The sequence below is a fragment of the Canis lupus genome, chromosome 37 (assembly GCF_011100685.1).
Source record: "Canis lupus familiaris isolate Mischka breed German Shepherd chromosome 37, alternate assembly UU_Cfam_GSD_1.0, whole genome shotgun sequence".
Classification (NCBI taxonomy): Eukaryota; Metazoa; Chordata; class Mammalia; order Carnivora; family Canidae; genus Canis; species Canis lupus.
This window is the reverse complement of record NC_049258.1, coordinates 22483500-22627678: the sequence shown is the minus strand read 5'-3', so window position 1 is coordinate 22627678 and position 144179 is coordinate 22483500. Positions and strand designations below refer to the sequence as shown.

The 144179-nt window shown below is 38.4% G+C and overlaps 2 long non-coding RNA genes across 3 annotated transcripts; one reads left to right on the top strand and one right to left on the bottom strand.

Moving 5' to 3' along the window:
* Window positions 1-33453: 33453 nt before the first annotated feature.
* On the top strand, window positions 33454-75486 carry LOC119867958. The gene is made up of 4 exons (XR_005385373.1): window positions 33454-33571; window positions 51009-51132; window positions 73050-73129; window positions 75065-75486. It is a non-coding gene; the product is annotated as an uncharacterized LOC119867958 (long non-coding RNA).
* Window positions 75487-76370: 884 nt separating this feature from the next.
* On the bottom strand, window positions 76371-139570 carry LOC111094433. Of its 2 annotated transcripts, none has more exons than XR_005385371.1 (9): window positions 139514-139570; window positions 136282-136436; window positions 133932-134065; window positions 133576-133846; window positions 94637-94746; window positions 90943-91056; window positions 80310-80459; window positions 79876-79961; window positions 76371-76785 (listed from the first exon to the last, which is right to left on the bottom strand). It is a non-coding gene; the product is annotated as an uncharacterized LOC111094433 (long non-coding RNA). The 2 variants fall into 2 exon arrangements; XR_005385372.1 differs by having other exon boundaries at window positions 90943-91053.
* Between the last annotated feature and the right edge of the window lie 4609 nt (window positions 139571-144179).

The window sequence follows — 144179 nt, the reverse complement described above, 5'->3', positions numbered from 1 at the left end:
ATCTATAAAGAACTTATTAAACTCAACACCAAAGAAACAAACAATCCAATCATGAAATGGGCAAAAGACATGAACAGAAATCTCACAGAGGAAGACATAGACATGGCCAACATGCACATGAGAAAATGCTCTGCATCACTTGCCATCAGGGAAATACAAATCAAAACCACAATGAGATCCCACCTCACACCAGTGAGAATGGGGAAAATTAACAAGGCAGGAAACCACAAATGTTGGAGAGGATGCCGAGAAAAGGGAACCCTCTTACACTGTTGGTGGGAATGTGAACTGGTGCAGCCACTCTGGAAAACTGTGTGGAGGTTCCTCAAAGAGTTAAAAATAGACCTGCCCTACGACCCAGCAATTGCACTGCTGGGGATTTACCCCAAAGATTCAGATGCAATGAAATGCCGGGACACCTGCACCCCGATGTTTATAGCAGCAATGGCCACAATAGCCAAACAGTGGAAGGAGCCTCGGTGTCCATCGAAAGATGACTGGGTAAAGAAGATGTGGTCTATGTATACAATGGAATATTCCTCAGCCATTAGAAACGACAAATACCCACCATTTGCTTTGAAGTGGATGGAACAGGAGGGTATTATGCTGAGTGAAGTAAGTCCATCAAAGAAGGACAAACAGTATATGTTCTCATTCATTTGGGGAATATAAATAATAGTGAAAGGGAATATAAGGGAAGGGAGAAGAAATGTGTGGGAAATATCAGAAAGGGAGACAGAACATAAAGACTCCTAACTCTGGGAAACGAACTAGGGGTGGTGGAAGGGGAGGAGGGCGGGGGTGGGGGTGAATGGGTGACGGGCACTGAGGGGGACACTTGACGGGATGAGCACTGGGTGTTATTCAGTATGTTGGCAAATTGAACACCAATAAAAAATAAATTTATTATAAAAAATAAAAATTAAAAAAAATAAAAATGTCCAATCTTTTTTCAGAATGTTTGTGAATAGATGTCTTATGCTTCCGTGCTTCCCTCTAATTCCAATATCTTGCTTTTGCTGCCTGGGCCCTGTTCAGGAAATCATTCTAGCACGCTGCTTGGGTTGTCCTTCTTCCACAACAACTCAATGCAGGCCTGAAATTTGGTCCCCTTCCTTGACTAGCACACATATTGAACCCACAAATGCAGTAGTCTGAGCTGAAGTTTGCAGAGATAGAGACATTTAGCTGTCAAGAATGCTAACCACGTAAATGGTGGTGTTGCCACTCCCAGAGAAGTTTGTCATCAGAACTTTTGTCACCAGCACTTCCAGACCACACAACAGCTTCAGTTTCCCACTCTGTGTTGCATCCTTCTTTCTCTTCCTCGTTCTTCCCTTTCAGGCTGCCTTCAAGAGCTCTAAATTCTTCTTGCTTTATCAGGAAGAATAATTTTGGTCTTTCCAGTCTTGATTTCTAACATCACATCATAGGCATTGAATAAATATTTGTTGAAAGATGAGTAGAAATTACTTCCTGGCCCACTTGCACACATCCAAACTGACTGACCTATAGGTTCAAAATTTCTATTCCATAAACAACAAAGGCCTGAAAGAAGCCCTGGCATTTCTCTTTAAAAGCACAAATCCCCTCAGCAAGAATTATAGTTTTAAGGAGTAATTTTTCATCTTTTCCATTATACATAGTAAATTATGAACTCATTAAGGGGGCTCAAATCCACTTAGGTTGTCAGGACATACGTACACAATTTTCAAGTTTAAGGTCGATAGAAGTAGAGGTGAAGGTCACAGGAATTTGAGAGAGGGAATCCTTGCTGATGTTTAGGGGAGTTGGAAAAGGATTGGTTTAGGAAGTGAAATCGCATTGGTACCTGAAATAAGAGTCAGCATGAAGTTCCTGGAGAGAAGAGGGTATTCTAAGTTGGGGAAAATATGTGAGCAAAGGAAAGGAATGAGAGTTTATCTTTAGGATAGATCCATTAGAAAACCCATAAGAAACTGGTAAAGAATGAGGGATCAAGGGTGTGTTTGTGTGTGTGTGTGGGGGGTGTCGTACATCATTATATTTTATAGAGGAACATGGTTATAAATGAAATCGAAAGGTATTGCAGACTGAATTGTGTTTTTTTTTGTTTTTTTGTTTTTTTTTTTGTTTTTTTTTTTTATTCACCAGTTGGAGCACTAACCCCCAGTATGTCAGAATGTGTTGCATTTTGAAGATAAGCCTTTTAAAGAGGTGATTAATTTAAAACAGGCCTTTAGGGTTTGCCTTAATTCAATCTGACTGGAGTCCTTCTAAGATTAGGATATGCAGAGAATGCCAAAGGTACACACAACATCCAGCACACAGAGGGAAGGGCCATGGTAATAGGATCTTGTGAAGACACAGCAAGAGGGTGATCATCTGCAAGCCAAGGAGAGAAGTATCAGAGGAACCCAACCTGCTAGGACATAGGTCTTAAACTTCCAGCCTCCAGAACCATGAGAAGATTCATTTCTGTTGTTTTAACCCACTCAGTCTGTGCCATAGCAAACTAATACATAAGGTCCTAGAACAAGAGAAAGGAATGGAAATACAAAAACAAGACAAAACAAAAAGAAAAAACAAACAAACAAACAAGAGTTTCAGCGAAATTAGAAGGCACATCATTCTCAGAGAGTGTAGTGTTGAAGTTAGGAAAGAGAAGATGAGAGAATTAATACCAGATGATTACATCTCCCTAATCAGATTATCCAGTGGGCTGGGGGAACAGCAAGATTGAAAACTGGAGTATGTGAAAGTTTCAGTAGGAAAAACAACAGACTTTATAAACTAATAATAATGGTAAAAAAGAATAAACCCAAACTATTTGGTAGTTATTTGCACATAACAACTTTATAACTTTCTTCAATAATGCTTGACTGCTTGGAATAAGATACTGTAGGACTGAAGCTGAGAAATTTTTATGAATGGAAGATCAAGGGATGTAATGGATTCTTGAACCTAAGACATTCCAGTTGGAAAGATGGACTTTGGCTTCCATTTGGCAGGAGGCAATTGACACCAAAAGGAGGCCAACAGAGTGAGAGAGAATCAGAATTGAGGTCATGTTGAGATCAAAGAGGAATTTTGATCAATAAGAAAAGAGAGAGTTTGGCAATAAGAAGCTTGTGACTAGGGGCACCTGCGTGGCTCGTTTGGTTAAACGTCTGCCTTCAGCTCAGCTCATGATCCTGGGGTCCTGGGATTGAGCCTCATGTCAAGCTCCCTGCTCAATGGGGAATCTGCTTCTCCATCTCCCCTCTTCTCGTGCTCTCTCTTGCTATCCCTGTCTCTCTCTCTCAAATACATAAATAAAAATCTTAAAAAAGAAAAAATCTTAAAAAAGAAGCTTGTGACTATTTTGGATTTAAAATCTTGCTGGGGTTTTTGAGTATTACCTTAGTTTTACTTCTGTTTGTCATACTACATGAGATGGTGCTTTGCAAAGGTATAAACTCAGCCAAACATGTTGGTAGTCATCCATAATTAAATCATTAACAATAAAAATGGCAGGTAGTCTGACACAGTCAGTCTTCTGGTATGTCTTGATGAGATCCAGAATTTGGTACCACTGTTTAATTTTTAAAACTGTGCTTCAGTGATTACGATTAAATGCATTGAAAAACAAAAAGACTTTAGAAAATTTCAAATAGGAGAAGCGCTACAAGGCAATGTTAACTAAGATGCAAATTCGGAAATATTATCCAGAACATTTAAGTTTTAAATGATCCAAAGAAAATGCCACAAAATTCATTCTTTTATTCCAAAAATACTGATGGCATGTCATGTGCAGGATACTCTACTAGGTCCTGTGGGATTTCTGACAATATGAAATGCTGCCCTCAAAGCTCTTCACATGCAGAAAGATGAGGAGCAGATCCCTGTGAGATAGATCCCCCCCTCTCCCATTTTCATTCCTTCTTTTGCAGGAGAAGGAATGTTCTAACAAGCTCCTGGCTACCATCTGCAGGTGGTAGAAACCTGCAAAGGCTGAAATATTTACTCTCTGGCCCTTAACAGAAAAACTTGCTCTATGTGACTCTCTCCTTCCAGGTTCTAGGTCTATTCCCTTCCTCCTCCCTGCCCTCAAGTGTGTGGGGGGAGGTGGGGAGGGAGGGTGCGGGCCTGGGGAAACCCTGGGCTCTGAACTATATTCTATGGCTTCTCCACATTCTCCCTACACCGTGTAAAATGATTGTTTTATTTAACTCTTCTTAGGCGATCCTCCCTTGAGTGTACCACCCATTTGCTGTCGAGACCCTGACTGATAACCGGTATAGACAGGACACTGAAAGACTGAAGTCATGGTGTCCTATTTCTGCTTCACTACAAAATTGGAAGCTGGCAGCTTAGCTGGACTTCAGTTCTTTATTTTTTTTTCCCTAATCGTAGAGGTCTTAAAACTTCTTCTCTACTCCTTTAAAGTCATCCTCTTCCAGAAAGGAAAAGTGGAGGAAAACACTCCTATTCTTCACTGCATGTGGCCATTTTTGCATGCAACTCCTGGGATTACAGAACCTTCTTATAACCACCAAGTGAACTCTTGCAGAAGATGGGGAGAGCAAGAGAGAGGGGAAGCACCTGGGTCCTGACAAGGGCCGTTAGTCACTGATTCTTCCTTGCCTTGCCCTCTCTTTGGACCTCTTGTTATAGCAAATAGTTAATTGCCATTTCTACTGCAGTCTTCTTTTGCCTCTAGTAGAAAGTACTCTAAAGATACAACTTCCTATCTATTGATTCACCCCTTTGTCTCCTTCTGGAGTGCACAGAATTTTATACATGATATTGCAACATGGTTGAATGGTGGGTTGAGAGGTTTCTCCCCCTTCTTCACCAGGAATACTTTTGTTTTATGTCATGCAAGAAGCACACGCTTCCTTGTGCTCTCACTCTTTAGAATTCAATTTGTGCGATTTAAGAACAATTTCCTTTCGAAGGGTGTCTTTTCTGGGTTCTTCAAAGTGCGTCCTCTAGAGTCATCTTTGTCCCAGGAGATCTCCTTCGGCAGAGAAGTGTGTGTGTGTAAATTATGTTTTATTTGTTTAAGCTTCTGAGTAAGATTTTATTTGCACGAAGGATGTTCTTTGCCAAAACCAAATCAAAACAAAACATCAACAACAAACAAAATGAGACTTTGGAAACCACTTTTGGAATATCTCAGGACTTTCGACCCCATTCCATTCCCATCTGTGGTTAAATCTTGCTTTTTCCTGTGCCTCAACTATTTCTTAACCACTTAAAAGTTACGTGATTTATTTCTTTGCTCCAGTCACTCATTTGGTTCAAGCAACTGTTACTGAATACTTACTATTTGTCTAGTATTATACTTGGTGCTAGAAGTACAAGGATGATAGTCTAGTTGTGGAGACACACAAGTAGAAAGCCAGGACAGTATAATAAGCATTATATAGCACCAACAGCCACACAATAATTATAGCTCCTTACGATAAGCTTACTTACTTACTACACACCAGGCCCTACCAGGTCCTTTATATGTATTACCTCATTCAATTTTCACAAACACCTTGAGGTAAATACCTCAAAAAAAGGTAAATACCTTTTTATCTTTAAATTACAGCCAAGGGAATTAGCAAGTATTTGAGAGCTGTATTCCCCTTCCTAAATATAAGAATTCATACAGCTTTAAATATGTTGGGGCCATACATCAAATCATTCATTTAGTACTTCAGAAGTTATAATGGGTGTGTTATTATTTCCAAAAATATGATAATTTTGATATTTTGAAAATATCATGTGAATGCCCAATAATACTAGTTAATATAATTTTGGAGTTTTTTCTTTTCCTTTTTCAAAATTTTAATTTTTTAAATTAGCATAGAATAAAATAAACTCTGGAACTGTACAGATCTAGAATTCTTTATTTAAATATTTATTTATTTGAGAGAGAGAGAGCATGAATATGGGGCAGGGGAAGGGCAGGAGGAAAAGGAGAGAGAGAATCCTGAGCAGATTTCCCACTGAGCATGGAGCCCCACGTGTAGCTTGATCTCACAACCCCGAGATCATGACCTGAGCTGAAATTAAGAATTGGATGATTTACTCCCACATTTTCTTCTAAAATTTTTAGTTTTATGTTTTATATTTAGATCTATGATCTATTAAGAATTAATTTTTAATACAGATGAAGTTAAGGCCTGTATTTACATAAGACTGTCCCAACTGTTCCAATTCTACTTATTGGGAAGACTATCATATTTCCACAAAAGTGTATTTACACTGTTGTGAAAAATCAGTTGACCTTTTTATATAGGTCTATTTCTGGACTCTGTATTCTGTTCCACTGATGTATGTGTCTGTCCTTTGCTAATATCACATTTTCCTGATTGCTGTAGATTTATAGTAAGTCAGACTCCGTACAAATCTTCCAAATTCTTTATTCTTCTTTTTCAAAATTATTTTGACTCTCTTTGTTCCTTTGATTTCCCATATACATTCTAGAATCAGCCTGTCTACACATGTAGAATATCTTACTGGTAGTTTGATTGGAATTGCATTGATTCCATAGATCAAGTTTTCATGTTTACTATGATGAATTACCCAATCGATGAACATAGTATGCATCTCCACTTCCTTAAGTGCTCTTTGATTTCTTTCATTAGTGTTTGGCAGTGTTTTTCAGAACATCTTAGTGGGTTTAATTTGAATTGCTGATCACTGTCCTGCAAAGAGAATCCAAGAATTCAGCAAATTCCCTTAGGCTTGGTTTACTTGTTCTTACTTTTCCAACTTCCTCGATGCTTGATGGCCATTGTGGAGATCCTATCATATCTTACAATTTACCTATTCATAAAATAATTAAAAAAAAAAAAACTTTCCAGTTTTTTCCAGTTTTTAAAGGCATATTTACTTCTTTTAATTTTGCCAGGTAAAATACAAACAATCCCAAGGCTACCTGTAGTCACATCTCATATTAATGTAACAATCAAAATCATATTTTCAAGGAAGCCCCCCCAAAAAATTCCAGTAGAAGTTGCATCTCTTTAAGACCCCTAAGAATTGAGTTCATATCACGCAATGACCCTTTTTTTTAAATCTGTTTTACTTCTTTCTTTTTTTTTTTTTAAGATTTTATTTATTTATTCATGAGAGACACAGAGAGAGAGGCAGAGACATAGGCAGAGGGAGAAGCAGGCTCTCTGCAGGACCCCAATGTGGGACTCAATCCTGGACTCTGGGATCACATCCTGAGTCAAAGGTAGACACTCAACTGCTGAGCCACACAGGCATCCCTACTTCTCTCTTTTCATTTCCTTTCACATCTCACACTGCTTCTGAGCATTTCTCTTTTCCTTCATGAGAGAAATGACCCTCCACTTTAATAATAAAAGTGGCTGAGGGAACTTCATGTCTCCTCCCATCACTGTTATCCACATTCAGCGGCTCTAGGACATATAGGAGACCCAGTCTCCCTGCCCCCTGAAGATCCTTTATTGTCACAAGAGAAGTTTGTGGAACCTTGGAAAAAGCATAGGTCTCCCTCTTTGGCTGCTTTTCTCATAAGAAATTCTCCCATGACCTTGGCATCCAGTACTAGCATTTTTTAAAACACTTATCATAAATTAGAAACAACAGGGAAAAGCTAATGAAAACCAGTGTTTCGAGTAGCAAGTAGACTGTACTAGAGCAGAATGACTGGGATTTAGAGTGACATCGAGAAGGAAAAAGTCCAGAAGGAGAATAAGCAACATATCCATTAATCCCGCAAACACTCCTAAACCAAAGCAGGCCACAACTACTTAACAAGTACAGAGGAGAACTGTAAAGAGGGAGATGTGGAATCTATTGTCCAAAACAAGGACCAGTCTGTGATATATCCACGTAAATATATATCCATGCTGAACTTCCTTTAGCTGGAATAATACACTGAAGATGCAGGGTTTTTTTTATATATATATTGAAAAGAGAATATGTAATTTAGGCCTAAAAAGAAGCCATCCTGTTCAAGACCAATCTCTTCTTATGCCTTCTTCTCACTCTTCCTTATCTTTAGTGACAGTTTCACACAACTTTTTTTCTCAGTCTATAAACAGCCTCCACCATCCTCAGGAAAATATCCTTTGGTTCTCCATCTCATCTCTTCTGGTAAAGATGCTAAATGTCTTTAAAGAGCAGGTTATTATTTACTTTCTTTTCATAGCTCACTTCTGCACTCTGTGTAGCTTGGCAAAAGTTGTCAAGGAAATCTTTACTGGTAGGCACCATGGATGTGTCCCAATATCTGTCTTATTGGCTCCTCAGTGCATTTATTTGGTTTGTGAGCTACTTTGTCCTTCTTGGTTCTCTCATCCCTAGTTCCCCGTGATAGCACCACCTCTCTCAATTTTTCTGGCTTGGTCCTCCCTGTGGACTTCCTTTCTTCTGCCTACCTCTTAAGTCCATGTAGCTGATTGCTGAAGTTCCCTCCTAGAGTTCACATGATTAGCTTGTATTATTAGAGCTCATATTATTCTATGGACTTTCTCTGGTCTCTCTTCTCCATATTTAGCTGTCTCCATATATTTGCTAAAATAATCTTTCTAAAATTTGAGTTTGAACATATTTCTCATTTGTTCATTCCTTGCTCACTATAAGTGAAGTCAAAATTCATTAACTTCTAAGGTCCTCCTTCCCCTTGAAATTGCAACCTGCTTTTTTTCAATGAAAGTTCAGTGAGTGAATGGATGGAGGGATGACTTGCAGATATTTGTCTCTAGCCCTGAACTTTTCCTTGAGTTTTAAACTTGTAGACCTTGAGCTTGCTCAATGGTTCCAGTTATATACTCCTTAGAACCTATAATATCCAAATTGAACTTGTGTCACAAGTTCATCTTTTATTGTATTATCCAAGTTACCACCTTCAGTAACTTGACAATCATCCTTTACATTTGCTCATTCCCTGCATTACCGATTCTTACTGAATCATCTCAAATATTCCTTGAATACTGGAGGTAGGTGTTCCTACCTCTCCAGTGCCATAATTCAGTCTTGTCTTTTTTCACCTAAACTCTTACAGTAGCCCACAACTGAGTCTTCTTAATTTCAGTCTTGCCTCTCCCCAGCCCATATTCTCTACATTGTCATCTAACGGATCTGTCTAAAACCTTTTAAATTTCTTCTGCTTAAAATCTTTCACTGGTGTCCTCTCTCTCTAGTATAAAATGCAAGCTTCATCAAATAACGTAAAGTCATCTGTGATCTGTCTCTTCTCTATACATCCAAACTCACCTGTTTTCTGTCTCAAAGTCGAACAATACAGCATATCTTGAGATTATCTGAATTTAGCATGTTATCTTGTAGCTTGAAACTTTTCCTCATGTTATTCCACTCTGGGCCAGATTTCTACCTCTTCTTCACCCATTCAACTGCTTCTTATCCTACAAGATTTGTATCAGGCATGACTTTCATCAAGAAGCCTTCTCTGATCCTTTTGGTTTGCCTATATGTTTTCTGTGTTCCAGGAGGCAGAAATGCCTAGTGGTTGGCTCCCAACCTAAATAGGTGCTTAGCCCGAGTCACAGGTTACCTGTTCTTACAACTTTGGGCAAGTTATTTAACTAATATCTCTCGGACTCAGAAGTTAGTCAGTAAATGTTAGCTCCTATTATTATCACAAGTAGTCTTCTTCTCCAGGGTAAATACATAGCCCACTTCCTATCCCCAAGAATCTCTAGGAAAAGCTAAAGAACTTCACTGTTTTCTGGATTGATTACTATCTTCAAAAGCCGGGAAAGGAGAAGTATCTGAATGAGGAAACAATACATATTACCCTTTTCTCTCTTTTCTTGTCACCATCTTCTTAGCTAAGTTTTCTGAGGGCTGGGGGAGGTGGGTGCAGGAACTCATTCTCTCTCTCTCTCTCTCTCTCTCTTTTTTTTTTTTTTTTTTTTTGCTTTCTTTGCCTTCAGTGTGTTTATCCAGGCAGGATCTCCTGCTCCTTTCCATGGGGGAGAGCTGGTGACTTCATATGTTTATGTGACCTGAAATGTCATTCATCCTATATAACATCATTATTTGGACTTTTTATTAAAAAATGACCAGAGGAACAAGTTAAAACATAAAATCCATTTATGTTGAGACCAAAGGCTTAAAACAGAAATCTATGTAACAGCTATAAAATTTGATTTGTTTCAGCAGCTGAATCCAAGGTTGTTATTGTTGGTTTTTTCTCTGAAATGTCTTTTATCTTCCATGTTTAAAATCCTCCCCTAAAGAAATTCTTTAGTAGCAAGGACTTAAACAAATCTAAGGTTTTATGTACAAGCCACAAGAAAGCCAGAGCCATTGGAGATTGGGCCTAGAAACTAAAACACCCATTATGTCATTGCATCTCACCCTCGCCAGTGTAAAATTAGTGTTCAGAGAGTTTTTCCAATCCTCACTCCAGATCCTTTTTCTTTTTTTCAGATCCATTTTTAATGACCCAAATTATGGGATTTGGATAACTTTCTTTGGCAGCTGTTTTCAGAATATAGTCGACTTCACCATTAGGCAACATCTCCTGATATTTAAACTAATTGTTTTGTTTTGTCAGCTTCATCTCACTTTTCTGGGTCACATTGTACCAATTTAATTCTAGCTAGATATTTGAGCTCTTAAGTCTGAAAACTCCTCCATCATGTTATATGTCCATGTACAACCTCTCTTGTTTTGAGTTTGATGGTTCCATATTAAACCACAGTAATTTGAAATGTTTAGGAATGAGTGGTTTTAGACGGTTGGTTTTTCTGGCATCAGTTCTTCTTCATTTGTATATTTACACTGTACATTTATATAAAAGACATTCTAAAATACAATAGGTACATGCTACCCTCACTAATTTTTTTTAGGTTGAGGTAAAAATTCATATAGCATTACATAACATTTTCATCACTCCAAAAACAATTTTAATAATCAGTAGCTCCCCATTCACTCACCCCACAGCCCCTAGCAACCCCTAATCTGTTTACTTTCTATATGGATTTACCTTTTTTTTGGATATTTACTATTGCTCTTTAATTATCACCTCAAAGAATAGTAATGCCTTATTTTTGACTAGTGCTTTGATTTTTAGACATTTCATGTAGATCACCTTAGTCTTTATGAATATTTGAGATATTACTGTGGCTAAACAAATGTTCTAATTCTTTCTTAGAAGTGTGAGTTGAGATTTTATTACCTTGGTTGTTAAAAATCTGACTTATCAAAAAAGTGTCATTTGTGTGTCTAAAAACACCAGAGATCCAGCCATTTTCATTGATCAATTAGGTTAATTCTTCCCTCTCTCTGCACAGCCTTGCAATTGGTAGATGTTTGAGACTTGTGGTTGCCTGATGATGCAAGTGTCTATTGATTGTGCCTGCGCGGTTTGATTGAACATTTAAGCTGATGAATGCTGACCTCTGTGTAGAAACTAGGTATGGTGATTCTGATTCTTCACTCTACCTCCAAATGCTGGAGCCCTTAAACCTGGACTCTTCCACTGGTGGGGGGTGGGGGGGGGTGGGGAGTGCATTTCAAGGCCAAGTGAACTTTTGAGTGACGATTCTTTTATTTTTATTCATTTGCTTGAAAGGGTAATAGGCGATACATCTGCTTGTTATTTTGTGTTTGTTCCCTCTTTCTATCTCAATGATGGAATCCCTGATTTTTAAAGAATGTGTGAATATATATCTCGAATAAAGAGTATATTACCAGCCTCCCTTCCAGACAAATGTGGTCAGTTATCAAGTTCTAACCTGTGTGACCAGTGAGATGTCTGTGGAAGTGTCATATTCAAATTATGAAAAGGGTCCTTCAAGAGAAGAGCATTCTCCTTTTTTGCTCTTGCTTGCTCTTCTGGCTGGAAGGTAGGCAAGGCACCTGCTGGTGACCTTTAGAATGGGAAGCTGGTCGACAGGTTAAAAGAAGTCTTGTTCCCTAACACCCGGAGCAACATACCATCTCTAGACTTTCTTTTGAGGAAGATAAATTTAAACCCATGTAGTAACATTTTGAGTTTTCTGTTAATATAAGCAGATTCCACCAAAGCCTTAAAGTTTTTCTCTCATCCAATCTTGAGTAGACCCCATTCTCAGAGGAAATTATCTTTTTAAAAAAATTTTTATTTATTTCAATGAGAGAGAGAGAGAGAGCAAGCACAAGGGGAAGGGGCAGAGGAAGAGGAAGAGAGAGACTCAAGTGGACTCTGCACTGAGCATGGAGCCTGGACTCAGGGCTTCAATCCCGACCCTGAAATCAGACCTGAACTGAAATCAAGAGTTACATGCTGAACCAACTGTGCCACCTAGGCACCCCTCAGAAGAAAATATCTTATATGAGAATGTTATTGTAGAATAGTTTCAATGTCTGTCTCTCCTTAGAAGATTTACCCATTTCCATTAAAATATTTGTTTTATTATTATTGCTATTGTCAATAGCATAAATATTATTTTTTTTAGGAGAAGTAGGGCTTTACAGAAAAGAATCACATAATTTCCAAAATACCTGAGAAGCTACTCAATCCGGTTGCCAAGCTGGAATCCCAGAACCTTGAGAGCTCATTAAGACTAATAAGAGAGTTGTGGAACTGCTTTATTTAAAAAGATTTTTCCATTTCTATTATCATTGTCATCAAAATCATTCACAGTGTAACTAAGAAAAAGGTAACTTGGTATCAATTTGATAATTTGAGACACTGGTATTTCACGTTGAGTAAAAAACTCCGAAAGAAGAAAATGACTTATTATAATAAATAAAAACAAGTGTATTAAAGTTTGTTTCTATTAAGACTTTATTTTCTTATAGCAGTTTAAGGTTTACAGAAAAATTGAGCGGAAAGGACAGATTTTCCCTATCTTCCCTGCACCCACACATTCACAGCCTCCCCTACTATCAGCAGTCCCCAATAGAGTGACAATTGATGAACCTACATTGACACATCATAATCAGCCCAAATCCACAGCTCATATTGGGCTTTAGTCTTGGTGTACATTTTATGGGTTTGGACAAATGTATAATGACATATCCATCATTATAGTACCATATAGATTATTTTCACAGCCCCAAAAATCCTCTGTGTTTTATTTACTTATCTCTCCCTCCCCCCCAGCCCCTGGCAACCACTGACCATTTTACGGTCTCCATAGTTTTGCCCTTTCCAGAATGTCATATAGTTGGAATCATACTGTATGTAGCCTTTTTCAGGTTGGCTTCTTCTGCTTAATAATATGTACTTAAGCTTCCCTTACATCTTTTCATGGTTTGATAGCTCATGTCTTTTAATATCCAAATAGCATTCCATTGTCTTGTGTGCCACCGTTTACTTATCCATTCATCTACTGAAAGGCATCTTGGTTGCTTCTATATTTTGGCAGTTATGAATGAAGCTACTATAAACATCTATATGCAGAGTTTTGTGTGGACATATGTTTTCAACTCTTTTGGGTAAATACCAAAGAGCATGATTGTTGGATCATATGGCAAGAATATATTTAATTTTATATGAAACTGCCAAACTGTCCTACAAAGTAGCTATACCATTTTGCATTTCTACCAACAATGAATTGAAGTTCCTTTTGCTCTGCACCATTGCTGCATTTTTGTCATCAGTGTTCTAGATTTTGTCCATTCTAATAGGTGTGCAGTGGTAAAGCTGGTTGTTTTTTGAGACAAATATTTCAAAGCACAAAGAGTATGTCGGAGAATATTTTAAATGGTAAAAGGTTATGAACCACTTTATCTCTACTCCTTCAAGACTTTTAATCATTTTTGTGATTTTAGGAAGCCACTAGAACAACAATAATATTAAATAGAGGTTAGCATCTTCCTGATGCTTTAAAAGCAAATAGAAGGCAAAGCATTGAATGGAAGAGTTAGCTACGTTGATTCTTGCCTCCATTCTACTTTACCATGGTGCAAACAGTTATAAAAGTATGGATGGAACATATTTTAGCCAGGCAGCTTACTGTAAAGTCCATGAAAATTATGTTCTTCTTGGATAAAAGTTTCACACATTGATTTCACTCTAGGACTTGTTTCATATTTATTAGTCTAGAGTTCAGATAACTCCCTGACTTTAATTTGTGACAAGGATGGGCAATACACATACACATATACATATGTATTTTATATTTATAGTTACACTAGTATTCATTGCTTCTGCCCTTTCCTCTATGTGATGGAAGTTCCATCTCTCCCTACTTGATGGGCTCCTGAGACTGTAGTATGTTAGGGATTCATAACTGTCTAGACACTGAAAGGACCGAGAACTGGTATGAGTTTCACCTCATAAATATATATAAGGATGAGAGAAATAAGAGAGTCTACACAAGCTGAGCTGGAGAACAGAATGCAAGGGGAGGTTCAGAGAGAGGAGAGAAACTGTTTGGGTCATTTATATTTAATAGTTCTTCTACATGTTCAAATATGTTTGCATAGGATATTTTAGATTGGAGGAAATTTTTTAAAAGATTTTATTCATTTATTCACAAGAGACACAGAAAGAAAGCAGAGACACAGGCAGAGGGAGAAGGAGGCTCCCTATGGGGAGACTGATGCAGGACTCCATCCCAGGACCCCAGGATCACAACCTGAGCCAAAAAGGCAGATGCTCAACCACTGAGCTACCCAGGTGCCCCAGATTGCAGGAAAAATTAATATTTCTCTCAAACCCTGAGATTTTCAACATGAAAAATGGAAATAATTATGAATTATAAATTCTTTTCTATTGTTACTGTAATAGTTTTGATAATTGCCCTAAACCCACAATATGTTTTCACATTGCTCTAATTAACTTTAAGACCCATGGGGAAGAAGGAAAAGATCCTCTAGTTGGAGAGACAATTCCTTGTTTCCACTGTCTCCCTCTAAATGGCCAACAGTATTATTGCTCAGTGTTTGCTTGGGCAGCTGAGGTCACAGAGCAAGGTCCCACATAACAAAAGACAAGTCTATTATTTTTAGCTCAATGTTTACGATTATGGATTCTCAAGAGTTCAACATAAGAAAAACACTATTGGTAGAGAAGCGGAATGATATAAGACCCTGTTTTCAGAAAGACTGCTATGACTGTTTTGATATTCCTGAGTCTATTATTATTCTGTGTGGTTATCCTTGGGAAAAAAGAAATGCCCTACATGGAGATGGAGAGATTGGATGGGTGGATGAGTGGTGGGGAAATGGGATGGAATGTGAATACTACAAAAACAAATCAGGTCATAATTACTTCCTGTGAATTCTAGAAAGCAGCTTCAGTTATCATCAATATGGAACTCTGGACAAAAGCATTTGACACCAGATTCTTGTCCGTTTCCTTTAAAAAAAAAAGCCAACTCACATTTCTGATTCCCTTTGATTCATTCCTGTTGAAAAAGACCCAGAATTCGATGTAAAACAAAGACACTTTTCCCTGAAACAGCACTTTGAAACTTGAGCAAATAGAAAATACAGCTGATTCACTTTTCCTTAGTCACTTTAAAAATAAAATAAAATAAAGCAAAAACAGCAAAGCCCAACTCCCACCACAAAATTACTCGTGTGCTTTCCCACTCAAAGCTGTCAGAGTCAATCCTTAACCTAAAAGGTGAAATAATACGGTTTGAAGTCTTTCAGATTTCTAAATCACACTCACCCCCAGCCTGCATATTAAAAACTGATAAAAGCTAACAACCAGGAAACTAAGTGCAGCTGTTTAACTTCATTGTATTCAAATTAGTCATTCCACAAGAAGGTCAGATCATCTACATTGCTATCCATTTCCGGTTCCCTCCCCTGCCCCACAGCACCTCTCAGTTCTTTTAGAAATAGCAGTAGACATTTTCCTGACCCGAGGAGGCAGGAAGAACATAATCTCCTTTCCCAGAGCTGATTATATTGTTAGATTATCTGCAGAAAGGATTACAATGGATTTTACTTGGTTCTGTCCCCACACTCCCTTCTTCTTCTTTAAACTTAATTTTTATTACGTTCAGGTTTCCGGGCATGTTAAAAAATTGCAGAGAATTCAGCAAATAATTTTTCCAGAGCACTAACTCTGTGAACACGGAGGGTATGGGGTGGTAAATAAAGAACTTGAAAGGCAAAAGAAAACAACACAAAACAAACAAAAAGGTAGCAACATATCTGACGTTCATTAGCTTCAAGAGCCATTGAGCCATATGCCCACATCCTTCTTATTGTCATCCCTTCCGTATGTTTCACAGACTACTGTAGGGTAGGTTTCTCTCATCAGATAGAAAGTCAAACTATATTTGTGTCTTCTTCATTTATAGTTTTCAAGATTTATATAAATCCTAGCTCATTTTTTAAAAAAAGGTTAACTCCATGAATGAACTTTTTTCTTGCGCTTAAGATTTTCTAAGCACTAAGATTTTAATATTTTCTTAAAGATAGATAAAATATTGACCAATATTTAGTGGTTAGAACAGTACTATCGTGCTGAGAAAGAAAAGAATGGAGTGGACGTAAAGGAGGGTTTATTGACTTTTGAATATTTAAGATCTTTCTTCTTTCTTTCTTTCTTCTTTCTTTCTTTCTTCTTTCTTTCTTTCCTTCTTTCTTTCTTTCTTTCTTTCTTTCTTTCTTTCTTTCTTTCTTTCTCTTTTTCTCTTTCTCAACAGATTCAAGTCATTCCAAGAGATTTCTTGAATATAGATATCCTTTGCCATAGCTTAGGTGTTCTCTCAGCAAAAAATTTCCAGAAGGTCCACCATAAGCTAAAGCAGCCAACCGAATAATCTAGGTTTTAATAGATATTTTAGGAAGCATCCAGCTCAACTTCCCAACCAATGAGGAAGAAAATGCATACTACTTTCCACAATGCTTGGCACACGTTAGGTGCTTAGTAAGCATTAATTCCTCGCGATGCAAGAAGCTCATGGTAGGCCGAGGTCCTAGTCTTAGCCAGAACACTTTTACTTGCTGTATTACAGCTTTATGAGATATTGTATTGTGATAAAGAAGAGCTCCCCTTTGAAACATAAACAGTCATGAAATCAGTGACTTTGTTTTTGTTCAACGCTGCACTCCTAGTACGTGAATAGGGCCTTATATGTGGCAGGTACCAAAAAAATGTTTTAAATATACAATAAGTGTGTGAATAATTGTTGGAAAGGTGCTAGAAACAGTAATTTGCTAGAGAAAGTCAGAGGAGGAGCTGGTGGCCCCTAGTGGAATCATTTGAATTTATATGATACTATGGTAGATGAGTGGTTCTCAAGCTGTGGTCTGGGATCTTCTTAAGAGTGCTCATGCTCTGGTCCAAATGACAAGTGTAGGATGAACTTATTACGTGGATACAATTTACAGACAGCGTAAGGAAAGGTTCAGAAAGTCACCAACCACAAGATGGACTGTGGTCTCCCTCCCTCTCTTGATACTCCTCTTCCTCAGTCCTCCCATCCCTCTACTCCTCAGAGAACCCAGATTTGTACCCCATCACCTTACCTCTGCAGGATGAAATGATATGAAATCAGACCATCAAGAAATCCAGAAGATGAAAATTGAGAAGAAGAATCTATTTTAATTGGCTCTATGCCCAGGTGGGGTTTGGTGCTTTTGGCAGCTGATTCTTAAGTGAAGAAACAAATGGGAAAAACTTAAAAATTAATACCTTTGATTTTTAATAAAAGAAATCGAATAGCTTTGTGTTATCTCCTGTAACCTTCATTAATCCTTCACCGAGGGCAAGTTTCCTACAGAATGTTTTCAGAGGAAAAATATTTTATCAGGTGACACTACCACCAGGTTTCCTAATTAAAGAAAGAAAGTGGGATGCCTGGGTGGCTCAGTCAGTTAAGCATCTGGTTCTTGATTTTGGCTCAGGTTGTTGATCTCAGGGTCCTCAGATCAAGCCCCACGTTGGACTCCCCAGTCAGCAGGGAGTCTGCTTCTCTCCTTCTCTCTCAGCCCCTCACCCTGCTTGCTCTGTCTCTCTCAAATAAATAAATAAATCCGAAGAAAGAAGAAAGAAGAAGAAGAAGAAGAAGAAGAAAGAAGAAGAAGAGAGGAGCATCTTTCTAGGGGTAGTACACTCCAAGCCCACCCCGGCCCCGATTCTGTGTGTTTGCTCACAAAAGGTTGGCTGTGTCCCTTGGATGTTTGTTGATCAAAGTTCCAGTCGTACTGCTGAAAGGGTGTTCTGTTCTGTTTTCAAAGTGATTATTAAGCTACTTTAAAAACACTTTAACTTGTGGGTTTGCCTCACTCTATTTGAGTCCAAATTTCACAATCATATAATGAAGCAAGCCCTATGGTACTGTCTATGTCATCCTAATTTATCAGGAAAACACAACCTTGCACATCTTTTCCAAGTGCCTTCACCCCCGCACCCCCACCCCCCATCCCCCATTGATATAGTCACGTCCAGTGCTGTCTGTCTTTTTTTCTGGCTTGGTGCATGCCCTGGTTTCCAGGACTGAAGTTCTCACTGCATCAAACCTCCAAGGCTGCAAATCTCCTTTGCCATTTTCCTACTAGCCTGCCCCCTTTTCCTGCTGTCAGCCTTCAGACACTTCTGTGCTCTTGGAGTAATCAAGATTTTATTGTGAAAATGTATCTGAATCCCCCAAAGAGCTCTGAAATATTTGTATCATTTTTCTGTCTGCTTCAATGGGTATTTTGTCTGAATTGTGAGCATGGGAAACATAAAAAGAAAAAATTAAAAAGAAATATGTAGACTGTAAGACTCGGTAAGAAAACCATGAACAATGTTTCAGGGAGTAAACCATGAATAAAGAACACATTTAACCAATCTGCTATTTTCTTTATGATTTGCTCCTGTTGGAATGACTGAACATTTATTTAGACTTTGGATATGATCTTCACATTGCTTAAGCACTGGACTATTTTACTTTAGAATTATTTGACCAATTTTAAAAGGTACTTAGTCATATTAAAAATGTATCTTAAAAAACATCACCAGCCATTTCTTTCAGAATTTCCCCAATTTTTCTATTTATGGCCCACAAAATGCCAAGGGTCTTAATTTCCATTCATGATTCTGATATACTTTTACAAAAGTTAATTCGGAAAATTTCAGATTATTGTTCTCAACTAACTTCTATCAGTGATAAAATAATCCAATGGCCCATATTGTATAAACAACGTCTAGTTATAGGGGCTCCTGGGTGCTCAGTTGGTTGAGCATCTGCCTTTGGCTCAGGTCATGATCCCAGGGTCCTAGGATCAAGCCCCATGTAGGGGCTCAGCAGGGGGTCTGCTTCTCCCTCTACCCCTGCCTGCCACTCTGCCTGCCTGTGCAAAGAAATAATATCTACTCTACCCAGTATTTTAGAGAACAATTGCTAAGAACCGAATAAAACAGAAAGAAAACCAAGTCATGGAAAAGCCACTTGACTTCTCTGGGCTTAAGTAAGATCCCAGAAGTCAGGCTTAACACTGGATCATCCATATTCTTTCACTTTTTGCCAGTTCTGCATAAAAAAGGTTTACCTAGTATATTTTTTTTCTCCCAAGTTTCAGAAACATTGAGCTAAATGAATTTTAACATTCACTTCTTAACACTTTTGGCTTTCCTGTTTGAAATCCCTTTCTGTGGAGGAGCTGTGGGATCTATTTAATGAAGCAGCGATACTTCTCCTTAGCTTTGACCTGAAAAGGTAAACAACTTATTCTTGCATAATCAAAAACCATTTTTTATGGCATTTATCTCATATTCAGAGAAAATAGATGTTGTCAGAACAAAATAAGTTGTATATCAAAATGAAAGTCTTTGTCCTTTTGTCTATTCGAAAAAACCACCTATTCTTCAGCTGATTGATTCCTAAGAATTCAGATTAGTTTTATTCCCATTGAGTTTGATGTTACTGAGCATGTGAATGCAGATCCTCTCTCTCCCTTTTCTCAAGATTATTTGTGGCTCACGGTCCTTTCAGTTTCTTTATCCTGGCATCTTAAATCCTTATGATTTCTGAGCACTTTTTTAATGTTTGAATTTTAATGTTGACATGTTTCTGTAAAGAAAGGAAGTGATCACCGTGAGCCATCAGATATATTTTAAAAAGAAATCTGGAAGTCGAGAAAGGAAGTTATGAGAGCGCTGAAAAGCCAGAGATATCCTACAGGAAACCAAAATTTAAAAAGGAGGCTACATGAAAACCTCAGACATTCCATAAGTTTTACATGACACCCAAGAGTTCAATTTTTTTTTCATTTTTGGCTCACCCGTCTGTTATTTTGATTTATTAATTTTTTTTGGCAACACTGTTGACATGCTGTCTTTCATATAAACTTACAACTTTAGCCCTTTCTGGAAATAGAAGCTTTTTCTTATTTCCCTTAAAACATGAGTCACTGGATGGAAGTCAAGCAGGATAGGACAGGGGAGAGGAAGGAGGTGGGAATGAAAAGGGAGCTGGTGACACAGTGTTGCTGCACGTCGGTGGAGGTGAGCCGTGCTGATGGGCATGTGGAGCTGCTGACAGCCCACTGCACCACCAATCGTGTGCACCTGCTTGGGGTTCTCGGATGTTTATAAATAAGTGAAGCTGCAGGGTTTTTTCTAGGGAACATGCATTCTTTTGTCTTGGCCCTCCTGAGCAAAAAGGGTTAAAAATGACTTCTGTTCAGTTTTTAGTAAAACAAACTTGATACAATTCAGTTTTATGATAATTTCAGGAGTGGGAAAAGAAAGAAATGGTACTATCAAGACACTGTCCAAACAGAAGTTATTCTACAACCAAATGCAACCTACCCTATCAGAGGCTGACTTAATTAGACTGGAGTGGACTTCTTTCTAAACCCCGAGGACATTTTAATGTATAACTAAGTTTGAGAACCACAGATGTAGAATGAAGGGCTAATTCTTAGCTGTTGATTTTCATTTTAACTGTAGTTATTAAAGTATAGGGTTTTTTTAAGTATAGGTTTTTAAATAAGTGGGGGTGTTATGCCTATACCTCTTGAACCATTTTCAACCCGTTCTGCAAATAACAGCATACAATGGCTTCATGGATTTAGATTATTATTTTTTAAAGAAAGATTTCAAGAAATAACTTTGACTACCCCATCTTCTAATTGTCAAATCTTACTTACTCTATTCCCTTCTTCCAAATGAATTTAGCATTCTGGGCTGATAGCATCTAAAAGAAAAATAAATTTGCAGAGGGAGAAGTATTACAAAGAAAATAAAAATTCTATTTCATACCCTAGATAAATAAACCAATTAACTTGAAGTATGGCTAAATTCCTTAGTTGATAAAGGGTACCTCCCTAACACTAATACAAACATAATATTTATTAATAAAATATAAGAAATTTGCCTTTAAATTCAGCAATAAGACAAGGATGCTTGCTGTCAATACTTCCATTCAACATTAAGAGATCTTAGTTGTCATATTAAGGCAAGAAGAACAAGTTATAAGTAATGGAAAGAAAGAAAAATGACAATATTTATAGATGCTATACACAGAAATACACAAGGAACTATGACAAATTATTAAGATTAATTACAGTGTACAACAAAGTTGCAGGATATTTCAAGATACAAACAACCATTGCCCTCTTTGACATTGGTGACAAATAGGGAAATTTTAATTTTTAAAAATTGACATTTGCAATAGCTGCAAAACCCCAAACAACTTACAGACAAATGTGACAAAATTTGGGCTAGACATCTATGAATAAACTTATAAAACTTAAAGGTAATTGCAGAGATCACAATAAATGGAGAGAAACAACACTTATAGGAACACACCACATTATAAAGATGTTGTTTTCTTCCCTAATTGATTTATGAATTCAGTCGATTGTCAATAAAAATTCTGTAAAGAACATGTGATAACTGAATTCTAAAATATATATATGTAATAACAAAGGTACAATGAAAGTCAAGGCAATTTTGAAGAAGAGAGTATTAGGAAAGGAACTTTTCCCAATATAAATAAAAATTGATTATAAAAGTTGAGCAATTAAGTGGCGTGTAACTGTCAGAGACAAATGTACTAATTATTTTTTTTCAAATGTACTAATTAGAGCATAATAGAAATATGTGGCAAGGTGACATTGCTAAGTGGTGGTAAAAGATATACTCTTCAATGCATGATACTGGGACAGCTGGTTGTCGCTATGGAACAAAATTCAACCAATTATTACTTCCATAGAAACCAATTGCAGGTGCAGGCACCTGAGTGGCTCAGTCTATTAAGCACCTGCCTTTGGCTCAGATCATGATCCCCAGGTCCTGGGATAAAACCCTGTGTGGGGCTCCCTGCTCTGTGGGGAACCTGCTTCTCCTTCTCCCCCTGCCCCTCCCCACTGCTCATGCTGTCTCTTGCTATCTCTGTTTCTCTCTCAAAGAAGTAAATAAAATCGTAAAAAAAAAAAAAAAAAAAAAAAAAAGGTTATGACCCTGTAATTCATAGAAGAGGAAAACCAATGGAATGGACAATAAATGTACAAAACTATTCTTGATACCAATCAGGGAAATGGCAATGAGATCTTATCTTACATCCGTCAGATTGGGGAAAATTAAGTTTGACAATGCAAAATGTGGCATGTAGAAAGAAACAGATACATAGCAGTTAAAACAACTAAAATTATAGTCAAAGTTTTTAACTTGGGAGGTGAAGGATACTTTTGTCCCCACAAAGAATAATTGGCAATGTCTGGAGACACTTTTGTTGTCACAACTGAGGCTGGAGATGTGGAGGGGGCATATTACTGTCATCTAGGGCTGCTGTTTCACAATAGAGAATCCTCTTGCCCGAAATGTCAATAATGCTGAGCTTGCGAAACCCTGAACTAGAGCTACAATCTACATGGATTATTGTAATAAAAATAAAAATGATTTCTCATTTTTTTCTGTGATGTGTTTTTGGGGTTATATTTAAGAACTTTTTACCTAGCCCAAAGTCTCATATTTTCTTCTAAACATTTTAGTTTTACATTTTTGAATTTCAGTTCAAAATATTTATTAATTTCCCTTGAAACTTTCATTTTGACTCATGGGTTCCTTTAACCCATGGCTTTAAATTCCAACACTTCTGAATATTTGGAAATTTTACAGATATGATTCTATTTTATTTCTAGTTTACTTTGGTTATTGCTGGAGAGCATACTTCAAATTTTTAAAAATTTGGCAAGTTTTGTTTTAAGGCCCATGATATAGTTTGCCTTAACAAATGTTTCATGTGTGACAAAACGTGTATTTTGTTGTTGTTGGATAGAGTGCTTGGAAATTGTGGTTTAAGTCATGCTGGTAGATGGTGTTGGGTCTTCTGCACGTTGCTGATTTTTTAAAAAAGATTTTTATTTATTTATTTGAGAAAGAGAGAGTGCACAAGCTGAGGGAGAGACAGAGAGAGAGGGAAATGCAGGCTCCCCCACGGATAGGGGAGCCTGATGCATGACTCAATCCCAAGACCCTGGGATCATGACCTGAGCCAAAGGCAGACCCTCAACCATCTGAGCCACCCAGGTGCCCTGCACGTTGCTGATTTTATGTATATTAGTTCTATTGATTGCTGTGAGAAGAATGTTCGTCTCCAGGTATGTTTGTGGGCACGTCTATTTCTCCTCACATTTCTATCCATTTGTGTTTTATGCATCGTGAAGCTCTATTGTTAGGTGCATACACATTTAGGACTGTTATGTCTTCTTGGTGATAGACCATTTTGTCATTATTTGATGTTCCTCTTTCCCCTGAAAATATTTCTTATTCTATCGTCTATTGTGATATTAATACAGGTCCTCCAGCTTTCTTTTGATTAATATTCATATTGTATATCCTATTCCATCATTTTACTTTTCACTTATTTGGATGATTATATTTAAAATGTGTTTCTAATAGATGGGATAATGTTCAGTCTTTTTAAAAAAATCCCATCAGACAATTTGTGTCTTTTAATTGGTGTTAGAGTCATTTACTTATTATAGATACAGTTGAATTTAAGTCTACCCTATGGTTGTTTTCTGTTTGTTCCCTCTGGTTTTTTTTCCACTGTTTCCCTCTTCCTGATTTTTTTTTATTACAGTTTTATTTTTAATATTTTTAGTATTCCATTACAATTTATCAATCAGCCTTTTGATAATATCACTTTATATTAATTTTTAGTTGTTGATAAAAATTGCAATATATATACCTAACTAAAGTTTATTTAAAATTAATAGTTTACCATCTCAAGTAAAATGTAGTAGCCTTGCAACCATATAAATTCCCAAGATATTTCCCCAAGATATTTACCATTTGAGATGTTTTTATCTCATTCCTAAAGTTCCAAGCTTCTCTTTGTTATCACTTCTCTTTAGCCTGGAAAACTTCCTTTAGCATTTTTTTTTTTTTAACATGTCTGCTGCTGATGAATTCTTAGTTTTCTTTCATCTAAGGTCTTTACTTTGCCCTCATTCCTGAGGATATCTTCAGGGTTGACATTTCTTTTCTTTCAACACTATAAAGATGTCGTATTCTCTTCTGGCCTCCAAAGTGTCTAGATATGAGAAATAAGCCATCTTTCCAATAGTTTTCCCCATAAGTAATGCATCATTTTTCTCCCCTCTGGCTACTTTCACATTTTTTTCTTTATCTTTGGCTTTCAAAAGTTTGAATTTGATGTCTCTAGGCATGACTTGTTATGAATTTATCCTGTTTGGGATTTGCTGGACTTCTTGATTCTGTAAATGTATTCCTTCTACCATATTTGGGAAACTTTAGGCATTATTTATTCAATACTTTTGCAGCATCAGTATCATTCTCTTTGTTAATTGGGACTCCAAGTGACACAAATGTCAAATATTTTCCTAATGATTACTGAGGCTGTTTATTTTTTAGTGTTTTTTTTTTGTCTGTTCTTGGATAATTTGGACAAATTGAATAATTTATATTGATTTATCTGTAAATTTTCTGACTCCTTTATCATCTCCATCATACTATTGAGCCTATTCTGGTGAATTGTTTAATTCAGATGTTATGTTTCTTCCATTCTAAAATTTTCATTTAATTCTTTTTAAAACATTTCTATCTTTCTGCTGTGAGCTTCTGTTTTTCCATATATCTCATTAATATTCACTTTTACCTTAAGGAGGATGGTTAATAATGGTTTCTTCAAATCTTTGTTTAAAAATGTGTTTAAGGCTTTTATTTCTGAATCATGGATACTATATCTTGAAAGTTTTATTGAATCTATATATCTTGAAAGTTTCACTATATCTTGAAAGTTTTTCTGAATCTTTATTTTCTGGTCTACTTTTTTAGGACACAAGTATCTGGAAAAAAAATCAATTCATTGTGATATTCTTGGACATTCAAGGGTCACCAGTCAAGTAAAATGACAGAACAATGGTCAGGACTTCTATGAGTGTTCAAATTATATAATCAGTCCTATCTGCTAATCTGTATTATAATCTGTGCACTGGGAAATGCACAGCAGAACGTCAACTATCTGTCCAATTATCACATGAACCTCCATGTATGACTATTTATCTCTTTAGCTCTTGGTTGTAAGTATTTAACACTAACTTGTAATTATCTACCCCTTCCCCTAATTCTCTAAGCTCCTCTCTAATTCTTCAATAGTTTCCTGAGTACTAAAGAACACCTTATTTATACCAGTGCTACTCAAAGTCACTAGCAATGTCCAGCACCACCTAGGAACTTGTTAGCTGTGTAAATTCTCAGGCGCCTTACTCAGACCTATTGAATTAGAAACTCTGGGAGTTGGGCCTAGGAATCATTTTGACTAAGATCTCCCATACATTCTTCTGTGTGTTAAAGTTTGAGAAGCATTGGTCTAGGTGACAAATTCCTTAAGTTCATTTGAGTGGTTGAGAAAACACTGGGGAGCTGATATAATTTAGCAAGTGGAAGAGGGAGGCAGAGTTGACTGATATCAATGACAGAACAGAAAGTGGTCAAACAGGCAACTCTCAAACACGCAAGAATGGGTGTGGAGGGAACTGAAAAGTCTGGGGAAGGTCTTAAGAGTGGCTATCAGATCTTTTGATGTGTTAGATGATACAGACATAATGGCAAAAATCATGTTTGTTCATTGATTATTTAGGGTAGTTATAGGAATATATGCATTATCAACTGCACATTGCCTTTGTAGAGTAAGAAAGTGGGGAGAATTTTTTTCTGCATCTTATTGATAAATAAGCCAAATCCATAAGGTGACTTGATCATCATGTCATATTAGTAGTAGAAGTTGAACCTATAGCTGAGGTTGGGCCTCATTACATCATTCCATGATTTTAGTAATTGATAGGTGAGCCTAGACAAGTCCTACTGTTAGCAGTTCATCACCAACATTAATAACTCAAAGACTGGGCCATTCTGGGTATTTACCCAAGAATACCTCCCTTGTTACCAAACTTTCAGAAACAATGACTGAACAAATGGTAGTTGCAGAGACTTATTACTTTTCAGATAATGTGAGTCCTGGGGGGAGATGAGTCTTCAAAACTCCCCTAATGCACTCAGCATTTTTTAAAGTGACTATTTTCCAGAAACAAAAGCTTTACTATTTTCAAAAACTAGTTTGTGGTAACATTGAAAATACAGTTGTTAATCAATCCCAAGTCCCTATAGAATATCTTAGAACAAATTTAGAGTGATTTGTCATCCCTTTGCATTGCCAACAAGCAGAATAGATTTTGACCCAAGGTGCTTGGGTGTAGCCATGTTTATATAATAATTAAGGCTAGGATTTGAGCTTCAGCGTTGATAGGTAGTGTTAAGGTGGAGATAACAGAGTCTCTAAAGCCAAATTTTGCAGTTCAATGTAGCCTCATTTATCTTATTTTAATAGCTCCATTCATTTTGTTCTGGAAAGCATTCCCATTTGGTTTTCTCATGAAGGTTTGCTGTGAGATGCAAGCATAAAAAGTCTGAAAGTAAAATGACTATAAGAGACGGATTTAGGAAGTCTTGAAGCAGAGAATCTCTAAAACAAGGTTACCATCCCACGTGTCAGGAATAAAAAGACCTTCTTAGAGTAGGAGAGGGGAAGGACCCCTCTTGCATAAGAGTCTGGAGAGGAAAGTTAGAGAAAGTTAACTGGTTCCTTTGATGGGCCCTGTGAATGAATTGGGGTGGATCAGTCTTTTTTTCCAAATCCACAATGAGTAAGTAATAAGCTTCCAACCATAGGAAGTATAGTCTTGGGAAGCCAGGCACATGAGGTGGTTATTCTGGTAACGTCTGCTCTCTACATATTCCAGACCACAGCCAAAGCTCTGAGTGATACAAGAGACCAATGTCCAGATGTGGAAAGGGAACTGGCCCTACTAAGAAGGCAAGCAGGCTTCTGGTCTCCAAAGTTCTTAAGAAGGGTGGAGGGTCAGAATGGAGGAGGGACACCAGAGGCAGAAGCTCATGACAGATGGAAGGGAAGTGGGACTTCTGTGTTTTGGTGACAGCAACCAGGGGTTGGTAGTAAAGTATTCCAGTAGGCCAATCTGGAGCCATCAGATTCAACTGTCCAGCAGGGAACCTGAATTCATTCTCCCTTTTGTGTCAAACGATCTATTTTTTTTTTCTTTCTTAGGCTCTCTCTTTCTTTTATCCCATATTTACTCCTGCCTAAGAGAATAGAATGAGGCTAAAATTTATTCCTTTAGAGTCATGGTTTGTAAGGTCTCACCATGTTCCCATCTGGCCTGCTTATTCAGCTCTTCCCAGACCCTGCAGCTCTGCACAGCTTGGATAGCTTTCTTTTCTCTCTCTTGTATATGCACCCTGCCCTCACCCCACCTCCTGGGCCCCAGAAGGAAAGAAGCCTTAACCAGATCTAGGAATTCTCAATACTGGGTCTATTTCTGCCCTTGAATTTAGCTTGTGTGCATTTCTATCCTAGAAAAGAGAAGTCTATCATTTCTGCTTTGTATTAACCAACTGGCGAAAAAAAATGCTTCCTAATTTTTCACTTCTGCCTTCGTGACCTAACTCTATTATTCTATCGTGGCTGACTTGTACAGGGTTCCGGAGTAACAAATAATTTGTTTCAGGCCCTCTTAACATTTTCTGACAAATTCTCGGTTAGATTTTGCTGCCCCGTTAAAGCATTTATCTGACGTGTCCCCTGCTTATGTTAGCAATTGTTGGTGTAACCTGTCAGTGTTTAGAGAAAAATCCACAAAAAAAGACATCATAGTCAATGCCTTTTCCTCTCCTTCAACTTTTTCTCTTTGTACAGGCAGCGTCAAAACAGCTTATAGTATCACTTGTCTTCTAGGAGGAAATTGCATAGAGACCAGGTTTCATTAGCATTGAATGAAAGGAGTGCTCTGGGAAATCTTGGTGTCACTGGGAGTCATTGACTCTTCTCTCCGGGCTTCTCTTCCAAAGCCAGGTCTCCCTGGGATCATATCATGTGTAAAAACAGCTGGGTTTCCTCCTCTGAGGATGCTGTGTGTGCCAAGTACAGAGAGAGCCTAGAGGCAGTGGAGTTCCTGAGCCGCCTCACTGTGGGTGTGCCCTGGACATTGGTCAGATATCTGATCAAGTTCCCACATGGCCCCTAAAGAAGTGCTGGAAGCATTTCCACCCACTGGCTTGTGACAATGGCAGAGATAGGCTTCTTGACCTATCACACATCTCCTTGAATTCTTCACCACCATGGAAAGGCCTTCATTTACACCTTTGCACATCTGGTGCTTTGGAGGAATAGTGTCAGGGGACAACAGTTGGGGAAAACACTTTCGGGGTGTGAAAACAAGAGAATTTCCTTGATTTTGCATTGTTTTTTCATATCCTTCTGAAGCTTTGACTTGGAAAGTCACTTACCAGAAAGGGCTTTACATATTCCAAGAGATTAAGTTACCAGATGTGATTTTAAAGTATAATGCAAAAGTAACCTGCCTGATATCAGCATTACATCTCTGACAGGAATGCTATTAGAGAGGAGAACAGTCTGTTCGAAACACTCTTTATGTTTCTCTGCAACTAGTCACTGGAATTGATGGTGATTTCCTGCACAATGTAGAATTTCTCAATTTCACATTTAATTTCTAAAAAAATGTCACTTGTGGGTGAATGTGGGTCTCTGCTATGGAAATGAATGCCCTTCTGTTTCTCTTCAGGGCCTATGAATACAATCATCTATGAACGTTGGACCACATCTCTCTGGACTGTTGAGATTTATCAGAAGGACAGCTCCAGCAAATCTTGAATCTCTGGCAAATAGATAATGTGCAGGCTGAGGAATATCACCATCACGAGTTCACACATCCACAATAGGTCTTGTCTTTTATCTTTTACATCTTTGGGGGATGAACATCTCTTCCCAATGCTAGTGGGTCAGACTGCCCTTAGCAACTGTGATATTAAATGACAGTCCTAGAAAATTAGCCTTTAAAACTCTTGAAATGCAGGGCTCCTGGTTTGCTCAGTTGGTGAAGCATCTGCCTTCGGCTAAGGTCATGATCTCAGGATCCTGGAATCGAGTCCCGCATCAGGCTTCCTGCTCAGCAGAGAACCTTTTTCTCCTTCTCCTTCTGCTTCCTCCCACCTGCTCATGCTCTGTCTCTCTCTCAAATAAATAAATAAAATCTTTTTAAAAACCTCAAAACCTCTTGAAATGCTCCTCTTTCTTTTTGCCTTCCTCAAGTAACTGTTTTGTTTCTCTCTGTTCTAACTGCTTATACACACAATTATTTTCCTGGAAATTACTATGTCTTTTAAATCATTGGGAATACTTGGTTTTCTTCTGCTCCCCTACTACTCAAAAACCAGAGAGGTTTTATTTCCCAACAGTTTTGTTTTCTTCTGGAAACTTCAGTAATTGAATTACGAAAGGATTCAGAAGTGAGAGATGGTAGAAGGGACTTAATGCAGATGAGAATAAAAGGTTAGAATGAAGAAGAAATGTTATGACAGTGAAAATAGCAAATGCTTCCAATTATGCCCCACTTCACTGAGGGACCCTTCACATCTTAGCGGGTGAGAGGAAAGTGACACAGTTAGGATTTCCACCAACTATGTCAGGACTCTCCTAGCCCCCCACCTCCGAATATCTCCACTATCAGTATTCCAAGGTGTTAGAAACTCTTGAGAATGCCTTTCTTTATCTCCAAAAACATGATGTAGAAAATGTTGATTTAAGGTAATGAAAATTTTCGTGGGAATGCAAATACATCTTCCGCGAGGAGTAATTTATTAAACCAGTGTCATTCTAGAAAACAATAGGTTGTCAGATTGCCTTACTTAGTTAACAGAATCCCAGGAGAATAGGATGAAGGAAAGGTCAACTTTGAAGAATGTTTGGGGTTCAATCATAAAGGGATCGCTTTGTGGCTTGGTCTTCTGGAGACATGAAAGAGAGGAAGAGTAATGCTTAGGAAGAGAAGACAGAGGGAAAGGAGGATATATGAGACACTTACTTAAAATCTGAGGGACTACTCATCTCTTCATTTTTCATGGATAGGTGGACACAAAAATGGGAGACTTAAATAATTCAGTATTTATGGAATTAGAAGATAGAGAACTAAAAATGCTAGTTCCATGTTGCTGCTTTTATTGTAAGTTACAAATAGGCAGAAAGAGTGATCCTTGGCTCTTGACCTAGTGAATAGTGTGTAAACCAATCCACAGAGACACTATGGATAGCCTCCCTAACACATTTTTCTATAAACTGAAAGACCAAACTGCTTTCCTGTTTATAATCCAAGGAAAATATTGGAGAGAATTCGTGTTGGAATTGGAGAAAATTATTTAGCTCACAGGCATCCATCTGAAGCAATGGTAATCTTTAGTTATTATTTAATAGAATTATGCTAATGAATAAAGCAAACATGATGATGTTTGTGGTTGCTTGTTTGTCTAATCTAAAAGATTACATGCTTTTGTCATTTAGCTGTTTGTCTACAGTGAATCTTCAAAGAAAAGAAGAGAAGAAAAGCCTAAAAAAAATAAAAGGTCTGTTTTCACATTTGTCATCAGGTTTGGTTGGATGTCATCAGGTTTGGAAGGAATGTTAAAAATCTCAGCAAAAATCTAATTTAGGATGATCAGCAGATTCGGTATATCTATACTTTCTCTTTCCCTGATAGCCAAAATAATCAAGGGTTGGCTGTTTGACATGCTGGAAATGTCACATTTAGTCAATAGACAATAGTCATTATTACTGTGCAGTGAAGTGTTTCGTGAGGAAATGCTGAACAGGTAGAAAATGGAAATGAACTGTACTTTGATAGACTAAGACAACCCAATCCACAGTAGAAATTGACAAGTTAAGAACAGTCTTCTCATCAAAATCAATAAAAAGGAAACTGCATGATATTTTATTATATACTTTGTCTAGATCATCTGGTTAAGTCTGGAGTTATGGAAATACTACACCTAGAGAGTTAATTTTTAAAAAAATTTTTTTTGGTTAAGACAGATGGAGATATTGTAATTGAGATGGTACTAACCATGAGAGGTTTCTAGAAGGCTAGAAAGGACAGAACACCATTAGTTCTATGAACTGTAGACCTTGTTGAAATCATACAATCTTTCTTTACAAAAAATATGTCCATTAAATCCATATAAAACTCATATATGTCATATTGAAAGATTTCATTGCTGCTTGGTTTTAGATGGTGGACTTATGGGTAATTTGAAAGGGAATCCTGTTAATTGCACTCTATTTGACTGGACAGACAAAATACAAAATTATGTCAAAATGAAATTAAGGCCTCATTTTCTTTATCAAGTAATTTGTGATTTCCATTTTTAAAAAATATTAAAATTGAATGACTATCATTAGTTAATTTTGTGTGCCTTATAGTAATACCTTCCAACCCCCACGTAGAAACTGAGAAAATTCCAAATTTCATAGCAGCATGAAGACGAATGACAGAGCGATGTTTTTCTGGGACTTGAGCATTTCCTAGTACTCGGTCACAAGTCTTCAATATCTCCTTCCAATAATACGCATAAAGCTAATTTCCCATTCTCTCCTGAGTGTGATATATTTGCCACTCTCTTAGCTTTTTCCTTTGAGCCAGAGGACCAAGCCTATTTAGATGAGTCATTTTGTGAGGTTCTGAAGCAAGGTGCTAGTGAAAAAATAAATAAATAAATAAATAAATAAATAAATAAATAAATAAATAAATACAAAAACTGTTCCAAAAAGAATTTTGTCATCACAGTTTATACAGCTAATTGATGAGGCAAAACTTAGTGCCTGAAAGAGGAAGACACTTGAGTAAAAGTGAGCAAAGAGCTGTCACATTCAGTTTTCATACAGTTTTCCAATGTGTTTTCTGTAATAACTAATTTTTTAAAAAGAAAACTATCATTAAGTTCTGTATAAAAACAAAATGTTTTCTGAAAAAAAAATTCAAGAAAAACCCAAAAAACTTATGGACTTTGTAAGGTACACATGACTCTAGTATAATGTGAAACATTCAGAATATCATCACGAGGTTAATGACCTACAGCTAGACAGTCAGACCACCTATCTATCCATAAACATTTTAATACAAATTTTACTATAGAATTTAAATACTTAAATGAATTTTAAGAATGGAAATATGTGGGCAGAGGATCCTCTTCTCCAGTATAAAATGGTGATAATGTAAAATTCATGGTAAGGTTAGGGAGAAGTTGGGGCACATGGTTGGCTCAATCATTGAGTGTCTGCCTTCTGCTCAGGATGTGATCCCAGGGTCCTGGGATCGAGTCCCACATCAGGCTCCTTGCAGGGAGCCTGCTTCTCCCTCTGCCTATGTCTCTGCCTCTCTCTGTGTGTCTCTTGTGAATGAACAAATAAAATCTTTAAAAAAAAAAAAGGAAGAAGTTGCTTCCAATCATCATCATCATCGTCATCACACACACACACACACACACACACACACACACACACACCAAAATGGATTAAACAGGTCTAGAGCAAGGCAATTCACTTTTTCCAAAGTTAAAATCCCTTCTAGTATCTCCAGATGCACTTTCCTTCTTTCATAGTTTTCGTTGACTGAGCTCCTATCTGGGACTGACTCAAACAACACTGACAGGTAGGGCTTGTCTTTGTATTTTCCAGTTTGGCATCATATTTTCCAGGCTTTCTTACTGTCTCCACTTACAAGATCTCCTTTTCTTTGATGCTTTCTCTTGAGCCTGACCTTCATCTCATCCTACTCTTCTAACTTCCACCGGAAATTATTTGCTCTATATGTTCTCTCAAAGTCCTCAAGAATGACTGAAGACTAATATGTATCATGATGCTTGATGCTAAGATTTCAAAGGACACTTATGCCTTGGTGTGTTTTCAGGACCCTCTTTTAAAAGGCCGTTTGAGGCCGATATTTTGTAATCCAAAGGACTGATGTGGGTGGATGGGTCTTTGTTTCCTTAAAACATGCCTCCTTTGTAACTACCTACCTACTCTGCTTGGTCTCAGGAAGGCCAACTTTCCTCCTACTTGAACAGTTACTCATATAGTCCCCTACCACAAGCTGGAATACATCTTCAGTGCAGGTGGGTGGACTGCCCATTGTTTCTCTATGTCGGAAGCTCTGGCTAGGGGCCTCTCGAGATGCATGACTCAGTGTTCACTCTAGGAAGAGGTCATTGCTGACTCTGTAAAATTTGCAGACACGATAGGCATCAGCTGTTTTCTCCCCTGTCTCAATGGCTTTACCCTTCCTTGTGCATTGTTCCATAGAGGAGGCATCATCAGAAGCAGCTAAAGTGACCACAGTGAGTTAACCAGAATTTTTCATATTAAACCTTCCTTTTCCTCTACAATAGACTCCTTTCCAAGTGTGAAGTTTCAGTACACAGGATAGATGATCTCTTAAAATCTCAGAGAGAAACATCTTTCAACTGCGTTTGTGGGGAATAAACATAGCACAGAAAAAGCAAATCTGGGACACTCTTCTTTCTAAGGCACTTGGCTGCCTGGTTGCCTGACTTCCAAAAACAGTTGGAGCTATAAATGTTAAATTTGGCTTCAAGAAGTCCTCAGTGAGAAATACCACCCCGAATTTTGAAAAGGGAAAAAAATTAAAACTTTTATTAAAAGTTAAGAGTGGTTAAATTTACAAGTCTGCATGGGTGTAAATTCAACACTTCAATCTGCTAATTTGCCAAGACGTAATTTACTCACAGTCTATAAACACACTGAGATGCTCAGAGAGAAACATGTGGTCTTCTCAAAATTTATAGAGGATGGAAATAATCAATTCCCGCCTTCAGGGAGTTTGCAGTCTAAGAGGTAAAAAGATCACGATGTACAATTTGTAAGCAGACATTAGCATAAGCAAACTGGAAAATATTGAGAGGCTTAATTAGGAATTATGCTTGCAAGTTGGGGCTTCTTGTATTCAGAGGTGGGCATCTGAATTATTCAATTGTGGGAAGGATCTGACACATTTAGTGGAAGAGCTGACAGCTGTTTCCATGACTTGAGCCCTTTAGAAAACTTTAGGCTCTTGGAGCCTGTGGATTAATGTAGAAAAATGAAACTGAAGCAGATTTTATAGGGGTGGGAGGGAGGAGATGGGGAGATTGTAGATGTCAAGGACATAGCAGTTGGTAATTTATAACCCAGATACAAAAGATCTGAGTTTGTTCCAGGGAGATTTTAGAGATATTTAAAGAGAATGGGAAATTTTTCCTTTATTACTAAGGCAATGCATATTTATTGTAGAAAGCTTGTAAACTCTAAAAAGGCAAAAATTGGAATAAAAGCTGCTTCTGATCCCACCATTCAAAGACGATCATTCTTAGTGTGTTGATATCCTGTATCTTTTTTTATATGTAATTCATTTTTTCTTTCATGAGAACGGTATTCGTATTCAATATGCATTTTGAACTTGCTTTTTTGTTTTACCATGTCTCTTGAACATCTGGAAAGAAATTTCTGGGGAAAGGGTTTTAAGATCAGCTGAACAGGGGAGGGACTAGAGAGAGGGCAGATGGTAACAAAGAAACAGCAAACTAAAAATGTATTACAGTCCAATGGGAACATGCATGCCAGGGTGGATCTTATTATTTTTTTAAAGCATTTAATGGGTCAACTTCTAGGGGTCCTCAAATATTTGGGGAGTAAAGACCTGATTCAGGTCCCAGCTCCTTCCTTTACTAGCTACCTGCCCTTGACAAATTCCTAAGCATCTCTGAGCCATAGATTCAAGAAAATTAACAGCGCGTTTTATTCTGAGTCAGTCTATATTCGCATTCTTATTATCTTCCCAATAACTTTGTTGGGAAGAATCCATCACCGTGCTTTCCAGGTGAATAATCAGCAGCTTGTAAGGCTAATGTTTTCAACACATCTCAAGCAGCAATCCAGTTCTCTTTCCACATCATCCTGGGGTTTCTCTTGACCTCTTCTCTTGTCTCATGGAAAATAAGGTGCTAAGATTTCATGTGCCCTTTAACTCATTGTGTGTTGTGAGGGTATATGACCTAATGCACATGAAACTTTTTGTAAACTGCTAAGCACAGCAGATGAATTTTGTTTTCTTATGATCTCAAATCCCATTCCAAACCCTTCACTTGAGTGCATGCTCTGATCTCTCTGGTAACCAATTTCTCACGCATATGGATTTGTGTAGCTCCCAGAGAGGTATATTCAGGTTACCTGAGCATGAACATTACCTGGCACACTAGTGTGCAGTGGCCTTTCATTTCTCCTGTTTTCCTGAACAGCTGTGCATTGCTACTCAGTAAAAGTTAGTGTCAGCCTGCATACTGATGGCCAACCCCAAATTTCAGCAAGTTAAGACATAGAGTCTGTTGCAATGTGGACAAAAATAAACCACATTCCATACCACGTCCAGACACTTTGAAGAAATCTAAAATGATTTTTAAAAGATTGCTTTAGATAAATAAAACTTGAGCTAGCAAAAGAGGCCCTTTCCAGATGTCCAGCCAGGAAACCCCAGGTGCAAGTGAATCAGCAGACGTGTCGTCTCATCTGAGACGGTGCAAGATCTTTGTGTCCACACGCAGCCAGGGTGTGGCTGAGCTCTCGGCCCTGCCTTCCTTCAGATGTGGCCAGGCTTGGGCTGATTCAGGGAGAAACACTGCTTCTTATTGAGTCACGAGGCTGCTCTGGAGCTCTGCTGGGCTTTGCTTGGGTAACTTGCCCAGGATCCATGGTCCAGACCTGCAGCTGAGTCCAAAGTGGCAGAGCAGGTGGTCTCCTAGAGATGAAGGGGGTGGTGTCAGGGGAGGTGGGGTACGAGGGCTGGTAAGCTACTTTTCAAAAGGTTCAGTCAATGCAAGGAGGTTTTGGAGAAAAATTTTAAATTCATCAGACTGACCTAAGAACAGACACAAATATGAGGGAGATTTATTAAAGGCCCTCATCTCTGTTCCCACTTGGCCCCTTTCATCAGGTAGAGAAACGACTTACAAGGTGATCAGTCAGCTTACTGGAGCAGTTGATTTATATTTTATCCTTGTGAAATTTCTCTTTAAAGTTTGATGTGTGCCTGGCAGCTCATAATCTACTGAACTGGTCCATTCATTCAGGTCAGTCTGTCTTTGAGTAAATACTTAGCAAGCTTTCCAACGACAGACCCTGTGGTAGCCACTGGGCACACAGTGAATAAGAGACACTGACTCTGAGATACTGGATTTGTTTTCTGTTCTTGTAAAACAAATTACCACAAACTGGCTAAACCAGCACTCATTTATTATCTTGCACTTCTGTAGATCTGAAGTCTGGGCAGGGCATAGCTGGTCCTTTGCTCAGGGTTTCTTGGGGCTGCAATCAAGGTATTGGCCAGAACTGCTATCTCACTGGAGACTCTGAGCTCTTCTCCAAGCTCCGTGGTTGTTGGCAGGAATCAGTTCCTTGCAGCTGTGAAACTCATGTAGCTTGCTTTTTTTAAGGCCAGCAGGAGAGAGTTCAGGGAACACCTCAGTGTTCTTCTAAAGGGCTCATCCTTTAGTTCAGCCAAACTAGGATAAGTGCGCTTTAATTAAAGGAAAGCCAGCTGATTAGGGACCTTAATTACATCTGCAAAGTTCCCTCATCTTTACCATATGATAGTGCATCATCAGTGGGGTGATGTCCTCTCCTATTCACAGCTCTTGTCCACACTCAATGGGAGGCAATTATATAAGACTTGCACCTTAGGTGAGGGAATCTTGGGAGCTATCTCAGAGTGCTGTCTACCACCAACATGAAATAACAATTACAGGCACCATATATTAAACAAGTAGAACCATGCAAAACTCTGTGAAGGAGAATTCTAGGCTCCTACCAGAGTGTGTAAGAGGGAAGCTCAGCACACTTTAAGAGACACCTGAGACCTGCAGACAGTCCAGCGTCAGCAAGGCTAAGATGGAGATGGGTGAGGAAAGGGAGGGAGTAGAGCTGGGATGAGGAGATGAAGGGGGTTAATTAATGCATCCCTGAAACAAAGCAAAGTGAATCTCTGGCCCACCCTATTATTCCCAGAAAGTGAAGTTGAGCATTTTCCATGTGACAGGAAGCAGGCAACAGATGCAAGTGTCTCTTCTTTCCACTGCCTGGAATCCAGAGGTGTCTATCTGTAGCAGGCTAGGTTTCTCCTGCAACAGGGTTTTGAGGAGCCCTAGAAATCAATTCTAGGAGGTGATAGCATTAGGCAGGTTTTACGCATATTTTTCAAACTGGCAGAAATACCTGTAAGCCTGAAATTTTGGGTGGTTACTTGCTTATGCTGAATTAGAAAACTAAAGCACCATTTTTTGTCTATCTTTGAGCATTAAGACAGTCCTCTGGTCAGAGTAAATGGAGAAAAGAAATTTAAAAATACATATATTCAAGTTGGAAATCAGAATGTTATTGTCAGCACTCTGACAAAACTAACAGATGGGAAGATTCATGCCCACCCTTTAATAAATATGTGCTGATTTTGGCCAGGGTTGTAAAATCCCACAAAGTCTCTAATGTGCCCCTTCCCTTCTCATCCCAATCAGCCAAATTCAACTTGGTTGCCAAAATAGAGGGGGAAAAAAAGATGAAATGACTAAAATTACCCAAAACACATGAGCACATAAGATGTATGCCAAATTTTTTAATGGAGAGGGTTTTCATTTGATTAAATTATAGGTCTCTCCCCCCCACCCCCAGTTGCCTTTCTGTAAGTTTTAATGAAATGTCTTCTACTGGAAAGGTTCCGGAAAATTACTTGGAATACACGTTTGAAAGCTGAACTACAAAAATCATGTCCATGAACCAACTTTACCACAAACTTCAGTGGAAGACAAATGCACCATAGAGGTAGAAAATCCCTCTTCCCTTGAATAGGTATGATAGCCTAAAAGCCGTTTAGAACCTTGATGTCTATGTCACTGTTTGGTAGGTGATATTAAATATATCCCACATGACCTCCATGTGACAAAAAGGCTTCTGCACTGGGAGAATGATAGAATAGTCCGAGGCCATGTTTCTTTATAAACACAAATGGCCTGTCTCTTCTTGTGTTTCACAATGTCCCTTTTCCTTTGGATGAATGGCTCAGACTTGTATTCCTCACTTTGCCTTCTTCATAGACTTGTGACATGGAGGTGAGATGAGCAGAGTTGAGACTGGTTCTTAGAAGCAGTGAGGGATGGCCTTCTGAGAGTCATCAGGCAGTCTCTCTTCCTCCAGTTGTGTTGCTATGACTAATTCATAAACACAGGGTTATGAGTCACCCCCCAAATTCCCTGAGACCCTGATGACCATGTTAGGTAGATGCAGAGGAGAGACTGTGAGACTCAGTTTAAATATAGGAGGCAGTTCTGCTGTCCACTAGCTGTTCTGCTAATATTTTAAATACAGCTAATAACAGGCAGTGTCTCATGTTGACATTTCAGACACTATTTAGTTCTTTCTCCTTCCAATTGACCCCATTTACTAAGATTTTGTTTCCCTAACTCACCTGATCATAAAATCTCCTGCAGATTGTTCTCAAGATTCTCTTCTGGAGACTCAGATTTTGAGATTAGATCCAGGGATCTGCATTTTTAACAGTCTTCTGCAGGATTCTTATCATCAAGTAAATATGAGAAACATCCTACTAGGGTATGTCCATCTGAGAAAATTTCCATACTTTCACTTCCCCAATAAGATTTTATAGAGAAATGTTTAAGAGGAGAAGAAGGCAACTTATGGCCCAAAGACTAAAATTAGAAGTAGGAAGTTCCAGCTATTTGTTTTGTTTGATGGGCATGTCTGAATCACAGATCTGTTAACAAACTTAATTTCCCTTGTAATCAACTTCCAAGTGATAGAGTAAGCGTCTCAGTAAATCTGTTCATTCATTCATTCATTCATTCACTGATTTGATAAACATCAATTGAGCATCTGGGATGAACAAGCACTGATCTTGGAACTCAGGATACCATGGTGAAAAGACAGACCCAGTCCCTCCTTAGGGAGCTCATATAGGGTCACTGATATGTTGACATTGAATGATAAGGAAACAAACATAGAAAACCTCAGATAACCATTTTGGAAAGCATTTGGCAGTATCTCGATCTGGCCAAGCTGAAAATGTGAATATCCCAAAACTTAGTAAATCTAGGCTGTAGGAGGAAACCTCTTTCAATGTATACAAGGAAATATGTGCAAGAATGTTCATTGTGAGAATGTTAGCAGTAACAAAAAAAAAAAAAAATCAAATGCCCATCCACAGGAGAATGAATCAATAAATTATGGTGTGCTCATACAATGGAAGGCTATTGGGCAATTAAAAAGAATGAACTGGAGTTATTTCATCAAGGTTGGTATATAGCATAAAATTAAACAATAAAAATTTAGTTGCAGAAGGTTCATTGCAATATGATGTCAAGTTTAAAACATGACAATGCTATTTATTTTATGGCTATGTGCATATTTAGTAAAACATTTGGAATATCAATTGAAGAATACCCATTTCACGAAAATAATTGCTGGAGAAGGAGGGTGGGCAAAGGATTTGGGGAAAGGTATTGAAAGAATTCCAAAAATAACTACAATTGTCTGTCTTTCTCTCTCTTTCTTATCTCTCATTAAAAAGACTCAAACTTTGCAAAAGATTAGAATATTAAAATTTCTATATTTTTCATTAAAAGGGCATCCATAAAAATCAATAAAGCAAATAACAAACTTGAAATATTTTATTAAAATAGAAAAGGGATTTTTTTTCAATTGATATTTATCTCTACCTCCAAAACAGCATGCATAATATTTATATATTCCTTGTAGTTTTGTTTTGCCTATACTTCTAGTCAAAACTGTCAGGACCCCGTAAGAATTCTTTTTAAAAATCTCTCTGCCTAGGAAATATGTTCTACTCTTCTCACTATCTAAATACCTTTATAATGTTGGAGGTCCATGGCAGCCATCTGAGTTAAATACAAAGCTTGCCGACATGGAAGGTTCTTCCAGCCAAGTTCCCTGGATCTATGAATCTGTGGTCACTGGTGGATACGGGCAGTTAGTGGCCAGGCTCAGGTGGCTTTCTTCGTCTATGGTTTGTAAAGGCAGGATGGGAGATTCAGGAACCTTAACTATTATTTGGATAGCTATAATGATATTAGCAGAGGAGCAACCTGAGCAAACTATATTTTAGCAAGTGACAAGTATGTTTGCTATAATATATTGACAATAATTTTTCTTCTTCTCCATCTCTCTTCTTCTCCTGCTTTGTATAAGAGGCTTCTTTTAAAACAAGTGTTTTCAGATTGGAGCGTGTTATGGCAAAGAGCCCAGAAGAGGTGGATTTAGTGCACCGAAGTCCTGTTTTCAATTATCTAGAATCCACGAAACCACAGGCTTAGGTTTTAGATGGGCCAATTTAAACGTTTGCCTTTCCAATGTAAATGTATAAAATATAAGCTGTTCAGCAGTACTGGGGTCTTTTTCGGTGACATAGGTCCCATCTCGCTAGCAGAGTGCCTGCAGCACAGGCTTATCACAAAAACAGGTTTATAGGGCCTTCATTAATATGTCTGCAAACTGACTAGACACTAGAATGTGCAATTCATTTTTCTCTAAGCTATTATCCACCATACATATTCAATTTAATATATTTCATTATGCTAATTTTTAAAGGAAGATGGATTTTTCTTCTTACAAGTTCCAGTGCATTTTCCAAAGACAAAGAAAATCTGTTGCTCTTACCAATGCTTTATTAGATTGTTATATAAGAATTACCATTTTAATATAGAAATTTTCTGACTTGAGATAGCATGAAACAGAGAGAAAATAACTGCCACAAACATGGAAAAGAGAGAGAGGGAAAAGCAGAAAAAAATAATCTATGGCTAGCAGAGCCCTGACAGAAGGAAAAAAAATGCATGGGTCTTTGGTTGGGCCCTGCCCATGTCAGAAACTCCTGAAGCTGGTCTTTGACGGTAATACTGGAACATGCTTGAGCAAAACTTGACCCACCTCTTTACTTGCAAAAATGTCTAGTGTTGTCTGTGTGGATTTATTTTCTCCCTCTTTCTCTGTCTGTCTCTCCCCATACCCTTAGTTTATCAAGGTTCATTTTAGATAAGCCTGCTGGTAAGCTATTCTTTCATGTTTCTCTTGCAGTTTAGTGGAAAGTAGTTTGAGTCACAGCTCACTTAAATCATGTAATATGTCAGAGAGCATCAGTTTCCTCACATGTAATGGGAGTTGATAATACTCATCCCTTAGACTTCAGAGTGTTGTCTGAAGAGGTCATTGGCAATGGTGAAATTCTCTGTAAATGCTGCTGTGATGTTTTCATTCTCAGTTACATTACTACTATCAATAATAAAATGATGACTCAGACTTAATTTATTTCACTTGGCACAATGCATGGCCCCATGCTGCTCTATTATGGCAGCTACTAGCCAATATAGCTATTAAAATTGGAATAAATTAAAAACTAAATAATATTTTGTTTTTATTTATTTATTTGAGAGAGAGAAAGAGAACATGAGCAGGAGGGAGGGGTAGAGAGAGAGGGAGAAGTGGACTCCCTACTGAGCAGGGAACCTGATGTGGGATTCGATCACAGGACCCTGGGATCATGACTGGAGCTGAAGACAGATACTTAATTGACTGAGCCACCCCAGGTACCCTTAAAAAATATTTTAAAAGCTCAGTTCTTCAGTCACACTAGCTACATTTCAAGTGTCAATTGCTACTGTATTGGACATCATAGATACTAGAACACTTTCATCATTGCAAAAATTATGTGAACAGCACTGGTCTAAAGTTTTAAGGCTCTGACTTTCAATTTGCTTGAATATAGCACTATATACAAATACCTTTCTTTAACTAGTAGGCTGTATCTATGCATTGGGGGAGATTCAATTTTTTTTAACTAACTTTGAAACTCAACTGTGGTCCATCTAAGAGTAATTCAGAGCTCAAGCAATCCTTTTTTTTTTTAAGGTGAGTTTTCTGTAACCCACTGCAACAAACACTGAAGTAATAAAATGTTCTATACATCATAAAAAATCATCCTCTAGCTTTGTTCAGTGGAAACTCATTTAAATCTGATTTACTGTGACTTGGAATTTAAAACTCAGGATGAGATTAATGAGCTGCTTCTGGTTACATCATCTTCATGGATCGTCAAATGGAGCCTAGACTGAAGTCACTTAGGACAGGTCAGTTCTATTCCCTTGTTAAAATAATGAAATGCTTGCTGTTTCCAAGGAACTTACAAGATAACACAACAGATAGATCAAGTGAGGCATGAATTTGGCATTTCTCACCCACTGTTTAGGCCAGCTTGGATGAGTGTTTGGCGTAGTAGAGGAGGCCTATAAGAGCATTTAAGGAGAACCAACATGGAGTGTGCTAAGGTCATGGATATCAGCCTGAGATGCAGAGATACCTTCCTCGTCTCATGCATAAGCGCTGTTTAATACTTCCTTATTACCTTCTTATATTAAAGGTAATTGTGGTTATATTTAACCATAATAGGTTATAAATTAGTGTCTTTGGTAACAATGCACACCTTTCATGTTTACCATTTACATATTTTAAAAATGTCCATAAAGACCGATGTAATATTTCTGACCTTTGTGCTTTGGTTCTATAACAGAAACCAAATTATACCAGAAATGAGATTCACATAAGGTCTTTATCCTTTTATTGACCCTTACAAGAGAGGTCCTACCTCACTGAGTCTGAGAATGGTCTGAAATCACTGGGTCTTCGTGTCCCCGAGATACAAGACACAAGGTACTTAATGTTAACTTGTGATGGATCCTCCATTCTGGCAAGACAGCTCAGATGCCAGAGTTTATTTAATCAGCTTGGTGGTGGTGGTGGTGGTGGGATAATACAATTCAATCCATAACCAATAGTTATTGCTTTATTCTTTTTAGCTTTTTATTTTTTTAATTTTTTTCAGCTTTATCGAGATATTGACATATAACATGTGAGTTTAAGGTGTTCAATTTTGATGATTTGATACATGTATAGATTGTAAAATGAACACCACAGTACAGTTAGTAAACATACTGCTTTATTCTTATTTTCTCCTTCCCTTAACTCAATTTGATAGTTGATGATTTTCTAAAACTGATTCTTCTCATCTAAGTTTTCTTATTATTGGCATAAAATTGTGATATTTTTCCAAATCTCCAATTTAAATGTTAGAGTTTATTTGTTCTTTCTTTGATTTTTCTTGATTGATCTTGCCAAAAGTGTGTTTAGTTAATTCGTTTTCCAAAAAATCGCCTTCAGATATTCTTGATTTTCTTTAGTATTTATTTCCTTTTTGGAAAAAAAAACCCACCTTAAAACAGCTTTATTGTGGTATGCCTGACATAATAAACTGCACATATTTAAAGTGCACAATTTGATAGGTTATGACATCTATCGTCTATCATCTATGACCTATCTATTGATCTATAGATCATCTATGTCTATGCATCTGTGAAACTGTCATCACAATCAAGATAACAAACCTACCCCTAATGTTACTTAAGGCTCCTTGGCAATCCTTCCGTCCTGTCCCATCCCACCATTCCAAGCAGCCACTGATCTGCTCTCTGTCATATTAGAATATAAATGGAATCATACAATATATACCTTTTTTGTCTAGCACATTTCAATGAGCATAATTATTCTGAAGCTCTTCATGTCCTTTATATATCAATAATCCTTTTTATTATGGAGTAGTATCTCATTACACAGATACAGCACAATTTGTTTATTCATTTACTTGTTGATGGACACTTGGGTTATTCTGAGTTTTTGACTATTACAAATAAATCTGGTAAGAACGATTGTGTACAGGTCCTTTTTTTTTTTTTTTAACAGACTTTGTGGGTTTTAGATAACAGCAAAATTGGACAGAAAGCACAGAGTTCCCAGAATAACATTTGTTATAATTGGTGAACTTGCAACATAACAGTATTTTCACCCCAAATCGATAGCTTAAGCACGGGTTCACTCTTGGTGTTGTACATTCTATGGGTTTTGATAAACAAATGATGACATATACCCACCATTATAGCACCAAACACAATAGACTTACAGCCCTAACAATCGTCTCTCCCCAAGCCCTGGGTCACCATTGACCTTTGTACTATCTCTGTGTCATATAGTTGGAATCAAACAGTAGGTAGCTTTTTCAGATGGTTTCTTTCACCTAGTAATATGCAATGAAGTTATCTCTATGTCTTTTTGCCTTTTTTAAAAGTAGGCTCCACCCAGTGTGGAGCCCAATATAGAGCCCAAAATCATGAACCTGAGATCAAGACCCAAGCTGAGATCAAGAGTTGGATATTCAGCCAACGGAGCCACTCAGACACCCCTCCTCCATGTCTTTTTATGGCTTGGTAGCTCATTTGTTTTTAGTGATGCATAATACTCCATTGTTTGGATGTTTTGCAGTTCACTTAACCCCTTTTGCCTACTGAAGGACATCTCGGTTGCTTCCAAGTTTTGACAATTATGAATAAAGCATCTATAAACATCACGTGCAGACTTTTGTATGGACTTTTTGAAAACTTGTGGGTTTTCAAGTCATTTTGGTAAATACCAAGGAGTGATTGTTGGATCATATATAAGAGTATGTTTAATTTTTTTAAACTGCTAGACTTTCTTCCAAAGTGGCTGTACCATTTTGCATTCCCACCAGCAACAAATGAGAGTTCTTGTTGCTCCACATTGTCACCACATTGGTGTTGTCAGTGATTTGGATTTGAACCATTCTAATAGGTATGTAGTGGTCTTTTTGTGGACATTTTTTTCCCTTTCAGATGAATACCTAGAATTAGAATGCCTGGATTATACGACAGGTTGTTTTTTTGTTTGTTTGTTTGTTTTTGTTTTGTTTTGTTTTGTTTTGTTTTCAGATTTTTAAGAAACTTCCAAAATGTTTTCCAAAATGGTTTTTTTTTTTTTTTCCAAAATGGTTTTATCATTTATATCCCCACCAAGTGTATGGAAGTTCCAGTTACTTCACTCCCTTGCTAACACTTGGTTTGGTCAGCCTTTCTAAGTTTAGCTTTTCTAATAGGCATGTAGTAGCACTTCATTGTGGTTTTAAAATGCATTTTCCTAATACTCATGATGTCAAGCATCTTGCCATGTTATCTGCCATCCATATATTATATTTGGTGAAGTATCTGTTCAAATTTGGTGAAGTGCTGCCCCACTGGGATTTTGAATGGAATTTTGTTGAATCAGTACATCAATGTGGAGAGGATTAATATCATAAAAATACTGAGTCTCTTAATCCTTGATCACATCTCTACTCATTTAGATCTTTAATTTCTCGCAGTAATGTGTTTTAGTTGTCATGGTGTAGATCTTGCACATCTTGTTAGACTTCTCTCTAAGTAGTTTATATTTTTGATGCTAATATAAATAGGATTATTTTTAAACTTCAATTTCTGATTGTTTGTTCCTAACATATGGAAATGCAATTGATTTAATATATTGTTCTGTTGTTTTGTTTGCTTTCCTCTCTCCTGCTGGATTGCTCATAAATTATTTTCTTTATCATTACTATTATTTTTTAAATCTGCTGTTTGGAAACTATGGAGTCTATTTCAATGTTTGAATTAGTTTCTACTCTTTTGCTTTTAGTATCTATACTTTTGGGCTTTAATGTTGCTTTCTAGAAGCCTGCTGTTTGTCAGTTAAATTAGTTTTCCTTTGTAAATAATCTGGTTTTTTTCCCCCTTTGTGATAGCTTTAAATATATATGTTTTTTATTTTGAATACTTTTTTGGAATACTTTTAAGTTCAACTTTTCTGTCTAGGTATAGAATCAGCAATACTTATCCTGGTATATAACATGCATTATTTTTTGTTGTTTTGGTTTTTTTCTTTCTAAGATTTTATTTATTTATTCCCAGAGAGAGAGAGAGAGAGAGAGAGAGAAAGAGAGGCAGAGACACAGGCAGAGGGAGAAGCAGGCTCTATGCAGGGAGTCTGTCGTGGGACTCAATCCCGGGACTCCAGGATCACACCCTGGGCCGAAGGCAGGCACTAAACCGCTGAGCCCCCCGGGGCTGCCCTATAACATGCATTTTGAATCTGAGGATGCATGAGTTTAGGTACAGTCCCATCTCATATCTTCTCGTAGGGCTCTCTGCTATTTCCTGTACTCTCTTCCTGTAGAATTTCTGTGAGAAGTCATACTCTGTGTTGTGGTTCATAATTCTCATCTTATTCTTTCATGCTTCATTCCTGGTGAATTCCTCAGGACAGCCTTCCAACTCACAAACTCTTTACCCATGTTTAGACCTATTGTCTTGTCTACTGGGTTGTTTTAAATCCTAATAACTATGCTTTTCATTTTCAAGATTTCTAATTGGCTCTTTTTCTCATCCACCTATTATTGTCCTATTTCTGCCTGTTTTGTTTCATGATTTCTTATAGTTTTATAATTTTTGCTAATAATTTATCATTTTGAAGAATCTAAGCACACTCATTTTCAGATCTTTCTCTCCTTTCCCCACTATTTTAATCCTACCTGGCTTGAATTAATCCCCCAGTAGTTGATTTTGTTGGCTTGTCCTTCTCAGTATTTTAGTTCTTTGTGTATTTGAGCATTTTGATTTGTAAGCTTTTCTCATATTACCAGTTCTTTCTCTTCTCATGCCAGCCCCACTACCTTCTTCCTGCTCAGGAGTTTTGTGCCTGCTTTCTCGTGGTCTTCTAGGACTGTTTAATCTAGAACTAGTCTAGGGGATATTTAAGATTTGGTCACCTAGCCAGATGTCTGGCCTGTTTGCTAGGCTGTATTTGCGTGTGTGCAAAAGGAAACACCAAAGCATAATCTTAAGATGTTATGTTGACTGAAATTGTGTTTTTATGTGCAAAATAAGTGACCACTTCAAAGGGAACTCTTTTGGAGAGGTCATGGTATAAATATTTTCAGAATCAAGTAAATATTTACAAGCATAAATGAATGTTTTCCAAAATTCTATGAAAGTAATTTTATTTTCCTCATACACTATCTCCTGAGATTTTCATATTTTCATTTACCTCTGTAAGAACAAGATTTTCCATCTCATTCTTGGTTATTTTGTTTTAAAAACCATGGAATAGAGACCTTATTTATTTCGAGGCAATACTCAAACTCATGGTATTCAGTGATGTGTAGGGCAGCCTAGTGAGAAGGCCAATTTCAAGTATGTCAGAAGTTCACTAGTCTTTATCTTGTGAAAATTTCAATTGGAGGATGAGACTGAGGAGGGAAATGGGGATTAAAGGTTCTTTCTTTCTTTTTCTTTCTTTCTTTCTTTCTTTCTTTCTTTCTTTCTTTCTTCTCTTTACTTCTCTCCTTTCTCTCCTTTCTTTCTCTTCTTTCTTTCTTTCTTTCTTTCTTTCTTTTTCTTTCTTTCTTCTTTCTTTCTTTCTTTCTTTCTTTCTTTCTTTCTTTCTTTCTTTCTTTCTTTCTTTCTTTCTTCTTTCTTTCTTCTTTCCTTCCTTCCTTCTTTTTTAAAAGAGAGAGCAGGGGAAGGGCAGAAGCAGAGAAAGAGAAAGAATCCCAAGCAGGCTCCACACCCAGCATGGAGCCTCAAGTGGGGGCTCTGTCTCATGACCCTGAGATCATGAACTGAGCCCAAACCCAAACCCTGAGATCATGAACTGAGCCAATTCAGATGGCCAACCAAATGAGCTACCCAGGTACCTCAGTTTTGAATATTTCTTATTTCCCCAGTCCTCCTAGAATTAAAGCCAGTATCTGACAGACATACCAACAGAGATCTGAAATGGCAGCTCTTTATAGGAAAAATAGCATATGGGGGTATTTAGATGTCAGATGCATGATGGTAGAATTACCTGTAAGGGAGGAGGGGCAGGCCTATTTTTAATTCAGTTGTTTCCTTAGAAAAGCAAACTGCCAGGAATCCAATACTGTGTCCCTGACTGGAGAGTTCAGGGTATTTTTCATTGATTCTACAGCTGGAAAACTCCCAAGTGTGGGCTTAGGGCCACTGAAATGAACAATTATACCTAGAGTTTGATTGATCTTGCTCAACAATAAATCCCTTTGGAAAAGAAAAATAGAATTGACACTGCTTGCTAAACCACCCAATGCTAGATCCAAAGAAATACAGAAATTTGATTTTTTAACACTTTCATCTGAAATTAAGCCTCTTGGGTGATACAACTGAAAACAACATTTCTTTACAGTGAAAATGTGCTTGGCAGCCCCTCAATATACAAAGTTCAACTTTAGGACAAAGAAAAAGAAACATTCATTATGTAATCAGGTCAAATTGTTGGTTACTGAAAAGAATTCCCGGTTTAAACCTCATCTATTATATGAAGTAGATATTAGGTCTTTGATTTTGCCATTGCCAGTTTAATCGCAGCAGTTCTTTATTCTAAATATTTTGACCTTGGGGACGCCTGGGAGGCTCAGCGTTTGAGTGTCTGCCTTCAGCCCAAGGCATCATCCCGGGGACCCGGGATCGAGTCCTACATCAGGCTCCCCACCAGGAGCCTGCTTCCCCCTCTACCTGTGTCTCTCATGGATAAATAAATAAAATCTTTAAAACAAACAAACAAACAAACAAACAAACAAACAAACAAATATTTTGACCTTGGAGAACTTTCCCCATGGCTTCTTATTTATTTAGATATTGTTATGTATTCACACCATGGCATCAGTGAGTGCAGGATGGATCCCTCTTTACTGTTCACAGGACTTGACAATAAATACGTGAAACTGGTGTTATAAATCAGAAATAAAGTAGTAGTTTTCTAAACTCCCGGGTAAAGAGGGACAGGAGCGGGAGGTGAAGATGGAGCAGAGATCCCTCCAAATTGCGATCTAGGTGATGAGGAAGTGGATGTGGGGATGCCATTCTTTCCTGTCTCTCTTCTCTTTCTCCATTTAACTCAACCTTTGTCAACCTCAAGACACACACCGCCAGTCTCTCCACCTAAAGCAGAGGCACAGACTGACCTCATGTTTGTTGAGTATGACAAGTTTTGAAAACTTAAACCACACGATGAAACAATCAGAAACTTCATCTAAAAATTCAGATTTTTGACTTCTCATGAAAAATGAGATCATCTGGCTACTCCATGTTCATAGCCCATCAAGGAAACAATTGGCAACTTTTCGGTAGTGGCAAAAATTCTCTACTCAGGCAAGGTTCCAACTTTGATTGCTTCCCTCATTATATTAATAGCTGGGTTCTTCAGCTGGTAATTCAGGGTGCACAGCATATCATTTCCTGCATTTTTATTTATTCATCCAGCAAATATTTATTAAGAATCTCTAAGATCTGAAGGTACAGTAGTGAACAGACATAGCCCTTGCCCCTCATAGTGCTCATATTCTGGTAAGAAGAGGCAGATAATAAAAAATAAAATTTATTATAAAATATTAGGTGAAAAGTATTATAAAGAGGGACACCTGGGTGACTCAGCAGTTAAACGTCTGCCTTCAGCTCAGGGCATGATCCTGGAGTCCTGGGATCGAGTCCCATATCAGGCTCCCTGCATGGAGCCTACATTATAGAACTGTGTATATTCTTGTACTGTAGGTTAAAAACTCAATGGTTATGGGGTTTTACTCCTCTCCAAGGTTTTTTACTAAAATAAACATATGGAAGTGGGATAGTCAGTCATTATACTGCTAGCATTTTGTTCCCCACCTAGAATTTTGTGATTAGTGTCACCTACTTTCTATCTGGTTTCAGCCCATGAACAGACATTGCAGACCCCATCAACACATTCATGTGAACATTCAAGCAGCAACAGGGCCAGACAGCTTTCATCGATATGTGAAGATTTGAGCTTATTCCCAAAGGAACAAAAGGCAGAATAACATGCTCTATTTCATTTTTGTTTCCATTGGCCTGTTATGACTCTGTTTCAGAGAAACATATAAAGTAAATCAGCTCAAAGATAAAGACGGCATAATGTGCTTTTCAGTCACGAGAACTATCTTGGATTTATGCAATTACTTTTTCTCTCAGTGTGTCATACCGATGTTCAAACGATACCATGAATAGGCACCATTTCCCTGTTCACCAGTGCCATCCAGTCATCCAGTAAATAATAATCTAAATTCTGATTTTTCTTATTTAAACACACAAAAGTACATGTTTTCTGTGTTCTGTTATGTATACTTAAATCCACTGTGGTGAACTTGATGCTCTTGTACACTTTGGCCACTGATTTAAATATGAACTGATGATAAAAGTGATTAAGAGGAAGTGGGTTAGCCTCATTAGCTTTCTCTAACTTTTTCTTTTGTTTACTATTCTCTTCATTTCTGAAAACACCTGAGTCTAGTCATTTCTTGATCACATATTCGTTAGTGTCTGATTTGCATTCTTGGAGCCCGAGGACTGTGTCCTCTTCCACCCAGCAAAATGTACCTGAACACGGGAAATGTTCAGGAAATGTATATTAAATGAGAGATTAAGGAACTCCTTCATTTATTAGATTTGGGGTTTGATATCATAAATGTTGTGTTCACTGATTCTGTCACACTTTATTCTCATTGTATATTTTAGGGTTTGCATTTTAGAAAATGAATCAGAAATCTATAAGCAAAGAGAAAAGAGACATACCTTAACCTCCCTCCCATCACCGGGAGCATTCCGTGCTCTCCAGTGGGTCTCATTGTTAATGTAAAGAACTCAGCCCTTCATGTCACTTAGTTTTTATGGTGTCCCTTGAATCATATGATGTGTTAAGATTTATAGGGCAATGCTCTGATCTCTGAAACTTGCTATCTCATTGCAGAAGCAGTAGTCACACATGTGGAGCAACTGGAGAATGCTGGAATGTGGAGTATAGAGTGTGTGATATTGGCAGTAAGTTCTATGAAAGATGAGGAAGAGGATGTTGGTATTGGCTTCCTGGAAGGGTGAGTGAGGATGGACATGGGTTTTGTGGAATGGAAGGGATTTTGGTGAACAGGGAGGAGGGCAGAGACATTCCAATGGTCAGAAACAATCTACATAATGAAGAGTTACTCTCAGGGTAAGGAAATGACCCAGACAGTGTTCTTCAAACTTTTAATTCTTTCAGAATTACATAGACTTAAATCTTAAACTGGACCAGACTAGGGGAAAAAGTGTAGGCCCTTTTGACTTGCATTATTTATTAGTGGTCAAAAAGAGTGAAAATAGGGTAAAAATTGTCCTGAATACAGGGGGGAAAAAAGAAATAAGACAGCCAATTTATTAAAATGGCATAAGTATGTGAAACAGATGGAGAAAATGTGAACCTCCACATACTTATCAATAGTGCTTCTCCCATGAGAGGAAAGTTAGGATACAAGAGAACGGTGAAGGTAAGTAGACCTTTCTGGAAGTTTTTCCATATGTAGAATAAGGATACTACTATTTCATTGTTTCATATTTGGGTTTTATCCTGGAATGCTAAATAATATTTCATGAAACAGAATATCCTCTAATGAACAACATAGCACTAATTTTTTAGGATTATAATATTACAGAATATAATAAAATGTGGACTTTTTCTTACCCCTTTGTCACAGGGCCTAGAGAATCACTTAAATACATGAGAGCTTTAGAAAAATTCCGGTACTCTAGATGAGGCTACGATTCCAGTAATGGCACTATTATTTGAGTTAGGTCCATCAGCCTGTTTTTCCTCTCACTCCTTACAGAAGTTGATAACACTACAGAACCTGGAGTTTTCAGAAGTGAGAATCCAGGAGGGGGAGAAAGCATGGAGAGTAGAGAATGTGGAGGGCACCAGGGCAGGACACTGGGCAGTCAGAGGGCAGTACGATGGCGCTGGTCATTTTTGGTTATAGGTTCCAACATATGGGTAAGGCTTGTGGAACGGAGCCTGGGAGAGACAAAAATATGTTCCTACTTCATAATTTGGTTTAGAGTGGGATCGATTCCAGTAAAGTTAGAAAAAATGGTTAATGAATGAGAACTTGAGTAGGAGGTAGCACAAACCATTCCAATATACCTATATACCTGTATACTCCAGTATACCCGATCCAGTGGTACCTGTCCCTGGATCCCTCAGTTTGAGAACTGGAGGGAGAGGGAGATAGGCAAGTGAAGAAAGGTTGGCTTCTTGGTTTTTGCTATTAATCTTATCATTTTTCTGGATTCAGTCAGTAGTGGATACAGATAATCCAAAAATAAATCCAGGCATGTAAAGAAGGGGAAGCAAGTGTAATATGGGCAGCAGCTAAAGAGTGGTCAGACACTAGCATGCCAGTCTGCAGAGCAAAGCAGGGCTGAAGCTCAGAGTCTGCTGGTTGTTGGCCTTGGACGTTTGCTCGGGATGGGAGCCTGAGCCAAAAATCTTCTAGGCAGACCATCCTGCCAATCTCCCACTGCCATGGTTTTATATTTATTTCTCTGGCTTACTTATAGTTTGGATATAGTAAAAAGTTTACAATAAATCATGTAGCATAAGATGAAAACAAGTCACATAAAGGCCATACATTCTTCAGGACTGGCATTTTATAAGAAGGAAGACTTGCATTTTGAATTGCTTATCATCTGTCTCCATCTGTGTGGTCTCACTGACACCTCGGACTTGGTAAGGTCACAAGTAAATGCATTGTTTTCTTCCTATGGCAGTTCTTCCTACAAGGTTCTCTGTTTCTTTTTGTGATACCATCAACTCCTCTTTCCATTCCAAGAATGGAGGTGCTATTTCACTTCACTCTTATTATCTCTGCACCACTTTCAATCAGTTTCCAAGTCCTACTGGAATACAAGTCCGCCTTACTACATCTCGTACGCTGCTCCTTCCTATTGGCTCCACATCCTGAAGCTGGATGATTCTTCCAAAGGCATGGTTTGAATTGTGTCAATCCTCTGCCTACTTCCCTGTTTGAAGTTTTGTCATGGTCTCCATTGACTATGAGTCCATTTACACTTCCTCTTTATCTTTATGCGCTATTCTTGACATATATTTGACTTCTACAAATACTATAAACCTATAAATATATCATCATTTTCTTTAAATATTTAATTGACATTTCAGAAATTAAATTTAAAAAGAGAAATCTTGGGCAGCCCGGGTGGCTCAGCGGTTTAGCGCCGCCTTCAGCCCAGGGTGTGATCCTGGAGACCCGGGATCGAGTCCCACGTCAGGCTCCCTGCATGGAGCCTGCTTCTCCCTCTACCTGTGTCTCTGCCTCTCTCTCTCTCTCTCTCTCTGTGTATCTCTCAAGAATAAATAAATAAAATCTTAAAAAAAAAGAGAGAAATCTTTTATATATACATCTATATTTTTAACTATCTTTAGTGTCTTCATTCCTTTCTGCAGATCCAAATTTCTACCTCGTGTCATTCTTCTTTAATCTGAATATTTTCTTTTAGCATATCCTGTAGTGTTGGCTTGCTTGTGACAAGTTGTCTCAGTTTTTGTTCATCCAAGAATGTTTTTATTTAAACTTAATTTTGGAAAGATATTTCACTGATAATAGACTTAAAAGATAACTTTTTTTGTCTTCTGATAGCCATTATTTTTTGATGAAAAGTCAGCTAATATTTTTATCTTTGTTCCCAGGTATGTCGTGTGTCCTTTTTTTCTCCTCTCAGTTAAGATATTTTTTCCTTAACTTTGTTGGGCTTAGTTGTATGTTCTGCTTTAGTTCACTGAGCTTTCTGGATCTGTGGGTTGCTGTTTTTGAATCAAATTTGGAAAAACTTTGTCATATGTTTATTCAAATTGTTCTTCCCTATTTCTATCCCTCCACAACTTTAGTTCTTTCTTGGACACAAATTATATGATTTTTAGATCACTGGGTACTGTCCCCACAGATTGCTGAAGCTTCCTTCATTATTTTGCAAGTTTTTCCTCTCTGTGTTTCAGATTGAATGATCTTGTTGACCTGTCTTCAACTTTAGTGTTCTCTTCTTCTGTTGTGTTCACTCAGCTGCCAATCATGTCTAATGAAGTTTTTTAATTAAGATATTGTATTATTCATTTTTGTTCATTTTGTCCTTTCCTATGGCTTTAATATCTCCTAATCTCTTCACCAATTATATTTAATTTTTCATGTAGGTCCCCCTTCCTTAGCATATTTTTCACAGTCATTTTGATATCCTTCTCATCTAATTTCAAAATCTGCATCATCTGTGACTTTTAACTAATTTTCCTTTTGACTCCAGATCACTTTGTTTTTGGTTTATTTTTGCCTAATATTTTTTATTATATATTGAACATAGTGATTGAAACATTGTAGAGAATGTTAATTCTGTCATTTTCCTCTGGAAAGTGTTGAATTTTGTTCCACTCAGGAATTAAATTATTGGCATATCATCTTGAACAAGTGTTGATTTACCCCTAAGTCCTGGAACATAGTCTTTACTCCTAAGGCATTGCTCTTCTGGAAATTATTGATGGGTTGAAATTTTTACTAGGCTTCTCTAATTTTAAACTCTGACTCTCCTACATTGGGCAGCTGCTATAATCTTTTCTTATTTCTTTCATCATTTTAGGTAGTTTTTCTTTGCTGAGTTCCTTGGAGTCTCACTTCTCATGTGAACAGTTCAGCAGTCAGGATTAAGTCAAGGATTAGTCAAAGATTAATAGAAGTTTATATGCAGTTTTTGAGGTTCCCTCTTATAACTTCTTTCTCTCTAGGATTTCACTCCTTCATTTCTAGCCACTCTAGTAGTCCCAAACTCTCTTATCTTCTGATTCCTATAATAAGATTATGGTTTTGCTTCCAGCTTGATGGGGCTGGGGGCTTCCTCCAGTGGGAAAACCCCGGATGGATCTCAATTAGTGTGGGTCCTTTTTCATCAAGGATCAAATCACTTCCAGTTTCTGCCTGTTTTTGATTACTGTCCAGTGTTTTTAAACAGTTGTTTTCCATTTTTTGATCAGAGTTTATAATTGTTATCTTTGGAAAGGTTAGGTAAATATAAGATACTCAGCCAATTGGATAAAACCAGAACCTCTCTATAAACTATGAATGAATTCAAAATTCCACATCTGGCTTTTAAGACCGTTGTCAGGCTGCTGCAACAAATATACCAGAGACTGGGTGGCTTAAACAACAAGTACTTATTTCTCACAATTCTGGAGGCTAGAAGTCTGAGATCAGGTTGACAATGTGATTTGTTCTTATGAGACTCTGCTTCCTGCCTCGCAGACAGCTACCTTCTCTCTGTATCCTCACGTGGCAGAAATAGTGAGGGGGGAGGCAAGTTCTCTTCTGTCTCCTTTTCTAAGGGCACAAATCTCATCATAAGGGCTTCACTCTCATGACCCAATTACTTCCCAGTGACCCCATCTCCAAATAACACCACTTTGGGAATTAGGGTCTCAATATTTGAATTTTGGGGGAACACATTCAGTTCATAGCATTAACCTTCCTTTTTTACTTTATCTTCTACTTCTCCCCATTATTGATGCTCAACTGCTGCCAATTTGACATACTTAGTGTTCTTTCAAACTTTGTATCTGTGCCTCTGCTTATCTTGCCCCCTCTCTTCTTCTAACTCAACATGTCCAAAGCTACAGTCAGAATTCTTGTGAATTAATAGCAACACCACTCCTCCTCTTCTCTGATAGACTCAGGGGTCAGGCAGAGATTAAATGATCACTTTCAGCATTGACAAAGATACTTGAAGAAAGATGCTTTAAGGATCTCTCACTGCATGGCAGAAAATAGACCAGAATGTAAGACTCATCTAGATGGGCTCTAGCCAAAGGGAAATCAGGAGAGGCTAAGTCGAGCATGCTCAGTTTCTGCTCTTAAACTCACTATTTAATTCTCGTGGGAGGACTAATGAGTGAGGACAGAGAGCAGGAGTGTTCCTGTAGCTGGAGTTCCTCCACGTGGAAACATGAAGAAAGGAGAATAAACGGCCTCTCCATCCCAGCTCCCCTGAATGTTAACCAGGACTCAATTCTCAGTCCTCCTTTTTTGCAAATCACCTTCTGTGCCCTTCTACCTGGATGTAGTCTCTCCTGCTGTGAATGCTCATTTTACCTTCTCTGAACTTTTTCAGTAGCATTTATTCTATCTTGTAAGTATAGCAATTTATCTATTTCACTGTGACCTCGCCTCTTTCCTAGAATCTTCTTAAAATGGGGCTATTTATTACTATTCATGCTCTCATATTTCCCAATTATTAACACGGTAACTGACAAATGGTAAGCTCTCCATGAGTATTTATAGAATGAGTAAGTGAAATGAACCATATTAAAACAAAACAAAACAAAAAACAAACCAAAACCACAGGTAGCTTACACCAAATAAACTCAGGCAAAGAAGGATCTAGTAATTTAAAGCAGAATAGGCCAAGCCATCATGGAAATAAAAGAATACATTTCTGTTTAAAGTAGCTAATTGCTTCTCACTGGAGAAGGTGGTAATGACATCATCAGCACCAATATTGCTTGAGACCATTATCTTCTATTCCACAATATGAGAGGTGTTCTAACAGGTGTGCTTGGAATTGAACTCATGGGACATCTAACAGCAGCTTCTTGGAGCCTCAGCCAGCCTCTCTAGAGGTTTTAAACATTTTAAATTACATAAGAAATTAGAATGAGGGAAATGAATGGATTAAAATGGGGAATTGGGATTCCTCTTGAAGGTTAATTTGAGACTCTTTCTTGACTGTGTTCATTAAATTCTTAATTCAGAAATAATTATTCATTTTTACCTTTATCCTTAGGTACTACTATCAAGGAATATACTGAGAAGAAAGTTCTGAATCAAAAAGTAATTTTTACATTTCCCCTGGACAGAATTGTGTCTTTTTAATATTTTTAGAAATTATAAATATTAGATATAATTTTTTTGTATTAGGTTAGGGAAATGTTCCGGCCCAAAGGATGGCTTACGATTTTCCTTTTTCTTTTTGTATCCTAAAGTTAAGTATATAGATGAGCAAAATAAGAAAAAAATACTCTCACCATTAGCAATAAGCAATGTTAACGTTTTGATATCTAGCCTTTCATCCTTTTTCTATGTATACATGTGTATATCTAGCTATGAATCTACATATATACAAATTTAGGAAAATCATAGCATATACCCTTTATTTTTTTTGCATATACTCTTTAGTTAATAAACTTTTATGATGGTTTTAGATTTACAGAAAAATTGAGGGAGTTGTGAAGATAATACAGATTTATATATAACGCATACCAGTTTTCCTATTACATTAATATGATACTAATGCCACATAGCTAATGAACCAATACTGACACATTGTTATTATTGATACCAATACTAATATGCAATTACTAACTGAAGCCTATGATTTATTCATACTTCTTTAGTTTTACCTAATATTCTTTTTCTGTTATACTACATTACATTTAGTTGTCATTTTCCTTAGGCTCCTCAGAATGTAACTATTTTGTAGACTTCTGCATTCTTGATGACCTTGATAATTTTGAGGAGTACAGTTTTCAGGTGTTTTGTATAATGTCCTTTCCTTATGATTTGTCTGAGGTTTTTCTCCTAAAGTTATGGATTTGGGGAAAAGAGAACTGTAGAAGTAAAATGGCTATCCTCACCACTTCATATCAAGGGCATATACAGTCAATATGACTCATCACTGTCCATGGTGACCTTGATACTGTGGCTCAGATTGTCTATTCTTTCCATAGTAAAATTATTTTTTCAGTGTGCAAAGGTTCTAATTTCTCCACATTCCCACCCACACTTGTCTTTAATGGGGTTGTTTTCTGATTGTTGAGCTTTGTGAGGTCTTATCCAATATGTGATATTTTGGGTATTTTATCTTTTTACCCTCTTAACAGCATATGCTCTTTTAGCTTGCTTTTTTTTTCACACAATAATATGTCATTAACATCTTTCCATATTTTTCTTCTGTAATGTCACCTTTTAATGGAGATAAATTACTACATTATATGAATGTACGATACAATGTATTTGTCGGACAAATATTTAGATGGGTTTCAGTTTTTTATTTTTAGACAAAAAGAAGGGAGTAGTGGATAGCCTTGTAACTAAATATTCTCTTAATATTTACTTATGATAAATTTCTTTAAGTTAAAATTCTATACTCAAAGGTATCAACATTTTAGAGACCTTTGCTGGGACAGATTCCATTTTTTTCCTGATCTTACATCCTTACAAATCATTTCATTTCCTCTTTAGGTCAGAGTCAGAGATAGGACAGGAGTGCGTTTTGAAGTATCATATGCTTTGATAACTAGTATATTAAACACACATAGATCTGAGACCTCAGAAGCATTCAGCCTCAAGGGCAATCTTCATTCTAGCCTTTCCAAAAATGTTTTCATTTGTTCAGTTTACATTATATACCTTAATTTAGGCCTCAAGTCCTCTAGAAAACCTACCTACTGATCCTCCCATCTTGGCAATGGCTCAAAGGGAAGGTGTTCAATGAAGCAATCTGGATGGTGTGTGTCCAGTTCCTCAGATTTTGGAGTTATTTGGGATTCCTGGAGGGAATGGTCAGGCCCCTTTGTTTCAACATTGCTATCCTTCCTTTCTCAACCTGAGTTAATGTCCCTCCACTGCAATCCCATGGCATCCAATCTTAGCATGCACTTTCCAATGTTTCTGCTCTCTAGGAGATTTTAAATGTCTTGAGCTGAACTGCCTAAAAATCTTATTTTTGTATTTTAAAAATAGAGTAAATAGAAACAAATGTTTTGAAAACTTCATAACATTCCCTAAAAGTTGTTTCAAAGTGGGCTTGGGTATCCCTCTCTGCAGTGAAAGAATCACTGAGGCTTTAGCTTTGTTGCTACACATCCAGTGGGGTCTATAAACTTCTACTTGTGGCAGCATGGACTCAGACTCTGAGTAGCAAAGGGAGGAAGCTGTAGCAGGAACTGGGCTCACTGGCCTCTTATTTTAACGTTTTAGATGTGGCTTTGTGCTGCCAGACACTGCTGCTAACCTTTGGCCTACAGTAGTCTTGACAAATATGGAGGCTGTTAGTCAAAGGAACTCGGTCTCCCCAAGAACGTGTTGAGACACATTTAACTCAGAGCCATGTCAGTTGAAGCAGATCTTGTGCTTTAACAAGTACCTTGGATCTTTGGGAGAATAAACTAGTCATAGCTTTACAGGCCTTTTAGGGAAAGCTACTGCTGTGCTGTGTGTTCTTGGCACTTGGGAATGCGTAGCACTGCTGGATGCCAAGAATATAAACAGCCAGAACAATATGTTCAGCGTTTAGGAAATACAGCTGGATCTAGCAAATGTATATGACAGGACTCACTCTGTGGCCAAAGAAATTTCCTCTGCACATTTTATTTTCCTAAGTAATGCTGAACTGGAGGTCCTAATAACACACCATGCAAGCCCCGCACAATTTTGGATATATGCTAGTTGAGGGGCATCCATATTGACTTCATTTATGTTTCTCTTGTGTCTTTCACTAGATTCTAGACATCTTAAGGTAAAGGCTCGTGTCTGAACTTCTCTGGAAATCCTGCCACTCCACAAGTAATGCCATGAACTCAAATAAATTGTTAGTAGGATAGAGCAAATGCTGTGACCAAACAAGCAATAGTTATCAATTTAAGGATTAAAACTGACCTAACCTTTGGAACCCAAGTTCTCTCTTCCCTGCCTCCTCCCCTACCCACTCTTTCCCTTAAGTACACGTGGCCTAGGAACACACTTCCAAAGCTTGAAATTAGTACTTTTATCCAGGAAATTTTTAGGACATAATTAAATTACGTTATAAGAACATACATAGGTCATTTGTAATCTTTTAATCTGGATGAAAACTAATGTTCTGGGACAGGTGTTGTTGCTACTCTTAAGAATGCATTTTCATTTTCTCTATCCCTCGTGCATCCTGCCTGAGATTTTGGAGCTCCTGTATCAAGAGAGATATAGAATAGGGGGACAAAAAGACTAAGCAGGATAATGTTCCCTTCTTCCTCTCCATCTTTCAGCTCTTGTTACTAGTGGGAGAGGAAGGAAGTTAATCAAAATTAGAATTACTTTGCACTGTTTATAAAGCATGTGTTCCTTCCGTGGCACTTTATGTATGTCATCTTACTTAATTCCATGACAATTTAACAAAGTAGATGTTATTATTCCCGTTTTACAGACAGAAAAACTAAAGGGCTAAAAGACTAAGTAGCTTGTTCAAAGCCATAGAGTGACAGATCAGTATTTGAACCTAGCACTATCTGATGGTATAGAGCCTATCAGGTTGTACCCCTACCTGTATCCTGCTGAGTCCTTTTGCCAAGCAACTAGGGTGAACTGTTGTCAGGTGAGCAGGAAATCTTGGTTATGGCTGCAGGCCATGATCACAGGCAAGCATTAAGGAGGGATGACAAATGAATAATGCTTTTATTTTTTAATTTTTAAAAAGATTTTATGTATTTATTTGGCGGAGAGAGTGAGAGAGCATAAGCAGGGGGAGCAGCAGAGGGAGAGGGAGAAGCAGGCCCTGAGGTCATGACTGGAGCCAAAGGCAGACACTTAACCGACTGAGCCACCCAGGTGCCCCTGAATAACGCTTTTAAAAAGTATCTACTTGGAGCATTTGGGTGACTCGGTCAGTTAAGTATCTGACTTTTGATTTTGGCTCAGGTCATGATCTCAGGGTTGTAAGATCAAGTCCCAAGTTGGGCTCTGCACTGGACGTGAAACCTGCTTAAGATTCTCTCTCCCTTTACCCCTCCCCTGCTCCCTCTCTAAAAAAAAAAAAAAAAAAGTATCTACCGAAATTTTTCACACACAGGGCTGAACAACTTGTTGTTCAGAATTAGTTCCTCTTTCATACCATTTCCACATCACTTTCTATCAATATCACAGTAATCACTATCTTTGAAAGGACACTACAACAATGCAAGGAGGTGGCTGAGGAAAGAGCAGGAAATGGTACAAAGAGAAATGGGAAATACAATGTGATGAATCTTTTCTTCTGCAAATATAATTACCTTATCCTGGGTAACAGGATAGCCAGACTGATTTAATGGATCATTTGGATTCTGTCTCACTGTTCTCAATCCTAAATCTGTTTTCTGGGTTTTTGTACATGGGTGGGGAAGGGAAGATCCAGTTAAATCTTTGTTACATTCTCATCATGGAAAAAACATTGTGGACGTAGCAAAGACTTATTCAGAACAAATTTTATTCCTGGACATTGTCTTTCTTCCAAGGCGTCTTTTCCAAAGTACCACTAACATATGTAGACCACTATATTGCATCATCCATTAATCCGTTAACCACCATTTATGGGGTGCCTCCAATGCATCAGATGCTGGGGACATAAAAACAAACAACACACTCCATGCCCTCAAAGGGATCATGTTTAGTAGGGAAGAGAGACAACCGAACAAATAATCACTACATAAAAGTTCAATAATCAACGGCTATGCAAAGTATGATGAGCACATCCGGCACATATAACTGTCTTCCAGGCAGAAAAATTTCTTATGCTTTCCATTAGAAAGCAAATTTCTCTTGTTAAGAAAAATAGGTTGCTATCCCTCAGATTATTAACCCCAAATTAATCAGTCTCTGATTGTTGTTGCCTTGTAGCTAGAAAGGCTTTAACTCTCCATTACTGAAATCTACTGACATATAGCCAAACCCAATATAATACAATCCTTGGGGGAAATACCACATTTCTCTGGGCATGCAATTGAGAAAACACCATACTTAGAAGCTATGTCATTTTCATTGCATAACAATTTGGGGAAATCACATCAGGCACATATTTAGAAGGTATCCCATGGTAACCATGAGAAGTTGCTTTGGTCTCACATAGCTGAACATAAAAATTAATCCCAGCTTATCAGATGTCTGGAAGGAACAGGAAAAGTGAAAGTTATCATATCTTCTTTGCATTATTAAATTAAACAGCTCTCTGGGCTTATATGAGCTCTTAGGAAGCAAAAAAAACTTTTGTTCCATACTTGGTCTCATGGTTGTAGTAGGTTCTTCATGTTTGATTTTTTTTTCTGAGCTTTTCTGGAATGCATCTTGCTCATGCTTAGGGGACTATGGTTCAGTGGAGGCCCCCCTGAACAGGCAATCTAAGGGCCCTCTCTGCCTTTTAATTTCTTCTGTCTCTGCCTTTCTGTAAAATAAATACTGCAGTCAGTGATTCTGTTTCTTCACTCAAGTGGATTCTCTGTACCCAGGCTTCCTGCAGTTTTGATGAGGATTCACTGAGTAATGGGACAAGTGAGTTTGCTGAGGAGGGGTTCTGGTATGACTTTGTGCAGCCTCCCCCTGAGACCACATCCATTATCTGTTTTCATTCACCAATGTGCCCACTTCATTTATAAGTGAAGGAGGGAAGAATTGGTTTGGAGGCACAATATGAGGGGAGAAAGGAAGTAGGGCACGGGGAGGAGGACATAGCAACTGATCTCTTTCTGGCATTTTATACCGAATCGGTGTACTGGCAGTTAGGATATCTGGGAGCCAAAAAGTGATGTACCCCTTTAATTAGATACTTGGGAGTATGGGTGGAGTGGAGGTCAGAAACACAGGCAGGACTTCAAGAAGCTGTGGCCAGTGCTATTCCAGGGGGGGAGTGATAAACTGGGAAACAGAGTTGGGTGGAGGCCACAATTTTTTTCCATGGTGAGTGATATCTTAAAGAGCCTTCTAGCACCCACAAACTGACTGCCTTGGAATCATCTCCTCATAGGCTCCTTGGAGAGGCAGATGTGAGGAGACTTTGTGGTCAGTAGACAAGAGGGATTAGAACATGGGGGAAACTGGGTGGTCACAACTGTGTTGTTAGACTGGTTTGTGAACCCACATGAGGCACATTGGGGGGGCTTTGAGGGATAATTACAGTCACTCTGAAGAGGTCTTTATTCATTCTGTACTGGAATTTATGTACATTCTCTCAATTTGAAGTGTTGGTTTAACAAAATATAAACATTATGTTGGCTGAATACATTGTGTTGGGCAGGTGAAATTTAGTCTCAGCCATCAGTTCATTACTTCTCCATAACTCATTAGAATTTCCTAGAGTTTCCAGTTTTTTGGTATGCATCCTTCATGTACCACCAAATTATTTGTCAGATCATGTGGTGGAGACAGCTATAACACCAATATCTTTCTTCCTTTGCATCAAGCCACTCTCTTTCACCATACACAAAGATAAACTCAAAATGGATGAAAGATCTAAATGTGAGACAAGATTCCATCAAAATCCTAGAGAAGAACACAGGCAACACCCTTTTTGAACTCGGCCATAGTAACTTCTTGCAAGATACATCCACGAAGGCAAAAGAAACAAAAGCAAAAATGAACTACTGGGACTTCATCAAGATAAGAAGCTTTTGCACAGCAAAGAATACAGTCAACAAAACTCAAAGACAACCTACAGAATGGGAGAAGATATTTGCAAATGACATATCAGATAAAGGGCTAGTTTCCAAGATCTATAAAGAACTTATTAAACTCAACACCAAAGAAACAAACAATCCAATCATGAAATGGGCAAAAGACATGAACAGAAATCTCACAGAGGAAGACATAGACATGGCCAACATGCATATGAGAAAATGCTCTGCATCACTTGCCATCAGGGAAATACAAATCAAAACTACAATGAGATACCACCTCACACCAGTGAGAATGGGGAAAATTAACAAGGCAGGAAACAACAAATGTTGGAGAGGATGCGGAGAAAAGGGAACCCTCTTACACTGTTGGTGGGAATGTGAACTGGTGCAGCCACTCTGGAAAACTGTGTGGAGGTTCCTCAAACAGTTAAAAGTATACCTGCCCTACGACCCAGCAATTGCACTGTTGGGGATTTACCCCAAAGATACAAATGCAATGAAACGCCGGGACACCTGCACCCCGATGTTTCTAGCAGCAATGGCCACGATAGCCAAACTGTGGAAGGAGCCTCGGTGTCCAACGAAAGATGAATGGATAAAGAAGATGTGGTTTATGTATACAATGGAATATTACTCAGCTATTAGAAATGACAAATACCCACCATTTGCTTCAACGTGGATGGAACTGGAGGGTATTATGCTGAGTGAAGTAAGTCAGTCGGAGAAGGACAAACATTATATGTTCTCATTCATTTGGGGAATATAAATAATAGTGAAAGGGAAAATAAGGGAAGGGAGAAGAAATGTGTGGGAAATATCAGAAAGGGAGACAGAACGTAAAGACTGCTAACTCTGGGAAACGAACTAGGGGTGGTAGAAGGGGAGGAGGGCGGGGGGTGGGAGTGAATGGGCGACGGGCACTGGGTGTTATTCTGTATGTTAGTAAATTGAACACCAATAAAAAAAAAAATAAAAGGGTTAAAAAAAAAAAAAAAAAAAAACTAGAGTTGTATGTGTGATGGCAATGATGCCAGGTAAGAGGCTAAGTTTTCCAACCTCTCTTGTTGCCAAGAATAGATAGGTGATAATATATTGGCCAGTGAGATATAAGAAAATTATCCTGAGAAGCTATCTTTAGAAGTTGCTGACTTGGGATGCCTGGGAGGTACAGTCTGTTAAGTATCAGACTCTTGGTTTCAGCTCAGGTCATGATCTTAGGATCGTGAGATAGAGCCAGCTTTGGGCTCTGCACTCAGTGTGGAGTCAGCTTGAGATTCTTTCTCTCTCTCTCTGTCCCTTGTGCTCATGCTCTGTCTCTCTCTAAAATAAATAAAATAGGGCACTTGGGTGGCTCAGCAGTTGAGCATATGCCTTTGGCTCAGGTTGTGATCCCGGGGTGCTGGGATTGAGTCCTGCATCGGGCTCCCCATGCTCCCCAGAGCCTGCTTCTCCCTCTACCTCTATCCCTGCCTCTCTCTCTGTATCTCTCATGAATAAATAAATAAAAATAAAAATTAATTAATTAATTAAATCTTTTTTTTTTAATTGCTGATTCAGCTGGGAGGATGTTTGTTCCTCTCTTCCTCCTCCTCCTCCTTCCAGACAATGACTGCAGACAAAATAGCTAAACCTTGGGCAGCCATCTTGCCTCATTAAGTAACCCACCAGACAGAAGCCATCCACCAAGACAGTGGAGCAGATGAAGGAGTCTGTCTTTAATGATCCCAGACTCTCTCCCTACCTCCAAACTTCTATAGCTTAAGTGAGAAAATCATCTTATTAAACCTTTTTCCTGAGGTTTTTGTTATAGGCAGCCACCTAATTCATGCAAACCATGTGCTATGACTGGTTTGGAAAGCTATGACAGCTTATGTTTTCATTTAAAAAATCATTAATTGCACGTTTGTGTAGGAACATGTAAAAAGTTAAGTAATAAAAAATAGTGTTTGATAATTCAAGACAACAAGGTAAGAGACTTCACCTGACAGCAGCTTGTCACACATATGGGAAGACCGTAAAGGATGTGGGAATTGTACCTCCGGCTGGGGTGGTTTAGGTTGGCCTGTTTTAGTAAGTGGGGTTTAGACCAGGCAGCAGGTCTAGAGACATATGTGAGGGCAATGACACAAGTCATGTGAGCATAGTAACAAGACAGGGCAGTCGTGTTTGTGAAACAGCGAGCAGACCCTCGGCTTGAGGGGAGTTTTTGTGGCGGGGAAAATACCTGACAACCTCCAACAGAGAGCCACCGTCTTTGTTCATTCATGCTACCTTCACGTGTTGTCTTAGGGACCTCCAGCACATCTTTTCTCAGCTTGGTCTCCTCAGATTGGAAAGTTGTGGTCTTTTTCTCATTTGCTTTCACAGCCCGTCTCTCACACTCAGCCTCTCTCCTGAATGGTAACCAGAACCTGGTGCCCAGATTAGCTCATGACTTTCCCTTGGAGGGGACTTCTTTGGTTAGAACATGAAGAAGGTGCTTCCCTGCTACATTTTCAGCAGCCTCCTCCTTTTTGGCTAAGCACCGGGTCACACCCAAGACTCCCAACTGGAAGATCCCTCTGTTGCTGAAGAAATGGCGGTACCATCAACCAGACTGGTGTGTGGTACAGAGTGTGGTTCGTGAGCATCCCACGAAGATTCTGGGCCTCTTTGACCATGTGTTCTCAGCCCCATTGCACAACCTGCTGGGCTCCATTACTGTGAAGGGGACTCAAGCCAGGCCAGAGCTGGTCTGAGGCCCTGCCAGGACAAGGCTACTTGCCTTAACTTGAAATTCCCAAAGGAACCTCCTTTGTTGTTGGCAGAAAACCTGGTCTGTTGCTCCTCGCTCTCCCTTTTCAGGAGGTATAGGCAAAAATTAGGCTGAGCTTCATTAATATTCTCAGCAGCTTTCACAGAGCAAAGAATTGGGAGATGTGCCTCGTTGAATTACCTTTTTGTGAGCAGTGCGGGCGAAGGCGGGCAGTGTGGTCTGTGTCTGCAGCTGGCCTCGCCACCTCTGCACTTCTCCCCTTCCTGACCACTCACTCGTCGGAGGGCCAGGGTTAAGGTGCCACGCTGACAGGACGTTTCAGTCATGCAGCTAATTAAAATCATTCCGAGGCTCGACGTGACAGGTCCTTCAGACTCATAGACCAGGAAACCACTAACAAATGTCCCTTCTCTGACAGCCTCCTCTTTGTTAACCTGTTGATTCACTTTCAGGAGGCATCAGCAAAACAAAATGTGTCTCTCGTGAATAAATGAATGAAATCTTTAAAAAAAAAAAAAAAATCAAACCAAACCAAACCAAACCAATAAAAATACTGATGAAAATGCCCGGTTTTGTGGCTGACATGTTTTAGGCTTTCCAAGTCAGCAAGACAACAGCCAAAAAAACAAAATTAAAAAAATAATAATAATAACCCTCATCTTGGCCTTTTGGGGCATGGATCTGTGAGGAAAATTTAGAATTCTGAAAAAAAAAAAAATCAGACAGTGATCTATCAGTTACAGACGCATGAGTCACCCCAGGCTGTACGGAGACAGACCAGAGTTACCTGGAAAACACACAAAAAACCCCAGCCTGGCCAAAGTCCAAACACTAGAGGGACCCAAAAAAAAGGATTCCCAGTGAAGAAGAGGCTGTAATCAAAGTCCTGACAGCACCCAGCCCCGATGAAAAATCACTGTGCAGAATTCCCATTAAGGATATTTGAAACCACGGCCCTTATCTTTCCCCGCCTTCCCTTTTATTCAGCTGGGGACCTGCAGCCCCGCTCGCCTCCAATCTTATCCTGTGATAGAGGCAAGCTGTGTTCACTTAGGTCAGATGTGGTCAGGGTGCTGGGATTAGGTTACTGCTCCCAGCTGATGGAAAAACAGCAGCTTCAAAGCCACCTGGCTTGCCAGTTCTCTCCAAAAGGTCCACACCCAACAAAAACAATTCTTAAATTCACCCCACTGATGGGAGCACCTGAAAAAATGGGATGATTACAAAAAAAGGAGACAAAAAAACAAAAAAACCCAGCTCACTATCAAGTTTGAAGAAGGGAGACTATTTGTAGCCTGGAACGCCTTAACAAGATTTTGAGGAAAGATTGACGTAAAGAAAATAGTTAATATATTTTCATTAATGCACAGCCACAATGGTCTTATCTTTGGAGAGCTTTCTTTTCACAGCCACACAATGGCTGATTTTTCAAACGCTAATTTCCTGTTCCTGGTTCTGTTCCTTGTGGGATTTATTAAAGGAAAGAAGAGTATAATCTTCTAGTTATTATGTGGTGGCCAGATAAATTACCTAAACATTGAAGTGAAAAATTTGCTTAGATTTATTGCATACACTCTCACATTTTAAAATGTAATGGCTGAAAAAGCAGAAATCTATCAGTTATATTCATGAGAATGTACATTAAGCATTCAACAAATGGATTTCAAGAAATAACTTTAGGAGAAAAGGAATATATAAGAACACAAGACTTACACGTATTTTCCAAAAGGCACAGCAGAGGTGAAGCGTCTGTGCTAAATGGAAGCCTGCTATACTATGATATAAACTTTTGGAAGTTCTCAAAATATCAAAATTTCTGCTTAAGATTTTATTTATTTCAGGTGAAGAGAGAGTGAGAGAGAGAGAGAGCACAAGCTGGGGGTGAGACAGAGGCAGAGGGAGAAGCAGACTCCCCGCTGAGCAGGGACCCTGACGTGGGCTCCATCCCGGGATCCTGGGATCATGACCTGAGCAGAAGGCAGACACTTCACTGACTGAGCCACCCAGATGCCCCCAAATACAGATTCTTTAAAATGCTTTTGCAGATGGATATTGCAATATTCAGTAGAGGAGGCCATGCTACAATAAACAACCCCCAAATCTTAGTGACTTAAAACAACAAAGATTTGGGAAGCCTGGGTGGCTCGGTTGGTTGAGCGTCCAACTCCTGATTTCAGCTCAGGTCAGGATCTCGGGGTCATGAGATTGAGCCCCACTTCAGGTTCTGTGCTGAACGTGGAGCCTATTTGGGATTCTCTCTCTCCTTCTCCCTTTGTCCCTTCCTGCTCATGCTCTCTCTATAAATACAATCTTTAAAAAAAAAAATAAAGTTTTTTTTTTTTTTGCTCATGCTGTGCATCCATCAAGGGTCAACAGAACTATTTTGGTCACTGTGGTCTGCTTAGAACTCAGGCTGATGCCAATCACAGGCCACTGTCTTTCCTCAGGCATCTGGGGCATCTCGCTATCTCTGGCTATCGCTGGAACTAATAACACAGGGAATTCACAGCAGATTTCAAGACAGTGCCTAAAGGCAGATGCAAATTTTAAATTCCCAGATCATTGTCCTGGGAGTCAGGGCTCTTAGAAAAGTTAAACCAATGGAGTCTTCCTTTTCTTTTTCTTTTTAATACAAAAGGTCTTCTACATTCTAAGTGTTACGGTGACAAGCACTGCGTGGAAAGTAAAGTGCCTGACCTTTCTTTTTTCCTTTTCTTCAGTAATGTTGATCTCCCAGACCTTGTCCCATTGCCCATGTTTTGCTGACAAAAACAGGACACTGTCTGAACTTTTGGAACATGTTTGCCAAGGTTTTCGGCAAATCGTTTCTGCCACATTTTCAAGATCCATCATATGCTACTGTAATAGAGCCAGACTCTGGTGCCAACGGGTGGAAGAAATATTTATGAAAATTTCGAACTAGGAAATCATTGGAATTATTATTTTCTTGTCAAAATGAAATAGGAAATGAAGACTACACTCCCCCCCCCTTTTTTTTCTTCTTTTCTTCAGAAGGTGCTGGAGGTTTAGGAGGATACATTGAGGTGGGGAAGTCCTAGGACCTGCTAGTTTCTAGTCTGCTCAACACAAAATAGAAGAATAAAAAGGAGACTTTGGACTTCTCATCAGGCCAATTCAGAAATATAGTCGAGGCATGATATAGTAGTAAACCACAATATAACATTTCCATCAACAAGTTTTTAAAAAACAATTTGGATTCTAAGAGTGTTATAGGTTTATTATGGAAAACCAGGAAATAATGAAGGATAAGAAGAAAAAAACGGTCATAATGGTAGACCCTAGAAATCGTAATTGCAGACATAATTGGTGCTAACCTTCCAACGTGTCTCCTGCGTCTGCAGTTCTTACGTGATCAAAAATATACTATAGAGGGTATGACCCTTAGTCCACCAACTCAGACATACTTGAAATATCAACTGTCCTCATTTTTCTAAGGCACAAACTCATTTCTATAGCACGTCTTTGCTCTGTCTGCAAATCAAAATTTAATCTCCATCAACTTGAGACAACGCTCTTCTTTCTAGGATGTACCTGAGTTGACAGGGGTCCGTGATAATGTGACCTCAAGGGATGGGAGGTGAGCACTCGGACCTCAAGTAATGATCTGTATATGCCTTGCTAAGAAATTTCCTGTCCCTGCTCTTTCTCCAATTTTTTACCCATCCACCTAGAAACAAAATCCCAGGACCCACCCAAATCTAGCTCTTACCCACTCCTGATTTCTTTCCTCCTCAATCCAGTGGCACCTTTTTTCAGGTATGGGAAGATGCTGGTTATTTACCTGTTGCCTCCCAGCTCCAAACTCACCTCCCTTTTACACTCTGCCCTGTTATGCTGGGACTGGGACTCTGGAAGCTATAATTCCCAGACTTCTTTGCTGGCTGCCTTTCTGCTGGGCCTGCCAGTTGGCAGCAGCAGAGGGAATGGAAGGCAGGAGGAAGGGAGAAGTGGCTTTCCTCCTGTTTGTGGCCAGTCCTGTCGGGGTTGCCCAGGGCTGCCGATTTGTCCTCCAGCAGCAGGTGCCTGGGACCTCGCCCCCCCCCCCACCCTCCAGCGCCCAGAATCTGCCACATGGGTCCCCCACTTCGGAGCATGCCTTTGCTGTCTCAGTTCCCTGGCGCCTGGAGAACCAACTTCCAAAATTAAAATACCTGTGAGATTTAGGATTTCCTCACAGGACCCAAACTGGTGTCTGGGAGAAGGATTCTTTCTTCTTAATGTTTTTTCCTCAGAGGAAATCCCTCTGTCAGATGTTTGCATCCCAGGCATCTGGCAGAGGAGCTCCTTAAAGGGTTCAAGTGATCGCAAAAGCTAGAGACTTTGCTAGTTCTTTCTGGTTCCTGCCCAGTCGTGCTTCTCCAGGCATATGAGCACAGAACTGGACTACGAGCTAGACAGGGTGGGGATGGGGGGGGACAGAGCGATGGAAAAGGAGGAAATTGTTATGGCAAAAATGCTGTTAAATTGTAATACCTTTAAGTCATGCTTTTTTCCTGTTTCCATAGGCATCCTTGTAGTCCCTTTCTTTGTCAAGCCCTGCCCAAATTGCAGGCCTTCGAGCAACATAAATATTATTATTTTCAGCCATTAAACCATTAAGTTCTGGAGTAATTTCTCATGCATCTACATTATCCATTACTGACTCTGTATTATGTGTGTGTGTGTGTGTGCGTGCGTGTGCTCACATAAATAGATCTCACTATTCTGTTATGTTTTGGTTTTCAAAGGTTAAAAGTAAGAACCTTCATTAACCCGGCTTCAAATGTGACTATAGACACTCCTGAAAAACATTTAGTAGATTTAATACACAGAGCGCTGAAGAACTGCACATCACTTAAAAAAAAAAAAAAAGATTTTATTTATTTATTTGAAGGGAGAGGGGAGAGAGAGAGAGCAAGAGCAGGGGGAGGGAGAAGCAGACTCCCCACTGAGCTGGGAGCTTAATGTGGGGCTCCATCCCAGGACCCCAGGATCATGACCTGAGCTGAAGGCAGATGCTTAACGGACTGAGCCACCCAGGTGCCCCAAAGCTCCATTTTCTGAGGGTTTTTCAACTTTGTTGAATATATTGTGAAAATCTAAGTTACAATTTTTTTCTTGTCCTGAATTATCAAGCAGTTGACCTATTTTTTTTCTCCATTAAAGTTGATTTAAGTACCCAGGCTTACATAGGTTATATGAGATTTAGTTCCATGGTTGCTTGAACCAAAAGAAACTCAAGATGGATGATCTGTGTTAACTCTATGCAACCATATGTGTATTTATGGAGCTGAAAAGCAAGTCTGAAATTTTATGTGCCCTTTAAAAGATAAAATCTTTGGAGAGAAGCATGTTCCCGCCTTCATAAATAGTGCACCAGTAGTTTGTGCACCATCTCATAACAATAATAAATATCCCTCAAAGACAACTACACGTTGGCAATTGATTTTGATCATTATTCCACACTGAATAACTGCAGGGTTCGACAAAGTCAGAATGATGATGCAGACCAATCTGCAGAGACCATCTGCAGGCAATTTGCATTGCCTGTTTAATCCTCCAAGTGGCTGCAGACGAGGACAGGATTTGTGGTATCCAAGGCAAGTACAGCAAATACAGATAGGTATAGGTATGATGGGGCAGATAGGTAAGAATAAAGGTAATTTAGAAATGTTATAATTGGTCTCAAATATGCATCAGAATGAATAAAGCTCAAAATGTTAAAAGTTGTCTGAAGAGCAAATGTAACAATAAATGAAGGTAACTCACGAATTCCATAAACAGGCTTACAAATTGCATTCATTTTACAAGAGGAAAATTAAGCCCATACCTTTAGAAGTATAGAATAATTTCTTGAAGCAATTTTAAATGATAAAATGCTGGAATGATGGCTTAATTGCATAAGAATTCTGCTTAATTCATTGGAAGTCCCCAGAAGAAGTCAGTCTGAGAACTGGGGAATTCCATCATTGGTTAGAGGCCATCTTCATTACTGTTGGAGGTGGGTTCGGTCTGGGGTGACTAATAATAAAAAGGATTCCTGGGTTTGTCAAAACATCATTTGCAAACAGCCTTTGGAAGGGCAACCTGGTTGGTGCTATGGGGTTAGAATTGGGCAGAGTGGATTTCCCGTGCTGGGTGGCCTGGAGAGCTGCTGATTCCCATAGGATGCTCAGATAAAACCAACCATAGCCCCTTAGGGGGTTTGGAATTGCTCTGGGCTTTAGAGGTAGAAGGAAAAAGGCTTTCATTGGTCCACCATACCTGCACCAGGAGGCTTGGGGCAATCTTATCAAATAGTTGCAGTCTTTAACAAAATTAAAAAACTGGCTTTAAAATCAGAACGCAGACTTTCTTGAGCTAATGAAAGACAAAGGTTTCCTTGGTATTAAGGCGAGATAAAAATAGTTAAAATTTTTTCTTTCTTTTTTATTAACTTATGCAATAAAGTGGGCAGGTCCTAAGTGCCCAGATCAATGAATTTTTATCTATGCAAAGGCCCATGAAACCAGCATCCAGGTCAAGATAGGAAACATTTTCTGTCCCTCGAGAGGCAGTGTTGCTCCTCTTCCCCGTCAGTACTCCCAAAGGTAACCACTATTCTGACCTTCAATACATAGGTTAGTTTTACTTGTTTTGAACAGAAAGGGTATTTGAAATACTTAACATAGATATCAGTAGTTATTACCTCCCAGAGATGTCACAGATCATATATTTATTTTCTTCATTTACTTATTTGTTTGTTCAAAACACTGTCTAATATCAACTCTGTCCACCAGGCATTGAGAATATAATATTGACCAAGAAGGCTTCAGTGTCAGCCTTTGGGAAAGGTTACAGTAAATGCGAGAACATGCAGGTAAGCAGGTGATTATGGTGCAGAATGGTAAGTGCTGCCACGTGAGGAAGTGCCCGATGCTACGAAGAAGGGTGCGGAATGTGGACTTGGGGAATAGAGGTGGCTAACCGGACAGAGACTAAGAGGAAATCAATACAGAAGCCCAGGGAACAGTGGGAGCAAATGCTCAGGGGCAAAAGAGGGCTTTGACTATTTAGGGAACTGAAAAGACAAAACATTCCTCAGGACCAGTCAGGGGAACTGGGGCCAGATCCTGGGGGACTTTGCAGAGCACGTTTCAGAGTTTATACTTGGCTTCAAGGGCAACGTGAAGCCACTGAAGCCTTTTCAGCAAGGGGCTGTCATCAGCACATTGGTTGTTTGTTTTAAAGCAGCACATAGAAGTGGAAAGAACGGTATGGAGAGAGAAATGATTTGAAAAACAACTTTGAGATTTTTGTGTGGGGTGAAAAACTCAAGCTGGCACCCCTCCCGCCAGACACAATTTTTATGACACTGAGCGCAAGTGGCGAGAAAGTGTGCAACAAAATATACTCAAGGAAAGAGGCTGTGTCTAGAGAACATGAAGCAATGTTTGGTTGCCATGCTACTTGAGTCCATCTTAGTAGAAAGCCATCAATCATTGAAGCAAGTTAAGTTATACGTCCAATGTTCAAGCTGCACATGCAGGGTTCCCTTCAAAGTCCCTCTAGTGAGACTTGTCCACTGCACCTGGAATTTCACAGGATAACTTTACCTAAACCTTTTATTTTATTTTATTTTATTTTATTTTATTTTATTTTATTTTATTTTTGCCATCTACATTTCTATGATGATCACCATCAGCCTGAAAAATCTAACGGGAAAGTGTCAAAACCACCTCCACTAACTTCTCATTTCTGGGGTCCCCTTCTCTGAACCCTGTATTTAGATGAATGTCCTGAATAATTTTTTCAGACACCTGCTCTGTTCACTTGGAGTTCAAATTATCCAAATGGATATCCAAACTAATTAGATCGACAGGTCATCACCAAAGTCCCATTCTGCGATAATGTGTAGACACAGTTTAAGTTGTTAAAGGTTTTACTCCCTTGGCTGTGACAAATTTCCCTCTTTCCTAGTCATATGGAATCCATGATTGAGCCCTGTGACTTTTTGCCTCATACTAAAAATCACATAACATTTCTCTATAATAGTTTTTTCATTCAACTTTTGTCATGGCTGAGGTATTTGTATAATACTGACGTGTATTATATCTGGAATATATATATAATATATATAATATATAATATATATCTGGAAACCGGGCTTCTTTATTACCATGCTGAGAAATTGTGAAACCAACAGTTGGTAGGTAGGTATTGTTAGAAAAATCCTTGCTATGGAAACAAATTCCAGTACAACTTCACCCTGGTAACTAGTGATTTATAACAAACTTCAGTGACATATATAACTCTTTCCCTAAGTGGATCATAAACCTTTGGAGGGACAAGTATGGGCTGACTTGAGTCCCCCTACCCAAATTCATAAATTGAAGTCCTAAGCCCCATTGCCTCAAAATGGGGCCTTATTTCGCAGGTGTAATTAGGTAAGATGAAGTCATACTGCATTAGGGTGGACCTCTAATCCAATAGGACAGGAGTACTTAAAAAGGGGAGAAATCTGAACATAGACAGCATTCAGGGAGGACATCATGTGGAGACTGACATTAGGCTGCCTCAAGCCAAGAAACTATCAGAAGCTGAGAGAGAAGCCTGCAACAGATCCTTCCCCAGTGTCCTCCTGAGGGAGACTGGTCCTGCTGATACCTTGAATTTCAGACTTCTGGACTTCAGAACAGCAAGACAATAAAATTCTGTTGTTCTAAGCTATCCAGTTTATGGTACTTTGTTACCGCAGCCTTGGCAAACTAATACAGCAAAGATTATGGTTCACTCATTTTTGTGTGCCCCACAGGAACTGGTGAATGTTGGCGAAACTGATGTTGCCATCATAGAACCCAGGAGACCAGAAGTTGAGCCAGTGAAGACACTGACATGCTTCGAATTGGGACCTGGCAAATTTCCTCCCTGTCTTGAGATACACACTTGGGAATGTGCTGGGGTGATACCAGTTGCTTGTGCCTGGTGAGCAAACATGCAATCAGAGCATCCAACAATTCTCTATCCCACCCCTACTCTGAAAGGGGACCACAAAGAGGTTTCTTAATGTACCAGACGGGACGCCCATCCAGATGGGGCTGAAGCAACCACAGCAGGGTGTTTTAGAAGGGCACCCAGCCTCCTCTGTGTCCTGGGAAGCTCATCCCCCTCAGTTCTTACAGACATATGTGGAATCAGATGTACCCTTTACCAGCATTAAATGGATTTATAACTCTTGCCTGAGTGCACCTTTCTTTCAGTCAAATCCTTTGTCCATTGTGACTCATGAGAAAAAGTTAATGAAGCTTATCTGAAATGAGCTTCCACTTAAATTGGAAGGAGGAGCCTACCAGCCACTGAATGGAATGGGAATATACTGGCGGGGGTGGGGGGATGGATGGTGGGGATCTAGAGAAGACTAGTTTTCATCTTTTCTGTTTTGTGACGTCTTTTCTTCCACTACATATAACACAAGGGTTGCTCAGACTGGCCTTGTCTAAGCTGCACGCTCCAAAGTGGAGGCCATTGCCCTGTGTACCCCTGCACTGAAGTTGCTATCTGATTACATCTGATTATTTTGAAGTTCCAAAGTTGATAGTTTGTTGGTGGGGAGATATATGTGTATGTCTCTACACATACAGACAGATGTGTGACATGTATGAATCTTAAGTGTGCAGCTCAATGACTTTTTATATATGGATACGCTGGTCCCATGGCCCAGGTCACCAAGATCTAGAACATTTCCAACACTCCAGAAGATTTCCTGTGTTCTTTCCCAGACTTTTACATGTACAACTTTTAATTAACCATTAAATTATTCTTCCTAAACCTGCTAACAAAGAGTGTCTTCTGTACATTTAAGAAGCTATGGCAGGGATCCCTGGGTGGCTCAGTGGTTTTAGCGCCTGCCTTTGGCCCAGGGCGCGATCCTGGAGTCCCGGTATCGAGTCCCGCATCAGGCTCCTGGCATGGAGCCTGCTTCTCCCTCCTCCTGTGTCTCTGCCTCTCTCTCTCTCTCTCTCTCTCTCTCTCTGTCTATCATAAATAATAAATAAATAAGTAAATAAATAAATAAATAAATACATATTAAAAAAAAAAAAGAAGCTATGGCAGTTCCAAGAAATACAAAATGTAAAATCAGGCCCAAAGCTTGCTGTGTTGTCTGTGTATGGTCTGAGTGGAACCGAGTTTGCAAACTGGCTGCCTGTGCGTGAAATCTGCTCTTTGGATATGGTTTGTGTAGACTAACTGCAAAGGGTCTTCTAAAAATTGAGCCATAACTTAAAATTAAGGTATTTCACATGAAAACTCAAATTGGAGAGGGGGAAAGGAGCTTCTCTCCAAAAACTGGGAAATGTTGTGCATTCCATCTTGGAAGAAGTCACCTGGAGCTAGGCAATGGCTGTCCTTCTTGACATGAATGTGAAGATAGGGGTCCTGCTTCTCTCCACCATTTAAGGCAATGTCCTCATATGCACTCCTGCCCACTGACCTCAGGCATTCATGTCAGCTGCTCGGTCCTTGGGCCAGCTACAACTAGACAAAATGGTAAATGTAAGGCAGACTTTTAGCAGGAGACTATTTTCCTTCCAGAGGAAAAAAAATACCTTCAATACTACCCAAATATTTTTAAAGAAAAGTGGAATTGGATTTTAAATTACTACATTATTTCTCATAACTTAATACAGTGATTTATTTTCTGAAAGTGGCTATTATTTGCTGTATATCATTCCAACTAGTTTTACACATGCACACACACATACACAGACACACAGTGTTGATGTCTAACATCTGCATGCTGGCTAATGTTTAATTTTTCAACATCAGCATTATACTGGAGGCACTCATCTGTGGTATGACCACAACTTCAAATTTGTTTTTGTATCTTTTCTGCATAACTAGTTCCATTGGGTTTCAAACTACAGAGTGAATTGAGTCATCTTTCGTGACTCTGTTTTCAAAGATAGTCTTGAATCACCTTGTCAGATCAATGTTAGACATGCTTAGTGTTGAACATTACTTCTATGTATTTCTGAAAATTCTCTATGAATGGCATTTGAAAGTAGTGTCTATCATAAAAACCTAAATATTTGTGAAATAAATGTATTGTAAAAGTTCCACATTCAGATACAGTATAAAAAATTGCCATTTTCAAGGAACACTAATGGAATATAGCTTTTGAATGGAGAGTGTCTTGGCTTTGCTTTTTTTCTAAGCAACTTTTTCTCCTTTTATGTTTTGTACAACCTCATAACAATTTTGTTCCAATCTGTAAGATTTGTAATGTCACTACTCTCCATTTGTTCTACAGCATAAACACCCACGTGTCAATGCTACCTTATCATCAAGGGCTCGTGAGCAGAATTTCTTTCTGATATGTCAAATTATTGTTAAGCAGCTCTAGAGTCATCAGAGGTGGTTAATTTGTAAAATCAACTAACAGACATGAGAAGCATACAGACAATGAATAACATGGGAAAAAGAAGAAGGTTAATAATACTAAATGCCTTTCGGAATTTATTTAACCATATTTGATAAAATTATCATTTCACACACACCCATATGCACACCCATATAAACCCATGTGCACACACCACCATGGTTTTATTTTTTAAGTTGATATGAAATGCTCTATGTGCTTTTAATATGTATTTTGCATAGGATAAGGATAATCTTCATCTGTGCCAAGTCAATTTATAAGCACGATGACTATTATTGTTCAGTTACCACACATTAAAATGTCATTTTTTAAAAAACAAAGCCTCTAATAGGCTAATCATTTTAAGTATGATTTTGATCCTATTCATCCTCTAGGTTACCAGCAAAGTGCATGCAAGGCCTATAGCCATAGACCCTATACGTAGACTACTTCATTATTTGCATTGCAAAACCAATGGATACTTGCCTCTTCATTGTGCCAGAAATCTCAACATATATCAGATCTCTTCTTTTCATTCCACCCTAGAGTGGATTTCACAGTAAGAACATCCTATAACCTCTCCAGCCTCCTTCTCCTTCCCCTACTCCTTTTTATAGCAACAATCTTCCGATAAGTTTCCCAAACTAGTTGTTTGTTTCCAACTCCTCCCTTCTCTTGAATATAATCCTATTAGGTCTTCATCTTGGCCCACTGCAGTGAAATGGTTCTCAAATCCTGTGATGCAAAATCCATTGACCAGGACTCAGTACCATTCCCTTCTGGACTTGTTTTCCTTGACTTCAGCCACCACAACTCTTCTAGCTTTCCTCTTACCACTTGTCCCTCTTTCTCAATCTCCTTTGCTGGAGCCTCCTCATGTTCTGAGTCTCTAAACAGGCCTCATTATTCCGACCTGGAGCCAAACCCTTTGATACCCTGCCCCATGTCCCCAAGTTCATTTCTCTGTTCCTCTGCCTAAGGACTTTCTCTAGCTCCTGAGGCCTTGAAGATCCAGGGATTTAAAACCCTCACCAGCATCCTCAATGAATGAAGATGGGAATTGCTGAATAAAGATGGCAGATTCTTGCCTCCTTGGCAGGCCAATTCTGAAGGGTGTTCTATTGGGTCCCTCAGAGGGTCCTTAGTGGAATTGAACTTCAGTTGTCCTTGGTGGAAATCAGCTTATAAACACACAATTTGTTCCTTTAATTGGTTTTTATCCTTTCCTTGTTTTCCTTTCCCACTTCCTTATCTGTATTTTCAGGATCCCACCTTTCAGTTAAATTACGTTCATTCAAGTCCTTGTCATAGGGTTATTTTTAGGAGAAATTGAAACTAAGATCTTTTCCTTCTTAGTTCATGTTGACTCTTTTGGTAACTGGGGATTCCTAATACTAGTTCTTTAAATATCAACATATTTTGACCACTCTCAAATGTACATCCAGCCAGGTCCTTGCTCATGAATCTGAGACTAATATTTTTGGCCTCCAATGAGACATCTTTAGTTGATGTCCAATAGGCAGCTCAAATGTAAACTATACTGTTTTCTTCCTCTAAATCTGCTCTTCTTCTATCTTTCCAATCTCAGTAAATAGCACCTCGTCTGTCAAGTTGCTTAGATTAACTGGCGGTTGTCCTTGACTTGTATGTCTTTTTCTCACATCACATATCCAATCATTCAAAGTGGCTCTATCTTCACCATATATGTAGAAACAGACTGTTTTGGCTTTTTCTTTACCCATTTCACCACCACTGCCCCAGTCCCACTACCATCATTCCTCATCCACATAATCAAATTGGCTCCTAGCTGGTGTCCCAATTTCCACACTTGGCCTCTTACATCCTATTCATGACATAGCCATTGGAATGACCTTGTTGAAACCAAGTCATACTATGTCACTTCTCAGCTAAAAATCTCTCAAAGTTTTCATTACACACTTAGAATAGGAGCTGAAAACCTACATGATGCTCCATGACCTGGGTACCTTCATTACTCTGAGCTTATCTCCTACCACCTTCCTCCACTCTGCTTCAACCACATTGACCCTTTATGATACCATTAACATGACAAGCACACTCACCTCTCATATCCAATGAGGCTATGATTTCACCAAACTTTACTTTAGACATGATGTGTGTGCTTGTGTGTATTGAGGTCTATGATATCTATTTCTTACTTTGGGTCATAGTTTCAAAAAAGTACTTACCTAGACATTCACTTGAATCAGATTGCTTTTGCCGATGAAGGATTGAGATTTCCATGAATTTATGTTTCAATATTCTCTGAAGTAATCTACCCAGTATTTATATTGTTGCATACCAGAAACAAAAATGAAAAAAAAATATAATCTAAGTGTTTCAACTCCTAAGACATGAGACGGCAATTAATTAGACTGTTAGACTACTGGGCACAACACAATTTCTCTTTGGGGTCTATATTCACAGGTCAAAGGACTTCATAGGATTTCCCCCAAACCATGAAACATTTTACTTTAGCAGCATCTTTCATCACTGAGAAAGTAGGCATGTGTGAACATAAATGCCTGACCGTTTGGAGAACCAGTAGCACATATTAATTGAAGGCATATAGTAGAGAATAATTTTTCTAATCAGAGAAAACATACAAAAACTCCAGTAGTACCTTAAACTTTCCATTTGACCAGTGTCCTAAAATAAGCAGCTTTATTTTATTTTCTCCATGTAACTTTATTTAATCCCTTGTCAGAAGTTACTTGTGATTTTCATGATGGTATCCTTAGAGATGACACAATAAATATTGCACAGAAAATTCCTGTCAAAAAATGAAGGGGAATGTACTGATTTGAACCATGTTAGGAAGAAGGCTGAGCTTAGGTGTTGGATGTGGGTTGACTATCACAAGGAAAAAAAGCTATGAGAGATCAGAATGAAAGCAGAGATTGGAAGATGATGTAGGAAGGTGATTAAATATTCTAAAGGATGATTTTTGTGCCATCTTGGAGATCAGTTGATATAAATAAATGTGAGAGCCTTCAGTGATTATTATATCATCATTACTGTACTCATCTAGGAAATTATAGCTTATTTGGCACTTTATTCTTCATATTAATGATGTGAAGTTTCATGACAACCCACTAAGAAAATAAAAATGAAAATAATAAATCAGCCTGCGGCACTTAAAAGCCTAATGAAATCCAAACACTTCCCAATAGAAGATGACTCAGTGACACAGAATTGGCAGCTGTTTGTTGTTAGATCATTAGTTTTTACTGGCTTTTTTCCTATTTTAAGAAGACATCTGTAGAACCCTCCTTTCTCCCATAATCTGCTTGGATTTATTTAGAGAGACCTGGAGTGGAATCATCAATTGGAAAAATAGAGTAGAAGCATCCTTCAACAGCTTAACTACCTTTTTCCAGTGGGTTTTAAATTATAGCAGTTTTTACTGAAAATACAGAGTAGGCCCATTGAGGCAACTTTATTTGCCCTAAGAAAAAGTGAAAGGAAAAGCCCACCTGTTTTAAACTTGGATAAGGGAGGCATGATCACATTTGAAATGACAATTTTTACAATACTGTAAGTGGAGTGAGAAAATGCTGAGTAAATGCTGAGGGTAACATCTTGTCCTGGCTGGTATCTAGCAAATGAAAACTTCAAAAATGGCTCCTGGTGCCTCTAAAGTTGGGGATATGTTTGGTTTTTGAAATCTTTTAGATTTTTCACAGATTTTTTTGTTAATTCATTTGAACAAGAGAGAGAGCACAAGCAGGGAGGAGGGTCAGAGGAGAGGGAGAAGCAGACTCCCTACTGAGCAAGGAACCTAGTGGAGCAGAAAGCCCAGATACGCAGAAGGGTCCTCAATCCCAAGACCCCGGGGACACGACCTGAGCTAAAGGCAGATGCTTAACCAACTGAGCCACCCAGGTGCCCCTGGGGATAACTTTAAATAGGAGGCATTCTTGTCTGCTTGAGGGGATAACTTGGCCCCTCAGTGGGTCGGCAATGACTGACTCCACGTGGATAATGACTTGACCATATTTTGCTTCTATAGCCCATGTACAGCTACTTTAGCATATTGAACTTGATGTATCTTGTGCCAATTCTGCCCCTAAAGATAATCTTTAAAAAGATTTACTTTATCAGGAACTTACAGTATGTCATAAATAATATCATCAAATTTGGACGACAATCCTGTAAATGCTAATTTATCTGTGCAACACCCTTTACTGAATACTCTCAGGCACTTTATTGAGCCCTCAGAATATGGTGGTGAGCAAAAGAGCTATAGTCCCTCTGTGAACCTCTATTTCAGTAAGATAGCTGAGCAAATGGCAATTAAACCAAACAAATGAAACGATTTTCAATTATGACAAGTGATATGAGACAGAAAATAATAAGGCAGGTCAGGGAAGGCCTCTCTGAAGAGGTAATATGTAAGCTGATCCAAAACAGGAGGTCAGAAACACTGATGGAAGAGCCCTTCCTGGCTTAATGTGAAGTCTGTGTGAAGAGGGAAGTGTTAAAATAGAAGATATTCTTTTTATTCTAGGCAAATAGCCTGGCATTTATTGATAGATAAAAGAATGGAAATTCAGAGAAATTAAACAATACCGTCAAGATTGAACAAGACCTCCAGTGTCCTAAGCCAGCTCTGTCTGATTCCAACATTCTTTCTTCAAAGCTACACCCATTTATCCTGCTGAACATTCACCAGCTTTTTAGATTGTATAGACTAGCTTGGGATCACTTAAAATTGAAACTCACCCAGATGCACTCCCTGTCAGCAAAGCAAAAGCTTCCTAATGGCCACTTTGCAGAAGTGCCAATGTTGTTACCCTTTCCAAGTGAGCTGCTGGGGAAGGCTGTCCACCATATGGAGCAGGACGTGAGCTTTCTGTGTCTCCAGTGGGACTGTAGAGTTTATGGTATAAAATTTTGCACTTCGCTGTCCAAACTCATCGAGTTTTTGATGTGATAATTTAGCGCTATTAAAAGACATTCATGCTAGTGTTTGCCAGAGGGGAGGGGTTTGGGAAGACAGGAGAAATAGGTGAAGAGGTACAAAATTCCAGTTATAAAAGAAATAAGTTATGGGGATGAAAAGTACAGCATAGGGAATACAGTCAATAATATTGTAATAATATTGTACGATGGCAGATGGTAGCTAGAGTCATGGTGAGCATAGCGTAATGCATGGAATTGTTGGATCACTATGTTGTGCACTTGAAACTGATATAACACTGTATGTCAGTTATATTTCAGTACAAAAAAAAAGACATTCATGGGAAGGGCTTCAATAGTTATTGAGTGCTACTATTTTTCTGCTTATTAAATGAATGATGTGTGTTTATTAATAAGTGCATATCCTTCCAAATATATAGCCCTCTCAAATCCACACATTTTTATTTTTAATCACAAATGCATGTGCTACCTTTAATAATGATATAGTCAACCATAAAAAAGTCAAAAAACAAGAGATCGAATTCCAATTTATTTTTGAAGCCAAAGATTTATTTCTATTAGCTAAAAATCATGCCAAATACTTTACAGATATTAATGTATAAAATCTTCCCAATAATCCTACTCTGTAACATTTAGAATGTCTATTTTACAGGTGAAAAAATTAGGATTCTATGAGGTTAAGAAAAATGTTCCAGCTCAGAGAACTGAGCATTATCAGTGCTGGGATGAGAATTCAAGTTTTGTACCTTTCCCTGCTGCTCTTCTAAGAGTTCTCAAAAATATTTCCTTTTTTTTTTTTTAATTTATTTATTTATTTATTTTTTTAAATTTTTATTTATTTATGATAGTCACACACAGAGAGAGAGAGAGAGAGGCAGAGACACAGGCAGAGGGAGAAGCAGGCTCCATGCACCGGGAGCACGACGTGGGATTCGACCCCGGGTCTCCAGGATCGCGCCCTGGGCCAAAGGCAGGCGCTAAACCGCTGCGCCACCCAGGGATCCCTATTTTTTATTTTTTATTTTTTTATTTGACAGAGAGAGAGAGAGAGAGCACACAAGCAGGAGGAGTGGCAGACAGAGGGAGGAGAAGCAGGCTTCCTGCTCAGCGGAAGGAACTTATAGTATAAGTGTGTGCTTGATCCTAGGACTCTGGGATCATGACGCAAGCTGAAGGCAGATGCCTAACCCACTGAGCCACCCAGGAACTCCCAAAATATTTCCTTTTTTAAGAGGAACCAATAAACTGATGATGCATGTTTATACTCCCGTATTTCAAAGCATAATCTCCTTTCTAGTTCATGCCTTATGGGTTATAAATATTTCTGCAGAAGCTGTTTTCAGATTGAAGGAAGAACTCATTTGAACCTATTATCTAAACTTTTACACATCCTTTGCAATTAATTGCCTAGAACATGCCAAGTTTTCTCCTTTTATCAGTTGAAAAATATAAAAATGTCTCTTACTCAATGCTTGTGTGTGTGTGAAAGGAAAAGGTGACAAAGTGACACTTCCCTTTCAACCAAATAATTTGAAGGACATATTTGATTCTGCCATCAAATATACAATACATTTTGTTATATTTTCATGATAATAGCACTGAAAAATAGGTACAGTTTCTTCTTTCTTGTTGTTAATCTGTACCTAGCATTCTGCGTAGCATGTTTAAGAGAGAAGGGTCAGGGTGCATGAGAAAAGGAAAAGGTAAGAATTATTATTTTATAACTTATCAATCTATGAAGCCTGGCATCTTAGATTTTAAAAAATAAAAATGAAAAAGCCACACCATTACTAAAATTGTCCAAATGTGTGTGTGTGTGTTTATAGCCACCACTTATTCTCTAATACTATAGAATCACAGATTTCCTTGTTTAAAATTTAAATAAGCCTAGGGATCAGAAAGAATGAACATATTCTTTTTTATTTTCTATTCACAGTGAGGATACACATGAGACTGGTCATATCAGAATATGAATATTTTGACACAAGCACTACTACTATTTTTGGTATTGTTGATCTAGATTAACCAGGATATAATCAAGAAAAAATAAAAAGATGTTCTGTAGTAGCATTTTGCTTTCATGCAGTAACACCTTCCAAGAAGAAGCAGGTATTTGGCCCACCCAACCTTTACCACTTGCCAAGAAATGGATGTTTTTAGGGGCTCATATTCTCATGCAAAGGCCCAGCTACACCTCTGCAGAAGCAACAGGGGTGGAAAACCCTAAAGTATGATTTAATTTTTATAAAAATGGAATGGGTTTTCTCCAATGAATGTAATGCTAAACCAAAGGCCAGATGTTCTGCTACTTTTAAAAAATGGTTTTGGGGAGAATGAGTAAGCTTTTTGATATCATTGTGGAAAGAAGTGATATATGGGCTGTGGCTAGATGAGAAAAGAGATGCCCAGCTCTATCTCTTAGGGCAGAGCAGAGTGTAACACTATTTTTGGCCTCTTGAGTTATTGAGAACAAGAAAACCTATGTTTAGAGCCAAGTGCTTGTAGCTTTGTGGCAGTAATAGACAAAGAGAATTGTAGACATTTATATTTGAAAGGGAGCTTGCCCTATCATTTCCTCCATCTCTTTCATAGCTTTTCCAGTAGGTAGACTTCAAATTTTTGCTTTAGAGGGCTCAGAGATGGTGTTCATTCCTAGTAGTGATATCCACAGTTAGAAAGAAATCTAGATTAACCGGGATATTCCTCTATAAAACATAATAGCTGCTTTAATATGTAATATAACCATCACATCTTCTTTAATCTTTTCTTCTCCACAGTAGACCATTTCATTTTTTTCACTAACTTTCCTCATCTCATATGCTTCTGTATCTCTAACAGTCTCTTTTGCCTTCCCTCAAATGTTCCCTACTTTGCTAGTATCATTCTGGTGTCTTTGCACTTACAATTGAACAATATATTCTGGTTAAGCTGAAGGATATGAGGCAGTGATGCTCATAGCTCTGTTTTCACCTTCAAGCCCTATTAGTAACAAAGAGGTGCATTGAATCTGGACTCTTTGACTAAAGGTTTAGGGTATTCAAATACTAAAGTTTCAGATCCCCAAAATTATTAAAAGGCTGCAAGATAGAATGGGGATACCCAGACTTATTCCAGGTTAAAGAAACATAAAAACAAAGAAGAAAGAGAAGAAAGAAGAAAGAAAGAAAGAAAGAAAGAAAGAAAGAAGAAAGAAGAAAGAAAGAAAGAAAGAAAGAAAGAAAGAAAAAGAAACATCATACAACTGTCCTGGGATGATGGTGGCATTAGGGAGAGAGGAAAAGAATGATTTGGTTTCTTTTATAGTCTTAGAGTAGAAATTTAGGGCTCACACTAATTTCTAATAAAAGCTTGTATTTTACTTTTTTAAAAAAATTGTGGGTTAAAAAATTTCTCCCTAATCTGTATATATATATATATATATATATAAAACATACACATCTATCAGCAAGTAAGCAAATGAAATGCACAGAGAGGGACTATTAGCTACCAAAAATTTTAGCCATATAATTATTGAACAAAAAGAAAACACTGGACAAAGCATTTTTAGAAACCGTATAATTCTTCTACTTATCTATGTACATGTGTATATGTATGCATACATGTGTATGTATACAGATATATATGTATATCCTTTTCTTATCAGGAGCTCTTAGGCCTTAGCGTACCTTGCCCAGAAATAATAGTTAAAATCCTATTAGTTACATAAACTTCTTGCCAAGTTTTTACATGGTAGTATCCAGGAGATTTCAGGGCCGATGTAAGGGTCTTCCTGAATATATGGAGGAACTAATGCAAACTACAGTGGGACTATATCAACTCCCAAATCTAGGACCTATAATTCTATTACCTAAAGACTCCAGGCAAGTCTCCAATACCCAATACATATATATAATTAATTTTTGCAACTAAGAGTACCTATTCAGGTTGCCTTCATTTTGTTCATTTCACTCTAGCTGTCTAGCCTATGAACAATACTTTGAGTTTTAATTCCATTATATGTAGTATTGAATAATTTTCTTTTAAGCTTTGACTTAATATTAAACTCTGGCAATAAACTTTGACAATAACATTAAACTCTGAATGTTTAATAAGCATGTATCCCTCAAGTCATCAATAAAATGCTAAACAGAACAAGGTCAAGAACAATGTCCTAGGGCACTTTGGTACAACTTTTTTTCTGGCTGACATGGAGATACAACTCCTCCCTTTGTGATATATGGATTTAAATTAACCTCAATGATATCTGGAGAACTGGTAATAAAGTTGACTTGCTGCTAGTTGCCTGAGTGTTGACCTGGGAGTTTCTTAAGGGGCACTTAGCTAAATCAAGATTTGACTCAATGGTCACTTGATTTCCAGCAAGAGTGCAAAGACAATTTAATGGGGAAAGACTAATCTCCTCACCAATAGTGCTGGGATAATTGGACATCTACATAGAGAAGAATGTAGTTGATCATCCTCATACTATGTCAAAAAATAATAATATGATATGAATCAGAAACCTAAATTTAAGAGTTAAATCTATAAAACTGTCAAAAGAAAACAATTACACTTCATGATCTTGGATTGGGTAATGGATTTTTAGAAATGACACAAAGCACAAGCAACAAAAGAAAATATATATTTTTTAATTCATCAAAATTAAAAATTCCAAGGAATTTCAAGGAAGATGAAAGACTGACAAAAAAATTTTGGTGAATCATTCTGCAAAAAGGAATGAAGTACTGATACATGACACTATTTGGATGAACTTTGAAAACATTATGCTAAATGAAAGAAACCAGTCACAAAAGACCACGTATTATATTATTCTGTTGACATGAAATGTCCAGAAAAGCCGAATCTATATAGACAAAAGTAGATTAGTGGTCTCCTGGGCCACTGAGGAGGGAAGGATGGGAAATGACTGCTAACAGATATGGGGTTTCTTGTAGGGGTGGTAAAAATGTTCTAAAATTGATGGTACTGATGGATGCACAAATCTGAATATATTAGAAACCACTGAACTGCATACTGTAAATAGGTGAATTGCATGGTATGTGAATTGTATTTCAATATACAGTATATAATTAGAATTTAGAATCTGGGACAGTGTTTTGTTAATAAGAAAAAACCAGGATGATTGAGTGACAACCATGGAGTCCCGGACAATCCCAGTTTCCAAAAAAGGAATAGAACGAAGCCACTGGCCAGCATCCTTTTTGTAATTTTAGAAGAGTTTACGAGCCCTTAGGAAAGAAAGTGGTAAGCATTAGGAACCAATGTAAGTCTATGCTATATCAACACCACTTTCCTTTCAACAGTTTTGGTAGGTTGGGAAAGTTCTGTAGACACAGTGCACCTTGATTTCACCTAGTGTACTGAAACTATTTTAAAGATGAAGTTTTGGGGGATCCCTGGGTGGCTCAGCAGTTTCGCACCTGCCTTTGGCCCAGGGCGTGATCCTGGAGTCCCGGGATCGAGTCCCACGTCGGGCTACTGGCATGGGGCCTGCTTCTCCCTCTCCTCTGCCTGTGTCTCTGCCTCTCTCTCTCTCTCTCTCTCTCTCTCTCTCTCTCTCTATGTCTATCATAAATAAATAAAAATAAGTTTAAAAAAAATAAAGATGAAGTTTTCCTGCTCCAAGACTATTTCCTTCAAGAGAATACTTGCATAAATACCAAAAGAGAGCCATGGATCCTGCTTCATCAGAAGAAATTTTTTCTGGCTTCCTTAGTTAAAAGGAACATGTGTGGTCTACAAAAAGCTGGTGTGAGACTTGGATCAAGGTAAGTGTAAGACTTGCATCTCTAACAGATGTCACATTTAGTTTCTGGAGTCATTGAGTAGGTGACATCAGCAGTAATGAACAACATTAAAACAGAACATAAATTTGCCTACGACGAGGCCATATAATGCTAACTGTTCCCAAAACTGCAGTGCCAGAAATCAGCTTCAAGATAAAGAACACCTCTCTCTTTGTCTCTCTCTGACTCTCTCTTTCCCTTCCCTCAGCTCTCTCAAAACAAAAAGACAGGGGGAGAAAAAGATATAGACAAATACAGCTCTCAGCCACAGGGAAGAGTGAATCTAGAATGAGGTGCTGGAGCTGGTTTGCCCTGGCTCACTTGTGCCTGTGCTCATCTTTTCCCGACTCTGTGTTCACTGAAGTCATTTTGGCAGTCTGAAATCATTCATGTTGGGAGGATACACCACAAAATTTGGCAAATGCTACAAATCTGGCCTTTATTTCCCCTGGAGAGCCTGTTGTTAAACACTTACCAGCATAGCTCTGGCAAGTCTCTCAGTGCTGGCCAACTAATAGTAGTGTGGAACAACAGGACATATTGTCTCTGAATGTTAACGGCATGCAAGTCACAGCACAAAGACACCAAGATGAGAGTTGTGGTAATACACACTACAGGAAGCAACACCCACATCCACAGTGAAGAACAGCAGTAACTTAGAGACAAGGATAAAAGGAAATGGGGCAGTACTTTTAATTAAACAACAGCATCCAATTTATATGCGAGGTACGTATTTTGGTGAAACGGTTTAGTTTTTGATATATAACTATGGGAACCATTGTATTCATTAAGTGTTCTAAATTTATTGATTGCTTAGGAACAACTTTGCCTAGTTATAAGATTCAAGAATCCATTTAGTTTTATTCCTTGGAGTTTTCTCCTTTGCCTCTGACTCACACAGTGGCAGGCATGGCATCCAGGACAATATCCCCCAATAAGAGAACCTTTCTTATAAAGTACAAGCAAATGAGTGACACAACTTTTGGATTAACAGAAATGGTTAGAATAGAAATGTAAAGTAAATATACTTAAAACAGATTATTGGGAAGACTGAAAATGAAATTAGGTGGGCATATGTTTATACCTATGTACCTTGTAGCCAAGAATTCCAATGGAAAAACCAACATCAGTAGAATTGGATTTTGTTCCCCCAAATGCAGTCAGAAACAGCATGATCTACTTTCTATGGAAGCATCCAGAGGCTTCCCTTATGGGAAGGCAACATCTGTTTTAAGAAGTCCTTTGAAGAAATACTACATAAACATGTGGGAACGGCGTGTTATATACACTCCCTGGCTTAAAGAGTTGCCAGAGGAAGTAGGGAATTGAGCCCCCAAGACAGAGGCCATTTAGTTACCTTGGCTGAGGCAGCAACACCAATTTCAGCCTCTCTGATGTTTAACACATCAAGAAAATGGAGGGAAATAAAGTTACAACTGGAATCAATCTTGCCACTTTCCTGGCATGATATCAAAGGTTGCTTAGGTATACCTTTGCAAATGAAAAATTAAAATTTGGGGCTTGGGGGAAGAATTTGGGAGGAAAGATTTAAAAATTTAGTTGAATCATCTATACACAAACCTGTTCTCATAATTAGTCAAAAAGAAAATTTATCAGGTACAATATAACATCAACTCTTCTAGGCCAGGGGTTCTCAATCTGGGGTCCTTGGATAAAATTCAGAGAGTCTGTGAACTTGAATAAAAAAAAGACATCTTTATTTTCACTAACCTCAAACTGAAATTTATCATTGTCTTCAATTATGAATGTAAGCAACAAACCATAGTGACTCTTCCTATGACTCATTGGTAACAGAAATCACAGATACTCTTTTATCACACTGCAGCAATTACAGAAATCTTCATATATCACTTACTCTCCTGCCATTTTGAAATTATGATAATGATTCTATTTGCCACTATGTCTTGTGATTTAAGTATTGTCTGCACATAAATGGCTATGTCAGAAATTTGGTGTTTTAATGGTTTGAACATTATACTTCAATATAATTGGTTGCCTTTGTGATTACATGTAATTCTTTGTGTTTTATTTTAAGCATTTTGAAACCTCTGGAGAAGGAGTCCTTAGGCTCCTTTAGATGGCCTAAAGTGTCAATGGCTTACAAGTTAAGAACAACTGGATGCAGAAATGAAGAGCCATGGGGCAATAGATCTTTCATGAAGGCCATCCTTCCTGTGTGTTGGAAGAGGAAAAAAGAGGCTCCTGATATACCTGTTCAGTTATGATATCTGCTTAAAGTTTGAAGACAAAGATGGCTTATCTAATATTTCCACCTTTACAAAGAAAAAAAAAAGCAATGAAATAAGAAGAGTAAGAATCTAAATCTGGAAGGAAGTGAGGGGTAGGGAGAATTATAGTAAGACCATTTGAAAGTGTGAAACCCTTCCTATTAGGTGTGATCAGATAATCCTGGGTCATGGAGTTCATGCTTGTGATGGACTAAGGACAGTGAAGCATCCGAGGACCAAAGCTGTGAGCAAGAAGCCAGGACAACTCTGTGGTTTGTCAACTCTGACATTACGTTACCTTCCTGTGTGATCTTGGACGAGTGACACAATGTTTGGTGATTCAGCTTCTCCATTTTCTTGGCCCCACATTCCATTCAGCTGGCTGTGCAGAAGTCCCAAGACAAACAGCCTGCTGAAAGAGAGACAGCATTGATGATTTTTTTTTTTTAAAGGAAAGACAATGCCAAGGAGCTGCTTCCAGGCCTTCCATGATGGCTCCATTCCTACCTTCAGTTCCCACCCTTTGTCCTTTATGTATTCCTGGTTTCACTCCCAGCTTGGCTTTCCATTTGCTCCAGGCCAACTGTCTGTAACAGTCAGAGAACATAGTTCTATCTCAAAAGCCATCCTATGGGCAGCACAAAAGAAGGGACCTGTCTTCACTGTCATTTCATCCTTGCACACCGTTTTTCTCCCAGACACCCTCTTCTCTCTCTCTCCCAGTGAAACCTACGGCCAGACCATCCAGTGACACTGGCATGCAGCTCTGTTTTTCTAAACTTGAAAAACATAAAAACATTCTCAAAAAAAAAAAAAAAAATTCTCACTTCCTCCCAAATAAATGAACGTCAATTACCAGTGCAAAAAACTTTTGACTTTATAACACTAAAATGCTACATGTCTGCAGAAATAAGAATACAGTTAGTGAGAATTCCCCTGCATCTGCAGACCTCTGAGAAACACCAGTATCCATGCTTCATCACAACTCTAACTGTTAATCTTTCAACATTTATTTGATTTTGACAGAAATCAAAGTTTTACCCACACTGGGTGAAGCTCAGGTGATAAGATTTCAGGCATCGGGAATTGGGAAGGAAGAAGCAAAGGCAAAATGAATCCTTATGGACAATCCTGGAATTACATGCATTGTTAATCACTGATTGTGTCTACACCTAAGATTGGCCTTGGTGAACCTTCTAGCTAAAGTGGTTCAGGTAACCTTTTCACCATATTGAATTGAAAGAGACCAGAGGCCTCTTTACCTGCCCCAAGGACATGGCAAATTGCATCTCTTCTGTCAAGGAACAAGCAAATGTAGTGCAGGTTGTCAAAATCTCTGTCATGCAAATCAGGCATTTAAATGGTTTTTAAAGATAATATTCAGTTTATCCATTGAATCTTGTGAATAACCTCTGACATTATTAACCGGAAATCAATCTTGTCAACCACTGTCCCCGTTTAAATAATTGGCCTGGAGATTTTTCCTTAAATAATCCAGCCCATCATATTTTCCAATGTGCTTTGCAGCAGAGCTAAATAGTTTTTTTTTTATAAGCCCGCTTTCCTTACATTTACATTTATTTTCCATTTTTAGGCATGCAATCAGTTTTTTTCCCCATCAAACTATGTTTTATTAATTGGATTTCCACCTGTGTGTCAGGCAGAGGAAAATGTAAGTTTGAGCACAATAGTAAAGCCCTTCCAATCATAGCAAAGAGATGAAAAAAGGCCAGAATCAGAAAAACAAAAGTTTACTAAGATAAGACTTCTACTTTCACCATAATGACTTCTGAGTCGGGCTATCTGGGACCCATGCTGATCTAATAAGGATTGATGTACTCATGATCTATAGAATCTAGGTACTTATTCACACCCAGCTATATTTCTCCTCTAACCCTGACCTATGCTCTATTTTATTTTTTATTTTTTTTAAGATTTTATTTATTTATGAGAGACACAGAGAGAGAGAGAGAGAGAGAGAGAGGTAGAGACACTGGCAGAGGGAGAAGCAGGCTCCATGCAGGGAGCCCAACGTGGGACTCGATCCCAGATCTCCAGGATCACGCCCTGGGCTGAAGGCAGCGCTAAACCCCTGAGCCACCCAGGCTGCCCTATGCTCTATTTTATAATGAAAGGAAAGCTTTCTGCCTTCAGGTAACTAAAAATATCTGGTGACCAATCCAATGCCATTTTTTTTTTTTACCCCACTCACTAGCAGATGGACATAAATTAATAGGGATAAGGAAAGAAACCATCGCTCATGAAGCAGGCCTGCATGGCTTTTAAGAGCCTGGATTGCACCTCCTATTCCCAAGCAAGAGCAAAAGAGCCTGGCTCCCACGTACTCTACTGAATGGACAGGTAGTTGTGGCCTCAGCCTTGCCACCAACTTACCATATAGTTGAGACTTCCGGTGGTAGGCCACCAGTGCTGACCCTGAGGTGGGCAAGTCTTAGATAACTGTAGCTTTGAATAAATCAGACATGCAGAGCCCTCTCAGCGAGCCACAGGTAAGTGTGCTATTCATCACTGAAAACTCTACTATTCTTTTGATATCAAGATGAAGTTGATGTCAGAGTTTGGGCATCAGTAGGCACATGACCACATTCCTTGGAATGTTTACTCTTGCACCAGAATCAATTCACTTTTGAAACCCAGTTATTTTGGATCAAAGGAACTTTTTTGTAATCTGGAAATGTTTTGGATTCCATGAACTCCCTCCCCCACAAAATGCAATAACCTACATTCATACTTTTTTTTTTTTCTCTAAGCACGTGAAATGTAAAAACATTTTCTCTAACCACTAATCATTTTCTTATAAGTAGTGCATTTAATGGGAACTTGACTTTACCTATTCTGCATTCATTCAGATTCATTGCTCTGAACACATTGGAACAGATGTTACAGGGGTCATAACATCAAAGAAGTATTTACACTTGTGAGTTTGTAAGGCTTAAAGGAAGTTGTACCAATGGTAAACTGATATGAACTCTTCAAAAGGGGCTCAGTTTTACAAACCTTATTCCAGCAGACTTTTTATTTTTTTAATAAAAGCACATTCCCCTCCCACAGTCTCAACTGTGCCACTAAACCCATATGCATAGTAAGAATTGATATTGGGAAAAAGAAAAGACTCAAAGATAGCTCAAGCTCAATAACATAGGAAAAGATTTTCCTTGAACACACATAAATGGTACCGAACCCTATATATATATATGGGGTTCATATATATATATGTATATATATATACATATACTATGTTTTTTCCTGTATATGCACCCTTATGCTGAAGTTTAATTTATAAATTAAGCACAGTAAGAGATTAACAACAATAACTAATTTAGCCTCATATGCTAAATACTATAATTTACTAAATTATCATATGCAATCAAGTATATTTCTAGATTTTCTATCCTGTTCCAATGGTATATCCAACTACTTTGAGTTTGATTTCTCTCTTCTCCAACACCCTTTTCTGTTACAAGAGCTAAAGATTCACAATATTTTAATGTAGAAAGTACTGGGGGGAAAAAGGAGGTTGCTACCATCGATAAGCTAAATAATTGCTCCATCAATACAAATATTACTATTGAAAGCAATGGTGATTTTTCAGGATGGAATGATCCTCATTTAAAACCTTAAATATGTTGCTAAATTATGCTATTCCTGAGATTTTCTCATTTATAAATAAGAACCCAAGAAAAGAAATTATTAAGTTCCAATCAGATACAAAACTCTTTTGGAAGTAAAAGTACTCATTGGTTGTTTATATGAGTCTTATATAAGTATTTTTATGAATCGGATCTTCTATTAAGACAGCAGTATCACTCAAGTGGCTTTAAAATTTTGTTTGCCCACTTAAAACCAGTCCAAAAGCTCTAACTAGTCTTTCTGGAAAGAACATCTCAACCAGGTTTGAAAACTGTTACACTTTATCTAAAGGGGGGGAGATTTGTTCTCTAAATATCAGTTAACCAAGACAAAAGACTCACCTTATTCATCTGTTTCAAGTAAGAGGATTTGTCAGTTCTCAGAATTTGAAGTTAATATGTTTTGGAGTTGCTATGTGATTCAATTAGTGTGGAGAGGTAGGATGGAGAATCTGGATCAAAGAAAATAACATTATGTTAAATCAAGTATAAGGAATAATTTTAAATAGTATTCTTAGAGTACTCATAGCTAGATATTTCTCAGTAGAAAAAAAGTCATTAAAATGGACATAAGATTCTTGGATGGCCATTTATGAAGGATTTCTTTCAGCAATTTTCAAATTTGACTTTGGATTAACTGTCCTCTAAACCAGGCAAATTATACACAATGAAAAGAAGAGATCTCTGGCAATATTGTATGTAACTGAGAGGCAGAGGAAATGTTTTTAGGCAGCAGTCATAATTTTTCCTTGACTGCTAATATCTGCTTGCTAACACTTGCACACATCCCCAGGGTGCTGGGGTTTGTAAACATTACTTGATGATGACATACTGAATAATATGAAAATGTGTCTCTCATCCACACCCAAAACCCTCCAAAGAACATTTCATATTTTCAGACTGTGGTCAGCATGCTTTTTGGGGACTATTTGTAGTTCTTAAACGGAAAGTTAAATGGGTTCTTTATTAAAAATGAATTCCTGGGCTATCCTTGCAGGAAACAAGATGGCCATAAACCACATAGTCAATTTTACAGTCAAATGCTATAGGAATTGAGGTTGTTTCTCACATGTCTGATAGGAAATGTTGCAAATTCTAAGAATAAATTATTTACTGAAATGAGCATGTAAGTAAGTAGCCAGACATGTATGTGTTTGCTAATTTTTAAATACCTAAAAACCTCAAGCACTTTTAGGAGTCAAAAACAAAACTGTAACATTTCTGTCAGTTCTTGATATCCAATCACACTCATTCATTTTTTAGCAACACAGAATATAGAGTTTGATAATGAGAAGAAAAGATACAATATTTCTAAGAGAGTTTAAATGCATCTGAAATAAAAAATATTAGTTTGACAGGTTTAGTACTTTTCTGTTGACTAAATTCAATAGGACTGCTGCAAGCAGAGGATCTATGATAGGAAAAGAAACCTCACTTGACCTCAAAAGAACTTCTCTCTATAACAAAATACTTACAAAGCCATTGTGATTCATGAAAATTATGTACACAGCAAGCATCTTCAATGTAAAATTATGGGTGAATCTATAGTCCCAACCAAATCACAAATGAAAGAGTGAGGTTATATTTTATAAAAAGGGAGAAATAATGGAGAGAGAAAAGAAAAGAAAAATTTGATGCTGTTCTAAAAAAAAAAGTGTTGCACATTTATTCCTTTATTGTCTGATTCTTGTTTTTTTGTATATGTTCACTGGAAAATGGACACAATGAAAAAGATGAAAACTTACTCAACACATGGACATAAATCACAGGAAGAAAACCGCCGAAGGATGATACAAGAAAGAAGTTATCAATTAAGTAGAAATGATAACCAAGTTCTTTGTTCCTTATGCATTAAGCTTAATAAATGATATAAATTAATTAAAGTGTATTTACTGAGTCATATTGCCTTAAATCACTTTTTTCTCCAAAAAATTGTTTTTATTTTGCCTAACCAAAATTAAGCTCATCAAAACTAAAAGCACAGCCATTTCAAGGAAAAGCCTTCCTAGTTACAGATTCCTTAAAAAACAAAAACAAAACAAAACAAAAAACCCTGTAGAGGTCTTTGCCAAAGTATGAAACTGTCTCATTAGAATGAATGTATACTAACAAGAACAAAGATCTTACTTTGTTCACTGCTATATCGCAGCGTCTAGAAAAGTTCCCAATAAATACAAAATATTTATGGCAGTTGTCCCTCGCACAGAAGTAATAAAGAGCAAAATAGTACATTTTTTCCAGAATATGGTTGGATTAATTCTTATAATTTGAAAGAAACAGTGCTTATTGGCTGGAAGAAATTGGAACGCTGTTTAGGAATTCAGAAGATAGTGTTGGTTAAGTGCTATTGCATACTTAATTAATTAAAATACTGAATATACTCTGGCATCTCATGTGTGAAGTGGTGAATCTGGGTCCTCTCTTACTGCCATTTACCTATAAATCAGAGCCAGCTTCCTGTGCACGCAACCTGCACAGCTTCACAAAACCCTGTACTTAGAAGACCCCTTGCTTGGTGTAAAGCTGGGCTGCAACCCTGCTGGAATTCCTTACTTATGAACAAGAAGACCAGTAATATTTATTATACTGGGCCTCAAAAATTATGTAGCCGGTCCTGCTGCACATAGTTTCTATAAAACTTGAGTGAGCAAGAAAAGGATACTATATGAATGACCAACTGTCCAACACAACAGAAGACAGCTGAGGAGGAATTAAATGAAAGCCTATATACTTCAAAAAGTTCAAAATAATATCAACCTGTCTCGCTTCTTTAAATTTCCATTGTCCCCTCAAAAACCTTTTCTCAGGATGTGAGCCATCCCTGTGCATTTATTTGTCATCTCTGTGGCTGACAAAAATCTTCATGGAATTCCAAAGTCCCCAGTAGTCTCTTCGCAGGGCAAGTTTTTATTTTGCAGCTTTCGAGAACCACTCACCCACTCCACTAAACATTTTTAAAGATTTTAATTTTACTTGGTAGGTCGCTCTTTGTAATGTAGAAATCATAGTACTCAAGGGCACTGTAAAGTCAGCTTCTTTAAAAAAATGAAAGTCACATACCGGGGATTTACAGGTCTCCAAAGTCTGAAGGCTGTAGTGGGATGCTATTGTAGACATTCCAGACACACCGCCAGCACTTGTATTATACTTCCTGTATACTCCATGGTTCATGGAAAATGTCCTTCAATGCATTAAGACATAGTATTTGCCATGACTTGAGTTCTTTACACTTAAAATTTTATCACTGAAGGAATATTACCACCTTTTACATTTAAATCTTAAAGACATTTACAATGCAGTAGTTTGGAGTTATATATACATCTTTACTCTTCTGTCACAAGATATAAGGTTGGACTAATCTATTTTGGACTGTAGTGAAAGGGCACATGGCATAGGTAAGCTCATTCACTGGGTCATGAGTGTATTTCAAGCAAATTGTAAATCATGTTTAATATCATCATTTGCATGATATGTTTGCAAACCTAAAACTGTCCCGGAAAGAAGAAAATCCATAAGACTATCCTGAAAGTATATTTATTTAATTAAAACTAGAACCAGATATATTTGGAAAAAAAGTAGATTTCAGAACCAATTTCGTCAAATTCATAAACAGGCCTTGGGTTTGAGTTTGGAGGCGGCTGTCTTGGGACACACATTTGCCACCTGTTCCAGTAGGAAAACTCTGCTTTCGTTGTTACCTTGATCAAAAACTTAAATCTTTATTGCTAATTTCAACTACTGCAAGTTGAGGGAAACTTCTATGCCCAATACCGTGTTAGAGACTTTCCATACACCTTTTAATTCCTATAATATTCTGAAAAGCCCTGACCATCTCAAGCCCCTGCCCCATGCCTCTGCCTGGCTTCTATAACTGGCCCCCAGTCATGCTACCTCCCTATTCTCATTTTCCCATCTCTCCATTTTGCATTCTCCAGTTGCCTCAGGGCATCTCAAAGAGTGATGCCTGCAGGACACACCGCCACTTCTCTGACTTGTCGTCAAGCATCTCCCTGTCTGGAGGGTCCCTCTCTCCTCCTCTCACATATCCAAGGTCTTCTCTTTCTGCACCTGGTTTGTCTTTCTTCTTCCACGAATACTGCCCACATGTATATTCTTCCTATGAATTCCTGGTGTAGAAGTTCCCTGGGAGAAGAATGAGAGCCTGGCAGATAGAATATAGTTTTGAAATAAGGAAAACAGGTAGAAGTAGGAAGGAATGGGCTGTTGTGGCTGGATTATAAAGTGGAGGTGGAGGGGTGTCTGGGTGGCCAGTCAGTTCAGTGTCTGACTTTTGATTTTGGCTTAGGTCTGGATCTCAGAGTTGTGAGATCTGTATCTGGCTCTGTACTCAGCCAGGAGTCTGCTTCCTTCTTCTCCCTCTCCTTCTGCCCTCCCCCTGTTTGCACTCTCTCCCTCTCTCTCTCTTTCTTAATAGATAAACAAATAAACCTTTTTCTTTTTAAAGTGGAGGTTGAGAAATGGGAGCAGAGCAAACCAAAAGAATAGATTATTAAGGCTGTAGAGAATAATTCATTCTTATAGGCAGTAGTAGCCACTGAAGGACTCACTGCATGGGGGAGACCAGATCATATATGTGCTTCAGAGAGGTCACTCTGGTGGTAGTAGGTAGAAGATGGATCGGATGGTGAAGATGCAACAAAGAGAAGAATATATCACAAAAGGATACCAACCGTGTCAAGAGTTTAAGAAACAGCAGGAGGAATGGCCATGTGAAGTAGAGGATATGGAGAAAGAACTTTCCAGGCAGAAGGAACAGCAGTGTAAATGCTTCTGGGTAGAAACGTGCCTGATGTATTGGAAGAACACTAAGGAATCCAGTGTGACTTGGTTATTGAGCAGGAAAGGGAGAATGGCGAGACATGGCTAGGGCCAGAGTATGCAGGACCGTATACACCTCCATAAGGATCTTGGATTCTGCTTCTATGTTTAAGGAAGTCATTGGAGGGTTTTGGGCAGTGGATTGAGGTGTTTATATTTAAGTTTGTAGAAGCATCACTGTCACTGCTATGTAGATGATTAGCTACCAGCAGGGTGGGCAGGGAGACAGGGCTATAACAGTATTCCTGATGGAACATCAGAACTGGTGGCTTGGGGAATCCCTGGGTGGCTAGCAGTTTAGTGCCTGCCTTTGGCTCAGGGTGTGATCCTGGAGTCCTGGGATCAAGTCCCATATCAGGCTCCCTGCATGGAGTCTGCTTCTCCCTCTGCCTGTGTCTCTGGCTCTGTGGGTGTGTGTGTGTGTCTCTCATGAATAAATAAATAAAATCTTAAAAAAAAAAAAAAAAGAACTGGTGGCTTGGACAAGGGTATGCTGGTGGAAGTCATATGAAGAGCCAAGTGTCAGGACTTGGGGATGTGTCAGATATGGAGTATGGAAGAGAAGGAGCAATCAAGGATGACCTCAAGAGTAAGCAATTACCATTGGCAGTGGATCAGGCTGTGATGAAAATGCAGAAAGCAGTGTGACAGCAACACATGGGATATAACTTGTACTAATGGATGCTCAGTTACTGCCAGGTAATTGAGTAAATGAGAGCCGTGGGCTGATCATCATCTCTACCTAATTGTAAGGCTATGCCTCACACTATTGCAGGAATTAATGGATTTTTATTTCTTTAATAGTGGCCATAGCACCCACTTCTCCCTGCCTCAAATTCTCTAAGCATCTTATATCTTCAGATTCTTGAAATAGCAGCCCCAAATCCCTCCTCCTCACTGCCTCGTGCAGAATCTGGGATGATTTACTCCAATTTTCTGTATCTCGGATTTGGCTTTGAAATATTATTTCCTTCTGGCGTGCCCTATATTCTAACCAGAATAAGCTGTGTTGTCAAGCTGTTTTTAACCTTAATTTTTTTTTTAAATAAATGGGTACAAATGTATTTTTAAAAGGACTGGTCATGTTTTAGTTTTATATTAAGTCACACACATGGATTTCAGTGAAAAACGGTTTCCTCAAAGTTATAGAAAGAGCCTTTGTTACAAGTTTAAATTGGAACTTTTTTTTTCACTAGCAGATGAGAGCTCTGTATTACAGCCAGTATCCAGCTGTGCAAGTTTTCAACAGCTGGAATTATAATAAGCTTCATTCTATGAAAATGAGCTCATTACTCTTTAGTTTGTGCTGATGCTCAATGAATCCATAAAGTGCTTCTCCAGGTTTGAGGAGAATTTCATGAAATTGCATAAAGAATGTGTAAGGCAAAATTTTAGATCTGGCAATATTAAAATTAGAGTATCTTTTTGCTTCCCCTCAATTTTAAAGTCAAGTCTCACAGCTGGGCAAATTAAAAATGTTAGTATGTATATGCTAATGACATACTCAGCTACATTTAGTATATTAAATACGCAATATTGAAATTAATGTTTTAACCAATATTAAACTAGAAACCTATAGTAAAATAATAAAAGATATCATGAAGCTTGATAATTATAGTAGTTATATTTTTATCCCAATAGTTATATATATATATTTTTTAATTTTTATTTATTTATGATAGTCACACAGAGAGAGAGAGAGGCAGAGACACAGGCAGAGGGAGAAGCAGGCTCCATGCACCGGGAGCCCGACGTGGGATTCGATCCCGGGTCTCCAGGATCGCGCCCTGGGCCGAAGGCAGGCGCTAAACCACTGCGCCACCCAGGGATCCCAATAGTTATATTTTTAAGCTCACCAGACACTATGATGCATTACCTCATCCTTTAAAACACGCATCTTAAATCATGTAGAAAAATGAAAAAGTAATACAATTAGTTTTAGTTGTTTGGTTTTCTTACTTTCATTCTGATGCTAATATTTCTGTAATGTCATCAAATCCCATCCTTAGGGTTGACTTCATTATGTCTTTAGATTAAGTTTCTGATCACTAACATTGTAATAAAGTACCTTAAATATGTAGAGCTACTGGAAGAAAAAAGCCCTGGTATTAAAAATGTATTAGAAGCAGGAACAAAGAGTGAAAGATCAATTTTTGGTCTGAATTTAAGTATGTCTTAATACTTTTGGTTGAACATTTGAGTCACGTAGGAAATAAGAGGGAATAAAAGAGTAAACTTACTGGGTCCTACAATTTAAAACTATCCACTTCTCAGTCAAAACATTTTCAATGTTCCATTTTTATATTCCTTTGATGCGAATTCCAAAAAGCCTCAATGAAGAGAGGACAGAAGACTCATAATTAAAACAATAATGGCTGTGAAATTCAACCTCTAGAGTATTTTTAGTGTCAACTTTCCTCTGTGAAAATTGTAGAAAATCACAAATAACTCAGTTTGATTTTGATCAGCTGGGAGTGTTCTAATCAGCTCAAACTCTGATACCTTTGACCAAAGTCCAAAGCTTCCATTCACTATTAAATCACTGAATGCAGATTTGTTCACTTGAGGATGTAACCTTTAAATGAATGCACTTTTGTAAATGCCACTTAAGAGGATCCTTCTAAAAGCCACAGTGAGATGCCACACTGGTCTTCTTGTTAGATTTTTCCCAAAGCTGATTTCCTCAGAGGGAAGGGAAGAGTGCTGTCTGGCATCAAAACCAAAGAAATTCCTGGGGTTTTAATCCCAAACTCTACCTCTGACCACATTCAACCTGTAAATTTCCTCTGTGCAAGATTTCACAACGCAGAATAATGTCTTCACTTGTGTGTGCCTCGCAGAGTATAAAGTCCCTCTGTAACAGGATAGCATCCTGGGATACGTGAAGGAAGGAGATTCTTAAACAATTTTGAGCCCCACGACTAATTGGCCAGCCCCATCCCTGAGGAAAGACGTTACTGACATTATGTCTTAGATCTAGTTTATGCATTACAGAAGTGACTCCTATTCTGGAATATTTTCTTCTGACTCCAGTATCTGGATGCTATGTGATTCGAAGAAAGAGCCTTATTATTACCTTAATTTATTCTTGATTTATTAAAACATCAGACCTGCTTTTTGTGAGGTAATCTAAAATTTAGGAATCCTTGGAGCAAGCAGGCCTTAAGAATGCTGAGTTGTAAGGGCAATACTCACTGTTGTTATGTTGCCTAAGATGGTAACTTCCAGATACTTAGGTGAGATGGGAGAAAGTCTCAGACACAGAAAGCCTTTATAGCATACTTGCACTAATTTAGATTATGATAACGCAGCAGAAATGTCTTGCTAACAACCACCTGCTGGCATTGCTAGCTTGCTAACCAAACAATATTTTATTTGGCTTGCATGCAGCCATTTAAAGAAGGAATTATAGAAAAATCCATTAGTGTTTGGTCTAAAAGATATCTTTCTGTTTGGAATATGAAACATACTCGTTTTTCAAAATACTATGCATTGTTTATACAAACTCCTCTGAGAAGTTAGAATCCTAAATCAGCTTGTAAAGATGCTCAGAGACATAGAATTCTCGGCTAATGCTTTGAGGTTCTCACCTCTGAATTTGTTTTGTAACCTATCCTAATGTGTGAAATGTATAAGATATGGGGAGGAAACCCACAAGCCCATTCCAAAAACAAGATTCAATCCTTTCTTAAAAAAAAAAAAATTATTTATTTCTTCACAGAGAGAGGCAGAGACATAGGCAGAAGAGAAGCAGGCTCCCTGCAGGGAGCCCAATGCAGTATTTGATCCCAAGATCCTGGCTTGAGCCAGGTGGTGCTAAGTATCCTATTAAGGCAGGCACTTAATCACTGAGCCACCCAGGTACCCCTAATCCTTTCATTAATAAACAATAATTATTAATTAAATCTATCTTTACTGGGAAGTTACCATGTGCCATCAACTTTAGTAGGCACTTAAAATATAGATTTGCATCAAACACAATCACAGCTGTCATGGAGCCTAGGGTTTAACAGGAGATGGCCTACAATAACTAATTATTAGCATGATATATGTCACGATGGAGACATACAGGGGCTATGGGACAGTGCAATGGGCTAGGAGACCTAAACTGGTAAATGTCCTCTAGGACTCCTCTGAGGAAAGAGCCCTAAGTGAGGGCTAAAGTTCATATTAATCAGGGGAAAGTGTTGAGAAAGAGAGATGGGGGTTTGGGGGTGTAGGATGATGCCAGAAGCATAGGAAGGGAAGGAAGGAAGCCACAGACGGATTTAAGGGTTTAAATATACATATACATATGTCTGCATATATGCAGACATATGTATATGTATATATGTAATCACATATAAATATACACATTAGTATATAAATATGTATTTTAGAATATACATATATTATAGATCACACAGCAAGGGAAAATACAGGTAAGGGGGATGAAGTTAATTAGATATGGATTATCAGTGAGAGGACCACTGAAAAGTCTCAATGACAGGTGCTCCTGGCTTAGTCTAGGTGCATAAAATGCATAAAATGCATTCCAAGATGGTTGGAAAGCCTTGATTTTTCTCTAAGATAAGTGAGAGCTTATCTCACCTCTAAGTTGAGTAAGGAAACAGAACTACCTACCCGCAAGCAAATCCCCACTATTTGGAACTCGGGGTATTAAGAATAAAACTTGCCTCTTTTTCAGTTTTGGCTCAAGTTGGCACTATTTTTACCTGCCTTCCTGAAAGAAGAGAAACTTGCTATCTTGAGAAAAATTGCAGCCAACATTTTTTGATTAAAGAAAGCAGCATTTATTTTGATCGAACAACTTTTTATTTTATTTCAGTCTTGTCTTTGATCCGATTCCTGTCAGAACTTTTCTTTTGCAAAAGGCCTTGAATACTACCAGAGGCGATATCTGTAATTTAAAACAAAGTGGTCTAGTCTGGACTAGTAATTGCTTCTGAGTGGTTTTCCAAAAGAGGGATGCCTCTATGGTAAATGCTCCTTCCCTGTCCAGCTCTCACCCAACCAGCATCCATCCAATATCTCCTAAGGCCACTTCTAGCCTATGTTTAAATCAAAGCTATGGGTGATCAAAATTATTCATAGATATGAAGCAAATCCACTAGAATACAAGTTCTGAAAGGGATTTTTTTTTATGTTTTTCCCCCACTATGTTCTCCAGAATCTAGGTACTCAACAAATAGTCATTGAAATAACAAGAAAACAAATGCTGACTAAGAAATGTCAACATAACTTCAAAGATTACATCTTTTGTCCAATATCCAGGGCTTACTGAACTAAGAAAGTAGATTCTTTTTACCTTGCTATTTAGATCCTCCTCAGCATGGTCCCATTTCATATGTTTTTAGTCTCGTAAACCTATAGCATTCCTGACTCTCCTCCTACAAAATAGTTGTAGGTTTTTGTTTGTATACCTTTCCTTATTTTGTTCTCTCAGCAGAGAGTTGTGCTTTTTGTCTTGCATCAGTCACTTCCTGTTCTACCATCAATATCCTCATTACCCTTGCAGGACCAGCTCAAAGACCAGCTCTTTCAGGGAGCTTTTCCAAGGAGTGTCTCACCAGATCTAGATATACTCATTTCTCCTCTTAAAAACCTAAGGCCCTTTGTCCCTCGCTGTGTCTCCTTTAGTCTGCCTTTCATTAAAATAATTTATGTACTATCCAGTCCTATTGTATTCAGTATTTGCCAAGGAAAACCAAACCATTCCAGGTATTTCCTCTAGAGGGAATTCAATAGAGGGGATTTATTAGGTAGGTGACAAAAGAGTTGACAAAACAAATAGGTTTATGAGACAAGCCAGAGATGATCAATAGCAGAAAGCCCTTCTTCCTACACTTAGAGCTGGTGAGATAATGAGAGAAAAGGGCAGAAATCATATTGCCAGGATCCAGAGCAACGGGAAGGGGGGGGGGGTCACAGGGAGTGTAACTGTCTTCTAGGAGCTGTAGCATTAGAGGTGACACAGCAGCAGCCAGAACTGCCAACCAGTTACATCCAAGGTCTTCTCCCCTTGACCAGGTCTCCAATACCATTAGCCAAATCTACCTGGAAACCAGTTGAAAAGGGAGCCTAAGAAATGTAGCTCCATGAAATACGCAGAAGGGCCGGGGAAGGTGGGGATGAATATGAGAACAAATAGACAAATAAGCTGATCACTATTTTATCAAAATAAAAAAAGAAAGAAAAAGAAAGAAAGAAAGAGAGAGAGAGAGAGAGAGAGAGAGAAAGAAAGAAAGAAAGAAAGAAAGAAAGAAAGAAAGAAAGAAAGAAAGAAAGAAAGATCGTGTGACAATACGTAATTTTATAGTACCCTTTGACACCAGCACAATGCCTTACACAAAAATCGTGATTAAACTGTATTATTATATTCTATGTTTAAAAAGAAGAGTATGATTCTGTGCAAAGATGAAAATAAGAAGTTAGACATAAAGTGTTATTTAACCATCACTTCTTTCTGTATGTCCACTAACCACCAAAATAATTTTAAAATATATAGAACCAATTCTTTAAAATGTCTTGATGAATTTGTCACTCCATCTCTGCTAGTCTTGGCTTTCTCTTTTTTCTTCTGAGTCTCTCCTAGGTTGTTTGATTCGCCAAAGCAGAGGTTTTAGATTTTGTCTGGGTCTCGAAACCCCGTGAAAATCTGATGAAACCGTCAATTCTCTGCTGGGCATACGGTGGAGAGGAGGATGTACATTTGCATGTGTACTCTGAGTTGTACACATGAGCTGGGGGTTTGCATAGCCCAAGGCCTGCCCATAGTCTCCTACATCACCGACACCTGGAAGTCTTGATATTCACCTTTTAATCAAGTGACATTTAGAAAACAGCACACAGCATATACCTGATGAGCTACCCATTTCTGCAGTGTGGGCACCTCTAAGTAACCCAAACAGTGACCATAGTTTGAAAGAACATGGTCTAGAGCCTAAATATGTTCTCAGTTGGGGGTGAAATTGCCTCTCAAAAGACATTAGACTATGTCTGGAGCCATTTTTTAATTTTCATGACAGGTACAGGCGTTCTGCTGGCATCCAGTTGGGAAAGTCTACAGTGGTGCTAAGTATCCTATAATGCACAGGATAGCTCCCATTTTAAAGAACCACCCAGTCTTAAAGGTTAGTCCTTTTGTGGCTGAGAAGCCCTATTTCAGAGCAAGAGCAGTTATATGCTTCTACCGGGTTCAAAAAGCTCATAATAGTTTACAATGCAAGATATAACTTCCATTCCTCTAAGAAGATATTATGTGTCCCCAAATAGGTACTTACATATTGTAGACACACTTAATTAATCAGATTTTACCTGTCTCCTGAGTTCTAAGGTTCTTAATCTTTCATGTCAACTCTGACACTGTACTTTTGTGTCTAGTCTACAGCTTAGTCATCTGCAAACAATGAATTTCTAGTACACTTAAAGAAAAACCCATTCTTCAGCCCAAGAAGGAAGGTGTTAAGGAAAATATATACCAAATAACATAAAAAGACATACCCCAAATCTTAACTATATAAAGATTAAGAATATGAACTCAAAGTACCCCAGAGCATCCAAGTACAAGTCTGCTTTGTTCTTTTTCCCCAGACAGGTATGTGTCAAAAGCCCCAGACTAAATACTCCCAGACCTCAAGCCACACTCCTATAATTCCACATCAATAGTAATGAGTTTCCAAAGCTGTTTCAAGGTAGGGCCTTTGGGTAAACTGGACCCAGGAAATCTATTCTGGCATTCTATTTTGGAACAGGTTTATACTTCAGGTCTAGGCTGATCCTAGGGCAGTGGTTTTCTGCTGGTGGCATATCTGATACACATATCTTACTGACTCAGGCCCCATGTCAGCTCTGTCAGGTGGAGAACCATAGTTCTGGAGAGTATAATCTCCCTTGAGGGGATCTTGTCCAGAAAAGAGCCTGGACTTCAGTAGAGCTTCTCTTCTAGGGAAGGCCAACAGACAAGATTCCATCCGTATTATACTGGAACTCTTACACTTTGGCTGTGCCTTGGAGACCTCAGAAATTCTAGAGCTGCCAGGCAGTTACCTGCAAACCCAGGCTCCCAGCTGGACCTACTGTCAGACCAACTCCTGAGAACTCATACTTTTGACTTACCCCAGCTACAGGCCCCTGGCTCACTCCAGCACCAGGCCACCCTGAGATCCAAGCTACAAGCAGACTCTCATTATCCCAGGCTCCAGGGTCACCTTGTGCCAGGTCAACCTCAGACTGGTGCCTGCAATACCAGGCTCTGAGCAGGTCCCAGCACCAGACTGGTTCCCATGGATCCAGGTATTGGGCCTTGTGGGCCCAAGGTCCAGGTTGGCACATGTGCACCCAGGTGGAAGAGACATCACTACAGACTCAAGATCCAGGCCTATCCCCAGCACCAGCTCATGGGTTGTGGAATGAAGCCCACATCCTTTAGCCTTACACTATCTAAAATTCTGACACCTGGCCTCTGCATAACTTTTCTAACTTTATTCACTATTGTAATACTGTGTGCTCCTGTTTTTTTAATAAGCTTCTAGCTCTGTGTCTTTTTACTACTATTTCCTCCTTCATCTGAAATGTCCATCTCCAAATATCTTAAATGCCCTTATTTTTGAAATGCCCCCTCTTTCATAAAGACTGACTTCATCCCACAGTCAAAAATACCCTCTTTTCTTTTAGAATATCCTCTGAACTTGCTGTTTCACTAAAAGTACTTTTCACCTCCTTCCTCCTGCAATGTAACTGTGCATGTCCTTTATGGCTTGTTCATTTTGGTGTCCCTCCCCAAAGCCTGCCAGCATGGTGTTTTTCACAAAGTGGATGTCCCCCATGTTTTGGTGGAGCGAAGTCTGCAAGTAAAATATTGCTGCAAGCCTAGTGCTTATGCACACAATGATTTGTGTACAAGTATTTGCAGTTCAGTGTTACTTATAATGAAGGAAGTTTACAAGTCACTTAAATGTCAAATAATAATGATATGGGCTTTAGCCTTATAACGGACTGTAATGGAGATGTTAAAATAGTCTTGAAGAAAATTTAGTGATATGAGAAACTATAAAAGTATATATTGTATCAACCAGGATGAGGCCAGACAAGCAGAACCAGTATCAGGTATATATATATATGAAGAGATTTATTACAAGGATTGTCTGACATGATTATAAGTCTGAAATCCGGGGATCCCTGGGTGGCGCAGCGGTTTGGCGCCTGCCTTTGGTCCAGGGCGCGATCCTGGAGACCCGGGATCGAATCCCACATCAGGCTCCCGGTGCATGGAGCCTGCTTCTCCCTCTGCCTGTGTCTCTGCCTCTCTCTCTCTGTCTCTCTGTGACTATCATAAATAAATAAAAATTAAAAAAAAAAAAAAAAAAAAAAAAAAAAAAGTCTGAAATCCACAGGGCAGGCTGTCAGGAAGGGGTGCACAGTGGAGCTCGTGGATTGATACTATTGTTCACAGGCTGGGTCTTCCAGTCTCTCTCTTTTGAAAGCCTACTTCTAGGTCCTTTTAACTGATTAAATCAAGCCACACAGATAACTCAGAATGATCTCCTGTCCTCAAGATTAGTTAAAAACCTTCATTTCCACTTAGAGCACATCTTAGTGCTTGATTGCCTCAGTGGAGATGGTAGCCTCGCCACGTTGACACCTGAAAAGCCTTCACATACATACAATTGACCCCAGTTTGGTAAGAAGCAAATATAAAAATAAAAACATAGAAAACAAGACTGAAGAGAAATACCTGAAAATGGTGAAAATGTTTTTTAAGATTACAGAAGATTTGATCTTCTGTATCAAATCATCATCCTGCCTATGTCAAAACATTTAAATACATACGATATTGCTATTTTAGTCAGAAAAGTATAGGATTTTTTTAAATGTTAACACATTAAATACTCAAGGGGAGGCAAGCAAATAAATTGTCACATATTGGAACTCCTGGGTGGGTCAGCAGTTGTGTCTGCCTTTGGCTCAGGGTGTGATCCCGGGGTCCCAGGATCAAGTCCCACATCAGGCTTCCTGCATGGAGCCTGCTTCTCCCTCTGTCTCTGTCTCCGCCTCTGTGTGTCTCTCATTAATAAATAAATAAAATCTTAAAAATAATAAAATAAATAGCTACTAATTTAATCAATACATTTTACTGTAAAAGCTATCATCTAAATAAGACATTCTGTTGAAAAGTATCATTCATCATCTTATGGGCAATGAATCTCAAAATTTGGAAAGCCTTGCCTGACACAAGGTCTCTAGTTAGCTCTTACAGAAAGGGACATGGGAGGGTCTGGGACTCAGCTGGTTTCCCCAGGAAGGTGACATCTCTTATAAGATCTCTTATTGACTCAGGGGAGGCAAAGTTTCTAGATGATTTGGTTTTCAGTTGCATAACTATTGACATCTTGACAAAATCTAGTGTAGTACATCAGTATTATCCTGTGCGTTGTGAGTGTAATGAATAAGAAGAGAAAGAGTTTTTTCTAATGTAAACAAAATATTGTTCTCATAATTACTGTCATACAAGTCAGCTTTGATTCCTCAGTGAATTCAAGATTACAAAAAATCACAGCTGGAAGAGATTTTAGACCAACTCCTTCTTTTGACAGAGGAGAAAGCCAAGGGTATGAGGAATGAAATGACTTTCTCAAGGTCATCCCAATGAGTTGGGACAAAGACAGGACTGTCATCCAAACATCTTACGTGATTTTACTAGGTCACCCTGCCTTCTTCCTATGACTTGTTTGGGTCAGAAAAATCATTAACCGTCATGAAAGCATAATAGGAACAAGAAAAAATACTGTTGAGTCTAATAATTTTCCTTAATTGTAGTTATTTTTTAATGTAATTGCATCCATTGTGTTCAAAACTGTGCTGTCAAACATTGTAGCCACCAGCTATATGTGGTTAATGTGAACTTCAAATGTCTCTAGCATGACTGAGGAACTAAATTTTTTTAATTTAATTTTAATTAATTTAAATGTACAGACTTACACTTGATTAAGTTATTATAAATAAATGAGCTTAATTCATAATAAATTAAATAAATTAAAATGATTTAAAGTTAAGTTTGGAACAATGTGGATATATGAATCTACTTTTGTAATAGTAATTTAATGAAATCTAAATGAAGATCGTATTTCCAGTGAAAATTGGTATGGATTGCAAGTATAAAATACACACAGGATTTCAAAGACTTAGTTAAGTACAGAGTAAGAGAACATAAAATACCTCATTAATAACTTTTATATTGATTACATGATGAAATGATAATATTTTTGATATGTTGGGTTAAAGAAATGTTACTAAAATTAAGTTAACCTGTTTCCTTTATGCTTTTTCCATGTGGCCTACTAGAAAATTTTTAATAATATAAAATGACCCCCATTATATTTCTATTGGACAGAGCTAATGTAGAACCTCATTTTTTTCAGATTTGTAATAAGGTTTATCTAAATGTCTCTCCTGTACTTTTAATTACATTGGGGCACATATGAACACACCCTGCTGCTACTCATTCTGGATCCTTCTTTGTTAGTTTCTGAAACACACCAGAGAGGAACACCAGCAATTTGGAATGTTGGCTTCGGGATGTACTTCTGGTGAAATAGACACTTGTAGGATATTTTAGGGATTTGAGAGTAAAAAAGTAGTTGAAGGAAATCATCCTTATGCAAGGGACCTATGTTGTTCCCCTGTTATTGCACCACATTGAAATAACTGATGTAAATCCTAAAGATATATTTTTAATAGTGTCTGAACCACGAATGTTGTTTTGTTGATGAAGATGTGGAGGCTCTGAGGCTCCAATAGGACCTTTCCCTTGAATAGTGCATTCCTTAACACCCCCTTACCTTTTCAGTCAGGGTAACTGTAACAAACTTTAATATTGAACTGATACTAGGTTTCTTAGCATAATTCCATTTTCATAATCTTTTTATCCATGACATTTCAGGCATACAGTATGCCCTCCTAATTGACAGACAAATGTTTCTTACTAGGCTTTGGTTTCTTTTTTCTGTTACAGGCTATCTTCTGTCCCTTCCCCCAAATCCATTTGCTGAAATCCTAATCCCTATCACATCAAATGTGACTGTGTTTGAAGATAGGGTCTTTAAAGGTATAAATCAAGGAAAAGTGGGGTCAGATGAGTGCATCCTGATCTAATATGACTAATGGCAATATAAGAAGAGATTAAGATACAGACATGAAAACACAGGGGTAAGACCATAAGAGGACATAGTGAGAAGGTGGCCATCTGCAAACCAAGGAGAGAGGGAAGTCTCAGAAGAAACCCAAGACCTGCCAAGACCTTGATCTTGGACTTCCAGCTACTGGAACTGAGAAAATGAATTTCAGTTGTGAAAGCCATCCAGTGTGTTGTATTTGTTATGGCTCACCTGAGCAGATTAGCACAGCGTTCTTCTCTTTTTTTTTTTTTTTTTTTCACAGCGTTCTTCTCAATCACACTTGATCAAGCAGCACTCCTCTAGATGGCCATCAAATGCCATTCTGTTGGATGTTACTCTTATTTGTCCTTGAAAGAATTGTTCCTCCACTTGTCCTAAGGCATTACCTGTGTATTCCTCAGTTTCCTCCATAGTGAAATTCAGAAGTGCCACATAGTCTACTTTCTAAAGTGAGACCATCCCATATATTTCCTCCAGATTTGATGAAAACCTCTCTAGCCAGTTTTTCATGATGGGTTAAGCAAACAGAAAAGTAATTTAATATTTATGGATTATGCCTGGAGTCTAACAATCAGCCTTAGGGAATTTGAGAAGCTGTGAATGAAGTAGAAGGAGCAAGGTCCATGCAGAATTAGTAATCCAGGTTGAAATCTGGCTTTGTACTTATTCCCTCCGTGGTCTTGGGAAAGATTATAATCCTCCTGAGTCTTTATTTCCTCTTTTTTAAATGAGAGCTACTAGTTCCTACCTCAAAGGGTTACTTTGAGGATTAAATGAGATAACATATGCCAGGTTCATGGCAAATAGTACCACATAATAAATATTAATCCCTTTGCCCCTAAGGGAATGAAAGTTCCTTTGAAATATGACTACAGATCCTTTTTAAAAACAACAACAAAAGTGTTTTATAGTTAAAGAAGGGGGAGGAGGAACATCTGTTTATGGTGTCCTTTGGTGAAAGAACATTCATTTGTATTCCAGGGTAATGATTTAGCCCTAATTCTCCAGACGCTTGAATGCAGTTAGTTGAAAATGCATCATCATTTAGCCTCTCTGGAAGGGAGGGGGGTCCCTGGTGAGCTCTTGGAATAAAGGCCTCAGAGCAACCATTCCCAAATTCTGAGTTCACTTTACCACATGACTGAATTCTGGAAGACTTGCTTGCTTCTCTCCTTCTCTCTTGATCAAGATAATAATGGTAATGCTTGTTTCACTCAGAAGAAAATTTATGCTTAAGAAATTATTTATGGGAAGTTCTAAATATTATACCTAGAATGTTCATATTGTACATTTACACACACACACACTTCCATCTACCTACCGATGAGATGTACCTATTACAATGGGGAATTTTCCATTTTTGTAGAAGATTCAATTCAACAGACACACGGCCCCAGCTTCTAAGCAGAGAGGATACAAACAAATAAACTGGACCTAGTATTGCTCTCAAGTCCTGGCCACGATACCGCTATTAAAAATGGAGTTTGACAGCTATTAGAAATGACAAATACCCACCATTTGCTTCAACGTGGATGGAACTGGAGGGTATTATGCTGAGTGAAGTAAGTCAGTCGGAGAAGGACAAACATTATATGTTCTCATTCATTTGGGGAATATAAATAATAGTGAAAGGGAAAATAAGGGAAGGGAGAAGAAATGTGTGGGAAATATCAGAAAGGGAGACAGAACGTAAAGACTGCTAACTCTGGGAAACGAACTAGGGGTGGTAGAAGGGGAGGAGGGCGGGGGGTGGGAGTGAATGGGTGACGGGCACTGGGTATTATTCTGTATGTTAGTAAATTGAACACCAATAAAAAAAATAAAATTAAAAAAATGGAGTTTGAAAAAATAAATAAATAAAAATAAAAATTAAAAAAAAATAAAATAAAAAATAAAAATGGAGTTTGAACTCAGCACCTCACATGATTTTGAAGTGAACACTAAATGGAGTAGAATAGTCATTTGCCCCTCCCACTTCTTCTCTAGTTAACTGCTCTGACAAGACGGCTTAGCCCCCTTGGTTTCATTGCTCTTGGGAACCTGTCCAGGCCATGTAATCCCTTGTTAAACTGCGTCTCCTCACTTGGCGCTGTGCTCCTGGCTGGTGGGACAAAGCCTGGATTTCAGCCCTCCACGCTGCGCTTAGTTGAAGGGGTCTGCTTTAAATACACACACTCTTCATAAAAGAAAATAAATTGGTCTATCCAGATGTTTTAAACAATAACACATCAGCAAGGTGATATTCCACCAACACAAATGACAGGAACAGCAAGTTCATTTATGTATTTTTTCCATCACCTTTTCCAAGATTCAAAGGAAACGTGACTCTTAAAAGCACAATACAATTAGAGCATAATCCTGTTAAATGTCAATATTTTACATTTCCTCCCTAAAGGCGTTAGACGAGAAATAAAATATTTTTATAAAAAACACCTCTTAAAAGTATTAACTAGGTGCTATGAGTGATATACAGGTACATAAAAGCTTTTCTGTACTTGAATTGGTGAGAATGACTTTGGATGCCCTATTAGCAGCATGCAAGGGCTGCCATTACAAAATACCACAGGCTGGGTGGCTTAGAGAACAGAAATGTATTATCTCACTGTTCTGCAGGCCATTAGCCTCAGATCAAAATGTCGGCAGGATGGGTTTCTGAGGACTTTATTCTTGGCTTGTAGTTGCTTTCTCTCTCTGTCTTCATGTGGTCACCTCTAGCTCTGTGTGTGTATCCTAACATCCTCTTCATATAGGGACACCAGTCATATTAGATTAGGGTCCACCCATTTGACCTCATTTAATCTTAATTACATCTTTAAAGGCCCTATCCTCAAACATAGTCACATCCTGAGGTACCTGGGGTTATGACTTCAACATATGAATTTTGTGGGGACACAATGCAGTCCATAACAAACACTCAGGGCAGATCTTTGGACTCACCTCATCAGTGAGGAGGTGTCACATTGCTGATGTGACATTTGGGCCATCTAGTCATCCCTTATTCACTAGTCATTCGGATTGACCACATGGGGTGCCAGGGTGGTGATGACTACATTCTGGTCATTTGGGTGATATGGGCAGAACCAAAATCAGATTGTGGTTCTTCCTCTCTTCCCCCACTACCCTGTATTCTTGCCTTAGCCAAAGTAGGTCTTTCAGAAGGCAGTTGAGGGATCTCTATAAAGAAGGAACAGATGAAACTAGAAGAAGAATAAAGTTTACTTTGATAATATACATCAATGGCAGCTGCATTCTGTAGAATAGAGACCAAAGGAACAATGTGAAACCTCTCCATGTACACTTTGGTCATTCGACAATTTAAGAGAATTTAGAAACGCTGGATTAGAATGTAGACTTTCCTGTCACATGGTAGAAAAATTACATGCCAGGCAGGGACAGGGCCTCTTTACTTCTTACATCTATTCAATCGCCCTGACACTCGTCCCTCCTCAGAATCGGAAGGGCTGGATGGGCTCTCAGGTTTTCTGAGAGCCCATCCAGTCCCACCTGTTTAATCCTATAGGTGAAGAAGCTGAGACTTCTAGAGAAGAAGCTTGGCCAAAGTTATAAATATGGAACCAAGTCAAAGCTGCACTTTGTATCCACAACTCTAGGCCAGCACCCTTCCCACCACATCTTATTGCCTCTTGTTCTGAAATGCTGTGGTCCTGATGACTTTGTTTCTGGGAGGGGGGGGAGGTCTGTTGTTAAACTATCAGCATACTGCCCCCATTGCATGGTATATATTTGTGCACATTTTATTACAGTATAGCAGAATTATGCACCTAACAATATATAATCTATACTGCCCTCATATTTTATATATAGTTTTATAATGATATATATCACATGATACAATAGTACAATTGTATTTTTATTTTGTGTTTTTTCCCCCTTTTCTCAGCTTCTTAGCAAATGAAAAAATTATAAACGGATTTATTTTGTGTTTTTTTAGTACAATTGTATTATATTGCATGTATACATTGCATTAGACTTATGACTCCACTGTTTTGTCAGGCCCTACCTGTGTCAGGGGCTGCCTCTCCGTACAGTGCCCTCTCTGGCTCTTAACTTCCAACTACTCACCCCTACCAATTTCTTTTGCTTAACGATCATACACTTTTCTCTCTGTAGCCCTAAGAAAACCATGTCTGGCTCCCTTGTCAAGGCCTTTTCTTTTCCATAATGCTTTGCCTCTGTTCTCCTCTTTGCTTTCCCTGTTTCTTCAGATTCTACAGATGACCTGGTTCCTAACTGACTGCCTGTGTTGAACACCCCCCATCCCAGCTTCCCCTGAACTCAGGCATGCTCTTCTAGTTTTTCTATATTCCTCTGGGCTTCTGACCTGTGCTTTCCCGGAGGCCCTCTCTTCCTGTATGCACTGTCCTAGAATCTTGCTGTGATACAGAAGTCTTATTTAAGGCAATTTCTTTTTTTTTTTAAGATTTATTTATTTATGATAGACATAGAGAGAGAGGCAGAGACACAGGAGGAGGGAGAAGCAGGCTCCATGCTGGGAGCCCGACGCAGGACTCGATCCCGGGACTCCAGGATCGCGCCCTGGGCCAAAGGCAGGCGCTAAACCGCTGAGCCACCCAGGGATCCCCTTAAGGCAATTTCATATTCTGGCTGAAGACACTGCTCCTTCATGTTCTTTAATCCTCAGTCCCATTTTCCAAGCACAGAGTGGATAACAATATACCTTAGTTGTAGTTTTCCATACTTGCTAATTTTCTTTCTTTGTTTCTCATTTGAAGCAACATCCCAGTTCCTCCTGACTCAATGGACCCAACCCAACAATTATCGTTTGGGTCGTCTATCCTTTGGTTTCATCCAATAACCAAGAATTGTGATCATAAAGTCATCAGATCACTGCAGCACATAGTCACTGCCAACTCTAAATGCCTTAATGAATTCATGGTTTAGGTGTTCAAAAATTCAGCTAGTCTTGTGTTTCACATAGACGTGATTTCCTTTTCGTCATGCTGAAAGTTTAATTTGGTTTTAGTGCAAGCTATGTTATATTGAAACATCAGAATCATGACCCTGACTTTCAGAAGATCTAAACACAAGCATGGATTCAGGCTTACTTCAAGAAGCCCTGAAGTGGTAGTCTATCTAAATTTCTCATAAAAGCCATATAGACATTTGTTTTGGTCGTTTCTCAAGAACTGAGTTTTTGGCACACACAAAAAAAGACATTCTGAGAATAAGAAATTCAAGTAGCTATTAATAATACATCTCACCCAAAACTCTCCTGAAGTGCTTTTATACCTTTCCAATGATCAGGAGACATGGCAATATCCAGGCTCCAGTGGGCCCAGCACAGAATAAGCGCCATTGGTTGGGAGGTGCTTCATCCAGGCAACTTGCTTTGCTGTGCTTTGCCCACCTGTAAAAGGTTGTGGATTATACTCTACTGGCTTGAAGTTAAGTCTAAGGACTTTGTCTACATCGAAAAAGTTTAATACAGTGGGAATCACTACTATGAAATGAAAAGTAAAATGAGCCTGACTCACCTGTTAATGTTCATTCCTTTGAAATATTTTTTAAAGCATAAAATTCCAGTTGTATTTTCCTACAAATTACCAAATAACCACAGAGGTGAGTGTAGTCTCCTGTACTCAGACCACCTGGGAACAAGTCTTGCCATTTATTTAACTTCTCTATGTCTCTGTTTTTTTTCATCTGTAAAATGGAGATAATCCTAATACCCTCTTTTTCGTTGGTGTGTGGATTAATGAGTCAATACATGGCTAGTGCTCAGAATCATTTCTGGCACATGGTAAGCACTATACATACAAAAATTAATTGACGTAATTAATTTAATGGACAGTCTTACATTTGAACTGTAATGAAGAATCTTACTATCTTATTATTCTTTTATTGCATGAATGTGAAATTATTCACGTAGACTACAAATTATCCTCGCATGTTCTAATGTAATTTAATGTATTAAAGTAGTACATAATGACCTAATATTCTACATCTGACCTTCCCAATAATATAAAACATTTAAAACAAGTTGCAAAATTATAGAAGGTGGATTATTGGGGTTCTAGCCCTTGGAAAGTTGGAGAAAGAGTGAGTCAAAGAGGAATAAAGGCAATTAAGGACAGTGTTTGTCGGTAGCTACCAATAAACTCAGGGGGTCTATTTACACAGTACGTAACCTCAGACTACACCACCACACGTTCTAGGGGACAGTTGGTTTCTCAAAGCCAGATTTCATGAAACCAGCACTGCAAATGAACTTCCATGGAAAGGCTGTTTGGGGCTAAGGCTGTTGGATAACTTCAACCTTTTGGGAAATACATTTGGGAAAAACCCTGATTCATAAAATTAGAGAAACCACACTCTGCATATTTATTATTTTAAAGTCTGTCCCAGAAGGGAATCAAATCAAAGAGGACTTATTTTTATTAAATAAGATTCTAGAATTTGTTGCTAATCAGGGGCCTTTAAAAACAGTCATAGGATTGAAGGTTCAACTTGAACTTCTTTTTTTTTTTTTCATCTGCTTTACCAAGTGCGTGCATTTTCAACCACTCAAACAGATCACATCAAAAAAGATATTGAAGAAGTTTGTTCTCCTTCATCATAGATGGCTTTTACAGAAAGCCATCTAAAATCAGTTTTTCAAAGTAGATTCAATGCTGAATGTACAAAGAGTATAAAAAGTATTTTGCTGAAGTTTTCACAAACACAATGTTAAGTAGATTCTGTGTAGTAATCAATTTAAAAACTTATTTTTCAGGTAGTAAGAAGGTAATTGGCCTTTTCAAAATATTAAATCATTTTAATAACTGTTTAAAGATCTGGTCTGTGAATTCAGAAAGCCAAATATCTGCCTATTTAACATTGTGTAGAATAAACACCTGAAAAAAATTGATACAAATTTCATTTTTCATTTAGAAGTACATATTCCCCTATGCATGAGCCCCCTTGATGCCAAATTGGTGCTTTATTCTTCTTCTTGGAGCCAGCTAATCACTAGACTTTGAGCATTTGAATATTTCTGCGCTACAATCTTTTCATCCGTAAAACAATTATTTCTGTAATCTATTCTATACAATAAATAATAAAGGTTACAGATTGCTTTGAACTGTTCAAATGAAACAATGTTTCCTAAATACAGGATTATTATTATAGAATAACAGAACAAGGAGGGACAATCAAAGTCCTAATAGTGTTTCTAGACCATTTATCCATCATCTTCTATGTGCTCTGCTATCTTGTGTGCATTATTTCTAAATATTCTGGGACAGGCAAGATGGTTGTTTGTGTATAAATACTTATATATTAAATCCCTCTTTTTTTTCCTTTAAGGATGCTGGGATATGAGGCTGGAGGGATGTGAGTAGGTGAGCCTGGAGGAAATCCGAGAAAATTAAATAAATCTGCATTCAAAACAAAGACTGAGAGCTATGGTAAGGAGCTGAGAGGATTTATAAACCATACCTGCAAGGAACAAGAGAAGAGCAAGATGATTTTTTAAAATACAAGAATAAAATGCAGTATAATGTAAACTGCTCCTTTCATTGCCCATTCAACTTTTGAGTAAAATCACTCCACTAAAATGGTTTGGTCTGAGTAGAGTCTTCACTGCAGATGTGAAGAAATGTTGAGTTGATACCCTGGGCACCAACAGACGGTGCGCAGGAAGACTGGTGCATATGGGCTTACGCTACAGCACCTCTGAAGCTAAGTATTGACCTGATATCATAGACAAAGAAATCTAGGGCTCCGAAAAACTGCATTGTGTTCTCAGAGTCACCCCCATTATCAAGCAACAGAGTTGGAATTTGAATCAGGTTCTCTCCAGTCTCAAGGTCTATGTTCTTTTTGCTGATGATTTCCTACCCAGTGAGAGGTAACGTCCTCCACACTGAGAACCTATTAATTCATCTTCCACTGCTCAAAGCCTAAGAGTGCCTGGCACATGGGAAATGTTCAATCAGGCATTTGTCACTGATTGCAGGCTCACGTAATTCATCGCGGTACTAGATTGTGCAGCATTGTCCTGCTGCTCCGCTTTCCACTGCATTCTCAGCACCTAGCAGAGGACCTGGCATCCAAGAGGTGCCAAGAAAATGCTTAACATTCTTGAATTGACACTATCTAGCCCACAAGGTCTTTCAATTCTTCACAGTTTTTTGTAGCCCATTATTAAGGTGATAACTTTGGAATGGAGTAGTCCAGAATGGTGGCTTTCTGCGTTTTTATTATTACAACCATGCTTAGATTGAAAATATTTTTGTCCGCAATCTACCTATTTTCACAATTGACATCTCATGACAAACCTACTGAATGCACAGGGCTGAGTATTCCAGACAAATCCAACAAATTTGGGCATTCTGAGCAAGAAGGATTTAGCAATAGCTTCTGAAGTCTTCATGATCCAGTTATTTCAAAGTGCCTCATTTTTTGCCTGAACATTACATTTCCAGATCGAGATGTGCGAGTTTTTGCTGGATGCCTCACAGAGTCTAACACGGGGCTCTTTCATTTGATTGCATGATTCATTTCAAAGAAAAGATTTCTGATTTCAGCCCGTGGCTTAGAGCCCTAGATGTTATCTCAGCATGGACATGTAGAACATAAGTGCCATTTCCAGCATCGTGTAACACAGCAGGGCCTGAGTAGCTTGCTGACAGATAAGCTTCCCTAGGAGCAAGATATGAAATAAAACCTTCCAGAGTTTAAACTTAAGAGCTAGTTTTGTTTACCCTTGAGGAGTTAATGAGATGCATCCTATCATGTTGATATGTCTGCTCACATAACACCATGTACCACTTCTAATAGAATTTGCCAAAGGTGTAATTTCACAATTATCTGTACGATGCTGAGATGAATGTCTATCTCCCTGCCCAAGACTATCAGCTGCCTGACTCTATGCTGTCATTATTGGTTGGTTGTTTTCTTCACCGCTGTATCCCCATTGCCTAGTGTCAGGCTTAAGTCCTTAATAAATATTGTTGAATGGATCAAGGAAAAACTCTACACTTGTAAATGGACAGGGTCTGTTTCCTAAAAGAAGCATCAAAGCAGTAGTTCTTAACTTTGCTTCAGACTTAGTCCTAAACCAATAGAATCAGGATCATTGAAAATGCCTGACTGAAAGCAGAGTCCTGGGTTTCAAATCAGAATCTCTAGGGGTTATGGCCTGGCAATTTACCCTTTTAATACATAATCCAGGAGGAATCTTAGGTGTGCTAAAATTTGGAAACTCGCTGTTACCTAGTTCTTTTATTTGATGGCAGACTGCACTTCAAAGGGACGATTTTCATTTTAAACCTGTGATTTAGAGCCCCAATCTTATTTGGTGCCTATAAATGGAAGGCAAATGCCACCAGAGAAAGACAAGCCTTCACTCAACACTGATTGCACTGTAGACTTGCTTTGACCACGTGTTACTTCTGTCTGTTTTACTTTAAGACAGCACAAGTTCTAACAAAAAGCTATGCTTGAGATTCTGGAATTCTCAGTCACTGGGGACAGACATGCAATTCTTCCCATCATTCAAGAAGCACCTGGGACAAATTGTTCTGAGCCAAGTGTGTATGTTTGATGTGAAAAGCACACCTCTAATTAATCATCTTGTTCCCAGCTGGCCCGCTCTCCCCAGAATTGCTACAAGCATGACTGAAGGCCCAATCCCACCTGTTTTCCAGGCACATAGGATTCATATAAATGGCCTACTAATTTTGTCTCTGAGCTTCCTTTCCTAATTTGGTTCATTTGTTTATTTTTGTCAGATTGTGAACTAGACACTTCACAATCAGGTAGCTGTAATGGGCAAAATGTTGACTCATTTTGTTAGGCATCTAGAAAGGTGGAAAGTGTTTCCTTTATTGAATTTGAATTATGAAAGGTAGGGGTGTTTCAAAACAGAAAAATAACCATAGTGCTTATAATTTGTGCTCCCAAAAAGGCTGGTTAATAGCCAGACCAAGTCAAATAACACCTTGTTCCCACTTGCTAGCAGTGAATTTCCAGCAGGATGGCTTTACAGAATAAATCTAATGCAGTCTTCTATTCTCCTTTACCCCTTCTGCTGTATTTCTAGAGCATGTCTCATTTTTTGAAAAGATTGTTTTCATCCATCATGTTCTCCTTTATTTATTTATTTATTTTTTTTTTCTCCTTTATTTAAAGATCAAAATATTTTTTGTTTTACTCTTCTCAAATCTTAAATGAAGCAATTGATTACTATTACATGGAGAACTCTTTACACTTTAATGAATTCTTTATCTTAGAATAACATATTGTTTTATGTTTCAAACATGGTGACAAAAAATGAATCTCAAAGTCAAATCCATTCAAATGCCTGCTGTACTTAAGGTACGCTTAAACGTTGCCATTCATCTTGGCACTAAGAAAACAAAAACAGTGTAAATTTGTAGAATTTATAGTTCATTGTCTGTCAAGCCAACTTGGATTTTCTGAAAGTCTCCCTTGAGGTCACTATCCTGAAGATTCTAGCAAGATCTTTCCTTGTAGGAAGACACATCTTCTGTGGACTGGCCTAGTTTTCCAGCCCCATGAATACTTGGAATGGGAAATCTCCTTTTTCTGGAAGCATTGTGCATAGAATGAGTGCCAGCCATAGATAAAATGTTCCCGAAAGTGTGAACAGAGCCTTAGTTATATTACAACATCTCTGTCTCTCAATCAGGTGTCAAACCTGGCAAGGAAGCTTTACTAGAATGAGCACATTCTCCAGTATGACTAGGCTAAAGGAAACCAGCTGTCACAGCTAATTTACCAAGTCCCAGATGGTAGTTGCTATTGAAAATCAAGGAGATGTCTGTAGTTGGAAAGTTAATCCAGTTTGGAGGAAATAAAATGACTGGGTCAAGTGTACACCTCTTTTCTAATAGATCAAGAAAAAAGGACCTAGGATTTGTGCCAATGATATGAAAGAAGAAAAACCTACATCAATATCTAAATGATTTAGTACTTTTTTTTCTCATGACTTTAGATTTAAAGGTAAAAACACAACCTTAAAATATTGAGATGATAACAGACCCAAAATAGCACCTCACAGCCACACACAAACACAGTGAACCAACATGTTGTTACCTGCAGCCAATACAAAGCACAGACTATCATATTACCTCCAAAAAAAACCGTTTCCCAGTTTCCTGCCCGGGTCTTCGTTCCTGGTGGCACTTGCTACACGAGAGGCTCTCAGAATATGGGCCCTCTACCAGTGGCAGCAGTAGCTCCTGGGAACTTACAAGAAATATAAAACCTCAAGTAGCTCCCCAGGTCCTACAGAAGCCTCAGCTCTGGGGTAAGGCTTGGCAATCTGTGTTTAAAGGATCCCACCAGAGGGGGCGCCTGCGTGGTGGAGTTGGTTAAGCCTTAGACTCCTGATTTTGACTCAGGTCAAGATCTCAGGTCTTGAGATCAAACCATTTGTGGGGCTCTGTGCTGAGCATGGAGTCTGCTTGCGAATTGTCTCTCTTCCTTTCTGTCTCTCTCTGAATCCCACTCCTGGTGCAGGTTATCGCACATGCAAAAAAAAAAAAAAAAAAAAAAAAAAGAGCCCACCAGCTGATGCTGATGCTGAAGTTCACTAAAATTTAAGAACTACAGTGCCAGGCCATGTGTTGCTCTCTCATCTTAATTACAATTTGCTTCATCTACATTTAGGCATTTCTCATTGTAGAAGTAGCAAATGGGAACTGGTGCACGACTTAGGTGGCTAAGAGAGGGGCTCACAATCCACCCACTTTGGGACCTTATAGGTTGCACAGTGTGAACATTCTGCTGCATCTCTCTCCTTATTTTGATTTTGATGTCAAATAGATGCTTTCCTGAATTCATAGATTCCACACATTCCATATTTTATAACCAGCGATAATTTCTACTTATCCAATCCCGTAAGACTTTGTCTATTTCTTTCCAATGGTTCCCAAGAAACAAATTCTTAAAATGACATTTCTATTATGATCTCAAGTTCCTCCCATCACCTAGCCATTCGTTTTATTAAATACAAATATACAGGGACGGCTGGGTGGCTCAGCGGTTGAGCGTCTGCCTTTGGCCCAGGGCGTGATCCTGGAGACCCGGGATCGAGTCCCACATCGGGTTCCCAGCATGGAGCCTGCTTCTCCCTCTGCCTGTGTCTCTGCCTCTCTCTCTCTGTGTCTCTCATGAATAAATAAATAAAATCTTAAAAAAAATAAAATAAATACGAATATACAGCAACAGTTCTCAATTTTGGCATCATGTTAGAATTATGTAGATGAGCTTTAAAGAAAAATCCCAATACCTGGAATGTACCCCATATTAATTAAATCAAAATACCTGGGAGTGAGATTCAAGCACCAGTTTTGTTGTTGTTGTTGTTGTTGTTGTTGATTTGTTCATGGGTTTTTGTTTGTTTTTTAATTTAGAGCTCTTCATTGATTTCAGTGTGCAGCTAGGATTCAAAACCACTATATGATAGCATATAGATATATTCTATTTTTACATCTTTATTATTCTTGGAAATTCAATTCAGGATCTGGTTGCACAAACACCTGTGTATCAAGTGCTCTTTAATCCATTAAACACTTTTAAAATCCATATACTTGTTGAGGCAAAGAAAATAAACATTTTTTTTTCTTGGAATTCGATATCCACAAAAGTTGACAATGCCTTATCTCAATGACGAAAATGTGATTTCTTTAAGTAAAATTCAGTATTAAAAGGGGAGAAATAAAAACATTGATAGAAACAAAATTTCGGATTCTCTTATATTTACAACTTGTTCCTGATGCAGACTAGCTTCAAAGGACTATCTCAGAAAGCTGAGTTCGACAATGTCAATACAGTTCTCCCAAATAATGTAAAGGAAAATATGGAGCAATAAGCTATGTGAGAATAGACTCTTAAACTCAAAATAAAAAACAGCAGCTGCTTATCTGAGAATTGACAGATATCTACTTTCCAACACTTCAGTCACTTTTATGATGCATTTTTTAAAAATAGAATGGAAAAGGACTTTCATTCTTACCAATGCATTTACACTACATAAAATCATGGGTAATCGTGCCCGGAGGAACCCAAATATATAAAATGCGGAAACTTCAAACTTAATCATACCATGCAGTGAAGAACAAGCAAACAGAAGCAGAGTCATGTTTTCCACAGAAGAACAAATCTGACTTCAGTGGATTTATATTAAGAAGCCAATACGTTCAAAAGAAATGAAGGAATACAAAGCATTGTTATAGAAGTATGAAATTTATGCTTATTGAGCATACAGGATACTCATAATTATACAACCTGTTTTGGGTACAAAGGAGAAATATAAAGAATCCCAGAGTCACTTGCCTTAGCCCTTAATTTCACTGTCTAGTTCAGGGATGAGAGGCTGTTTTCAGTAAAGAGGCAGGTAGTAAATATTTTCTCTTTTGTAGATCATACAGTCTCTGTTGATATGACACAACTCTGCCATTTTATCACAAAAACAGTCACAGACAATATGAAAACAGACGAGTTTGGCTGTGGTCCAATAAAATGTGTTTTAAAAAACAGGAAGCTAGCCACATGTGGCCTACAGGGAGTGATTTGCTGACCCCCTGGTCTAGTGCACTGTGTCTGTGAGTGACCACCACAACTCACTTGCCTTGAAAGTCCCTGTCTCTGCCCACACTTAACGTGGCCTTGGGATCTGTCAACAGCCCTTGCATCTTCTCACATTGTATGTGAGAAGTAGTAATCTCATCCATTTCACATTTTATGCTGATGACTCTAAAACCGTGATCGCTAGCATAAACCCGTGTCTTGAGATCTAGGCTCTTATAACCCGAAGACTTGATCCTAGAGCCCAATGCCTCCTCTCTATATCATTTAGATGTTCCATTGGCAACTCAATCTCAACACCAAAACCAGTGTCTTCCCTGTAAAACCTGCTCCTCATTTGGACTTTCCTATCTACCCAGTTATCCACGCTGACCCCTGGGAATTAGGAAACACCAACCCCACCCCACCCCCAGCCCCCGGCCATGGCTAGGTAAAACTGTAGCTATGAACTACTTCTTGATGTTGTGCAGCATCAAAAGCCATAAGTTACAACTACATACAGTAACATGGATAAGTCTCAAAACACAGTGTTTTGAGAGTTCCACCGAGAGTGCCAAAGGTAGAACATACTGTGATTTACTACCATTTGTGTAATTTAAAACATTCAATAATAAAAATAATACTGTATATTTTTCAAAGGTATACAAAAATCCTGGTTCATAAACTAAACATACTAAAGTGGGAGTCTTCTGAGTGGAGATTGAGGGAAAAATATAATATCAGTGAAATAAGAGAAGTTTACCAGTCCAAAGACAATAGTCACCATCATGATTAACTCAATTCTGCATTTAAAATAAGTCTTTTTAAAAAAATAAAATAAAATGAGTCTTTTTAAGTAGAAGAGGTATACTACATGGCTGCAAATAATATGTGCTATTAAAATGGCTAAAACGAAGGACTTCCTTTGCCAATACTTATATTTAAAAGTTTTACAAGCTTGACATTGGAATGTAACAATGGAAATCTTAACTATCTAGATATTGATATGTTTCAGTTACATAGCATAAACTTTTGTTCATCACATTGATCATTCAATTGTATTACCACAAATAGAAGTTTCTAGAGCTTCCTAAAAAGTTTCTAGAGCCTGATGTCAGCCTACTTCATGATGAAAATTTCTTTAAATCTACTATTGTAATGAGCTGTTCAGACATGGTGTGGTGTATCAGAACCCAGTAACACATCCACCCAGGCGTTTTTCAACACTACATAAGGCTTCTTTAGATACATCACATAAAAGTTTGTAAGAAGAAACTTGAGAGAATTAGGTTGTTGGTTTCAATCTGAGAAACTATAGCTGGATCAAAATATAGATATATACCTTTTATTTTCTACAATAATAATTCAAAGCGAAAACACCACCAGTTGCTGATAAACAGAGCCTAATCCTACTGAAAGATGATTGGCTGGCCAGTCTCTAATATGTGCCTGGATGAGATTTCCATATATTCTGTTAAATAACACCAACTCCTGAAAATTAGTTAGGTACTAAGACTTTCTGATTAGGGGAGAATATACTGAATGTGAGACCAAGCCACAACTTTTGTCAATACAAGCATTAAAAACAGGAAAAGGGTCTTATTTTATACAGAGAGTATAGACCTTTTTTTTTTTTTTTTGAGTATAGACCTTTTAACTGGTTACTAAACTTTTCACTTTTTTGTCAGTCACAGTGGCATCATGTAGAGGGACAGACCTAAATGTAGATTATTCCTCTGGCTCTTCAAGATCACTTTAATTCTATTTCTCTAAAAATGATAAGCATATGCAAACTCAACATCAGAAGCATTCTTGGAAAAAGCTGTAACATGGGCAAAGACCATTGCGAGGCTCCTATATCTTCCCTGTCCCTTCCTTTCATAACTTCCTTGCCCCCACCCACCTGCCCCACAAGGTTCTTATTCCAGCTTACTCCAGACATGCCTCCCTCCTCCCATTCAGAAGACTCCTGTGCTTTGTCTCAAGAGATAGTGTGTGTCAAAATGCTTTCCAAACAGCAGGGCACTTTACAAGGGCCTTTTGCATTACCCACAACGTTCAATATTAAGTAGAGTAAAACAGATGCTATTTACTTTAAAATAATAGAAATCTTAACTTGAGGAAGCAAGAATAAATTATTGATAATGGACTCACTGATCTTTTATTTCCAGATAACTTGGCAGTGAATGATGACAAGCTGATGTGTTACGGCCCTTGCTAGCAAAGTCTGCATTTTCATAGAGGGCAGTGTACTCTAACCTTAAGGAACTTAAAGATATCCATATCTAATGATAAAATTCCAGACTGCAGGTATGATAGAGACTTTTGGCTGAGAGCAAGTGTTAGAGTGGAGATCACCCTGGAAACCCCATCTAAGACAGCCACATGCCACACGGTACTGGCTGCCACTAAGCTCAGCCCAGGTTCTATAAATATTGACCTGGCATTCGAGAAAAAGTCCAAAAATAAATGGTGACTATATAAATTCTAATTTTGAGTGTGTTGACCAGTTTCTGTGACTCTATATCCTATTTTGAACAGTTAACACTTTGTCTTTAATTCCTGTCTTATAAGATTTTATGATATGGGGACTTTGCCATTAAAAATAATCTAGGTGAACAGAGATGAAATTATGATTCTTTTAAGCAATATGTATATTTTACATCTATAACTGAAGTTTGTTACTGCTGTATGGATTGTTTTATTGTTGTTATTTAATGATGAGTCTAAAATTATTCATGTTTTGAAATGTCATTGGAAACGGCAAGCTATGAACAACTGGCCTTCATCCAAACTTTTGGAACAATCACACACGTTGACTCACTGGGGTCTTGTTACATCAGTCTGGATTTCAAACTATAAATTCAAGCCAATTTCCTCAACCTAAAGTGCTATGTCACCATATTTGGGCAAGGACTGTAGTGGTTCTATTATAAGCTTCTGGGCTGAAAAGCAAAGTGGAAGCAAATTTTTTTCTCGACACAAAGTTAAATCACCATGCTATGGATGGTACACACTAAACAAATAAGTTCACTTTAATGTAATCACGTGCTATAGTTAGGAGACTTTCTGAAAATGATGTTAAAAATCTATGTTTCTTCCTCTTACTCCCACCACCTCTAACTGATGTTTTTTGGTAAAAGTGATCCAAGATCTGCACTGGACCTTCAATGAAGATGGGAAACCCTTGCTCATATCAAGTTAATGCTGGAAACAGTTCTATGCCTATGTTGAATACCCTTTTAATATCTGAGTCCCAACTCTCAGGGCAGATGTACAGGCTCAAAGTAAAGTTAGTTTTGTTAAGAGACAGAAGGAAGGACAGAGGCTGGACATCATACATCATTGACTTAGGGATACACTCTCTTGGATTTCTCTGATATGATTCCAGCCTAAGAATTTTCTCAGCAGTTTATTCAGCAAATATTTATTAAGTCCCTTCTGTTGAGTCATGCACTGAACTGGGTGCTGGTAGTATAGTGGGACACTAAATATCATCTCTACCCACATGGAGCTTATAATCTAGTGTCAGAAACTAACATTTAGCAAATAATTACATAAATATCCATTTAGGTTACAACAAGCATCATAAAGTACTGTTAGATTGCATAATGGGGGATATACTCTGGTTTGAAGAATCAGGAAAAAAATTGAATTGAAGCTGGAGTTTGGTGATAGCCAAAGAGGAAAGAGAAGATTGTGTCAGGCAGAGCGACATTCCAAGGTCTAGTCAGAAATGAGCTTGGGAAGGCACCTGGGTGGTTCAGTTGGTTAAGCATCTGCCTTCGGTTCAGGTCATGATCCCAGGGTCCTGGGACTGAGCCCCACATTGGGCTCCCTGCTCATCTGGGAGCCTGCTTCTCCCTCTCCTCCCTGCTTGTGCTCTAGCTATATATCTCTGTGGCTATCTCTCTCTTTCTCTCAAATAAACTTTTAAAACAAATGAATTTAGGTTAGCCAGGGATTGAAAAAAGTCCACAGGGGTGAAGAATAATGGATGGTGGTGAGCATGAGAAAAGTTGATGTTGGCGATATAGGCAGATGCTGGTTACTTAGGACCTCGGAGATCATGGTCAGAATGTAGATCTTTATCCCAAGACTGTGTGGAAACACTGAAGAGTTTTAAGGAGGAGATCTGACCAACTCATTATTTTAAGATGTGGCTGCTTTGTATGAGAATGAACTAGGAAGAGTCAAAAGGATAGAGTGATTATATTAATATAACAACTGTAGGCAGCAGATGGTGGGGGCTAGAACTAAGGTATGTTAAAGAGGAATGCATAGGTGTGAAATATATTTAGGTTTCAATTCAAGAGCTTAGTTAGGAATAGAGAAGAGATTAATGAGAAGAAAGTAGGAAAGGTGACTCTAATGCCCAAGTTTATGAAATGAACAACAGCATGAAGAGCAGTTCTTTTACTGAACTTTGACCAGAACTATAATGGCAGGAACAGCAAGAGTTAATTTTAATGTTGTACATTTGCATTTTCAAACACACCTTAAACATTGAGCAGATAGATCGGATAGTGATCCTGGGATTCAAAATTATGGACTTGAAATTCACAAGAAGGTCGGGGCTCAAGAGTCACATTTGAGCACTTGGGACTCTTGCAGTATGATTAGAAAGCTAACTTATCACCATCTTCCACTGTCTCTGTAAAATACTTCATCCCCATCAGTGGATGAAGACATGGACCAGTACCATGTTAAGATGTCTTTGTGCTTCTCTAGGTTTGGAAGATATTTGATGCTGACTCTTCCCTGGCCACATCTGTGGATTCCTTCAAGAGCTCTCATTAGTGGGAACTTTCACCCCCCGGGGTTGTCAGGTCCCTCCTCTACAGCCCCTGAGGAATCTAGCAGACCACACCCATTTAGTCCTTTTGGCCAGTATCTAAAACATGTCCATGCTGTTATTTCTTGAGAATTGCCCACCTCTCGTCCATGTGTATCTTAGATCAAGCCACAAAATACCATAGACTGAGTGACTTAAACAACATTTTATTTCCTCTCACTTCTGGAGGTTGGAAGTCTGAGATCAGGGTGCCAGCATGGTGGGTTTCTGGTGAGATTTCTCTTTCTAACTTACAGATGGCCACTATCTCGCTGTGTCCTCACATGGCAGCGAGAGAGAGAGAGAGAGAGGTCTTCCTCTACTTTTAAGACAGCAGTCCTTATCAGATTAGGACCCCACCATTGTGACCTCACTTAAGTTTACCTCCTAAAGACTTTATCTCCAGATACAGTCATTGTATTGGGGTTGTAGCTTCAAAAAATGAATTTGAAGTTGGGGACACTGTTCTGTCCATGGCATTGGGAAACACACAGTCATTTCTCAGACAAATTAATAGCCATCTATCCTTTATTCCTGCCAGTGGCGCAGTCACCAAACCTCCACTAAATTTCCAAGGGGATTCAGACATCTGTTTATTGTGTCTTCCAATTCACAAAATAAATTTAATAAATTTAAAATTAAAAATGATTTTCAGTCTCACAAATAATTGATAACATGTAAGTGAATGGAAAAAGGTATCATTTATACTAATATACTGGCAAAGATTGATTTTTATTTTATTATTTTTTGAGATTTTATTTATTTATTCATGAGAGACACACAGAGAGAGGCAGAGACACAGGCAGAGGGAGAAGCAGGCTCCATACAGGGAGCCCGATGTGGGACTCTATCCTGGGACTTTAGAATCACACCCTGGACTGAAGGCAGGCACTCAACCTCTGAGCCACCCAGGCATCCCTATTAGCAAAGGGATTTTTTAATTTAAAAAATTAAAATTATCTAGTGTTAATGAGATTATATAGAATTAGCATTCTTTTTTTTAAGATTTTATTTATTTATTTGAGAAAGTGGGAGAGAGAGAGCTCATGCACACCAGCAGCTGGTGGGCAGTAGGGGTGAAAGGCAGAGGGACAAGCAGACCTCCACTGAATGCCCAATGTAGGGCTTGATCCCAGGACCCTAAGATCATGGCCTGAGGTGAAATCAAATACTTAGCCCTCAAGCCACCCAGGTGCCCCAAAAGAGGCATTCTTAGAACTGTCAGAGGAACTATAAATTGATAGAATATTTTGGTCAATAAGCAATTAGGCAAAACTCATGATAATATTGAATTGACACACCTTTGGCCCAATTCTCAGAATTTAATATCCAGCATTATTTACATATGTGCTCAAATATACATATTTGGATCTGGATATAGACAGGTTGGTAGGTAGATAGACAGATGGATGTTTGCAGGTACCCTGCTATTTAATAGAACAGAAAAAGGAAATTGTCTATGGCAAAATTATGGCAGGAAACAGAATCAATTCAGGTCACTCAAGTACCCTCAACTTTATGGTCAACTAATATTCGACAAAGCAGGAAAAGACTATCCACTGGAAAAAAGACAGTCTCTTCAATAAATGGTGCTGGGAAAATTGGACAGTCCCATGCAGAAGAATGAAACTAAACCACTCTCTTACACCAGACACAAAGATAAACTCAAAATGGATGAAAGATCTAAATGTGAGACAAGAATCCATGAAAATCCTAGAGGAGAACACAGGCAACACCCTTTATGAACTTGGCCACAGCAACTTCTTGCAAGATACATCCATGAAGGCAAGAGAAACAAAAGCAAAAAATGAATTATTGGGACTTCATCAAGATAAAAAACTTCTGCACATGGGGGATCCCTGGGTGGCTCAGTGGTTTAGCACCTGCCTTTGGAGGACTCCGGCCTCCTGGAGTCCCGGGATCGAGTCCCACATCGGGCTCCCTGCGTGGAGCCTGCTTCTCCCTCTGCCTGTGTCTCTGCCTCTCTCTCTCTGTGTGTCTCTCATTAATAAATAAATAAAATCTTAAAAAAAAAAAAACTTCTGCACAGCAAAAGAAACAGTCAACAAAACTAAAAGACAACCTACAGAATGGGAGATGATATTTGCAAATGACATATCAGATAAAGGGCTAGTTTCCAAGATCTATAAAGAACTTATTAAACTCAACAGCAAAGAAACAAACAATCCAATCCTGAAATGGGCAAAAGACATGAACAGAAATCTCACAGAGGAAGACATAGACATGGCCAACACGCACATGAGACAATGCTCTGCATCACTTGCCATCAGGGAAATACAAATCAAAACCACAATGAGATCCCGCCTCACACCAGTGAGAATGGGGAACATTAACAAGACAGGAAACAACAAATGTTGGAGAGGATGCGGAGAAAGGGGAACCCTCTTGCACTGTTGGTGGGAATGTGAACTGGTGCAGCCACTCTGGAGAACTGTGTGGAGGTTCCTCAAAGAGTTAAAAATAGACCTGCCCTACGACCCAGCAATTGCACTGTTGGGGATTTACCCCAAAGATACAGATGCAGTGAAATGCCAGAATACCTGCACCCCGATGTTTATAGCAGCAATGTCCACAATAGCCAAACTGTGGAAGGAGCCTCGGTGTCCATCGAAAGATGACTGGGTAAAGAAGATGTGGTCTATGTATACAATGGAATATTCCTCAGCCATTAGAAACGACAAATACCCACCATTTGCTTTGAAGTGGATGGAACTGGAGGGTATGATGCTGAGTGAAATAAGTTAATCGGAAAAGTACAAACATATGGTCTCATTAATTTGGGGAATATAAAAATTAGTGAAAGGGAATAAAGGGAAAGGAGAAAAAGTGAGTGAAAATATCAGTGAGAGTGACAAAACATGAGAGACTCCTAACTCTGGGAAATGAACAAAGGGTAGTGGAAGGGGAGGTGGGCGGGGGGTTGGAGTGACTGAGTGATGGGCACTAAGGGGGGCACTTGGCCGGATGAGCACTGGGTGTTATGCTAGATGTTGGCATATTGAACTCCAATAAAAAAAATTAAAAAAGAAAAAAAAAAAAGCAAAGTGCCAGGGTGGATAGGGTGGTGGTGTTCTGTAGCTGGTTCACATCAGCTCCCAAGAGCTGATTGTAATTCTTCCCAATATTGCATTCAGTAATTTCAAGTCGGTATCTTGAAATCAGTTGTTGTGGAAGTATTTATACCCACAGAAATTGTCAAACACCAAACATTTCTTAGCCCACGACTGGTTTGGGGGAACAGCAAGGGATGGTGAGGCAGCAGATTAGCAACAGCATGAAGCCATCATCACCCTTAGGCAAAGGAAGGTAATGTTAGCAGAACAGGGGCAGAGGCTTGGCGAAAAGAGCCATCCATGGGGAACGATCTTTATGGAAGAGTTCAGTCACTTCCAGAACATGCAGTTCAGAGAGGGAAGGAGTGGAAAATAAGACCATGATTTTTTTCCACACACCCAAACCCACTGGCTAAGCACCACCAGTGGTTAAGGGTCAGCCTCCGTGGATAGAGAACATCAGGTTAAGAACAGAGCATAATCTGTGAGAAAGGCAAACAGAGACTAGCCAGTTCGTTATTTAAATATCTGTCAAGACGGAATAAATTACGTATTTTGGAACATGTGTTAAAACGAAAGACTACGAAGACGTGAAAAAGAAGGAGGCAGGCCTCTGTGTAACAACACAAAATTCCAATAATACATTGTTAAACATGGTGAAAAGTAGGGTATAGAAATGTATGCATTTTTAAATACCATTTTGGAAAAAATATACAAATATATATATATATATATGCTCCTTTTCATAGGCCACACAAAACAGCTAAAAATATATATATACCAAACTCTGAAAGCGATTACCTTTGGAAGACAGGGCTAATCAAAGCAAAGGGGGGACTTGCACTTTCAACCTCACAGATTCCAAATATGCTTGAAGTTACGGACAGGCAGTAGCTTTATAGCACATTTTCAACAAAGCAGTCGGTTAGTGTCTCCAAAGTGGATGACCTCAGGTTGGCTATGCTTTCATGTGTGTCATCTAAAATGCGTGATCTTTTCCTTCAGCTGCACACCTGACAGTTCTGCAGATCAGTCTCTGGAACATGGAGGCATCGTCACATCTTCCTGATACCTGAAAATCAGTATGGACATGGAGGGTATGATCATCAGCCCCGAGGTGTGGGTAGACTCATGTAGGAATATTCTAGGGAACTTACATGCAGATGGTCGGTGAAGAGGTCGAGGTATCCCCAGTACAATGCCTAAAATCAAAGCATCTTTAGGAACAGCAGCGATTGGCTTTAAACTCTCAAGCACTCCCATAGGTTTCTACGTTTTCATTTTGTTTCCACTTAACAGAAGTGGGGAAAAAACAATGATAATTCGTGATATCTCAGTAATCTATCTCTGGAACTCTCTGGCAACATGCTTAGAAAATTATGCTTTTTTGAAAAATAATCCCCCCCAAATACAACTTATTTTACTACCTAAAACAAATGAATCCTTTATTCCTAATATTGAGTACACATAAATCATTCCAAGTAGGGCTCTTTTTGTTGTAAAGCTTGATTTTTTTTTTTCATAGAAAAGAAGACCCCTGTACCGTGTATTAGATATATGAGGAAAAACGATCAGGTTTTTCAAAGCCAACAATACTTGCAAACTTGAATATATTTAGATTTCTGGAATGGCTGAATTATAATCAACATGGAAAAGAAAACATCACTAAAACATTCTCTTGACCAAAATACACACTCCACCCTTCAGCCACTTCCTCATGAGACCACGTGGGCATAAAACCATGTACCCTCTCTTGTCTGCTTGTTACTTGTCAACTAGTCGCCATAGCTCATCAGAGGCATCCAGGTCGAGTTTGCCCAAACATGTCAATTAGAAGCATTGTTAGCAGATGTTCTGGACACCTAGGATAGCTCTATTACCCTCCTATCATCTGGAAGCATCATGAAACTGAAATCGTTTCTTCAGAGATTTGTTGCTCAAATGCTCCATGATGCAAAGCAACTATGAAACACATCTCCTGAATAAGTCAGACAAGACGAAAATAAAAACTGTCATCATTCTATCATTTAGAAGAACTGGAGAGAAATGACATCAAAAGCGGTACTTAAAAAGGGAATAAAATTCCCCTCAATTCTATACTAGTTAATGATGACAATAAAAACGTTAAATCCTGGAGCAAGCGTGAGAGTGCCTTTATCAGTTCAGCGGCTACTAAAAATCTCTTCTCTTACTTTAAAGTCATAGATTGTCAACGCAAACATTTAAAGGCTTTAAAATATGATTGCTTTTTGAAGGGGTAGGGAGTGGAGGATGTAGGTGGGAAAGGGTAAGTAGGCACAGGGAATATTTAGAAGTATATATTTTTAAAACATATTTCATATCCCTGGGAAATCTATTAAGTTCTCAGATTGATGGTTTTAATGTTCTCAATGGATTCAAAAGATGTTAGGGTATTTTGTGCTTAGACTTCCTGGTGAAATGGCATATTATCTAGTCACTTCATTACTTTTTATACTTTAACCTAGGCACTTTGCTTCACGAATCATTGTATTAAATGAGTTCTCTTAATAAAACTGCTTGTCAGAGTCTCACTTTATAAAACCGAACTGGTGGGATTGACCAATATCAGCTAACCAAGAAAATAAACAGCAAGCCTTTTCCTTAAAATGAATAGTAGGGTTTACACAATCTGTATGCACACTATGAGCGGGTGTAGTCGAGCCCCGGGAAGCCTAAAGAATTATTCTGGATTAGATAAAGTGCCTCCACAAGACATTTTTCCAGCAAAGAAAGAGATAAGGTTCATCTCTTTGAGTGATAGGGAAAGTTAGTCTAACAACATGACTTGCCAAGGAATAATTTCACTCTGAATACTTTTTTACACAAAATGGTGACTCACAGATCTGGGAGTAAGGAAAAGGAAAAAAGTTCTGGGAAGCTAAACAGACTTTACCTTTTGCATATTTCTGAGCTGAACTGGTAACCAGGGTACATTTTCCTAGCTGAGTATTTGATTCCATGAAAGATACTTTTGTTTTATGAGCATAAGAAATAAGAGCAAGAGAGAGAGGCAGGAAGGGAGAGGAGATGAAATGGATATCTTGTCTCTCGTAAATAGCTAATTACTATACCTACAACTAAAGATCATCTTTTAAAGAGATCTCTATGGGGCACCTGGGGGGCTCAGTTGGTTAAGCAGCCAACTCTTGATTTCTGCTCAGCTCATGATCAGCTCATGATCTTCTCGAGTCCCGTGGACAGCTCCCGGCTTAGGATCTTATTCCTTGCTTGAAATTCTCTCTCCCCTCCCCCCCCCAAAAAAAAAAAAGAAAGAAAGAAAGAAAGAAAGAAAAGAAAGAAAGAAAGAAAGAAAGAAAGAAAGAAAGAAAGAAAGAAAGAAAGAAAGAAAGTTCTCTCTCCCTCTTTTTCTCCCTCTGCCCCTCCCTCTGCCCCTCCCCCTGCTTGTGCCCACTCGCTCTCTCAAATATATAAATAAATCTTTTTAAAAAACAGATCTCTGATTTTAGTAACAAATAAAATACTTACCTGTAATTATAATCATTTTCCTTATAATTATCTATGAAAGGTCATCAATATACAGGTCATTTCTTTTTCCAATTGCCAAGGCTGAAAAGGGTTGTCTTGAAATTCTGCTTCATTTCCATTGGACCACAGTCCAAGATCATTGCCTTTGGGTGTTGCTGATAATACAATAATTCCAAGTGAGATATAGATCCTTGTGTAGGTAAGTGACACTTTATTAGGCCCCGAGAAATTATTTGTCCCAATAAATTTTCTTGAAAGATTTTATTTATTTATTCATGAGAGACACAGAGAGAGAGAGAGAGAGAGAGAGGCAGAGATATAGGCAGAGGGAGAAGCAAGCTCCATGCAGGGAGCCCGATGCAGGACTCAACCCCCGGGCTCCAGGATCACACCCTGGGCCGAAGGCAGATGCTCAACAACTGAGGCACCCAAGCTTCCCTGTCCCAAAAAATTTAAGGTGGAAATGCATTTCGCACAATGCTTCACTTTCCACTTACCCAAAGCCAGAGTAGACATCATGTCTTCCCCCACTCCCACAGGGTCACATTTGATACTCAGGCTGTTTCAACTCACACTATACACCTCTGAGTCATCAATCAGCCATCCAAGTAACATTTTGATTTTTAAAAACAAAGTTTATGGGACCTCGATGACTAACAAAAAGGATTTGTTTTAAAATTCTGGTACATTAACAATGGAATACCATTCAGTCCTTTAAAATAATGTTGAGCACACCAATCAATGACATGAAAATAGGTCTATAATATAGTGTTAGATGGAAAAGGCAGTTGCCAAATACTATGCATAAAAAGTATGTACTTAGAAATATATGCACATGCAGAGTTACAGATATCTGAAAAATTGTATCAAATTTTTGATGATTATCTCTTGGTGGTGGAATTAGTGGTAATTTTTATTCTTTTTGGGGAGAGTACGTATAACTTAGAACAGTAGATTTTTACTTATTTCAGCCCTATTTTGGCTCATTTTTCCATGTAGAAATTATGAGTTTGGTAACAAGATTTCACATGGTAACTCTAGTGACAGAATGTTAATAGCCATTGTATCAACCTGATGGTAAAGCATTCTCTTTGACTCCCTAGTTTGGTTTCCTTCCTTCCATAGCCATTCCATAGGCATTTAGTCATCATGGGATGACCAAGGGTAAAGGGTCAAAATAAATATTGTGATCACTGCCTCATCCTTCCAATTAGACTTCTCATTCCTCATCTCTCCCAGGCAAACACACTGTTGATAACTTTGATAATCAGAAAGAATTGGAACTGAGAGAATCTCCAAAGAGAACTAACAAGTACTGACATATATACTGACTCACTAATATGTATAATATTATGTATATTGTAATATAATCCATGTGTTTTATATGAAGATTCTGTGGATTAGAGATTTTAAGAGATGTACTCAAGGTCACCAAGCTAAGTGCAGAGCTTGGATTTGAACCCAAGTCTAATTGACTGAGGACCCCATACCTTTCTGCCAATAGATACCAACCTCCCCAAAATATTTCTTGCATACTTACTTCATGTCAGACACTTCATATATATTCATCTGATCCTCAAGATAACCTTGGTGGATAGTTATTATTATCTTCAATTTACAAATGAGGAAACTGGTGTTCAGAGAGTTTAAGTGATTTCCCACAGGTCCTACTAGGGTTGCAAACTCTACTCAAATTTTAGTACGTCAGAGCTGATCCTACCACACCAATGTATTTGCTAGTGTTGCTGTAACAAAATACTATAGAGAGGTGGCTTGAACAACAGAAATTAAGTTTCTCACAATTCTGGAAACTGGAAAACTAAGATCAAGGTACTCTCCTGAGGTCTGTCTCATTGGCTTATAGATGGCTATTTTCTCATGCCATCTTCAGGGTCTTCCCTGTGAGCACATCCCTAGTGTGTCTCTGAGTGTCTAAATTTCCTCTTATTTTTTTTCCAGTGCAATACATTTTTATTGATCTTTTTTGTGTGTACCACGTTCAGGGGTAGGCATCAGTGATAGAAGGGGAGTGGGGATTCAAAAATAAATAGCACATGGTCTCTTGTTCCAAAAAACTTGCCATCTAGTAGATAATCTTTTTCCAGTTTTATTGAGAAATAATTGACATACATCACTGTATAATTTTAAGGTATATAGCATAATGATATTATTTAAATATATTGTGAGATGGGATCCCTGGTTGGCTCAGCGGTTTGGCACCTGCCTTCAGCCCAGGGCGTGATCCTGGAGTCCCAGGATCGAGTCCCACATCGGGCTCCCTGAGTGGATCCTGCTTCCCCCTCTGCCTGTGTCTCTGCCTCTCTCTCTCTCTCTCTCTGTGTGTGTCTCTCATGAATAAATAAATAAAATCTTTTTAAAAATAAATAAATAAATAAACAATAACTAAATAAATAAATATATTGTGAGATGATTGCAATAGGTTCGGCTAACATCCATCTTCTCACATATATGTGTATGTACATAATAAAAAGAAAAGAAAAAATTATCCTTGTGATAAGAACTCATAGGATTTTCTCTCTTAAGCACTTGTCTATATCTCACAGAGCAGTGTTAGCTAGTCCTCATGTTGCGCATTATATCCCTAGTACTTATTCTATTCAGTGAAGTTTGTAACTTTTGACCACCTTCCACCAATTCCCCCTCCTCCATCTCTCCAGTTTTGATAATCCTAAGTCTGATCTCTTTTTTCTCTGAGTTTGGTTTGGTTTTGATTCCACATAAGGTGAGATCATAAAATATTTCTTTCACTCTCTGACTTATTTCATTTCTCATTGACGCCTTCAAGGTCCATCCAAGTTGTTGCAAATGGTGGGATTTCTTCATTTTCTTTTTATGGCTGAATAATGTGCCACTGTGTGTGTGTGTGTGTGTGTGCGCGCGCGCTTATGGCAGAACTTCTTTATCCATTCATCCATCAGTGGACACTTAGTTGTTGCCAGGTCTTGGCTATTATTGTACATAATGCTGCTATAAACATAGGGGTGCAGAGCATCATTGGTGAGATTGTAAATTGGCACAGCCTTTATAGAAAACAGCATGGAGGATTCTCAAGATATCAGAAGTAGAGCTTACTATCCAGTAATTCCACTTTGGGAAATATATACAAAGGAAATGAAAACACTAATACCAAGAGGGATCTACACCCCCATATTCAAATTTCCTCTTCTTGTAAGAACACCAGATTAGTGCCTACCCATATGACCTTAATTACCTCTTTAAAGGCCCTGTCTCCAGGTTGTCTTTTAGTTTTGTTGACTGTTTCTTTTGCTGTGCAGAAGCTTTTTATCTTGATTAAGTCCCAATAGTTCATTCTTGCTTTTGCTTCTCTTGCCTTCGTAGATGCATCTTGCAAGAAGTTGCCGTGGCCAAGTTCAGAAAGGGTGTTGCCTGTGTTCTCCTCTAGGATTTTGATGGATTCTTGTTTCACATTTAGATCTTTCATCCATTTTGAGTTTATGCTGAGTGAAGTAAGTCAGTTGGAGAAAGACAATCATTATATGGCTTCACACATATGGGGAATATAAAAAATAGTGAAAGGGATTATAAAAGAAAGGAGAGAGAATGAGTGGGAAAAATTAGAGAGGGTGACAAAGCATGAGAGACTCCTAACTCTGGGAAATGAACAGGGAGTAGTGGAAGGGGAGCTGGGTAGGGGAATGGGGTGACTGGGTGATGGGCCCTGAGGGGGGCACTTGATGGGATGAGCACTGGGTGTTATACTATATGTTGGCAAATCGAACTCCAATTAAAAAAATATATAAAAAATAAATTTAAAAAAATAAATAAAGTAAAAATAAAGGTCTTGTCTCCAAATGCAGTCGCATTCTGTGGTAATGGAGTTAGGACTTGAATATATGAATTCGGGGTATAGGGGCATGATTCAGTCCATGACAATCATCCCACAAAGTCATAATACTGATCTTTTACAGACTGTCTTCAGTTCAGGTTTCTACCTGTTTTGAGGACTGTAAACTTCTTAATCTCTATGTGTACATAATTCCAATATGCATAATATCCAATATATCCACTACACATAAAAGTGTACAAATATACTCATTGTATTTGAGTGATTAGATGGGCTGAACTACAGGCAGGAGGATAGAATATCTAGCAGCAGGCTAGCTCACTGTGTTGAAAAGGAAGTGATTACGCCCATCCTTACAATGGTTTATTGTTTCAGCTCCAGAAGGAATAGCATCAATACTGGGCCAATCCTTGCCCCATGTTGCAGAAAACTCAATCTATGCCCTGGGGTTAGGTGGGGTGATGCTTTAGGGATGTTTATGGCTTCCAGACATACCACCTCCTCACATCCTGTGGGGGAAACTACAGCTGAATGAGTCAGCGACTAAGTTGGGAATCAGCCCAGAACTTCTAGAACAGTAGATTCAACATGTAAAAATGAGAATAATACCCCATAATCATTTTCACTATGAACCAGTTGATTTTGAAGATATGATTCATTTAAGATAAAGCCAAATATTCCATCTACATACTTTTTGAGCCATTAAGAAAAGAATTGTATGTATATATGTATATATATTTAGGGCATTTCTCTTTTTTATACTTCCAGCAAATATAGAAAGAACACAGAAATTCAACTCTGGAGAGATAAGGAGAGAAAGAAAAGATACAGAGCTATGGACATGCACACATACAAACTCACATGTATACATATTAGAAGACAAGGGGTAAAGCTAGTCAATGATCATTGTATTCAGATTTTATAGACACACAAAAACTAAGGAATCTGCTTTGAAATCTAGACCACCAACACTACTTCACTTCATAAGACATTTTTCCATTTGTTTCCCCTTTGTTTAGTGTAGACTTCATTTAACATATCAATTACTAAACAGACTTCTAAAACCAAGAGAAGGGGGATCCTGGGTGGCTCAGTGGTTCAGCGCCTGCCTTTGGCCCAGGGCATGATTCTGGAGTCCTGGGATCAAGTCCCACATCAGGCTCCCTGCATGGAACCTGCTTCTCCCTCTGCCTGTGTCTCTGCCTTTCTCTCTCTCTCTCTCTCTCTCTCTCTCTCTCTCTCTTTCTGTGTGTGTCTCTCAGGAATAAATAAATAAAATCTTATAAATAAATAAATAAGTAAATAAATAAATAAATAAATAAATAACCAAGAGGAATGTCAACAAAATTATGTAGCTAACAAAAAGGTCAGCATTTTTTATTTGTTTGTATTTGTCCTAATAGACAGATGAATTTAATTGTTTAACTAGACAGGTTTATCATTAGAATATTTGTTAATATAATACAAATTAATTCAAAAGGATTTGGATAAGATTTCAGGGAAAAATGCTCAACTTGAAGCAATGTAGTTAGATGGTCCAAATTGTTGATGTCACTCTCTACTTTCTACTCAGAAAAAAGCTTTCTTTTGTAAAGTACATGATCTTATGCCAACAAAACATTGTTTTCATCTCTGCAATGATGTAGTTTCCAATGTAGAACTGCAGCCACTTACTTTCTATGGAGCTAGGAACACAATGAGATGATTCATGCTTTGGGTCATTTACTCAGGTTATTACATTTTAGCCTTGGATCCTAGAGTCCCTCATTCTCCTGTATATATGTTTTTGATTCCTGTTTCAGGGAATAAGACTGAAAAAAATAATCCTGGAAGTGGCCTCATACCTCTGGCATTCTATCAGCTGATGAGCTGGAGTGAAAGCCTAATCATAAAGCCCTCTGACAAGATACCCTAACCAGCTGGGTCATGGATTCTCTGTCCATTGCCAGTCATAACATTGGCTACAAAATCTTGGAGAGGACAGGCTTTAGCCAGGTTTTCAGTATCAACAATTACATAACTATGTAATTACTATGGCTGTCTGATTTATAAGCTTCTTTTAAAAAAAAGATTCATTTATTCATTTCAGAGAGAGAGAAGGAGTGTGGTGGGGAGGGGCAGAGGGAGAGAGGGAATCTTAAGCAGACTCCCCACTGAGCACAGAGCCTAACGTGGGGCTCAATCTCACCATCCTGAGATCATGACCTGAGCTGAAATCAAGAGTTGGACCCTTTAAATGACTGATCCACCCAGGCGCCCCTAAACTTCTAACTACAGTGCTAAATTTAATGTTTTCTTGAGTCGAATACTCAATCCCATAGTTTTTTTAGGTCTCTTTGACCCTGGAAGATTTAAGGAATAGATTCTATGGGGCAGGAAAATAAAATGGGGAGCACTACCCAAAATTTAGAAATACCGCTGTATCATTTTTGGACTAGAAGAAAGTGCACAAAATAACAGCATGTGTGTACAATTTTTAAAAAATAAAATGGTGAAGCTTGTTCTGAAGCTTATCAGTTGCAACTTTAGGGTCCCCTTTCTGTTTTTCCTTCCTTCTCTGACATTCCATACGTTCACTCATGTTTTTATCACTTATTGTTATAGCAGGATGTGACTTGCTGTTTTATAACTCTTTCCCACTGTTTTTGGAGTTCAGTGCTCGTCCCTCCTCACTGGGGTACCGATAGAACTCACTAGGGTGTGGTCAAGACCATGCCGCTATGCTGTCCTATTCAGCTCACCTCCTTCTTTTTTTTTTTTTTTTAAGACATTATTTATTTATTCATGAGAGAGAAACAGACAGAGACAGAGACACAGGCAGAGGGAGAAGCAGGCTCCATGCAGCGAGCCCGACGTGGGACTCGATCCCAGGTCTCCAGGATCACGCCCTGGGCCAAAGGCAGGCACTAAACCACTGAGCCATCCAGGGATCCCAGCTCACCTCCTTCTAAAGTCACTCCTGTTCTGGGTCATCTTGGTATCTACCATATACCCGCTAATCCATGGAAAAAGAATCACTTTCCTGCCAAACAGTGGACACATTGCAGACGTGAATTCTCAGTCTGTAACCAATTGTTCAAATGTTAAACATAAACATACAGAGTTTTCATTAGCTGCGTTTCTGTAAGTCCCCAATCCCCCTCCCCACCCATTTTGCACTTCACATATTCCCACCAGAGCTGAAGGTTTTACATTAATCTGGGAGAATGCCTTCTTTATCTTTTCTGCTGTGCTGGGTGGAGTTTTATAGACTCCTTGAATCCATGGTGGGGAGAAGAGAACTTCCATGCTGAAATATTCCCTAAAATGGTCTCTCTGGCTGTTCTTTGGCAACCCTTGTGTTTGTTGTTTCTCTAAGGAGATACTCTTTGATTCTTACTCACAGTGTATTGTGCTCTCTTACTAAGGTTTAGATTTAGCTAACCCACAAAAATAAAACCTACTTTGAATAGTTGGAGAGAAGTTAGCCAGCTCCGTTCTTTCACTCCTATCTTTCCCGGCTCATCCCTCCGTATTAAGATGTCTTCAATATAAAGCCCATGTGAATCGTGTGTCCATGGTCCACCTTTTGTGCCACAAATCGTGGCCTTCTCCCCATCTCATCAGGCCTCTTCAGCCAGCGAAATTGGCCATGCCATCTTCCTCCCCAAGCCACCCACTGTCATTGGGCTCAGAATTCTGGAACGGAGGTATAATTAAAACAAGGAACAGATTGGTTGGGTAGAACACTTGAACAGAACAGAGAACTTGAATTTTGAAATTCAAATTTTTGCAGGGTCCAGACTCTGAGTGAATATATATGAATGTGGGAAAGTATGATGATGACACAGGTAATTTATTGGTCTATATGAACAAGGAAAGCTCTTAACATTGATATTGATTATAAATAATGGATAAGTAGGAAGAAAAAGCTTAAATTTTTTATTTGTCTTAGTTGTTACAAAGTATATCTGCTACGCTAGATGGTTTCTAGCATGTTTAATATTAACTGAGTACTTTCCTTCCTAAAACCCACTTTTTCACAACTCCTACCATGCTAGTTTTCTTCAGCCTCTCCTGCTTAGTCTAATTC